We start from the raw sequence: 130,451 nt of genomic DNA, 5'->3' as shown, positions 1-130,451 counted from the left end.
CTATAAACTGAGATTATATGAGCATATAAACTGTGTCAAATTTGGTACAGTGTGCATGATAAAACAGTCGATAACCTGAGATTATATATGTACATGAAACACAGCAAAACTAATCTATAAATTGGGATTATATGAGTATATAAGGTGTGTCAAATCTGGTGCTGTGTGCATGTTAAATAATCTATAAACTGAGATTATATGAGTATACAAACTGTATGATATCTGGTACAGTGTGCATGTTAAATAATCTATAAACTGAGGGTATATGAGTATATAGGCTGTGTCAGGTCTGGTGCAGTGTGCACGTTAATTAAACTATAAACTGAGGTTATATGAGTATGTAAGCTGTGTCAGGTCTGGTAACGTGTGCATGTTATATAATCTATAAACTGAGATTATATGAGTATATAAACTGAGACAAATCTGGTACAGTGTGCATGTTAAATAATCCATAAACTGAGGTTATATGAGTATATAAGATGTGTCAGGTCTGGTGCAGTGTGCATGTTAAATAATCTATAAACTGAGGTTATATGAGTATATAAGCTGTGTCAGGTCTGGTGCAGTGTGCATGTTAAATAATATATAAACCGAGGTTATATGAGTATATAAACTGTGTCAGGTCTGGTACAGTGTTCATGTTAAATAATATATAAACTGAGGTTATAGGAGTATATAAGCTGTGTTGGGTCTGGTGCAGTGTGCATGTTAAGTAATCTATAAACTGAGATTATATGAGTATATAAACTGAGGCAAATCTGATACGGTGTGCATATTAAATAATCTATAAATCGAGGTTATATGAGTATATAAGCTGTATCAGGTCTGGTACAGTGTTCATGTTAAATAATCTATAAACTGAGGTTATATGAGTATATAAGATGGATGAAATCTGGTACGGTGTTCATATTAAACAATCTATAAACTGAGATTATATGAGTATATAAGCTGTGTCAGGTCTGGTACAGTGTGCATGTTAAATAATCTATAAACTGAGGTTATATGAGTATATAAGATATGTCAGGTCTGGTGCAGTGTGCGTGTTAAATAATCTATAAACTGAGGTTATATGAGTATATAAGCTGTGTCAGGTCTGGTACAGTGTGCATTTTAAATAATCTATAAACTGAGATTATATGAGTATATAAACTGTGTCAGGTCTGGTACAGTGTTCATGTTAAATAATCTATAAACTGAGGTTATATGAGTATATAAGCTGTGTCAGGTCTGGTGCAGTGTTCATGTTAAATAATATATAAACTGAGGTTATATGAGTATATAAGCTGTGTCAGGTCTGGTGCAGTGTGCATGTTAAATAATATATAAACTGAGGTTATAGGAGTATATAAGCTGTGTCAGGTCTGGTGCAGTGTTCATGTTAAATAATATATAAACTGAGGTTATATGAGTATATAAACTGAGACAAATCTGATACAGTGCGCATATTAAATAATCTATAAACTGAGGTTATAGGAGTATATAAGCTGTGTCAGGTCTGGTACAGTGTGCATTTTAAACAATCTATAAACTGAGATTATATGAGTTTATAAACTGTGTCAGGTCTGGTACAGTGTTCATGTTAAATAATCTATAAACTGAGGTTATATGAGTATATAAGCTGTGTCAGGTCTGGTGCAGTGTTCATGTTAAATAATCTATAAACTGAGATTATATGAGTATATAAGCTGTGTCAGGTCTGGTGCAGTGCTCATGTTAAATAATCTATAAACTGAGGTTATATGAGTATATAAGCTGCGTCAGGTCTGGTGCAGTGTGCATGTTAAATAATATATAAACTGAGGTTATATGAGTATATAAGCTGTGTCAGGTCTGGTGCAGTGTTCATGTTAAATAATATATAAACTGAGGTTATATGAGTATATAAACTGAGACAAATCTGATACAGTGCGCATATTAAATAATCTATAAAATGAGGTTATAGGAGTATATAAGCTGTGTCAGGTCTGGTACAGGGTTCATGTTAAATAATCTATAAACTGAGGTTATAGGAGTACATAAACTGTGTCAGGTCTGGTACAGTGTTCATGTTAAGTAATTTATAAACTGAGGTTATATGAGTATATAAGCTGTGTCAGGTCTGGTGCAGTGTTCATGTTAAGTAATCTATAAACTGAGGTTATATGAGTATATAAACTGTGTCAGGTCCGGTGCAGTGTTCATGTTAAATAATCTATAAACTGAGGTTATATGAGTATATAAGATGGATGAAATCTGGTACAGTGTTCATGTTAAACAATCTATAAACTGAGGTTATAGGAGTATATAAGATGTGTCAGGTCTGGTACAGTGTTTATGTTAAATAATCTATAAACTGAGGTTATATGAGTATATAAGCTGTGTCAGGTCCGGTGCAGTGTTCATGACAGACTGCAGTGAAACATGCACGCACACAGCTGCATTAAATGCATGCATTATCCGTATTTGTGGGTTTACGGCAGCAGAAAACACAGAAAGCTCGGTACCTGAGAGGCTCTGTTGCTCTGACACTGCAACACTGCAGCTCTATTTCACAGGTCTCGCGCTCAGTGCAACAACAAGGCACGCGGACCCCACCTACAGCTCCTTTTCCCGCCTTTTCTCTGCTCTGCGCCCCCCTGTCCACGCGCTGAGGGTCTCTCTCAGTCCGATTCTGCCCGTGTTGATGATTTACAGACCGGTTCGGCCCAAAAACTGCAAAAATAAACACTGTTCTCGCGCAGCTCAGCCTCGAGACGAGAACCGCGTAATGCACGTACACTTCCGCGTGCGCAGGCGCGGCACGCCCCGCCCACTTCCACTGACGTCAGGCGTACGTACGCGTGCTCGAGTGTTTTTAGCGCTTTGTGGGGACCCGGCCTGACGGAAACCCCAGCACTGCGTCTTTGTGGGGACTTCCTGCTTATTTTATTTCATTTTATTCACAAAAAAACGCTTTTTTTCAAATTAAATTAAATAATAATTTGTAATAATAAATAATAATAAATAGAGCGTTTATTACATCCCTTCCTAAAATAGTACACAATAAGAAGATCAATACTTTCTTATCAAAGCTCTTATCTGGAGCTCAGCAGCACCGTCTGAATTAACTGTGTTATTTTAGATGATGAATGAATAAATTAAAAATATTATTAAAATATGGTACTACTGATATTTATTTATTTATTTATTTTTATTTATTTATTTATTTACTTTTAAGATTATTTTGGTGCTGTTATTCACCCATTTTTGTGTAGAAGTGATGTTCTTTGTAATTGTAATGAATTATTAAATATCGTTACAAAAATATAATATTAATTACATAAATACATTTGTTTGTTTGTTTGTTTGTTTGTTTTATTGCACCCATTTAGTGCAGTAGTGATGTGTTGTAATTGTTAAAAATAACAAAACTGTTTTTTCAATTATTATTTAGCCTTTATTTGTTCATTTTGGGTATTTATTGACTTATTTTATTATTTGTATTTCTTATTATTCATTACTAACAATAAAATGTCGCACGAAATAAATTTTAAATTTAAATATTACTAAATTATTAAATATAAATAATTTTTATTTTTATTTATTTATTTTTTGCTGCTGCTAATTTATTTATTTATTTATTTATTTAATTACTAATCTGCTTAATAGCTTTATTTGATTGCTTTGATTTGTTTTAATGATCATTTTTTGCCTTATTTTACTGCTTAGTTCTACTTTTACTGCAGTAAATTAGTGTTTGTGTGTAAATGACGGCTGATGACTAACATTTGCATTGAATATGAACTGTATTTCAGTGATTCAGCAGCTGCACATGAACACTGCAAGCACCTAACAAAGAGACACCCTCAAAACGTTCTCAGAATGTTCTCAGAACGTTCCACCAACGTTTGGTTGCTGCATTGGAATGTCGCCCTTGACAGGAGTCTGTCCAGTTTTCTTGACGCTCCCAGAATTCTTTTCTTAGGAATTCTGAGAGTGCCCCCCGAACATCACCTCAACCTCATTTACAGCGACAATTGAAAAACGTTCGAAAAACGTTCCCTTAATGTTCCCTATGCAATAAAACAGGGTATCAGGGAGCGTCTCTGAGGTTCTGATAGGTGCTGGGAGGTAAAACACATTACTGTTAATTGATATTATTGGTTAATATGTATTTCCCCTCTCGTTGGTGCACGGTGACGTCATCAACAGTCAGAGGGCGTCTTTGGGGCGGTTGAAGGTCATTAGACTTTGATGTTAGATCATTGGAAAAGAAGATTCATGTCTTTTAAATAATATGATATGATAAATACGACCAGTGACACGAAATAACCAGTCCTCTTTGACTTCAGGTTGACTTTAATAACAGGATGACGCACTACAACTGCTGAAGAACCACAACTACTACCAACATTCACAATCATCAACCAGGAACCACCAGCCACTACCACCATACAGAACCACCAGCCACTACCACCATACAGAACCACCAGCTACTACCACCATACAGAACCACCAGCCACTACCACCATACAGATCCACCAGCCACTACCACCATACAGAACCACCAGCCACTACCACCATACAGATCCACCAGCACTACCACCCACTACCACCATACAGAACCACCAGCCACTACCACCATACAGAACCACCAGCCACTACCACCATACAGAACCACCAGCCACAACCACCAGCCACTACCACCATACAGAACCACCAGCCACTACCACCATACAGAACCACCAGCCACTACCACCATACAGATCCACCAGCCACTACCACCCACTACCACCATACAGAACCACCAGCCACTACCACCATACAGATCCACCAGCCACTACCACCATACAGAACCACCAGCCACTACCACCATACAGATCCACCAGCCACTACCACCATACAGAACCACCAGCCACTACCACCATACAGATCCACCAGCCACTACCACCATACAGAACCACCAGCCACTACCACCATATAGAAAAACCAGCCTCTACCACCATATAGAAAAACCAGCCTCTACTACCATACAGAACCACCAGCCACTACTACCATATAGAACCACCAGCCACTACCACCACACAGAACCACCAGCCACTGCCACCATACAGAACCACCAGCCACTACCACCATACAGATCCACCAGCCACTACCACCCACTACCACCATACAGAACCACCAGCCACTACCACCATACAGATCCACCAGCCACTACCACCATACAGAACCACCAGCCACTACCACCATACAGATCCACCAGCCACTACCACCATACAGAACCACCAGCCACTACCACCATACAGACCACCAGCCACTACCACCATACAGAACCACCAGCCACTACCACCATATAGAAAAACCAGCCTCTACCACCATATAGAAAAACCAGCCTCTACTACCATACAGAACCACCAGCCACTACTACCATATAGAACCACCAGCCACTACCACCACACAGAACCACCAGCCACTGCCACCATACAGAACCACCAGCCACTACCACCATATAGAAAAACCAGCCTCTACTACCATATAGAACCACCAGCCTCTACCGCCATATAGAACCACCAGCCACTACCACCATACAGAACCACCAGCCACTACCACCATACAGAACCACCAGCTACTACCACCATACAGAACCACCAGCCACTACCACCATATAGAAAAACCAGCCTCTACCACCATACAGAACCACCAGCCACTACCACCATACAGAACCACTAGCCACTACCACCATATAGAACCACCAGCCACTACCACCACACAGAACCACCAGCCACTATCAACATATAGAAAAACCAGCCTCTACCACCATATAGAAAAACCAGCCACTACCACCATACAGAACCACCAGCCACTACCACCACACAGAACCACCAGCCACTACCACCATACAGAACCACCAGCCACTACCACCACACAGAACCACCAGCCACTACCACCACACAGAACCACCAGCCACTACCACCATACAGAACCACCAGCCACTACCACCATACAGAACCACCAGCCACTACCACCATATAGAACCACCAGCCACTACCACCATACAGAACCACCAGCCACTACCACCATACAGAACCACCAGCTACTACCACCATACAGAACCACCAGCCACTACCACCATATAGAAAAACCAGCCTCTACCACCATATAGAAAAACCAGCCTCTACTACCATACAGAACCACCAGCCACTACCACCATATAGAAAAACCAGCCTCTACTACCATATAGAACCACCAGCCTCTACCGCCATATAGAACCACCAGCCACTACCACCATACAGAACCACCAGCCACTACCACCATACAGAACCACCAGCTACTACCACCATACAGAACCACCAGCCACTACCACCATATAGAAAAACCAGCCTCTACCACCATACAGAACCACCAGCCACTACCACCATACAGAACCACTAGCCACTACCACCATATAGAACCACCAGCCACTACCACCACACAGAACCACCAGCCACTATCAACATATAGAAAAACCAGCCTCTACCACCATATAGAAAAACCAGCCACTACCACCATACAGAACCACCAGCCACTACCACCACACAGAACCACCAGCCACTACCACCATACAGAACCACCAGCCACTACCACCATACAGAACCACCAGCCACTACCACCACACAGAACCACCAGCCACTACCACCATACAGAACCACCAGCCACTACCACCATATAGAACCACCAGCCACTACCACCATACAGAACCACCAGCTACTACCACCATACAGAACCACCAGCCACTACCACCATATAGAAAAACCAGCCTCTACCACCATATAGAAAAACCAGCCTCTACTACCATACAGAACCACCAGCCACTACCACCATACAGAACCACTAGCCACTACCACCATATAGAACCACCAGCCACTACCACCACACAGAACCACCAGCCACTATCAACATATAGAAAAACCAGCCTCTACCACCATATAGAAAAACCAGCCACTACCACCATACAGAACCACCAGCCACTACCACCACACAGAACCACCAGCCACTACCACCATACAGAACCACCAGCCACTACCACCATATAGAAAAACCAGCCACTACCACCACACAGAACCACCAGCCACTACCACCATACAGAACCACCAGCCACTACCACCATATAGAACCACCAGCCACTACCACCACACAGAACCACCAGCCACTACCACCATACAGAACCACCAGCCACTACCACCATATAGAACCACCAGCCACTACCACCATACAGAACCACCAGCCACTACCACCATACAGAACCACCAGCTACTACCACCATACAGAACCACCAGCCACTACCACCATATAGAAAAACCAGCCTCTACCACCATATAGAAAAACCAGCCTCTACTACCATATAGAACCACCAGCCACTACACCATACAGAACCATCAGCCACTACCACCATACAGATCCACCAGCCACTACCACCACACAGAACCACCAGCCACCACCCCCAACATATAGAAAAACCAGCTTCTACCGCCATACAGAACCACCAGCCACTACCACCTTACAGAACCACCAGCCACTACCACCATACAGAACCACCAGCCACTACCACCATATAGAACCACCAGCCACTACCACCACACAGAACCACCAGCCACTACCAACATATAGAAAAACCAGCCACTACCACCATATAGAAAAACCAGCCACTACCACCACACAGAACCACCAGCCACTGCCACCATACAGAACCACCAGCCACTGCCACCATACAGAACCACTAGCCACTACCACCATATAGAAAAACCAGCCACTACCACCATACAGAACCACCAGCCACTACCACCATAAAGAATCACCAGCCATTGCCGCTATACAGAACCACCAGCCACTACCACCATACAGAACCACCAGCCATTACCACCAAACACAACCACCAGCAATGTCTGCTATTATCAACTATTATCACATTATAGAATCACCAACCATTATCACCATACTGAACCATCAACTACCATCAATAAAAGACCACCAATCCTTACCACCATACTGAACCACCAACTACCATCGCTACCAGACCACCAACCCTTACCACCATACAGAACCACCAACTACCATCGCTACTAGACCACCAACCCTTCCCACCATACAGAACCACCAACTACCATCAATACAAGACCACCAACCCTTCCCACCATACTGAACCACCAACTACCATCGCTACCAGACCACCAACCCTTACCACCATACAGAACCACCAACTACCATCGCTACCAGACCACCAACCCTTACCACAATACAGAACCACCAACTACCATTGCTTTCAAACCACAATCCCTTCCCACCATACGGAACCGCCAACTACCATCACTTTCAGACCACCAACTACTTCCACCGGTCACAACTACCAGCTACCGTCACTACCAGACCACCAACCCTTTCACCATACAGAACCAGCAACTACTATCACTACCAGACCACCAGCTCTTCCCACCATACAGAGCCACCAACTATCATGGCTACCAGAGCACCAATTCTTACCAAAATACAGAGCCACCAACCCTTCCCACCACACCGAACCACCAACTATCATCACTACCAGACCACCGAGCCTTATCACCATACTGAGCCATCAACTGCTATTGCTACCAGACCACCAACACTTAGCACCATACAGAAACCACCAACTACCATCGCCAACTACTACCACCATTCACTACTACCAACCACGACCAACATAAGGAACCACAGCCATGACTGCCATACAGAACCACCAGTCACTATCACCATACCAAACCATCATCTTAAGGAACCATGAACAGCTGAGACCATACAGAACCACTGACTACTACTACACCATCCAGAACCTCCAAAGAGAACTACTGATGACTAGGTAGATTCCAATCCAAATCCAACATGGCTGATCTATCTTATTAAGGACTGTGAAGGCAATACCCAGACTGCTCAGGTGGGGTTGATTAAAGTTGGTCTGGAAGGTGAGATCTCCGGCAGCAGGGCTGGTGACCACTGCAATGCTCTATAACCTTCACTCTACTGTCCTAGCGTTTACCTTCGGCCCACAGCTAGAAACCGCTGTGTGCTATAAGCACTGCGTCCAAGGCCACAGTAGGGTCGCTGAGGGCAGCAGTGGATGATCCACATCTCGATGGCCAAGTTCCCCGCCTGCTGATTTAGCTTTCATCATGCATCGATTGGATTGACGCAACACCGATGACGTACAGTGTGGTCATGACATGACATTCACAAGCATGGTGAATGTGTGTGTGTCTGTATTTGGGTCTTTGTGGGGACCAAATGTCCCCAGATGATGTTGCAGGGATGCTCTTCTTGAGGAAAAATGCTAATTTTTAGCACTTTTTCACCAAAACTGAAACTATTGTAAGAAAAAAAGACAGAAGAGGTCAGAGCTTTTGGCTGCTGAGGTTCAGGTCAGGGTTGGATTGAATACAAGACAGTTAGAGTCACATAGCACAACATGTAAACACCCCACAAAGCAAGGAATACAAGCTGCTGTGTGTGTGTGTGTGTGTGTGGTTGTAGTCTTTCTGGATGCAAGGACTTTCTTGTTGTCATGGCAATGGTTCTTCATCCTAGCCGTTTTCGGAGCAGGGCCGGCATGAAACACACAGTGCGCCGGGCTGCTGCGCCTCTGGGGTCGAACACCGACCCCCGCGGCTGAAAGGGTGGCGGGTTTCTAACGTGAGCGCCGCAGATGTTAAAATGGTTTCACCGCAGAGTCTGAAATTCATGCGCCACCTACTCACAAGTCCGCTCCGCGGTTGCCATGGCGACCGGCGTACGCGTTTCGAGGCGGCGGATGAGGTCATCGTTACGCTCGCGGTTGCCACGGCAACATCCTAGAGAGGGCGCTGTTCGGTTCAGTGTTCGCGAACCGACTCTTTCGAGCCGTCGGTGTTCAAATGAATCGTTCGAACCGATTCAACAAACAGACGACACGCGGAGGAAGCCGGCTACAGTATGATACGTACACATATAACATAACGCTAATAATAATAATAATAATAATAATAATAATAATAATGATGATGATAGTGACAATTACTATAATAATAATTAGTTTAATAAGAAGAATTAGTTTGACTCAAACCATGCTTTTCTCAAACTAAAAGTAATACAGAGCAACTAAAATATGATTCACAAACACGGACATATAATAATACTAATGATTTGATATTAATAACAACAAAAAATACAAACAACAATACATTTTATTTACATTGTAAAATTACAAACACAAAATTCAATAATAATAATAATAATGACAACAACAACAACGATAATAATAATAATAATAACAATAATAATAGTAATAATAGTAATAAAAACAACAATAATCTGACAGCAGTATGTAAGACTAAATATGTTGTAATAGTGCGTTTTTATGGAGGAAATTTGTGAAAATTTAAACTTAATTTCATTACAACCCTTCAAACTACATGCTGTTGGAACCAAATTGCTAAACGCGATCTGTAATCATTTTTAAAGATGTTTATTATTGATCCTTCAGCCTCAAATACAGACATTAATGTTGTGTAAGTTTGAGATGAAGCTCGACTGAGCTGCCAGCTGAGTTAAAACACCAAAACACCCAAAGCTCGGTTCAGTTGCGGCTCCGAGTTGTTCTAAAGACTCGGTTCCAAAGAACGATTCTTTCCCATCGCTATGCGGGGAGGTGGGCGGGGCGGTGATGTTGAGGAGGGGGTTGGGGGCGTGTCTACGCGTAGTGACGCAGTGGCGGTGGGCGTGGCCGCGGCGCTGCGCAAAGCGCTGCTTGTTGTTCCCCCCGCAGAGAGGCGAGAAGATGGCGGCCGTGTCAAGCGGAGGCGCTGCTGGCTCCGCTGCGGCCGGGATCCCGCACTCCGCCCGGCCGGCCACCGCGGCCATGGGCGCCCCGCACCGAGCGCAGACCGCGTCCGGCGTCGAGCACCAGGCCCGGGTGGCGCCGGGCCCCTGCATGGCCGGAGCGGGCCACCCGTCGGCCGGCAGGCCGCCCCCGGCCCGAGTGGGCTACTACGAGCTCGAGCGGACCATCGGCAAGGGGAACTTCGCCGTGGTCAAGCTGGCCACGCACGTCGTCACCAAGGCGAAGGTAAGCGGCGCTCGCCGCGGCGCTGCCAGGCGCTTAAGTCGGCTTCTCTTTCCCCAGCTTCGGTTCAGAATTTTTCCGTTCCACCTTAAATGATGCAGCGGTTACATTCGGGCGCCTCTGGCTCCAGACTGTAACTGCTGCACCGTTTAAGGTGGAACGGGAGAATTCGCCCCCGAAGCTGGCGAATAGGAAGCCAACCTCAGCCTCGTATCTCCCTCCGAGTCCCGAGCTCGGGGCCTTGGTTTGTACGTGTGTGTGTGCGCGCTGCGCATTCCCCGCTTTGTGGGGACGTACCGCTTGAAAAATGAGAAATGACCGGGCCGTTGTGACAATTCGGGGACCACTAACGCTATTTCCGTTTCCTTCTCTAACCAAAACAAGCAAAAACCTTTACCGAGCTGGGAGAAAACGATGTCGTCCGTTTGATCTTTTACGTCAGCGTATCTAGTCCTGGAGAAGTCGATGGAAAGACCCGACGAAGACAGGAATACACGCTGGTGTGTGTCTGTGTTGTGTAGCTCGCCAGCTAGCCTAGCTCAGTGCGGCTAACTGGCTCTCTGCGGGCTTTTCTGCCTCTTCCACCGTGAAAAGTCGACTTTTACTGGTTAATATGGTTCCCTTTAGCGGTGAAGAAGGTGTTTTTTTTGAGAAATAGCGGCAGAAAACGGCGTGAAGTGTGTTGAGGCTTGCTGGGGGAGCCTGGGCCAGTGTTTAGCAAGAAACTAGCCAGCGTTAACTCTTCATCTCAGGCTTTAAAATGGGAGAAGACCCAACTAAGGACACGTATTAGAGCCGTGGGCTGTAAAAGAGCTGAAATGAGGGGGGTAGATGGGGTCAGGCTGGCTGGAGAGAGGCTGGAGGAGCTTGAGTTAGCTTGTCAGCTCCTGGTTCAGCAGGGGTAAACCGCAGTATGGGCTTATTCACTGGGTTGGAGGCAGCTGGTGTGATGGTTGAATGTTGTCTCAGTTCACCTTCCCTGCCTTTTCTCCATGGTGTTGGGGATGTGTGTGTGTTTCACTGCTGGGCTGGTGTGTGGAGGACGGGGAAGGCCTGCAGCGCTGCATTCTGGCTTGTTTACATTGTTTTGGGCTGCTCTTACAGGCACCTCGTACTGCGCGGATGGCTTTCCCTTCTTTTTTCCTTTTTTTTCGCACAGTGTGGGCGTCTTGCAGGCGAGATGTACAGTTGGCAGCAGCCCTCGCTCGGGATGGGATCGAGTCCGTCAGGGGCTTGAGGCTCGAGGTCAGCAGGATCACGATGCAGAAAAGGGGGTACAAATTCACACATTCCCTTTTCTCCCCTCGTGGATGATCATGGGGTCCAAACAGAGCTCAGGGAACCAAAGGTTGTCCTTATTCGCCCGGGGATCGTCAGAGGTCGAGCGCTGGGGCTCGCCCTGGGCGCTAAACCAGATTTACTAAGCGGTGAGATCAGCCGTAAGAGGCTGGAGCTGGTCAGGCCTACCTGTACGCTTAGAGTCTGGAGTAGGGAAGCTCAGGTGGATTACCCAGCATGACGTCACCGCGGGGCTGTTGTCGCTCGTTCAGCAAAACAAGGCCGGTTTTCAGCGTTTGGGATAATCTCCGATCTTTCCCAGGAGTGATGCCAGTCTGGTCGCAGCTGATCTAAGCTGGAGGAGACGCAGTGATAGCCAAACTAGTACTTGTAGTTTGGCGTGATAGACTCCCAACGTTAGCTTAATGAGGAATTCCACTGCTTTCTCCAAATTTCTGAGTAATTAAATCGTAATTAAACGTCATCCAGAGTGGTTTGGTGTGAAATATCTCGTTCTGGGGGAGCTCAGAGTCAGGGTCGTTTGCGTGATGAGATGTTCTGAGCCTTCAATGCCTCCAAAAGCTCTTTCACAAGAAAGATATTGTGTGAAATGGTTATGAATGCGTGTCTGAGGCTTTGTTTTACAAGAGTTTTTCACTTTTTTTTATTGATTTTTGGTGGAGGGGTACATGTTGGCCGTTTTCAGGCGAAGAAGTCCTCAGAAAACTTTTTCTTATCAGATTTGTGCCTCATTTTTTACCATCATCGTTCCATGTAAAAGCACAGAAGACTCGTTTAGGTTCACCGGTGTTTTGTGTAGTAAATAAAATGGCTATATTTGTGTTGTAGACATGGTGGTTCCCATCACCACCACTGTAAAGAAACCCGAGTCACCAGTGAACCATCCGTTTCACATCAGACCGCTCTGATTGACTCTGTCAGACGCGTTGAGCTGAAGCAAACTGTTCTGGTTGTTTTTACATTTAATGTGGCAACACAAGCTTTGAGCAGTGTTGAATGCGTCCGTTCCATGTTGTTAATTTGGTGGTTTACTCTGTGTAAGCTTGAGCGGAGGTGTCTGCATCTGCCCTATGATATTCTCCTTATAAGTGCTAGATAAAGGTAGCCTCATAACATCTCCACTGGGCCGAGCGTTCCAGCTAAAATTTGGGATGACGTGAGTTCTGTCTTGTTCTTTTGAAGATGTCGACGCAGAGCTGCCACATTCCTGTTGTTTACCAAACCAGCGTAAAACGTGGCTGAATGCTAGAATTACGACAGTCGATCTGCCCACTGAATTATACCACATAGAGCTGGTCAACACGACAGTATTTATCATTATGACAATAAACTACATTAAAATATGTCACATTGTATGCTTTTCTGAGCATATCTTGGAAATCCTAAGTACTTAGAAACACTTGTCAATTACGTGTTTGATTACAAGGAGAGCACAATTAGTCCTGTTCAGTCAGATTCAGTGCGGCATGGTGTGCAAAACGTTGAATTCAAATAACTGGACTTTGTCTTTTCTAACTTATAAGATGTCAGAAGAAATATCGTGACATATCGCATATCGTAAAAAAATTCTTATCGCATCGTGATATGACATTGTGCCATGTCTGCGCCCACTTCTGACACCATTGTATTGCTGGTACCTGTGCCAAGAACTGTACCACTCCAACTAGTCTACAGGACCCGCGCACTGTGTCTGAAGTCCCTTGAAGTAGTACATCTCTGTTTTAAACCTGATTAATTCTATATTTTTGGTGTTATGAAATTAAACTCTAGTCTTGGCAAGGGCTGAACGAGTTTGGGGAGAGTATCTAAGTGCGATTGTTCTGATCAATATTGTGACTGAGATTTAAATTGCGAATATTTTCTAGGCCTGTTATTTTGGCTAAGAAGACCCGCCTGTCTTCTGTGATTGGCTTGTGCCAGACTGCCAGTTAGCTGTGGTTGTGTTGACACAGTACAAGGTTGCTTTTGTTTGGTCAAACTCGGCTACGAGCAGTTCCCAAACTCTGTGGTTTTAGGTTAAATTTCCCCACTTACAACGTAAGACAACGTAGAATGATGTAAGGCATCACTAAAGTCGTAGCTCTTGCATAGCTTTTGCAACCATTTTACAGGCTGATAGACATAAGTTTGGTAGATAAAACAAAGTAGTAGTTTTTGGCTTACATTTGTTTGTAGTCACTTGAAAGGAAGCAGACGTCTGAAGATCTAAAACTACTGCATGAAATGGTTATGAATATACTGCCTGATGTCTGAGACACTGTTTTATGATTGTTTTATAATAGTGTAATAAATGTTTTGGCCTAAAACATGAAATTTTCAGTCTATTCCTGGCCGAAAAGTAGACACAGTGTTATAAGGCAAAACGGTACCCCAGGACTTTGGGCCAGAGGTCTGCATTCCTGCGGGACTAGACACAATATCTTGCGGTGCGGGAGCGGGCGGGAAACCAGCCCACTGCAGGCGGGAGCGGGACAAAGCATGCATGAAGAGAAATCCCGCAAATTAATGAATAGCCTAAATAAAGTGGAGCGATCACTAAATCGCATATATAAACAATATAGAAGGAAAACAGTAAAACACGACACTTCGGCCCACTTATGAGGCGAAAGATGGATAAAATGGAACGGAAAAGAGAGAGAAAGCATGCAAGAGAGAAAGCGAGAGAGAGGAAAACGTGCACAGCAATGTTTTTGTGAATAGACTCTGTCGGATATTGGATGTTAGTTCGCTTTGACGGGACTGTGGGAGCAGGAGAAAACGTTTCGGTTGCGGGTGGGAGCGGGATAAATGATTCCGACTTTCTTTGGGAGCGGGTTGAAATTTTGCTGGAGCGCAGGGCTGAAAGATGAATCGTTTTTATATCGAAATCGCAATTTAAGACAGCTCAGTTTCCAATTGCAAGAGTTTTTCAAATTATAACCTACACGCTTAAAAATATAGCTCTTCAAGGTTCTTAAAAAAGGTGGTTCTTTAGTAAAGACAGTCATTCTGTGTAGAACCGTGAACACTCAGACCCATTTGCATGCATAAAAAGTTCTTTGCATGGTGCAATGGTTCTTCAGATTGGAGAATGTGTTGTATGTAGTTCTGTACAGCATCAAAAAAGGTTCTGGTATCGTTACTTTGTTGCTTGTTGTTGTCGAGCTTATAACAATAGAAGCACATTTTGGTCCTATAAAGAACTCTTTTCAAAAACAACACATCGTCCGTCAATCTGAAGAGCCATTTCACCACGCAGAGAACTTTTTATGCTTGGTTATGGTTGCTGAGTCCTTATGGTTCCACATAGAACCTTTGTCTTTACTAAAGAACCCTTGAAGAGCCATCTTTTGTAAGTGTGTACATTAGCAGAAACGTTGTTTTTAAGTTTTAAGAGGGGAAACTGAACCTAATAAGAGTTTGTGAACTACCTGTAGGTGAGTTAGACCAGTCAGAGGCAACCACCCCCTATGTGTTGTGTACGTTCAGGGGTCGAGCCTCAAGCCAAAAAGGGTGGACGTTCTGGTCTTATTGGCCAAAATAAAATCAGCCTGAATCTCAGTTTAAAACGTGTTTTAAATTGCAGTCGGAAAAATCGCGATTAGAGATTTTGCACAAATCGCCCAGCCCTACTGGAGCGGGCGGGAGCGGGACTGGAAAACAGTCCCACGCAGACCTCAACGTCGGGCCTCTTTCACCGACCGTTCTTAAGAAGAAATTTCTTTTCACGCTGTTTTGACGAAGATTCACCGAAGCTCTCTTATGTGGGATTTGTTCTTAGGTAAGAACAGGATCTACACAAAATCAAGAACACAAAGGTGAGAACGGTTCTGCGGTTTAAGAACACGTCATGAATCTGACGTAGACTTTCTCAAGAACACATTTAAGAACAACCCTAGAAAGATATTGGTGAATGAGGCCCAATGTTGTTTTTTCAGATTTACTATTTTACCACCATTAATGTTACATGTAAAAGCTCAGAAGGTGGTTTTGGGTAGTGAATGAAGTTACGCTATAGGTTACTGGGTACTATCAAACCACTGTAGAGAAATGAGTCAGTGAGTTTCTCTATGATGATCCACTTCATATTAAACCCCCGAATGACTGTTTACGTCTCACTGTTTGAATATGAAGCTAAAATCAATTTAACGGCTGCTATTAAGTTCATAATCATCCACCTACATTTAAACAAGAGTGATCAATCGACTCGTTTCGCTATGACGCTGTTTATAGGTTGTTCTGCACTCATATAAAATTCATGAACGTGGTGTTTACGCTTTCTAATGCTGTGATTGGATTGATCCATTGATGGCGATGCAGTAAAAGCTATATAATAATAATAAAGCCCTCCGCACTATAATGCTGTACGTTATCCCTGTTTTCTGTACTCAGCGCTAATCCTGGGGGGCTTTTTTGCGTCTCCCATCATCAGAAACCTTAATCTGGCCGTCTGTGGGTTTGTTACACAACTGGAAATGTGTAATTGTGTCTCAGAAATAAGCTGGCGGTCGTCTAATAGGCAGGTGATGAATGTGAATCAGTGGTAGTTTAGGTGTGGAGGTAGTCATAGCCCTTATACAACCGTCTGAATGTGCACGCTTTCATGTTCTCTCTCTTCATGGTTTCAGTCTCGATGCCTCGTCATATCATAGCGGGCAGCGTTTGTATGTGTGGGAACCTTTTGAATGGTTTAAAACATTTTTTATAAAACAGAAAATGCAAACTGGTGGAAATTCACCACTCATTGTGGAGAAACTTACCAGCTCTGATGTCTTTACAGTGGTGCTGATAGGAACCAGGGGTCGGCAGGTCTACAACACAACTACAGCCTTTTTTTTTTTTATTTACGATCCGAAACCACCAGTGAACCTACACGAGTCTTCTGAGCTTTTATGTAACGTTGTTGATGGCGAAATAGTGAAAAATCTGGAAAAAGTTAAGATTTTTTGGGGACTGTTTTGCTTTGTGTGCACCTTTCCTCCAATAACTGCTTTGAAAAATAACATTTAGACCGAAAAACTGTAGTAAAACAGTGTCTCAGGCATCAGGCAGTGAATTCATAACCGTTCCATGTAGTAACTTTCTGTGAGGGAGCTTTTAGAGGCGGACGTCTGGTTCCTGTCACCACCACTCTGGAATGGCGCAAACCTCTCTGAATGACCACTATTTAATTATGCAGTGAATTCGCCATTAAAAAATTTGGTTTTTAAATGAATTGAGTCCATGTTTTTCATGCTTCTCAGAGAAAATGTAGTAAATAAGTGACAGAACAAACGTGCCACGTTCGGTTAATTCAACGTAATAACGTCTAAGAGTGATTATTACCCTTGTAAAGGATATTATCTGTCAGGGACCGTCGACTGCGAGGACACTGAGGTCGTTCACTTTGGCCTGCATGGTTTTTCATTGCATTGCATAACTACCATGTCTACAGAAGAAGCAGACAACACTTAGCAGGCGGTAGACATGGAAATTACACCGGCTCATAGGTGAAAGTTAATGAAATAGAGGCGTTTCGTCGCCACATGTGAAGATTAGAGCGGTGAAATTACGGGATTCCCACCGATCTCAGGTCAGCTTTTGCATAATAGGGAGAGAGGAGCTGTACTTGTTCCCATTCCTGCTCATAAAGGCTGCATGTAAATGACTTCTGCGCTCATGCTGATGCTTCAGCGTCCGTCACGGCGCGCCGCTGCTGGTTTTGTACCCGTTTCGGACTGATATCTGCTAATACTACCTGCTCTCGATGCTTCCAAAGTCCTCCCTAATAACACCTTATGCAACTGCTTCTGGCTTACATCAGGCCTGCTTGGTCAGGTACTCTCATAAGCAGGCAGAGGTTGAGGCAGAGTACTAATCTAATCGCTTAGTCACTCAGAGCGGTCTAGAGCCACGTTTAGACAGTCAGATCTCTGGGTTTCTTCATCAGCGTATCAAATACTGTGATGATTTCAAAGCTACAGTATCAAAATATGAGCGTTTTGGAAATATGAAGCCAAATATGCCTCTTGAGTCTTTTTCATTGGCCATTTTTCTGGGAGACCACCAAAACTAGGCACATCCTATCGGACTGAAGTTGGTGGGAAGGGGCAGGGTTTATGCTGTGGACACACCCATGCTCACGATTGAGCTTCTTTTCTGAATTTTCTAAATTTATAGGGTTTATTTTTGCTAGAAAGCCAATTAGAGACATTTTGATATATTAAATATTTAAATATCTAATCAAATTTTTTTTTTGTTAGATTCCTATTATGGACATCTCCAGTTCCTGTTCTTGGATTTTGTAATCGCTGGAAGTGGGACTGAACTGTTGATGTGGTTCATGTCATCTGTACACAGTCATTTTAGGGGGTGGGGGGGTTGGCAGGTGGGGGGTTGAGGGGCTCAAGAGGAAAAAACAGTGTAATCATGTTTCAGCTAAAACCAAACATAGTATAAAGAGTTTTTATTAACGCAGCCCAAAAGCACTAACATTACTACCTGTGCGGGGATTCGAACCCTGCAGTCTCCAGTGTGTAAAGCCATGCTGTTATTCGCTACACTGTTCAATGTCTGTGTAGTATTTTGTTCTGACTCTATTAAAGATTTCCACCAAGTCTTGTATAAATCCCTCTTTTTACACTAATAACACTTGGTGTAGAAAGATATTAACACCCACTTCCTGTTAACATTGGTTGTGTAATAACGTCTTTATGCAGTGTGCAGCTTTCTTAACGAGATTATCAGCGTTTAATTGGTGGGATTTCCAGCGCTGTGGTGATGAGTGACAAGTCAGGACAGGAGTTAGTGGGGAAATCTCCACAGATGGTGGTATTGCACCAGAGGGGGCGCCCAAGAGCAACGAATCTCATAAAACACAAGCCGACCCACGACCTCTATTCCTGCAGCCAGACTGGGCTTCATCTCTCTCAAACGGGTCTATTACACTCACCCACCAAGAGTGCACTCGGACCATCTGAGGGCAAAAAGGCAGTGGCTCAAGACTCCCCGGGGTCTGTCTGTGCTCATGGCTGATGTGACTGATTGGCTAACTAGTGTCTTTCCTACCAGTATGTACAAAGTCCAGGACTGGAAACTACATTTCAGGGTCCAGATTTGAAGACCTTCCTATTAAATACAGCCATTTTAGTGGAGCACAAAATAATACTATTACGATTACACGGCCAGCCTACATATTAACCCTCTACTGCACTCAGCTATTTAGTTTTCTTGCATAATTGGACCTGTTGATTAAAATAAATGAATAAATAAAATAATAATGATAATGTTTGCAGGGGTCCTTTTGAAATATGTTGCCTTGAGGCAACATTATGATATAGAACCGTGTTCTCTGAAGTGGTTAGATCTGACTTGGGGCTGGCTAAATCCATTCCGCTGTCACACAGTGTTGCTTCTAGGCAACAAACATATTTCTGCAAATTCTCATAACAAAAAAATTGATACTCACTGTTAAAAAGAGGCTTAAAAGTGCCCAGTAAGAGAGAGTATGACTGAGTACATGCTTTTTATTGACTTACTCAAACTCTCCTCTTTATCGTCAACCTATTGTTGTCTTCAAATATGTGTAATTTTATTGTAAAGCGAGGGAAAATGAGTTTGTTGCCCTGAGGCAACGTTGTGCAAAAGAGGGTTAAATGGCTTGCAGTGTGTGAAAAGTTAAACACATTGGTGAAGCAGTTATGGAACATGGTTGAAGATCGTTCTGTATTATTGTGATCAAATTAATTGACTTTTGTTGGATTATGATCTTGCCTTCCACCCGATGAACGCTGGGATAGGCTCCAGCACCCATCCGCAACCCAGAAGGATAAGCAGTTTAGAAGGTGGATGGACGGATGGATGTTGAATGTTGGATTACGGATTACTTTGATTCATCAAAATGACCACAGAAACATCTGGACCTGTGATTGGTCACTCACATAATTGTTATCGCCGTTATTGCAGGATGTATGTTACAGCATTTGATAGTAAATGCACCGATTTCTGGTCAATACCCCTTTTAGTTGTATTCATAACTGACCCCACAGCCATAGACTTGCATTGTTTGTCATAGATTTGTTTTGAAAGGTCTATTTTTTTAAGATACGCCTCAGCGTTGTATGGATTTCTGTAATTGTGATATTAAAATTCATCATCAAATTCAAATTCTATTGTTACAGCAGTGCTCATTTTCGCTAGCATCTCTATGGGAATTACGATATCACTGTGTGGATGTTGTTTCAGGAAAACGCCGTACGCATCAGCATCGTACATACTTTTTGGGCGTATGTAGACGTTTCGTCCATAGATGAGCGTTTATTATACAGCGCAGAGAGAGAGAACCAATATGGCGGCCAATCGGCTTCACTTTACTGGACGTACAGTGACCAATCAGCAGTCTGGTTCTCTGTCTGCGGTCCGACTGGGTAAAAAAGGAAGGCAAATCTGATGTGAATGTTGTGACTAGTTGTCTAAACACTACACACTGGTTCTGCATGGGTTCTGCATGAACACTCATAGAACCCTTTACATGATTAAAGTGTTCTTTGCCCTGTTGAAATGGTTCCTCAGAATGATTGAGAACATGCTGTACATGGTTTTATACAGCCCCAAAAAGGGTTCTTCTGTTGTTACAAGCTTCACATCGTAACGATAGACGAACCATTTTTGGTTCTCAGTAGTACCACACAGAAGACATTCTCTATGAGGCTAAAGAACCCTTTAATGATGTAAAGAACACTTTAGTCATACAAAGGGTTCTTTGAGTGTTCATGGTTCTGTGCAGAACCATGTTTTTAGTAAAGAACCCTTGAAGAACCATCCTTTAAGAGTGTACCTAAAACTGGACGTGTCCGTATCGTCGCTGCATCTCCAAAATGGTGGCTTTACAGGAGAGAAAAACTGTCTTAGCCATTAATGTAAGTTAATGTAAAGAGGTTTTATCCCAGTATATTTTGGAGCGTTTCTATTGGTCCATTCGTCATGAAATTTCTACACAACGTGAAGGACAGCAGTCGAGTTCAAACGATGAGGAAAAATAAAAATCGACAAAAATTGAGATGTTTTTCTCTGGACAGCGACGACATTTATAATAAAAATATAAATATATCTGAAGGATAACAGTGTTTTTTCTCAATGGACCTAGACGCTGTTCTAATAAAGTCACCACATAAAGGAATTGGATTAATTTTGTCACATTTAACATATAATAACACAATATTCTGCTGAAAACTACACTTCTGTAGCATAATGTATTTAGTTCTGTTCAAACCTGTATTATGCATTTATTTGATGATATAGATATTTGACGATTGTGCTCCAGAAAGTATAGACGACGCTAAAATATCCGTATTTTATTCGTCTTATTGCATTTCTAACCGTCTACAAATATGTTGTACATCTCTGTAAAGCTTATTTTGTTAAGTTGACGTTGTCTCAGCTTCTATATTTGATCATTTTCTACTTGTCGACAAACATAAGGGCGAAAAACATCGGCATCGGTCGAGAATTCCCATATCGGTGCATCCCAACGTTGGAACCTCCTCGCTCTGATCCTTCTGCTGTAAGACAGTCTATATAATGTGGCCTGCAGGTTGCATTTTTCCAGTGTGGCCACATTTCCACCCAATGAAGATAATATCACCCTGCAACTTGTGAAAGCAAGCCTGCTAACAGCTCTTGCCAAAATTTTCACACGTCCGTCAAGCTCGAATGGCGAGTTGAACAGAGGAGAGAACCACACATGACTTAAGGGCTGAAATCAGAGCTCGCTTGGGTCAAAACAAATAAATCAAGAGCACAGTTTGCGTCTCTGGACAGTCTCTGGACTGAGTAACGTTCACGTAGGTTCCTCGCTGGCACCAAATGCATGTTGGCTCCTGCAGAGTTCTGTTGAAGTGAGGAACCTGCTTTCGGTGGCCTTGATGGCTTGCCAGTTGACAAAGACGTCAACCTACTTCTTGATTTTCGCTCTGCTGTTCAACCGAACGGCGTTTTACGTTTGCCAGGTTTGGTAGACGATCTCGAAGTCTCGCTGTCGAACTCCCAGATAACGTACAGTCTGGAGACGTTCATTAAAAAAGCCACTTTTATCTCCTCTCAGGTTTGAAAACAAGGTGGATTCGAGGTGATTTATGGATTAGGCGCCAGTGGGAACGTGATGAAACTGGCTTCTGTTTGTTTGGTAGCGACGGCACCAGAGCGCTGAGTGTTTTTCCCTTTTTGTCTGATACCATCTCTTATTTTCAGGGTCCCGTTGAGGACGTGTTCTGGTTTAAGCTGGACGTAAACTTCACAGTTCATAAAATCTTAACAGGTTGTGAAAACGGAGAGCATCTCACACCTCGTGCACACGAGGTGTAGCCACAAGAAACACTCACAACCAAAAACCTCGCCGTTATCAGACAAACATGAAGACGCAAAATGTAGATGAATATGAAACGCTAGTATGTTTCTTTTCTTCTTAAGTGAGAATTGGAGCAGCATGTATGTTTGAGTATGTTTTGAGGTTAAAGAAAGTCAGACGGCAAGGGCACATGATCAAAAATAAAACGATAATTTGCTTAATATCGTCACTGGTTGAAATTATCGCGATATCCGATAATATCGTTTATCGCCCCAAGGCTACTAACCATCATAGCGGAGAGTGAAAATCTCCCTCAGACTGATAAACAGGCTGACCTTCTTGGCGATTTCTCCAGATTATTCATATCGTCGGTTGCTTCCGATTGAGCTCCCAGCCTGGAGACGCGCTTCCAATTGTAACCTTTGGTCAAAAATGGTCAAGTCTGGGTTCGGACGGGCTGTGAATGGTGTCGCTGTACGCCTGACGTTACGAGCTTCAGAATGAAATATGACGAGCAGCTTTGTCTTAAAGGCTTTAGAGCTGAGATCTTCCATACGAGGTCCTCTGGGATGAAACCTACACCTCTCCGGTTGGTAGTCGGCACTCAGGCTGCCCGGTTTGTCGCCAGGCTCGACTGTCCTTCATCGCGCCCTTCCTGTCAAAGCTGTTACCATCAAACAAGCGCCGAGGCTGATCTTCCTCTGACAGCTCGAACCGCCATACAGTAACATTAGACCATCTTAGACTGATCTTAAGCCAGACTGCTGAAGATTACTAAGGACTCTAGCTGTCAGTAGTCCTGGTATGTGGTAGAAGGATATCAGTTCACCGATCTCACAATACAACATCTACAGGCATAACATTCTGACCACCTCCTTGTTTCTATGCTCATTGTCCATTTTATCAGCTCCACTTACTATATAGGTGCACTTTGTAGTTCTACAGTTACAGACTGTAGTCCATCTGTTTCTCTGCATACTTTGTTAGCCCCCTTTTACCCTGTTCTTCAGTGCTCAGGACCCCCATGGACCCTCACAGAGCAGGTACTATTTGGGTGGTGGGTCATTCTCAGCACTGCAGTAACACTGACGTGGTGGTGGTGTGTTAGTGTGTGTTGCGCTGGTCTGAGTGGATCAGACACAGTAGTGCTGCTGGAGTTCTTAAACACCTCAGTGTCACTGCTGGACTGAGAATAGTCCACCAACCAAAAATATCCAGCCCACAGCATCCTGTGGGCAGCGTCCTGTGACCACTGATGAAGGACTAGAGGATGACCAACACAAACTGTGCAGCAGCAGATGAGCTATCGTCTCTGACTTTACATCTACAAGGTGGACCAACAAGGTAGGAGTGTCTAATAGAGTGGACAGTGAGTGGACACAGTGTTTAAAAACTCCAGCAGCACTGCTGTGTCTGATCCACTCAGACCAGCACAACACACACTAACACACCATCACCACGTCAGTGTTGCTGCAGTGCTGAGAATGATCCACCACCCAAATACCTGCTCTGGGGGGTTCACGGGGGTCCTGACCACTGAAGAACAGGGTAAAAGGGGGCTAACAAAGTATCAGAGAAACAGATGGACTACAGTCTGTAACTGTAGAACTACAAAGTGCACCTATATAGTAAGTGGAGCTGATAAAATGGACAATAAGTGTAGAAACAAGGTCATAATGTTATGCCTGATCTGTGTAAACTAAATCCACTTGAATCAGCACCACAGAGAAGTGTTACATGTATTTATGGGGTCTTGCGAATGCAGTAGAGTGAATAACGTGTGGATATTTTTGTGCACTAACTCAGCTTTTATGTGGAATACAATAAATACCTCATCAAGTATCTTTCAAATCTAAATCAGTCAAATCTAAACAGACCTGATGCCGCACATTTGTTTAGGCAAATATCTGCCAGTACTGATGTTATTCTGATATCATCCTAGGTTGAAATAAATCCCTGTTTACATTAATATGCCTGATATTAGAAATATTTCTCTAGCATAACTGTGTTTGAGGACCACTGTGTTGGGTAAAACTGTATTAATATGCAGATTATGATGGCCCTGAGATAAAGAAAGGTTGTCCAGGTTCCCCAAAAGGAGGTACCGTGAGCACCGTCATGTAACAGACCTGCAGTCTGATGACTAAGATTATCGAAACAGTGCGACACTTTCGTGAAAATGGGTCCAGAGCAGCTCTGGAGTCTGGTTCATTATCAGCGTATGACCAGGTGTGACACACACACCCACAGAAAGAGCCTGGCACCTGTTGCCACAATAGCATTAGCTTTATTCAATAACCTGTCAGCAGCTCTGTGGTCGTGACTGTGGCTTCATGCAAGCGTGAATAACAGCCAGCAAATGGCTTCTCTGACCCGGAGTGACCACAGCAAGACTTCCAGGGAAAACGGATCACCACGTTTACCGTAGAGCGCTGGAACACCAGTCGCTGAGACGCAGATCACATGATGGACGTTTGATCTTTTATTTCTACCGAAACTGTCAAGTGATAAAAACAATTATTTGCCATCACTCACATTATGTTGTCTAGTCGGGATTAGGCGCAGTTGTCTTGTGTGCGAATTTGACCTAAAAGAAAGATTTCCATTTAAAAAGAGGACAAAATGAGCTTGATCAGAATGTATTTATTGATTTATTGAATTTCATAAATTCAATACATTAGGAACACAAACTAAGCAAGATCTCGTAATTTACACTAAGCGAAATTCAACTTTCATCACCGTTGTCCAGTGAGAGCAACAGTGTCTGCATGTTTGTGTGTGTTTATATATATATACATATTTGCGCATATATATATATATATATATAGTGAGTTTAGTCTTCATATATGTAATTTATACAGTCAGTGCATATATCATATATATCATTTAAATCATATATATATGCAGTGAGTATAGATATCGTATATAACTTATACAGTCAGAGTGCATATATCATATATATCACATAAATCTTATATATTGTCAATGAGTGTAGATATCATATGTCATATAAAGCCTATGTACAGTCAGTGGTTCAGCTCCTCTGTGATTGCACCCTCTCGCTCTCGTTCATACAGCTCATGGGTTCTTTTTACAGTGGAGGATCTTGAGGGGAACTGAGGCTCCACCAAGCTGCTGCTATTGTTAGTTTGCTGCTTGTTGATTTATCCGTTTTTCATTTGTACACATTTTAGGCCGAAGGGCATCGCAAGTAACCAAACTTTTTGGTTTTGCTGTTTTAGGCCAAAAATTCAGCAAGGAACCCTCAGGGCCACTAGAGCATTCAGAGAAGGTATGATGATGTCTGTGACGGTTAACAAAAAAAGTCTTGAAAATTGGTCAGAAATTTTTTCTCTCGGTAGAAGCAGCCAAGAGAGACACGCTCTCCCATTGGCCAGGCCTTCAGGAGCTGCCCTGAAGGCCTTAACATAGTACCAGTCACGTTTTGATTGATTTACAATGGGACCAATATTGATACACGTCACTCTAGGTCTTCTGGACGTTCTGGACAACTGACTGAATACGAGCTGTAGTGTAACCAGCTTTCCAGGTAGTTGTTAGGAATGGAAAGCAGTGGGAGCAGGACTTTTTACTGAGTCACGGCGAAGCTGATACCAATACGTACGTCTTTAAATGTTCGCGGTTACTCTGATATGGACAGAAACAGTAATAGCTCAGCACTAACGTACTACTAGAGTCCCGTAGGTGTGCTAGCAGAAAATAGCATCACTGTTTTTTTTTTTTACCCCCCCGTTTTTGACACACGTTGTGACCTTTGTGGTCCGAACTGAAGTCACTACTCACGGTTGGCTGGTGTACAAAAAACTTTTATTTTGTTTTGAATGTATCTGAAGCTAATGGCTGTTCTTTCTTGCTGCATGGTTTAAAGCTTGGCTTGGCATTAGACGTTTAAGCTTAGCTTGAATGTCATTCTTAGTCACTAATGTCCTCACAAGTGTGTGTGTGTGTGTGTGTGTGTGTATAAGCTGTAGAAGTTTTAACTACAATCCACTCACAGGTAGCACTGATGGGCAGATTAACCAGCAGACATGCTAAGACTTGCCTACGGTTACAGCATCTCTCTCTCTCTCTCTCTCTCTCTCTCTCTCTCTCTCTCTCTCTCTCTCTCTCTCTGGCTGTTGTTAGGTAACTCTGGTAGCATGCGTTGTGATTTCTCGGAGTGGTTTGGCTGTGTTCTTGCATTCCTCCCTCCGTGTGTGTTTTTGATTTTTATCATTGGATCTGGACTCCGAATCACCTGAACTTTATTTTTTTTCTCTTCTGTAGTCGGAATAATAAACAGCAGTATCCACACAAACATGGACACGTGATCTGGGGATGTGCGCAGTTGGTTGTACCTGTGTTGCGTTGGCGTTTCTGTGAGAATTCATTAAGGCTTTAGCGACGTCGTCACTAATTATCAGCGAAGTCATTATCAGTAGAAGTTATTCATTTTTCAGCGTCAGAAAAGCAGAAACGCCCACTTTGTATACATAATATCAGCTGTCTGAGTGTTCAGTGTGTCACTCTTTATTCCAGCTTCCGTTCTTTTTAGGAGACTCACTTTCAGCTCCTCAAAGAATCTGCAGACACACCTCCAAAGTTCAGTCTTAGAAGCTGGTTGATCATTTTCTGAAGTAATCAAACACATTCGGTGGTGTTGAGGTCTGGACTCTGGGGTGGTCAGTCCATTGTTCTGAGACCACCAGCTTCTTTGCTTGGCTTGGGTGAAACCAAGCCGTGAACCAGCTGGTGCTGAAAGGTAAATAACTGTAATGTTTTCCCAGTTCCTGCAGTGTTTGGTGTAGAGGTGGGCAACATGATGATATTTTATCGTTATTATTATGGTAAATTATGAAACAATATGCTGTGCAGAGCATATTGGGGGTATTGCCAGTACTTCAGGAACGGTAAACAACTGCATCATTCATTACAAACAATAATAACTAATGAATAGTCCTTTATAACTACATTTACATTTATAACAAAGATATTATTGTGAGAATGGCTTCAAGTATTATTATTATTCTTATTTTTATAGTTATTATCATATTTTTTGCCATATTGCCTGGGAGTGTATGGCACACACGTATAAGCCAGATGACTTGAAGCCGAAGTTGGCTTCAGTTTGAATTTTCCATTCCACCACAAATGGTAAGGCAGTTCCATTCAGGTGCCAGATTGTCTGCTGCTCCATTTACGGTGGAACAGATAATTGGAACGAAAAGCTGCCGAATATGAAGGCAGCCTCAGCCTCGTAGAAATTCAGATGGGAAACAACAATTAGCAGCATTTTTGGCCGAACCTCCAGGGTGAGTGACAGCAGTACTGATGTAGGACGGGGGCCACAGTGTGGTAGGTTCCCCATCTCAAACATATCCACTAAATCTGGCCGTTAACGGGAGGTGGATGAGCTGTGTTTGAGCCGGATACTCTCCAAACTGTGCTGGACGCCGCCCCTCCTCTAAAACATAAACAAAAAACATTTGTCAGTAAAGTTATCAGTAATGTCACTGACCAAATAAAAACAAGCATCTCCAAAACAGCCGCTTTCCAGCTTTTGAAGGGGAATTCCACCAGTTTTTCAAATTTTCTGCATAACTCAGTGTGTGAGATGTAAACAGAGTGATTCAGAGTGGTTTGGTGTGAAATGGTTCAGATGTCTTTACAGTGGTGGTGATGGGAACCAGGGGTTGCCATGACTACAACACAAATATAGACGTTTTATTTACTATCCAGAACCACCAGTGAACCTACACGAGTCTTCTGAGTTTATATGGAATGTTGATGATGGAAAATAGTGGAAAATCTGAAATAATACGTTTTCTTTGGGGACTATTTTGCCTCACAGCGCCCTGCATGTTATGTATCCCTCCACCATGAATGGAGTTTAAAGCCAAAACCTTCTCAAAACTATCATAAAACAGTGTCTCAGTCATCAGGCAGTGAATTCATAACCATTTCATGTAGTAACTTTCTGTGAGGGAGCTTTTAGAGGTGGACGTCTGGTTCCTATCACCACCACTGTGAACAATTCTGACTCTGTAAGTTTATCTAGAACAGAGCGTTTCACAGCAAACCACTCTGAACGACTCTGTTTACATCTTAACCGCTTAATTATGTGGAATTTTTGGGAAAATCAGTGGAGTTCCCCTTAATATAAGTTAATATGAAGAGGTTTTATTCCAAGCAGTTTTGGAGCATTTCTATTGGTCCGTTCATCATGAAATTTCTAGAAGGAAGTGTAATTTGGTTTGATGCCATAATTTCATTTAAAAAAGTGGAAATGCTTAAACACACATACATTCACAGTGGCTTGTTTTTGTTTATATATTTTATTCTACTGTGTTGTTTTGAAGCAAATCAGTGTTTGTTTCCCAGGTAAATGGCTTTAGGTATGATTTTCAATAGGATACCTTTGCGCAGTGCTGTACCTGTTGCCTTGGAGTGCAGCTGATGATGATGATAAATATGATACTGCAGCTGAACTCGAACACGCCTGTAGGTGGGAGCCCCTCCTGTATCGCAGCCCTGCTGTCCTCAGGTTTAACCCATTGCATAATATAATATATGATATAATAATTATTCTCTCAGTGCCGAAGCCGCTCCTGATGATGCCGCTCTGACGACACCGGAGCTAAAAACCCTGCCCTCGGGGCCGTTCACCTCACCCTGAACCCAGCCCGGTGCTTTTTTTGGCCGAATCATGGTGAAAGGGGGGGGCAGGTGGCGGCATGCGCTGAGCGGTGTGGTGCGGTTTGCCCCGATGAGCGACCACGAAGAAATGTGGAGTTACCGAGGTGGTTTCCATGCCTCGCAAGAAGCGACTCGCTTCCACTATCTCAGCAGAAACTCAGTGTGTGATAAAGTAATGTACTGAAGTAGAACCAGGCAATATGACTGTGTTTATCATTATTGTGATAAACTACATCAAAGCATCCTTTTCTGAGCACGTCGTGAAAATCGTCCGTGCCTAAAACCTCTTTCTAACCCCATGTTTGATTACAGAGAGACCTGTTTAATTGGATTTAGTGCAGCACAGTTTGTGAAATGCTGAATTCAAGTAATTCGATTTGTAGTTCTTGGTGGTGTTTTTGAAATGTGGCCCGACTTTGTCTGTTCTGACTTGTCAGATGTCAGAAGAAATAAATATCGTGACACATCGTGTATCATAAAATTTCCCGAAGTATCATGATATGACATTTGGCCATATCTACCTCTGCACTGGTAATAAAGTACAGTATATTCCATATATGTGTCATTTGAACACGGCAGCTGTTCTCTTTACATTATGTGGAAATTTAACTCTTTAATAAAAAAAAATAAAAAAATCTCTTTACATTCATTTGCATAAAAATTTTTTTTTTTGCCTTCTCCTTAAAAGTTTCCACACTGTACAGCGATGATATAATTGTTATTCCAGCATATTTCATGTGTAGTATCCATGAATTTTTAAATATAAGTACAAAATTTTAGTATAAAAAAATATATATATGAAAGAATTTACAGCTGAAACAGTCAAAACAATACAGCAGTAAATATTACGGTACTTTCTATTTGTTTTGAGATGTACAGACAACATAAATCAACATGGCTTGTTTTCATAAAATTTAGGAAATGTCAGACAATTTGCATTTGTTTGACATTTTTTTAATTATTTAATTTTAATTACATATTTGCTACATAAGTGTAGCTCGCTGCTACAATCACAACATTGATGACCCTTACAGAAAATATTTTGCTGAAATATATTGAAAGAATGTGACAAATATAAAAGTAAATTAAATTTTTAGATGTTTTACCTCAGATTTTTTATTATTTCATTAAATTTGCATTTAGTTTACATAATATTTTTCAAAACTAATTACAAAATTGCGTAATTGCGACACCAGAAATGGTTCGCTTCGACATTCTCAGCTAAGACGCTCCTTAAAAAGTGATGTATAGTTTAAAAACTTAATTCAGTATATCCTATTTACATTTTGGAGGCGTGGACAGTGTACGATAATACTATGATAACGTGGCATTTTCATATAAGTACATAATCTGTGAAAATTGGTCAGATTCTGGGTTCGGAGCTTTTGAAGTTGAAGATACAGTGTTATTATTTAGGAGTAATAACAGAATTGTGTAATTGTGTAAAATGCTACAAACAAAACGATATATTGAAGTGATATATTGATAAATGTATAACACTAAGTTGTAGTTATATGTTGCAGTATATCGACAGTGTGTAAGTGCTGTATTATGACAAAATATATGTAATTTTGTGAACATAATTTGTCTGTTGGTTCATAAATTACATTGTATGGAAGTGTGTGTGTGTGTGTGTATATATATATATATGTATATATATGTATGTGTATGTATGTCTATATGTGTGTGTGTGTATGTACACATACATACATGTGAGTGTATATTTATATATATATATGTATATATATTATGAGTTGTATATTTTTCTATTCCTGTAAAGTTGTTGTTTTGAGTTATACGATAAATTTACATATATATATATATATATATATATATATATATATATATATACATATGTATGTATGTATGTATATATCATATATATATATAATATATATATATATATATATTTCATGTAAAGGTGGGCTGTTGGTGGGGGGGGGGGTTGAGTGTGTGGCTGCTAAGTGTGTGTGTCCGTTTTTCGTAGCGCAGCTGAAAGTCACATGAGGACAGATAATCGCGGTTACCATGGCAACCACACTCAGACTGTAGCCTTGTAGAGTGGAACGGATAGGTGAAGACTATTGAACAGTTATCATGTCATTATCATATACGACCCGACAGAAACCTGGCAGATTCGTCTGTTTGTTTGTTTGTTTGTTTGTTTGTTTAATGACTGCTCTTGCACACTGTTATTCTGTGTATTAATGTGTATATTTTTATTGTTTTATTATTTATTTATGTACTCATTATACCACGATGGTGTTTGTAAGTGGAGGTGGAGGTATTGTGTTACGTTTAATGTTATTGTACTTATTACTGCTGCTTTTAGCTTTATACTAATGTACTTAACAGACGCCTCAGCAGCTAAATCTAATATCGGATTTTTAAGTGTTGAGTGAGTCTCTCTTTACCTTTATTCCAGCTTCGCTTCTTTTCAGGAGACTCACTTTCAGTTCCTCAAAGAATCTGCAGACTCACCTCCAAAGTTCAGTCTTAGAAGCTGGTTGATCATTTTCTGAAGTAATCAAACCCATTCAGTGGTGTTGAGGTCTGGACTCTGGGGTGGTCAGTCCATCATTCAGCTTCTTTGTTTGATGTGTCCGTCTCCTTTTCTCAGTGAGGTTCTTCTTGATCAGCTACACATCCTTTCAGACCCACAGCGCTGAGTCGTCTTCTCACAGTGGAAGGATGGACAGAAACACCTGTGGATGTTTTCAGATCTGAAGCAGCTTGATTTTCTCCTCTCTCTCAGAGATGAAAGCTTTAAGTGCTGTTTATCTGATGGGGGCAGTTTTGGGGTCTAACGGGTCTTCCAGGTGGTTGTTAGGAGCCCCATGTTCTCTCTATCTTCTAATTAACTCATTTTTCATGTAAATAGTAAAGCAAAATAACAATAACTGAAATCAGAAGTTTGCCTCATTTTACTCTACATAGAATTAACAGTGTAAAGTTTCAGTTTTCACTTTCATTTCACACACTCTCTCTCTCTCTCTCTCTCTCTCTCTTTCTCTCTCTCTCTCTCTCTGTGTAAAGATATCTTTGCTCATCCTCGTCACGCTGTATAGAGATGCTATCTCTCTCTTTCTCCTTTACCTGTCCTCGTTTACTCTTTCACTTTTGAGCCCCTTTTTTCTCGTTCCGTTCTTTCACCTCTCACTTCTTCCCTGGTTGCGTTTTTGATGGCACAAACACAACAGGATGGAAACGGCTGTGTACTTTCCATTATCTGCAGATTTTATGGGTACAGTCTTTGCATAGCATGTTGCTTTAAATGCGACGTTGTATGAGTGCGAGTGAGCAGATGCACTCAGTTACATGCATGCAGTCAATTAGGCCTGTGTTGATCCTCATATTCAGAGAGCAGCATGAAAAATAACTGCTGAACGGTTAATCTGGGCATTTTTTCCACCTATTATTTGACGTAGATAAAAAGGAAAATATCCTACACTTTTTCTTGTACTTCATTTTTTTCTCTTGAGGTCCGTTTACCACATTTTGTGAGGTTTTATGCACCAAAAATAGTCATAAATCATGTTTACATGACTGTTTTCCAACCTTTCTTCATCCTTTACAGTTAAACACACTGAAACATGTAAATGAGCTCTGTTCTGGTTGGCTGAGAGTTGTTCTGGCTGTGATAAGAGACTGGAGAACTAAGGCTAAACCAAAAATAACGTTACAGACAATGGAAGTCAATAGTCACCCAAATTTTTTTGGTAAGCATCCAGCTCTTCGTTAAGGTGGCGCAGACTTGATGTGGTTCAAGACAGTCTGACTTACCGTGAACTACGATCTCGAACAAACTGCAGGCAGCCTGGTTGTCTTTGGCGTCTGGACTGAAGTTTGAATGAAATCTTATAGACCAAATCCGAATGTTTGTAAACAGTACGGTTGGCTGGACTTCTGTGTTGATAACTGGTGTGGATAGCCGGTGTGGAAGCAGCTCAGTTTTAGCACAGTTTACGTTGCATTCAAGCATAACCAACAATACATGTTCAATATCAATGAAATTGTCGTGTTCAGACTGTGACATCATTGATAAGTACATGATGGATTCGGGAGTGGAGTGGATCAGACACAGCAGTGCTGCTGGAGTTTTTAAACACTGTGTCCACTCACTGTCCACTCTATTGGACACTCCTACCTTGTCAGTCCACCTTGTAGATGTAAAGTCAGAGACGGTAGCTCATCTGCTGCTGCACAGTTTGTGTTGGTCATCCTCTAGTCCTTCATCAGTGGTCACAGGACGCTGCCCACAGGATGCTGTTGGCTGTATGTCTTTGGTTCTCAGTCCAGCAGCGGCACTCAGGTGTTCAATACCTGCTCGGTGGTGTTTGATGTGGCTTGCAGCAATAGTGGAACTCTTTTTGGTGCTATATAGAACCTTTTTCAAAAAGGTTCTGTGTAAAACCATATGTAACACATTCTCCATCAGTCTGCAGAACCCTTTCCTGATGCAAAGAACCCTTTAAAGGGTTCTTTGTGTGTTCATGGTTCTGTATAGAACCTTTTTCTTTACTAAAGAATCCTTGAAGAACCATCTTTTTAAGAGCATAGTTAGAAACAGCAGCAGCAGTCATTTTAAAGCCTGAAATTTGTCTGTACCTTTTAAAAAAGAGTTCTTCAAGGGTTCTTTAGTAAAAGGAATGGTCCTATTTAGAACCTTGAGTTCTATATAGAACCATTTCATGCTTAAACAGTTCTTTGCATGGTGAAACGGATCATCAGATTGATGGAGAATGTGTTGTACACTCTTAAAGATGGTTCTTCAAGGGATTCTTTAGTAAAAGGAATGGTTCTGTTTAGAACCATGAATTCTATGTAGAACCATTTCATGCTTAAACGGTTCTTAAGATTGATGGAGAATGTGTTGTACACTCTTAAAAAAAGATGGTTCTTCAAGGGATCTTTAGTAAAGAAAATGGTTCTATGAAGCACCACAAAGGCTCAAAAAAAACCTTTGCACAATTAAAGGGTTCTTTGCATCATAAAGGGTTCTTTAGATTGATGGAAAATCTGCTGTAAATGATTCTACCTGGAACCTTTTTCAAAAGGGTTCTATATGGCACCAAAAAGTGTTTGACTATTGTTATAAGCCAAAGAATTTTTTTTGGTACTATATAGAACCCTTTTTGCTAGGAGTGATATATGGTTCTATATAGCACCAAATAGGCTTCTGCTATTGTTCATGTCAAGCTTGTGACTACAGAAGAACCCTTTTTGGTGCTATATGGAACTTTTTAAGCATGAAATGGTTCTGTGGTTCTAAAAAGAGCCATTCCTTTTACCAAAAGAACCCCTGAAGAACCATGTTTGAGTGTTCTTGTTACCCCTGTTGGCCTCGTAGTAAAGCTGAATCGTCAGACTCGGCGGTCCAGATTGGAGAACCGTGATTTGTGGTGACCTGGGTGCTGGGTTTCCTCAGACTGACGTCACTGTGAGATTCCCCCGTGTGATTTTTGGGGGACGCCTTTCTGTAATATTTCTCAGCATATTTTCTCTCTTTTTTTTGGTTTTTCTTTCTGTTTTTTTGAACGCGAGAGCGGAGAAATTCCTGGGGAAGCCCCCGTGTGCTTTTAGCCGTCGCCCACGCGCCGCTGTGGGGGTTTGACTGCTAGCGGGAGCAGATGGCGGTGTTCATGCTCGCGGTGCGTGGGCTTCTCTGCCCACATCCACACTGGCAGTGCGGCAATAATAACAGTAATAGTGATGAGCCTCATTTCCAGTATGAGTCGGGAGTTTGAGCGCTCCCCACACCCACCGGCCCGAAGTCTGGACTTTTCCAGTACAGAGCCAAAAAATGAGGCGTGTGTTAGAGGTGTTAGAACGATGAACAGGCGGTTCTGAAACACCCTAAAAACCCGTAGAACATTAACAGTGCACTTATAATAAAAATTCTAAAGGAGGTTATAATAAAATATCTAGAGTGAGATCGTTATATTTCAAGGAGATCAAATCTTGAGAGAGAAATCTAACAAAAAGTGAAATAAATAGATAATTACTGCATTTCTTTTATTATTTACCATTAATATATACTATATATATATATATTACGCATGTGTGTGTGTTATATATATTAATTTGTGTATATATGTAATAGAACATCTAAAAGTACCTTAGTGTACACACACATATATAGAACCTGTAGTGCCACATATAAAAAATACAATACTAATAATAAATTAATATATAAATAAATAATTTTTTATTCAGTTTTTTCTCAGTGTGCTGCTCTAAATCCAGTTAAACAGGCTCACTTTGTTAATGGAACTTCTTGGTCAGTGTTTTTTTAATAAAGTAGTGCCAAAATCTGCGATATACATTGAGACATAATTTATCACGATAATGATAAAAAATTTTGTTATATTTCCACCCCAAATACATAATAAGAAGATGTAATATGCAGAGTGATTATAATACGTTTAAGCAGTTTGGATGATTTTCCTTATTTTTGATTTCAACATTTTACAGTAAAATAATGAAGCCATCAGAACTGTAAAGTAACACATACAGACTATGAAAAATGCGAGTTTGTGTTTTTTTCTAAGTTGATTCAGACATACAGGTTTAAAAAGGTGACCTAATGTACTCACAAATGCACAGCCGTGAGTAAAGATAATATTCCTGTAATATCAGTATTAAACTGTTATGTATGTTATTGTGTAATATCATTGTAATATTGCGTAATAACAGTCATGGTTATGCAGGAAGTCTGCAGGGCTTAATTTCAACCAGCTTTGCAGTTTTCTTAACTGTATTTGTTAGACCATTGCTGTGGTGTCCCAGGTGGTTGCTAAGGTGTTACAAGGCCATTGCTATGATGTCCCAGGTGGTTGCTAAGGTGTTACAAGGCCATTGCTATGATGTCCCATGTGGTTGCTAAGATGTTGCAAGGCCATTGCTGTAGTATCACAGGTGGTTGCTAAGGTGTTACAAGGCCATTGCTGTAGTATCACAGGTGGTTGCTAAGGTGCTGGTAGGCCATTGCTATGGTATCCCAGGTGGTTGCTGATGTGGGTGTGTATATAAATGTATGTGAGTGTATATGTAGTGTGTCTGAGTCTGTATAATGTCTCTGAGGGTCAGTCTGAGAGTGTCCTTTGTCACAGTTTAGATTTAATTAAACAATTTATTTTTTTTTCAATTTCCTGCCAATATCATTGTTTGAATATGCAAATATTGGGCCAAATCCCTTTTTTACTGATTTTTCTTGTGAAAAGAAGTAAAAACATTTGCTGCAGCACATTTTTAAACACATTTTCTGCAAATATTAATGCACTGTCACTTTATATTTGATGATCTTGAAAATATAGAAAAAGTATGAAGTCTTAGAACCTGATAGGCCTCAATAGACTAACCAGGACTGCTTAGACAGGTCAAGCATAGTAATTCTCAATATCCTGCTGTTTATTTTCTGTGGAAGGGAAAATATCACTGTTGTCAGAAGAAAACCTTGTGTCTCAAAAATAGTGACTTTACAGGAGAAGGAAAAACCATACTCTACTTTTAATGTAAGTCAATGGAACCAGACGTTGTTCCAGGTCATTTTGGGCCGTTTCTTTTGGTCCATTCTTCATGAAATTTACACACAATGTAAAGGACAACAGGCATTTTCAAATTATGTCAAAAATGGAGAAATTAGGTTTTCTTCAAACAGCAGCGATAAGGTCTGTGTTTGAACGAACACTGTACGAAAACTGTATGTCTGATTGGTCCCAACAGCACACGTATAGGCTCTACAGTCCGGTACAGTTTTCTGGTTCTAGCTTAAAAGCTGAGAGCTGTGAAAACAAACAAAAGCATAGAGTCATTAGTCGACTCTGAAAATAGTAGTCAGGCTTTAGTTAATGTTTACAGATAAGTGTGTCATACAGTGTAAGAAGCCACATGAATAGATCTATTTGTGTTTACTTAACATAGTTTGACACAGGCCTCATGGTCTGATGCGTGCAGTTAGCTCCATGCTAATTGGTGGGCTGTAAGTTTTTCATTGGTTGTTAGCTACATTAGCCTCGTGAAAAAACACAGAAACAGTTTCTAGACACCAAACAAGTCTTGGCTGATTGACAACATGTGATATAAGCTTAAAAACAGCAAACGTGAATTTTTTTTTTCCCGAATCTTTCTGTTAAATTACGCTAAACCTGAAAGAAGGAGGTTTGCTTTAACCTCTCTGATGCTGTGCTTGTTGGAAATTCAAGCTGAACTTCCTGTAAGTGTGTACTTAAGGCTGAGTGATCACCCAGCCCTGTTGGAGCGTCTGAGGTCGTGACATTTAGTTACAAAACTCGCCACCACATCTGTCCCGTTCTGATAAATGTGGGATGACAGGTGGGTCGCTAAGACGCTCAGAAAGCCGATTTAGAAAGGACTAGGTGACACACCGGGACACGGTAGCTAATGAGGGTCATAACGCTGGCTCTCTGCTCAGCCATAAAGGTTCCTCAGTGGTTCTTGGCTCGGCTGCATTGTTCTAGGGAAAAAATATTTTAACTGGTTTGTAACTTTACATTATGTAGAACTTTGGAAAGAAAATGTAGAAAGATTTAATCTCTGTAAAGTTTCATTTACAACAGTGATTATTCAGAGAACCACCAGCTGAAAGGTTCTTCAGGGAGCTGAAAGTGCTTCACTCCAAAAACTCTTTTTGGTTCCATCTAAAACCTTTTATTTTTAAGAGTTTAGCGCTGAAATAAATAGAAATAAACACAGATACAGGAAAAAACACATTTTTTTTATATTCAGTGAGGTTTTTTATCTTGGTTAGAAGGATATCCAAATTTGAAATTTTAAGCTTTTCTTGATTTATGTGTTGAGTTTTCAAATCCAAGAAACTATATGGGTTTTTATCATTTAGTCATGTTATAAAATTCAGTCCTTTTGGTCACATGACTACTGATTTTTAACAAAACAACAGAAAATTTGAATCTGTGAATAAAAGTATGAAAAACATATTCAAGTAAAATCAAATGGGTGCTGTTAGATGTTTGTCTGAGGTGTAACTCTACAAAATTTCATCACTTTAGATCTTTTGGTCATGTGAGGGGCCAAAGCTCAATGTTTTTGGTGGGCTGAGGGCCAGAAAGAGAAAGCATTATATAAATAAAGGAACTAGGAAGTTTTCAAATTGGGTTTTTAAGACAGTATTTCATGACATTACACTGTATTTCGACACTAAAATCTTTCAGAAATACAAGTTTGAAAGAGCAGGAAGAATTTGTTCATAGTTTACAAGAAAAATGTCATATATATTTGTATATATCATGTATACATGTTCTCTCATTGGGTGAGGGGTGGAGTTTTGACGGTAGATCTTAATTCAGGAATTTTTATTAATATTATTTTGTGCCATCCTGTTGATTCTGTCTCCTCGTGACCGTGTGGGTAACATTTACCCTCTTCTGTTTGGGTTCTTTAGGGTTCTTATTGGCTTGTTTATAATTTATTTTTCTATAGTTGTTGGACGTGAATGATATCATTTGGTGAAGGGCTGATCAGATAAACTAGGTATTGGTTGCTAATTATAAATCCTGGAAATCCTCGAGAACTTTGGAAGTGAGTAAGGTAACACACCCACACATGGAACAGTCACAGTGCTTTGTTTATTTTTTATTTGTGTTTATTTTATTGTTTGAGTTTTCCAAATATGCAAACGTTTGACCAGATCTCTAGCTGGATTACTTATTGTGTTGATTTTTGTTGTGAAAAGAAGTAAAAATACTTGTGCAGCAAATCATGTAAAAGGTTTTTTACAAACCATTTCTGGAAATATGAATGCACAGTCACTTTATATTTTATAATCTGAAAAAAATGGTAGCTATGGCTTGGACACCCAGTTGTAAAGCCTCAGAACCCATTAGGCCTTAATTGACTCGCTAGGACTGCTTAGGCAGGTTAAGCATAATAAATTCTCTGACTCTTCAAACTGTGTGTTCACGCTGAACAACCATGGGCTGCTCTAAGTAGCTGGCTGAGGATTTGAAAATGAATCTAATGTCTATGAAGCAGAAGGCAGCAAAAAGACATCAAAGTGATTCCTACTCAATTTCCACTGTCCAAAATGTCATTAAAAATGTGGAACCCTGGACATCAAGGCAAGATTTAGAAGAAAAAGAAAACTCTCAGATAAAACTGAATGTATACCGGCCAGAAAAGGCAAAGCAAAACCCCCACATGACAGCAAAGAACCTGCAGGAAGGTTCAGCTGACGCAGGAGTGATGGTGCTTCGTTCTCCTCTACAGTATTGCTTACACAAACATTATCTGCTGTCCTCAGAAGGAAACCTTACCTGTGACCTCTTCACGTAGGTCAACATCTGAAGTATGCAAAACATCCAGATAAGCCAGAGGCTTTTTGGAAACAAGTGCTGTGGATTGATGGAGTTCAAGTTTCAGGTTTGTCATTTGCACAAGATATCAGGACATTCATGCATTGAAGTGCTTGTGGTGAGACACAGGTAATCACTTTACAGCAGGGCAGCGTTATATTTATATATTGCTGTTGTCAGAACAAAACCTTGTATCTCCAAAATGGTAACTTTACAGGAGAAGTAAACAAACCTACTCTACTTCTGATGTAAGACAAGTGAACCTGACTTTTTTCATTTTGGGTCCGTTCCTTTAGTCCATTTATGACATTTTAGTCCATGACATTTACACACAATGTAAAAGATAACAGGTATTTTCAAATTATGTCAAAAACTGAAAATTGTCAAAAATGGAGATACAAGGTTTTCTTCTGACAGCAGCGATTATACTAAAACAAAGCAAGAAAACATGAAACTTGAACTTGAAACAAGTGCTGTGGACTGATGGAGTGAAAATGGACCTCTTCAGCCACAGTCACCAAAGGTAACTTTGGAGAAACAGAAGGAGCAGCATCTGATGAAAGGAACACCTTGCCAGCTGTTAAACATGGTGGCCAATCTGTTCTGCTTTGGAGTTGTGTGGCAGCCTGTGGTGTGGGTTTCCACGGGTAGATGGAGGAATGGATTCTGCAAAGTATCAACAAGTTCTGGAAGCAAATATGACACAGTCGGCCAAGAAACCGAAGCTAAAAAGAGGCTTCTACAACAGGACAGTGGTCCAAAATCCACTATGAACTACTTGGCACGCAGGAAGGCCCACAAATATCGCAGGACTAGAAGCGTTCTGCAAGGACGAGTGGGTGACAATTCCCAAAACAAGAGCTGAAAGACTCCTAGCTGGCTACAAAAAGCATTCGCAAGCTGTGGTGTCTGCCAAAGAATGTGTTACCAAGTACGGACTTAGTAGCGTCCAAACTTTCCCAACTGATAGTTAGGCCACATTCACATTACCAGGTTGTTATAAATCTGATTCTTTGCCCTAATGTGCCTCAGATCTGATGTTTTCAGAGCTGTGTGCACATCTGATCTTTTCAAATCCAACCTTAGTCACTTTCATATGTGGTCCTAGATCGGATACGTATCCGATTCGTGGCCATGTGACCTTAATGTGACGCTCAGATCGGAATTCATGTGCTTTTTTTCCACTGTGCATGCGCCATCATTCAGCGTTACCATGGCAGCAGCGCCGAACAGAAGCTAAAGCCTGTAAACGGTGGAAAAGGAGCTCATCTCACCTTTTTCTCCTTCGTCTCGCTCTAATAATGAAGCTGAGAGCTGATCAGAGTTAATCATCTTCTCAGCGAAGCTCGTTCTGCTCGTTAGTTTGTGCTGATGATGAACGTGATTCATTCACGTGACGTTACTGAGTAGGATGAGCTCATGTGGGTCATTTCAGGATGCCGGTTCGTCACATTAATGACAGATTTGAGTCACTTACGAGTGTGAACCATCGCGTCAGAGATCGGATTTGAGAAATGAGGCTTGTAATGTGAACGTAGTTTCATTTACGTTGTGTTTTTAAGTGCAGTAAGGTGAAGTAACAGTGCATTAACGTTTGCAGAAAACCTTTTTTTATGTGAACACATCACTTTTATTTTGTGGGTTTTTTGTGCTTGTTTTGTTTTGTTCTCTCCTCACTTTCCCTCGGTTAGGTAACCTGCTGTCCCGGTGAACTGAGGCTCGTGTTAGAGTTGTATCTCTCGGCCTGTGTGTGTGTGTGTGTGTTATCAGTCTTCTCTGCCAGCTGGTGATGTTTTTATAGGGCCGCTGTTAGAGTCTGCTTATTTTGGGTCCATTTGCATTTGCCAAGAACTCCGTGTACTCCAGATGAGCGCGGCGGTCAGGATTCCATTCACTTTTAGCGTAGTGTAGTGTATGTGTGTCCAGATGTTGGGCACACAGAGCAAAGTGATTACATCAGCAGCTCTGTTGGACAGGTGCCAGTGCCAATAATAGCGCAACAGAGGCTAAAAATATCACCGGAGAGCACAATGAGGCAGCACGACTGCAGATACTGCTGCCCCGTTGTATAACGGTCATCTCCAGCGTGGACGTAGGCGCACATGAACACTTGGAAAACCTGCAGTGCCACCATAAAGGTGTTGCGTTTTCCTTTGGAGGGTCTAATTTTCCCCCACACGACTCGGCACTGTGGCCTCCACGGTGTCCGTGCTCTCTGCTGTGACCAAACAAAGGGACGTATAAACGTGGGACTGTGTGGTTGGAGACTTAAGGTAACAAGTAGAGCAGCACTGATGTGTAAAGGTGGGCTTTGGAGTGGGCTGTACACCAACCGGCCACTTCATAAAGTACACCTTTTTGTTTCTACACTCATTGTCCATCTTATCAGCTCCACTGACCATATAGGAGCACTTTGTAGTTCTACTGTCACAGAATGGAGTCTGTCTGTTTCTCTGCACCCTGTTCTTCAGTGGTCAGGACCCCCACAGGACGACCACAGGGGAGGTTTTATTTGGGTGGTGGATCATTCTCAGCACGGCAGTGACACTGACATGGTGGTGCCGTGTTAGTGTGTGTTGCGCTGGTCCGAGTGGATCAGACACAGCAGTGCTGCTGGGGGGCTCAAGCAGAAAATGGAATGCAAAAGTTTGAGCATCCACAGTTAATTTGTTTTTTTTTTTTATTTCTAAGTGAAACAAAACGATCTCAACATGCAGGACCTTTTTTAATTTTACCATGTAGTTCCTGATTGTAATGTATTTAACTTATAAAAAAAACAAAAAAACAAAAGAGGACGTGGCATGGGCAAAAGTTTTGAAACTGATTACTGGTAGACGAAGAAGCCTGAAACCGATGTATATGGGCTCATCTAAACAGTTCACTCCGAAACTGAAAGGTCTGAAAAACATTGACTCTTACAAATCAAGAGAACACTCCCTAAAGATAAAAGCACTTCCTTCTTGTAAATCTTCGCTGTTTGAAATGTCATGAGGAACAGAAAAGAGAACTGTAAAAGTTGATGCAGTGTCGGTGGACCTAGAAAAATCTGTGAAAAATCTGTATGCAGACTGGACAGGCATGCAAAGCAAAACCCCCACATCACTGCTAAAGACCTACAGCAAGATTTAACTGGCATTTAAATAGTAATGGAAGGGTCATCAGAAGTTATTTTCAACTGTAGTTTCATCACAAAAAAGTATCAGCATTTGATGAAAGGAACACCTTGGTAACTGTAAAACATGCAGTTGTTTCTATTATTCTATGGGCTTGGGGGCAAGAGCGGAGGGAAATAAAAATTTGGCATGTTTCATATTTTATTGTTTTCTTTCAATATGTGAAACTGTGGGTTTTCAGCCTTTTGAATATGAATCCTGGAAGGTAATGTCCCAGAGTCAGTGAAGAAACTGAAGAAGGACTTCAGAGCTTGGATATTATAACGAGACAATGATCCAAAACATACATCAAAATCAACTTTGAAATACTCCAAGAAATGAAAGGCTAAGGTTTTTAGATCTAACCAGACATTTGTGGGTAGATCTCAAACATGACATGCATTCAAAACCAATAAACATTTCTAGAAGTTTATTTCAGGGAAAAGTGGAAAAAAATTCTTAAATCAGGAAAGGAAAGACTGGCTGCAAGAAACGTTAAACCAAAGGGAGTCTTACTGAATACTGACTAAAAGGTGCTCAAACTTATGCACATACTACATTTTTTTCCCCTCCAATATATTAAATTCAGCAGATAAATAATAATTGTGCATTATAAATTTCAGCCATAGGTCATATTCAGGTTCCATACAGAATTGATGTTGACATTTTTTCAAACAAAATGTGTAATTTTGCCCAAATTTGTGCAACTGTCTCATGTATCTTGTGTGTTTTTACCATATTATCCACCCCTTTAACCAAAACATATCCCTCCTCCTGCCTCTACAAAGATCACTGTTTGTGTGAACAAACAGACTCTTTAACACACAAACCCTCACAGGCCCTTTCTGTCTTTATCTCGCTTCAATCTCTTAATGATCTGTAGTGTATAAGGGGGGGATAAATGTGTTTTTTCCGGCTTCATCCGAACAGCTCACTTCCACCAATCCTTTATTCTCTTTCCCAGCACTTACGTAACATTTGCAGTCCTACCAGTACATAAAAACGTACATAAAGTTCTGTGCAGAAATCTTAGGCACCTAGCCGTGGAGTTTATAACTAGAGGTGGGCGATCTGGCAGAAATATAATATTGCAATACTTCATGAGATTTTCATGATACACGATATTCATTTTTTCAGACATCTGATCAGTTGGAAGAGAGTAAAAAGAGCCAGTAGTGCTACATAAAAAAAAATATCAAAAATTGAACATAGTGATTTTTATTCAGTATTTGTCATGTTGTGTTGCACTAAATCCAGTTCAATGGGACTAAATTTTCTCTCTTTATAATAAAACATTTGGTCAGCAGTTGGTCGGTTTTGTAACTGCTGACCGTATACATGGCTTATTCAGAAAAGCATAGTGTATTGACATAATATATCACGATAACGATATATATGGTCATATTGCCCGTCCCTATTTAAAACTATTCTCAACAGTGAATTTAACTTTAGAATAAATGCAAATAAATATAAAAATATGTAAAAAGAATTTCTTTTTTTAGAGCTTCATTTTTACCCAATTTTCTCCCCAGTGTTAGTCATGGACAACTCGCCCCGCTAACTAGGTCTCCTCTGATCACATGATGCTACCAAGCTGGTAGAGTGAAGGCTAACATGCTTCCCCCAAGACACGCGAATCTCCACCACATCTTTGCAAACTGCTGCTAACGCAACGTCACTGGAGTCCAACACGCTTGGAGGAGAGCGCTAGCTGCTAATTCTGTTACATTAGCTAACTAATGGCTAACATCATGCTGAGTGATGGTGGGCCGAGGGGGGACAATTTGATCTCTTGGACTCCCGGCCGTGGATGGCTGCGGTCATTTTACTGTTTAGAAAGGGAAGTTTACGGAACTGGTCAGTTGTGCAAAGCAAAACCCCCACATCACTGCCAAGGACATATTGTAAGATATGGACGGCACAGCAGTAGTGATGCAGTGACCCACTGTTCAGGGTTGTTGCACAAACATCTACATGGCAGGGTCATCAGAACTTGACCTTAACTGTGATGTCAAACCAAAAGTCAACATCTAAAGTATGCAACACAACACTTAGATAAGCCGAGGCATTTTGAAATCAGATGCTGTGGACAGTTGAAACAAAACCTGAGCTCTTTGGTGGGTAGAATCATCCGAGCCACGTAGAGACAGGATAACAACTCTGAACTCCTGGACTTCCAGTCACGGATGGCGGCAGGATGGCACAATAAGTTCTTTTGACTTATAAGCAAAAAGAAGTTAACAAAATGTCTACATGGAACAAACTTAAATATGACATTTATACACAATTTTAATCCATTTATTTTCTGAATTTAAAATATAAGGAAAAGAAATTGTAAAAATATAAAATTATAAAATTGCATTTTTAATCAGTCAAACCAGGTTCTGGATGACAACTACAGTACATACTTGTCTGGCATGAGGAGATGTTTGGAAATGGCTAAACAAACATATTGACATGCATAAAATCACTTTTGACAATCAATACTAAATATTATGCGAAATTAGTGTTTTTCTGTGCAAATGACCACTTACTGCCCAAACAAACAGCATTTTAATTGTCATTTTTTCTCAGGTACCTAAAACTGTACATATATCCTTTTAGTCGCATGCAAAAGTTTCAGCTCCCATTGGTCAGATGACTTGTTTTGTTGATTTTCCAATTGAAATTAAATAGAAACACATCATCTACAGAGAACACACTTACATATGACGTTTTCCTGCAAGTTTTAGTGCATAATTTCTATGAATATTTGAGGAAGACAAATAAAACATGACGTTATGGCATATTTTATGTGTTTCACAGGCCAGTATATGTGTTTTATTTGTTTTTTCAGTATATTAAATTATAGTAAATAAACAGTAATTGTGCGTTTAAATATGCAAGTGTATGTTCTTTGTAGAGAATTTGTAAACTTATTTCCACTTTTAAAATCAACCGTAAATACGTGTTATTCGCCCAAACTTGCGTACTACTGTGCATACATACAGTACCAGTCGAAAGTTCGGACACACCCTCTCACAGGCTTTTTCACTATTTTAAGTATTTACCGTATTTTAGTAATAACGGTGAAGATTAAACTACCTTCTATTTTACATTGTTCAAAGCAGCTTCTCTTTACTTCAGTGCAGCTGTCGAAGGTGCCAATTAGCATGAAGTATTTTACAATTAAAGAGTTTATATTTGGAATTAATCCTTTCCTTGGAATCACCTTCACTTTGTATGTAGTTTTGGGCTCAGATTTAAAGTCGCTAGCTTGTAACGTCTTATGCTGTGTTTTAAAGTCGGGCGATATGATGAGATTTTATGGTTATTGTGGTTAAATTTTGGTATCATGATCAACGATACACTTTTCTGAGCATATTGTGTGTCCGAGCACTTTACTGTTTCATTACGAGAGATATAGAGAGCATAATTGGGCTGGTTTAATTGGATTCATAGCAGTGCAGTGTGTGAAACGCTGAATGGAGATTGTTGTGCTCAGAGTTTTGAGTCTGAGTTTTGAGCATTTAGTCTCTGTCAGAATATCGTGATACGTGTTGTGCATCATGAAAAAGTACCAGGTAGGGTTGGACGATTGATCGAATTGTATTTTCGATTTTGGGTTCCAGCGATTATGAAAACGACAGTCAAGATAAAGCGATTATTGTGCCGCGTTCAGTTTCACAGCAATGTTTTGTGCTGTAAATCCAGCCTATCCCTTTTCCTTATTTATTTATGTTTTTCAGTTGAATTATATTTAAAATTGAAGGAAATCCACTGTTAAAAATATAAGTTTTCTAAAAGGTCAGTAAAATCATGATGTTTGTCAGTATTGAGAACATATCATGATCTCAATCTTGACCACGATAATTGTGATTATGATTTTTGCCATAATCGAGCAGCCCTAGTATCGGGATATTCGCCTGCCCCCACATTGGCGGTAGACGGTCAGCAGCAAACCAGATATTTCCTTATTTTTAAAAATCCGGTCAAAGCTGGTGTTGACCTTCTGCTGACCGCAGTGACTGTTTCGCCAAGAGCCCTACTTGTCCAACTTGCGCTGGCGGCTGCAGCGGTAGAATAAGCCAGATGTTATGCTGATGTTATACGCTGAATGCTTGTAGTGTCTGTTAACGTATGATGAAAAACAGAAGTTCAAACAAAATTTGCACTATTAGAAACTGTAGAATGCATTCAGAACGCTTTAAAGATCAAATAGTGGCCATTAACGAGGCGCAAGACGGTAGACCAGCATTTAAATACAGTGTAAGATTATGAAAAACAGTATTTATGAACAGTGAGGTCACCACACTGGAGAGCGTTTGTAGTTGTTTTGCTGTGTCTTTAGAGGTATGAAATGACTCTGAGTGTTGGGTGTTGAATAGTGTGGCCCTTGGCTGTGAGCTGAGGTTGGATACTGTGGTTGGGATGGGTCTGTTTGTCGGACTGTGGTACGGTCAGCCTTGATTCCAGATCCAGTGCTCGCTTTAGGTTGAGGGAGTAGTTCTACATGCTTGGTGTCAAGTTTGCATCATTTCCTGTGCACTTTGATGCACAGCTACCAAGAAATGGAACGAATGGACAAATAGACAAAAGGTTGAAGGTTCAAACAGGAATTCCATTAATTTTTCAACATTTCTACAATCAAAGAGATTCAGAGTGGTTTGGTGTGAAATGGTTCAGATGTCTTTACAGTGGTGGTGATAGGAACCAGGGGTCGCCATGACTACAACACAAATATAGACATTTTATTTACTATCCAGAACCACCAGTGAACCTACACGAGTCTTCTGAGTTTATATGGAATGTTGATGATGGAAAATAGTGGAAAATCTGAAATAGTAAGTTTTCTTTAAGGACTATTTTGCCTTGAAACTGTTTTAGGCCAGAATATTCATGGAACAGTGTCTCAGACATCAGGCAGTGAATTCATAACCATTTCATGTAGTAACTTTCTGTGAGGGAGCTTTTAGAGGTGGACGTCTGGTCCCTATCACCACCACTGTGAACCGTTCTGACTCGGTAAGTTTATCTAGAACAGTGTGTTTCACACCAAACCACTCTGAACCACTCTGTTTACGTCTTAACTGCTCAATGTGGAAATTTTGAAAAATGGGTGGAATTTCCCTTTACCATTTACTGCTGTTTTAGCTATGGATTAATGATTTTATACAGTATGGAAAAAAACAAAGATTTGAGGGGAAGAATTGATGAAATGTGAGACAGTAGAAGAGCGTATTAGAGTTGAGTGGGCGGGGCTTGTGCTATGGACACGCCCACACTCGAATAACTGCTTTTTTTCTGAAGAGCTTTCAAGTTCTAGGTGTTCTTGGGCCAATTCTGTAGATGGAAAATGGCTTTTTTTAAATGACATTAACTCTCTCCTCTCTCTCTCTCTCTCGCTCTCTCTCTCGCTCTCCCAGGTGGCGATTAAGATCGTGGACAAGACGCAGCTGGACGACGAGAACCTGAAGAAGATCTTCAGGGAGGTTCAGATAATGAAGATGTTGCGGCACCCTCACATCATTCGCCTCTACCAGGTCACGCCCCCACCCCTTATATCTCACTGCTCATTGGTCCAGCCTCCCTGTCAGTCATTTTTGGGGGGCTGATACTGACAGGCAGTAACATTATTAGCCAAACATGCCGAGCGCAGCCCTGATTTTGTGTGTGTTCATATTCCAGGTGATGGAAACAGAACGGATGATATATTTAGTAACGGAGTACGCCAGCGGTGGAGAAATCTTCGGTAAGGCTATATTTAGTAGATGTTCCTCATCCACTGACATAACAGATTTTCTCCATTGTTTTCTTCCCACAATCACCTCTTTCTTTCTTTCACTCTGCGCTCCAGCTTTAACCCTTAGAGGAGTGTAGAGTTATCGCTGTGAAGTACATATGTTACATTATCTTACGTATAAGTGCAGCTGATGGGGATCAAAGGGACAGCTGGCTAATTATTCATGCTTTTCTAAAAACATCTTTACTTTTATTTAAGAATTTCATGAACTGAATCGTTTCTTATGTAATCGTTATGAAGTTTGAGGTTCTAATCGAATTGACTCGTGGTGATTCTTCAGATTTTTTGATGCACTGAATCTTTTCCTAAAAATCAAATTGAATCAACTCATGGTGAGACTTGAAATTTCATGATTCACTGAATTGTTTCCTGAAGAATCAAATTGAGTGGGTTCATAGTAAAATTAGCACCGAATCATTTATTACAGAATCGTTTTTTGAGATTTTATGACGCATTAAATTGTTTCGCGAAGAATCAAATCAAACTGACTCATGGTGAAATTTCAGATTTCACATGACACTGAGTCAGTTCGTTAAGAGTCACATTGAATCGACTGATGTTTCAGATTTCATGGTGCACTTAATTATTTCTTAAAGAGTAAAATCAAATTGATTCGTCTCTTGGTGATATTGAAGATTTCAGGATGCACTAAATCGATCTGGTTTGATTCGTTGGGAGACAATTCAAGGCATCATGAAATCTTCAGTTTCACCAGGGGTTGAATCAATTTGATTCGATTCTTTAAGAAATGATTCAGTGCACCATGAAATCTGAAATATCGGTCGATTCAGCTCCAGTGATATTGAGGATTTCATGATGCACTGAATCACTTCCTAAAATATCAAAGCAAATTGAATTCTGGTGGTATCATGAGATTTGCACTGAATCCTTTCCCAAAGAATCAAATTGAATCGACTCAGGATACTTTAGATTTCATGATGCACTAAATCGTTTACTAAAGAATCAAATTAAATCTGTCTGTGGTGATATTTGTGATGTTATGTTATATCACAGTCAGATTGAATCGACTGGTAATATTTCGGATTTATGATGCTGATCATTTTCTGAAGAATCAAAGATTTCATGATGCATTTAGTTGTTTCCTAAAGAATCAAATTGAGTCGGCTTGAATCGAGTGACATTACAGTGCCTTAAACTCTTCCCACTGTGTCTGTGTTAGACCACCTGGTGGCTCACGGGCGGATGGCGGAGAAGGACGCTCGGCGGAAGTTTAAGCAGATTGTGGCGGCTGTGCATTTCTGTCACTGCAGAAACATCGTCCACCGCGACCTGAAGGCCGAGAACTTGCTGCTGGACCACAACCTCAACATCAAAATCGCAGGTGAGAACCAGAGAGAGTGAGATGAAGTTATGAACTTCTCAGATGTGAAGCTTTAAAAAAGGAACTTGGAAAAGAACACAAAGTACAAAACTAACCTTACTTTCTGTTGTTTCTCTCGTTCTGTAGATTTTGGCTTTAGTAATATGTTCTCTCGGGGTCAGTTGTTGAAGACCTGGTGCGGGAGTCCTCCGTACGCAGCTCCAGAACTGTTCGAAGGCAAAGAGTACGACGGGCCCAAAGTGGACATATGGGTAAGATGACCAGTTTCAATTCTTGAGTCAGGTCTACGGTTTGAAACACATTATAAATGACATCAGATCAAATGTGATACAGTATTGATACATTTTTGAGTTTAGTGACTTTAAACACGGCACTGACACATGAAGCCACCTTTGCCACAAGTCAGCTCGTGAAATTTCTTCCCTGCTAGAGCTGCCCTAGACAACCATAAGTGGTATTATTGCGTGTCTAGGAGCAACAACGGCTCAGACACAAAGCAGTAGACCACCTAAACTCACAGTGCATCTGTTAAATTGCTCATTAAAGAGTTCCAAACTGCCTCTGGAAGCAACATCAGCACAGGAACTGTGTGTCAGGAGCTTCATGAAATGGGTTTCCGTGGCTGAGCAGCTGCACACAAGCCTAAGATCACTATGTGCAATGCCAAGTGTCGGCTGGAGGGGTGTAAAGCGCCGCCATTGGACTCGGGTGCAGTGGAAACGTGTTCTCTGGAGAGATGAATCAGCTTCACTATCTGTCAGTTTGATGGATGAATCTGGGTTTGATGGACGCCAGGAGAACATTACCAACCAGAATGCACAGTGCCAACAGTAAAGTTTGGTGGAGGAGGGATGATGAGCTGGGGCTGTTTTTCAGGCCCTTTAGTTCCAGTGAAGGGTGACATTTCACACAGTTATCTGCTTCCAGCTTTGTGTCAGAGTTTGTGGAGGAACTCCAGTGGCCTGCACAGAGTCCTGACCTCAGCCCCACTGAACACCTTTGGAACCTCATTAAAAGCCATTTAACAGTTGTGTTTCAGTGGCAGGGCTACAATCACGGCTTCCTTTTTAGCAACTTACAGCCGGACTTCAGCCCTAATGCCTTGCGTGGACCCATATTTCTGTCTCTCATACCTTTTCCTTTTCTCCGTGTTGACCGTAGAGCTTAGGTGTGGTGTTGTATGTGCTGGTGTGTGGTGCTCTCCCGTTCGACGGCAGCACTTTGCAGAACCTCAGAGCGCGAGTCCTCAGCGGGAAGTTCCGGATTCCCTTCTTCATGTCCACAGGTACACAACACACAGTCGAAAACAACCACTGAAACACATACTCGTGGTATTTGTGGAGCCTGGTTAATAAATTCATTTATTACTTTAATAAGAATTAACAGAAGTATGTAATATACTATATAATGAGTTATGGAAAATAATGGATGGATGAAGGGACACTCTGGGCTCAATGAGAACTGTAACCATTGCTACATCTGCTGTAAACATGCCCACTCACCTCCTACAGCTGAGCCCGGGAAGTCTCCAGAGTAAGACTTTCCAGTTAAAGACTAAGAAAACCCCCTCCTGATGATGCATCTTGAAGGTGGGAGGACCTGTTGAAAAATTGAAAGCGTTTTTGGGGCAGTTATATGAGGGCAGGCGGTTTCACAGACCTGTGAATTCTGTTAAAGGGATGAGCTGAGTGACGCACAGAATATTACATGATGTGACAAAGTACATGAAACTCCCCTTTAAGTACTATTTACATATCAGTACTGAAACATCCCAGAAAACCTTGGTTCTTGCACAGAACCTTAAAACTAGAGCAAATATCCTGCTTGTTTTAAAGGGCACGTATTATGGAAAACTGAATTGTCCTGACTTTGGGGGATTTTTTTGTGATGTCACACAAAACAACCACATCTACATATATCTGCATGCTCAGCAGTTTAGCCCCGCCCACTCACACTGAAGTTATACAGAGCCTATCAGAACAGAGGTCATTTGCATATATCAGTCTTATATGCGCAGCCTGTTCGATTCTAAGGGCTGAAGAGGGGTTTGTGTTATTAGAGCGTAAAGTCATATAAACGTTATTAGCAGACTTCAGTAAGAGAGAAATACATGTGTAAGTATTTAAATAAATGTAATGCTGCTTATATTAGTATATGAATGATATGTGATACAGTGAGGTGTAATATAGCATAAATAAAGAAGCAAAAAAATCCCCTCATGTTTAGCCCAAAATTAATATAGTTGGGGGGCTTTGATCGCTTTTAGGAGATTTGTAATTTTTCCTTTTTTTAAATATTACACTATATTTAATTACTATAATACTATAAACCTAGTTATATATAGTGCTGAAATATATAGTATAAAAATGACTGTTCTCTCATTGGATATGGTGGTGGGGAAAGGGTCAATAAAGAGGCCAGTGAGTGGAAGCACATGGTTGGTGTTTCCAAAAAAGTGGCCCGTTAGTGGACGTACAGGGTAGGTGCTTCTAATAAAGTGTCCAGTTAGTGGAAGTACAGGGTAGGTGTTTCCAATAAAGTGGCCAGTGAGGGGAAGTACAAGGTAGGTGTTTCCAAAAAAGTGGCCCGTTAGTGGACGTACAGGGTAGGTGCTTCTAATAAAGTGTCCAGTTAGTGGAAGTACAGGGTAGGTGTTTCCAATAAAGTGGCCAGTGAGTGGGAAGTACAGGGTAGGTGTTTCCAATAAAGTGGCCAGTGAGGGGAAGTACAAGGTAGGTGTTTCCAATAAAGTGGCCAGTGAGGGGAAGTACAAGGTAGGTGTTTCCAATAAAGTGGCCAGTGAGTGGAAGTACAGGGTAGGTGTTTCCAAAAAAGTGGCCAGTGAGGGGAAGTACAAGGTAGGTGTTTCCAATAAAGTGGCCAGTGAGTGGAAGTACAGGGTAGGTGTTTCCAATAAAGTGGCCAGTGAGTGGAAGTACAGGGTAGGTGTTTCCAATAAAGTGGCCAATGAGTGGATGTACAGGGTAGGTGTTTCCAATAAAGTGGCCAGTGAGTGGAAGTACAAGGTAGGTGTTTCCAATAAAGTGGCCCGTTAGTGGAAGTACAGGGTAGGTGCTTCTAATAAAGTGTCCAGTTAGTGGAAGTACAGGGTAGGTGTTTCCAATAAAGTGGCCAGTGAGGGGAAGTACAAGGTAGGTGTTTCCAATAAAGTGGCCAGTGAGTGGAAGTACAGGGTAGGTGTTTCCAAAAAAAGTGGCCAGTGAGGGGAAGTACAAGGTAGGTGTTTCCAATAAAGTGGCCAGTGAGTGGAAGTACAGGGTAGGTGTTTCCAATAAAGTGGCCAGCTGGTGGAAGTACAGGGTAGGTGTTTCCAATAAAGTGGCCAGTGAGTGGATGTACAGGGTAGGTGTTTCCAAAAAAGTGGCCAGTGCCCAATCAAACGTCCTCATGGCTTAACTTTGGGCAGCCCAGTGCTGGAGTCACTGAAACTGCACTAAGTAAAAACCTTTTTAATAAACAGGAAAGTTGATCTGTTTTTAAAACACACATTGTGGTAGAATTTGTTAATCAAATGAATATATTTTATTATCATAACCGTAGTTAGAATATCACCGAATTTAAAATGAAGTCTTTGTTGCTTTAACTGTAAATATAGCACTTCTACTTTAAGTGCTTTGTCCACCGTTACAGGCTAAGTGACCCCGCAGTCCTAAGCAGTGTGTTAGGACAGGCCTCCTGCACGTCTGTATCAGTTGTCATTTTCCCACTTGCTGATGTTTATTATTGGTTGTGTGTTTCAGACTGTGAGTATCTGATCAGGCACATGTTAGTATTGGACCCCAGTCGCAGGCTGACCATGGAGCAGATCTGCAAGAACAAGTGGATGAAGCAGGGAGACCCGGACCCCGAGTTTGAAAGGGTGAGACACACACACACACACACAGACATGTTTGTCTTGCTATACATATGAGGACGTCCCTAGGTTTCTATTGATTTTTGTGTTACTGTAGCTAAATAATACTACACCTAAACCTAAACATAACCCTAACCTTAATCTCAGTATCCAAAAGGCAGTTTTTCTGCTCTTTTAGTTTTCAATAAAAAAAGTAATTGTGGTGAAAACAACACATGCTCAGGTGAGGACCAGCAAAATGTCCTCACTTGAGCAAAATGTTCATATAGTCCTATCATAGTGAGGACACAGGGTCCTCACAAGTGTAGCACTACAAGAACACACACGTTCAGAAAGTACCTATATGTAATGATTGGTCCATATGCATTGTTTATATTTAAGTACTAAGTATATATATCTGCGGATTTGTATTTGTTAGTGTGTGTATATGTGTATGTGTGTGTACATATATATGTGTGTATAATATGTGTATATGTGTGTGTGTGTGTATATATATATATATATATATATATATATATATATATATATATGCGTAGATATAGATATATATAATGTATATATGTATTATGTATGTGTGTGTATATATTATATTATGTATCAAACACAGTAAACAGAGCTGTCTGTCTGTTGTAGTTGATAGCGGAATGTGAGCAGGTGAAGACGGAGAGGGAGACCGAACTGATCAACGAGCAGGTCCTGATGGCCATGTCTGAGATGGGACTGGACCGAGAGCGCACCTTACAGGTGACGACGCAAACACACTCCAGTTAACCCCCGAACTCTTATTACACTGAACGGGTTATTCAGTTACTGCTGTCAGTTATTCGGGGCTACATTGAGAAACTGGCCACTTTATCAGAAACCCCTCTCCTGTAGCTCCACTTCTGCTACTTGCTGATGTACAGTTAGAGACTGCAGCTCATCTGTGGATGTAGTTTGTGTAATTCTCTGTGTCTTCATCAGTGGTCAGCTTCTGACCACAGAGCCAGTCTTGGCCGGATACTTTGGCCACTCTTGACCCAGCAGTGACACTGACGAGTGTAAAAGCTTCAGCAACACTGCTGTGTCTGATACGCTCGTACCAGCACCACACACACACGACCAGGTCAGGGTCACTGCTGTGCTGAGAATGGACCACCATCTGAAGAATAATATGGGTGTTTCTAATAAAGTGGCCAGTGAGTGGATGTACAGGGTAGGTGTTTCCAATAAAGTGGCCAGTTAGTGGAAGTACAACATAGGTGTTTCCAATAAAGTGGCCAGTTAGTGGAAGTACAACATAGGTGTTTCCAATAAAGTGGCCAGTGAGTGGAAGTACAACATAGGTGTTTCCAATAAAGTGGCCAGTTAGTGGAAGTACAAGGCAGGTGTTTCTAATAAAGTGGCCGGTGTGTATATATATACATAATCTCTTTCTCTCTCTCTCTCTAGTCGCTGCACACTGACGCATACGATCACTACAGCGCCATCTACAGTCTGCTGCTGGACAGGCTGAAGAGGCACAAGACTCTCCGCGTGTCTCCGCCCACCCCGCGCCCCATTGGCTACCCCCTCAACGCCGTGCAGGTGCGCTCCTGTTGCCCCGGCAGCCTGTTGTTTGGGGGAAGTGTTTGATGTTCTGCCCGCTGTTTTGTCGCTCTAAATGAATATGCATGAAGGAGCCACTCCGGAGTCTTCAAAGCAGCGTTTGATGTGTCCACATCTGTATGCAGCGCAGAGCCGCGTACAGGCGAGCGCTGCTGGTGGGCTGTAGACTGTTGGTCACTGTGGTGGTCAGAGAAGTTTGTGTTTTCATGTAAGGTCTGACTGACCTGCTACTCAGCGGAGTTAAGCTTTAGAAGTCGTGGTCAGCGCTATTGATCATTTTATATTGATTATCTGTCACTGAGAGTCAGAAGCGCTGACTCGAGTCTGTCGGTGTTGAATGTGAATATCACTGTTAATTAGTATGTAATTAACTTATTCATTATTCTGGACTTTTAAGGGTTAAAGATCAGGTCAGTTGGTCAGACTTGGTCTCACATGTTCTCTCTTTTTTCTCTGTCTCTCTTTACTCTCTCTCGCTCTCTCTGCTCTCTCTCTCTCTCTCTCTCTCTCTCTCTTTGTATTCTCTCTCTCTCTCTCTTTGTATTCTCTCTCTCTCTCTCTCTCTCTCTATTCTCTCTCTCTCTCCCTCTCTATCTATATTCTCTCTCTCTCTCTCTCTCTCTCTCTCCCTCTCTCTCTGTATTCTCTCTCTCTCTCTCTCTCTCTCTCCCTCTCTCTCTCTCTGTATTCTCTCTCTCTCTCTCTCTCTCGCGCTCTCTCTCTCTCTCTCTCGCGCGCTCTCTCTTTCTCTCTTTCTCTCTCTCTCTCTCTCTCTCTCTCTCAGGATCAGGGTAACACTGTCAGTATGACGGTTCCTCACGTTCAGCTCATAAATCCGGAGAACCAGATTGTGGAGGTGAGTTGAGAGCGGGGTCTCCACGCTGCCCCCGTGTGGTGGCGTCTTGGCGCTGCGCCCCTCCGCAGGTCGAGGCTCCTCACTGCTCACCGTCTCGCTCCTCCTGCCTGGAGAGCTGTGGTTGCGTAACGGTGCGCAGTGGCGGCTCGGCGCTGCTGCAGGTGGGAGGAGGAGAAAAGAGAGAAATCCTCCACAGTTTACTTTCTCCCGCGAGCTCGTCCTGACCTCGGCGCTCGCTCTGTAAACACGGCGCCGGACAATCTGCCGCAGCATGTGTTTTACTGCTCAGACATGATTCACTTAATTCAGCCAGCGTTGCTGCCTCAGCCAAAGCAGAATTAAAGGGCTCATATCCCGCGTTTCCTTCTGCTTTGGTTTCCCTCTGAGTGGCTTTATTCACCAAAATCATCACTGTTTTCCAGCCTCTCTTTATCCCTTACAGTTAAACAGGCCGTCTGTGTTACTGTATCTAGGGATCGATATGTAAATGAGCTCTGTTTTGATTGGCTGTGCTCCGTTTTTTAAAAATCCAGGCTGAAACACTTCTTATAACTTGCTAGTAGTAACACCTATAATAATTGCTAATAATAACACATAAAAAATAATAATAGTAATGATACCTAGTCATTATGCACAATAATAATAATAATAATAATAATAACAATGACATCTAGTAATAGTACCAACAATAATAATAATAATAATAATAATAATAAATAGTAATAATATAGTAACAGGCCGTCTTTGTTACTGTACCTTTTAGTCCGATATGTAAATGAGCTCTGTTTTGATTGGCTGTGCTCCTTTTTTAAAAATCCAGGCTGAAACACTTCTTATAACTTGCTGGTAATAACACCTATAATTGTAATAATACCTATAATAACACAAAAATAATAGTAGTGATAGCTAGTAATTACGCATAATAACAACAATAATAACAATAATAATAACAGCTAGTAATAGTACCAACTGCAACAATGATAATAATAATAATAATAATAATGATAATGGTGGTTGCTAAGGTGTTGCTAGGCCATTGCAGTGGTGTCCCAGGTGGTTGCTAATATAGGTGTGCTAGTATATATGTAATTCTATATTTAACTCTGAGGGTCATTGTGAGAGGTTGTGTTAGAATGTTGAGAATATTCAAATCCAGCTCGGATGATGTCACAAAGGACGCCTCTCAGCGTTCAGACACAGTGTTTTCCCATAGGAAATTAATGTTGGAATGTTGAGAATATTCAAATCTAGCTCAGATGATGTCATAAAGGACGCCTCTCGGCGTTCAAACACAGTGTTTTCCCATAGGAAATTAATGTTGGAATGTTGAGAATATTCAAATCCAGCTCGGATGATGTCACAATAATCCAACATTAATTTTCTCTGGAAAAACATTGTGTTTGAAAGACAAACAAATGTGCACTTAATACCGAAAACACAAACACGCTGTTCCTGTAAAGGCTGTACAGTCTGTCACAGTTTAATGGTTCTAGTTTGAAAGTTTGTCAGGCTAACATAATAATTAATAATAATAATATTCTTCTTCTTCTTATTGTTATTATTATTATTATTATTATTATTATTATTATTAACACTGATAATAATAAAATAATGGCTTGTAATACCATTTACAGTAATAATAATAATAATAATAACAATAATAATAACAACAGTAAAATATAAAACAGTAAGAATAAAAGTCTTTTCCCATTCAGTTATTAAAGTGAAACATGTTTTGTTCGTTTCTTATTCCTGTAGAACATTTGAATATGCAGGGCAGAGATTGACAGATTATTTGAAAATTAAAATATTGCATAGTTGGGTCTTTGAACTTAAATAAGAACAGAAAAAAGTTTTTGTACGAGTGTAATTTTTTTTGTTTGTTTGTTTTTGGTGGACAGGCAACTTACCACACACTCTTCACACACATTTGTTATGATAGCTCTGTGCTGCTTCTTGAAAACAAACACACACACACACACACACACACACACACACACACACACACACGCACACACACAGTCCCGATAAACACACCCTCATGTATTCACTGAACTGGGATCTGCTGCAGATGAAACAAACAGAAACGTTCTCCTCTAACTGTTTGTGTTGTGTTGTGTTTAGCCTGACGGGACGATGGCACTGGACAGTGATGAAGGGGAGGAGCCGAGTCCAGAAGCCATGGCGCGGTATCTGTCCATGAGACGCCACACCGTGGGAGTGCCGGACCCCAGGTACTGTGTCAGCAGGGGGAAGTGACAAAGTAATCGTCGTCATAAATAGAGATGGAATATTGGTGTCAGTGGGTGTTGGTGAGGGGAGAGATGTGTGTTCTGACTGATTTTGAAGTTCGAGTGTTCACTTAAAGTTAATGATCGTCGACCGCAGGAAGGAAAAAATGACCCACGGGTGAAAAAAACAACTGGAAGGGGAAAGTCTGAATGAACTTTACCTCGTCTTGACAAAACTGTTGCTTTGAAATCCCAGATTTGCTACGGTGTTGCCAGGCTGATCACATGGTATCCCAGGTGGTTGCTAAGGTGTTGCTAGGCCAGTGCCATAGAATCCCAGGTGGTCGGTAGGCAGTTACTATGCATAATTTCAAGGTGGTTACTTAGGTGTTGGCAGGCTGTGGCTGTGTTATCTCAAGGGGTTGCTGAGGTGTTGCTAGGCCGTGCAGTGGTGTCCAAGGTAGTTGCTAAGATGTTGCTGTGTTATCTCAGGTGGTTTCTAAGATGTTACTAGGCCATTGCAGTAGACTTCCAGGTGGTTGCTAGAGTATTGCCAGGCTGTTACTGTTATGTTAGGTGGTTCCTAAGGTGTTTCTAGGCCATGCTATGGCGTCCCAGGTGGTTGCTAAGGTTTTGCTAGCCGTGCTTTGGTGTCCCAGGTGGTTGATAAGGTGTTGCTAGGCCATGCTATGGGGTCCCAGGTTGTTGCTAAGTTGTTTCTAGGCCATGCTGTGGTGTCCCAGGTGGTTGCTAAGGTGTGGATAGGCCATGCCATGGCGTCCCAGGTGGTTGATAAGGTGTTGCTAGGCCATGCTATGGGGTCCCAGGTTGTTGCTAAGGTGTTGCTAGGCCATGCTATGGTGGCCAAGGTGGTTGCTAAGGTGCTAGGCCATGCTATGGTATCCCAGGTGGTTGCTAAGGTGCTAGGCCATGTTATGGTGTCCCAGGCGATTGCTAAGGTGTTGCTAACCATCTTGCATGTTGCTGCTATCATTATATATATATATATATATATATATATATATATATATATATATATATACATGTGAATGTATGTATGTACGTATGTATGTATGTATATATACATGTATATTCATATAGATATTGATCTGTCTGTGTATGTTTCTCAGGGCGGAGATGCAGGAGGAGCTGCAGAAGTTGGCCCCTGGTTTTGTACGGGCAGTCCCTCAGCCTCCATTCCCCCCGCTGCCCCCCACCATGACGCACATCCCAGCGTTCATGCCCACTCAGAGCCTCCAGCCCACACAGCAGCTCGAGTACAAGGTATGTGATTTGCCACTGTGGTTCTACAGGATTAATAGGACGACTCAGTTTATATCACAATACCTACATTTAGAGCCGGTTATTCATTCAACCTAATGAGAAACTGTGGAACAGACTCAGTTTATATCACAATACCTACATTTAGAGTCGGTTATTCATTCAACCTAATGAGTAACTGTAGAACAGACTCAGGCTCATTCTCTCTCTCTCCGTTCTGTAGGAGCAGTCTCTCCTGCAGCCCCCTACTTTGCAGTTGTTGAACGGGATGGGCCCGCTGGGTCGTCGAGCGTCGGACGGAGGGGCCAATATTCAGCTTCACGCCCAGCAGATGCTCAAGAGGCCCCGGGGCCAGTCCCCACTCGTCGCCAGTCCTGTGAGTGAGGGTGTTTGGTGGGGCTGAGAGAGACGGAGGCAGCACGTGTAATGTGACCTCAGTCTGAATTTTTATTTTGTTAAAATTTGACCAATTTAAACGAGTCACGTGGTCTTTTGATAAAAATGGCCTTTTTCATCTTTCGTTTTTTTTTTTCATTTGATATATTTTGCATAATGTTAGACATAATCAGTTCTCTTTTTCCCGAACAGCTGTTTTTTGTGTGGTTTTAATTCATTCATTCATTTATTTATTATTTATTTATTTAAAATTAAATGACAATGAAGTTGTTGAATTATTAAATGTAAAACATTTGTTAGTTAATACATCCCTGATGAAGGTCATTCTGCCCACTCACATAGCTGTAAACAAGATGCTCAGCTTTTTTAAATGGATTTTGTCAAAGCAAGACAAATGCGATTACTTGCTATTATCTGTGCAAAACAGTGTGATTAGTTGTGCCCTTATGTCTCCCCCTCTTCAGCACCCCATCCCGGCTGTAGCTCCGGTGGATGAGGAAGGTTCTGACGGAGAGCCGGACCCCGAGGCGGTGCAGAGGTGAGTCTGTGCTGTTTGAATGAACGCAGCTTTTGCGGGTCGACGATCGGCTCTGGGTCTCTTCCTGCAGATCTGCTGGCATGCACACAGTTGACATTAGCACAAGTTAGACTTTCTTGAAAGCTCAGATTTCTAAAATTTTCCTCCCGTACCCCAGATGTAGTCGATCAGCCGAGGCATGTAGGGTGTCTGAAGTTATTTTTAGCGCTGGAGCTATGAGGCTAGTGTAGCTAACAAGTACTGGGAGACTTGATTATATGATTTCTGACACTGTATAACACACCGTCATCTATAAACATGGACAAGCGTATGTCGCATGGCTGAAAACAGTAGTAGTGTCCATCACGAAGGGTGGGTTTGGTCAGTTTTAGCCTCGTAGCTGCAGCAAAAAACGTTTCAGGCACCAAACGTGTCCTGGCTGGTTGACCACATTTTGGGGGAGATGGTGAGAAAATGTCGGTAACACTTTCTATGAATGTCACCTCTGTAAGCATCTATAAACACATTTAAAACATGTTATAATGTATTCATAAGGCATTATAAACATGGTTATAAATATTTATAAAAAAGAATTACACTGAATTACATTTTATAGCCATGTTTATTACACGTTATGAATTGTTAATATAATGCATTATAAGTAGTGTTGATAACATGTTATACTGTCAGTGCCAAAGAAGTCAGTCCCAGCTTAGAGAGCGTAAAGTAAAGACAAATACCAAGCTAACGGTGGTGTACATTACCTTTCCCACATTGGGTAAAACACTGATGGCAGCTCTAGTTTAAACTCTGACATTTGAAGCCAGTAAAGTGCTTTATTGTGAATGTTTTAGTGTTTCAGTAAATCCTTCAGTAAATACTTCAACTTGAAGCCTCACTCTGAACACTGGAGGAGGCTTTAGTACAGTACGCTTCACTTTACTTAGAGCGGACAAATACGACTTATGAGCTCTTATAATTTGTTATGATCAGTACTTATAATGTACAATTCATAATGTATAATAAACATGGCTATAATGTGTAATGCATTTTTATAAATATTTATAGCTATGTTTATAATGTCTTACGAATGCATTATAACATGTTACGAATGTGTTTATAGATGCTTACAAAGGTGACATTCATAGAAAGTGTTACCAAAATGTCTTTATTTTTGCCAGTACATTCCTTCAAATACAAAAAAACCCCGAAACCTTTTAACCTATTTAATATTACAGCAGTTACGCAGGTTTTTTTTTTTTTAAATGATTCAACCGCAGTAATGCTGTGCCGTCAGCTCTGCAGGAAGAGAAAGAAATCAAAGGATGTTTTCCGTCTTCTGCCGTCCGCCGCTGGCCAGAACCGAACTGACGGGCCAAACGAGTCCGAACAGCAGCACGCTGAGGGTGATTCCACACTTCACCGTAGCACATTCAGCTCGTGGATCAGCCGTTCCTGCTGTCCGTCAGTGTGTTTTTGAACCAGCAGTGATTTTCGCTCAGTGAAAATGAAATCGATCTCTCTGGCCACAGTTTAGATTTGTTGTAACTACTGTTGCTAGGTTGGGCAAGCTTCACATAACAAAGGCACTTATTATAAATACTATGATCTGAAACATAATGGAAGGTTTTGGAGGCGCCGAGTCAAAGTCTTGACTTGAATACCATTGAGGTGCTGTGGTGAGACTTTAAACGGGCAGTTCATGCGCAAAAAACCCTCCAATGTAGCTGAATTAAAGCAATTTTACAAAAAGAGTGTTGGATATAGGTTCAGAATAAATCTTTAAAAATAAATGGAATGATTATTTAAGGTTAAGTGACCCTTATTAGTCCCACAGTGGGGCAATTTCACCTCCGCATTTAACCCATCCATGCAGCGAAACACCATGTACACACTAGTGAACACACACACTAGGGAGCAGTGAACGCACTTGCCCGGAGCGGTGGGCAGCCCTATCCGCAGCCCCCGGGCAGCAGTTGGGGTTTAGGTGTCTTGCTCAAGGGCACTTTAGTCACATACTGTCGGCTCGGGGGATCGAACCGGCGACCTTCTGGTCACAAGGCTGGTTTCCTCACCTCCAAACCACACGCTTTTTGTGTTTACTTGTGGTGTTTTTGTCTTATATTAAAATTTGTTGGATAATTTGAAACATTGTTTTGAAACAAATTCACAAATTCATATTTAGAGAAAAGACCACCTGGCTAGTAAACGCCCCCCCCAGTATTATGAAGCTTGTCCAACCACGTGGAAGTAGCTACATGGTGAAGCATGGAAAGATCAGTTTGATTCAAATTGACTGAAGTTTTGACTCAAATTGAATCAGATTTTGACTCAGTTTGACTCAGTTTGTCTTCTTGCTGGAAGGTCAGAAGAGAACACAACCAGATCAGGGTTAGACTGGAGATGGTGGAGTGTGGAATCGTCCTGCTGCACTTCCTCTGGATTTGTGTTTGTGTGATAGAGAGTGAGAGAGATGAGTGAATGGAGACGGTGCTGATGAATGTAAGAGCTGCTTGCGGTGCTGTGTGCGCCCCCTTGTGGACGCAGTGCTTCCTCGGCTGCTTTCTGCGGGCGTGTGCGTGTTCTTCTGGCGCTCTCGTGGGTGGTGGTGTCTGGGAGCTGCTCGCTGTGCTGGGTGTCGTGGGGTGCGGGGAGCGTACTAAAGGCTGCAGCACCGCTTTCCGCCACCGGGGTGCTTTGGCGCCCCCTAGCTGTCGTGGTTTCTCGCTGTATTTCGCTCTCTCTCTCTCTCTCTCTCTCTTTCTCTCTCTTTCTTTCTATCTATCTATCTCTTCTGCCCTAATTCCATCCAGTTCTGGCTTCTCATTAAAATTTCCCCCCTTTTTCTTCAAATTTCACTCTAAAATGCCAAATTCTGACCCTCTCACAGCTTCGCTTGTGACTAAGCTTCGCTATAAACAAATAACACGAACAGAAGGGCTAAAAGCAAAGGAGGGGTTCTGTTTTTTCCAATTGGACGGCTGCGTGGCCAGTCAGAGAGCTGATTCGTGCTGCTTCCTGTCTCCCTCCCGCCCCCCCCGTGGTGCAGGTACTTGGCGAACAGCTCCAAGCGGCACACCACACACACCGCGGGGAGCTCAGGATACACCTCGTCCGAGCTCTCGGCAGAGGCGCAGAGAGCGAGACCGCGGGGCTGGACCCCCGAACACTCACGGTGAGGGACGCAAACACAAACGCACACTCGAGATTCTCTTATTAACGGTGTTGAGCTGAACATGAACGATCTTACAGTGTTTCTGAGGCTTTTACTGATCATGTTAGTGTTCATGGAAACTTTAAAGGGCCCAAAACCTCAGTTTTCCCTCCTTTTTTGGTTTGTTTTTGTCTTGTTTTGATAAAGGTTAATAACATACCTTTCATCGCGCACCACACCCCACCCACACCCCACCCCGCTCATACAGTCCATATTTGGAGAATAAGCTACCCATTTGGAATTCGCTGTTTTTGTGATGTCATTTAAAACGAACGCATTTGCATACGGCCACCTGTTCAGCCTACAGCAGTTTAGCCCCGCCCACTCACACTGAAGTTATAGAGAGTGTTTCAGCCCTGAGGCACAAGCCAGGTCGGCCAATCAAAACAGAGATCGTTCACCGTGATTGCATGTTTTGTTGATTTGTAAGCTTTAGATTTTAACTTTTTAATGCACAATTACTGTTTATTTCCTGAATTTAAAAAATTTGGGCACATTTTATATTTTATGTGTCTTCAAATATATTAAAATGTGGAAATTGTATTTTGTATAAATTGGTGAAATGTGGCTTATTGAAGTGCATTCTTATTTTCTGTTAACTTACTTTCAGAAAACACTGTAAGTGGACTTTGTAAAATAAAATAGAAGACAAAAAAAATAGGATTTGGGCCCTTTAATGTTACCTGTTGTGCAGTTAGCTTGCTAGCATGGCTAACACTAATCGTGTGTATTTTTTAGTCTACAGCTTATTACTGTTCAACATCCATACTTACTGCTGCTTAATGTATCTGCCCCTAACGCTGAATTTAAAGTGAAATAAGTAGATAAAGGTTTAAGGATAAATAACTCTCCATGGTTTTCAACACTGAAGCTCCATAGAACCATCAGTGACTCCAAACTCACATTCCAAATATTCTTTATTTTACAAATTCCATATTTCTTCAGATACAAACAAGAGGGAGCTGTAACTCATCCAGGTAGATTGTTATGAAGATGTAGAGGTAGATCTTTAATGTAAATGCAGTGGTGGGTAATAATTGCTTCAAACAAGCCTAGCGCTCATGTTGTAGTTCCAGGATATTAAATTCGTTTATGAATATTCATATTTTGGATTTAGTTGCATTTCAATCAGTGTATAAAATGAAAGTTCTGGTTCTTTGGACAGTGGAAATATTAAATAATTATTCTGTACAATCCTCGAATGTTGAGTAACTGATAGAAATATTAGCAATTCAGAACTCATAGTTAATTTATTTTGTAATTGAAATATTTCCTGTTATTTCCTTGTATCTGTGATTACATAACTTGGACATGATTGAATTCTTGGGGTCGTCCTAAAACTACCGACCCCTCATTTGTTTATCTGCGACTTTCCCATCGAAAATAACTCACCGTTTCATTTGAACAGTATGTGACTCAGGACTCTTATTTTGAAAAAATCAGTAAAATACAGAAGCCCTGATGGAAACAGAAGCCTTGAGGTCGTGTTTACAAAATTGACACATGAGAAACGCATCAAACGTGCGTAATGTGAAGTGTGTTCGATTGTAAACAGTTTCGCTAAATAGAAGTTTATTTATTTATTTATTTATTTAAAAATAGAAGCTGAAATGAAACAGCAGCTGATAAACTGATCTTCTACTGAGTATCTGCAGAATGAGTAGAGCTGCAGACTCAGTTATTACAGAAATATTACAGAAACACCAGACCTACTGTTGTATGCAAAAGTTTTGGCGCCCCTGGTCAGTGTTTTGTTGATTTTCTTTGTGATCACATCCTATGCAGAGATCACACCTCCGCACATTTTAGTGCAAACTGGCTGTTTATTCAGTGAATTTAACATTTTGGGGGAAAAGTAAAACATAAAATGTGGCCTGTGAAAAAGTTACAGCATATTGTTTTATTTTTTTTTTCCAATATGTTACTCAGCAGGTTGGGCACCGAAATGTGCAGAAAGATGTCGTATTTGAATCAGTTCTTCATAAATGATGTGTTGAACGCATTTATTTAGAAAATCAACTGGACATAATTTGGCTGACGGTGCCCAAACTTTTGCCCAAACACAGGCTAACAAATACACTCAACTCACTCAGCCTGCACTGCAGAGATCTTCATCCAAACAGCAGTGGAGTAGTGCGCACTCTGGAGCAGAGCACGAGTAGTGCGCACTCTGGAGCAGAGCACGAGTAGTGTGCACTCTGGAGTAGCGTGCATTGTGGAGCAGCGTACAATCTGGAGTAGCAGAAGTAGCACACATTCTGGAGTAGTGTGAGTAGTGCGCACTCTGGAGCTCTAGTAGCGCAAGTACCGCACACTCTGGAGTATCGCACATTTTGAATTTGTGTGAGTAGCGCTCACTCTGGAGCTCTGGAGTATTGCACATTCTTGAGTAGTGCAAGTAGCGCGCACTCTGGATGAGCATGTACTCTGGAGTTTTGCACATTCTGGAGTAATGTGAGTAGTGCGCACTCTGGAGTAATGTGAGTAGTGCGCACTCTGGAGTAATGTGAGTAGTGCGCACTCTGGAGTAATGTGAGTAGTGCGCACTCTGGAGTAATGTGAGTAGTGCGCACTCTGGAGTAGTGCACGCTCTGGAGCTCTGGAGTATTGCACATTCTGGAGTAGGGCGAGTAGCGCACACTCAAGTAGCACGCCCTTTGGAACTCTGGAGTGGCACGCACTCTGGAGTGGCACGCACTCTGGAGCTCTAGAGTAGCATGCACTCTGGAGTAGCGCACGCTCTGGAGCTCTGGAGTATTGCACATTCTGGAGTAGTGCGAGTAGCACACACTCTGGAGTAGCACGCCTCTGGAGTGGCACGCACTCTGGAGTGGCACGCACTCTGCAGCTCTGGAGTAGTGCAAGTAGTGCGTACAAGTAGTGCATTTTGGATCCAGGGCTCTGGACTGATGGTGTGAATGAGACGCATGGCCTTCAGTTTGACCTTTGCCTGACCTGTAATGTTGGTGTCCATCTCCAGTCTCAGAGGACCACAGCCTTCTGTAGTTAGTGTGCTCATCCAGTGCTGTGGGCCTCTGACTGGACACGGGCTCCTGAGAATTGCATGTCCTGCATGCTCTTCTGAATCTTTGGCCATTTGCTTGTGTATAAACGTTGTTTATATTAGCGCTTCTCCAGAAGAAAATCTCTTCTTCTAATGTTATGTAATGAGCTCTACATAATACAGACATAACCAGGATGTCATACATTGTCATAAGTCGTCGTAACTGATTACATCCGGTGATATTACCGATAATTGTCATAACAGATGTCATAATGTTTGTTGTTATGATGGCTGACAACTAACAAAAGTGACCATGTGACGTAAGCTATTATGACAAGCATTGTGGCATCTGTTATAACAATGGAACCATGACACTGTTATTATTGAACAGAATCTGTCGGTCTGACAGCGTCTGACGTCTCCCGTGACGTGTTGGTCAGTGTTATGTTGCAGGGCTCACGTAAAGTGTTAGCATTAACGCCAGCAATGTGATGTTCTTGAACAACTTGATCTTTTTGAACGAATCCTTTGAGCAGTCAGACTGAACTGATTCACCTCATCGAAAGATTCGTTTAGCTCACTTGGCTCATACAATGACGTACAGTAACAGGCTCCTCAAATATTGGTTAAAAATGCAAATGAGGTCTAGTGCACTTTAGCCCCCTCCCTATAGGTCATCTACAGATGTTCAGATTGTCAAACTATGTGGTGAAACTCATTCTCAGCAGGACTTGGACCAGGGTTAGGGTTAGGGTGGCGTCTGTAGTTAAAGGTAAATATAGCAGATGTTTAGTTGCAAACAAGTTACAGGTGAGTTAAATAACAGACGGCCTGTTTTAGTATCCAGCCCTCAGTCAGTCGCCTGGGCGTTTCCCTTGAGGGCCGTTCCGTTACTTCATTAGCTGAAGTGAAGTTTTTTAGACGACCCCTCGGAGGGACGAGGGACCGAGTGAACACTTCAGCATCTGAATTCATCGTTTCAGACCTGAAAATAATAACGAACAGAACTGTTTATGAACTATAGCAGTTAAATACTTTAAAAAGCTTAACATTTCCAAACCACAGCGTTCGATTTGCTGTGTTTTAGTTGACAAACTACTCAGTCTGTTATACACGACTGCTAAAACGTCATCAAGGCTGCACGGCTAACAGCAGCACAAAGAAAGCTGCTACTTTGAGTTTAAAGCCAGACGAAGCAGCTGCTCACAAATGTATGTTACGCTCAAACTTTTCAACAAAAATGTTGTAAAAGTTTGCTCGTCAGCCGATTAACTGACTGATGATAACCTAGCAGAGGGCGAGTTCGTTCTGCTCCTCTTCTGCCGCGAGCGGACACTTGTGTAATGTAAGTGTACAGACTCAAGTGGCGAGTCGAAGTGGACGAGGGCAGGTCTTAAAAATAAGAAGCCTGCAGGATTAGCAACTGAATAAAAAATCAATTATTTTAGCAGATGTGGTGTCCAGAACATACCGAGGAACGTTTCACACAAATACTACAAAATATTCTACTGTAAGTATCGGTTAATGCTTACGTTATTAGTAATTAGTAAGATGCTTCAAATGCTTGTATTTCAGAAAGATCCTTTTTGAAAATGCTAGGCTAACTGAGTCACTGAGTCGGCGTTTTCTGGCTAAAGTAAATAAATTTATATCTCAAATACAAATTGAAGTTATTGAGTGGTCTGCAAGCTCCAGCTTATGTTAGCATCTAGGCTAATTTCACTAATTTAATTACAGCAGCACTGCTGTGTCTGATCCACTCGCACCAGCACAACACACACTAACACACCACCACCACGTCAGTGTTACTGCAGTGCTGAGAATGATCCACCACTCAAATAGTATCTGCTCTGTGAGGGTCCATGGGGGTCCTGACCACTGAAGAACAGGGCAAAGAGAAACAGAACGACTACAGTCTGTAACTGTAGAGCTACAGAGTGAACCTATATGGTCAGTGGAGCTGATAAAGTGGACAATGAGTGTAGAAATGCGGAGGTGGTCATAATGTTATGGCTGATTGGTCTACAGTTATATACGTTATTTTTGGTCAGCACCATATAAGTACTGAATTTCAGTATCCAGTCCTAGCCAAGAAGTTAGAAGTAAGCTTTTTAGTTTTGCACTGGAGCTACGAAGCTAATGTAGCTAACAAGTAATGAAAGCAAATATCATCCCAGTTAGCATGGTGCTAACTGCAGGTCTAAAGCTTCAAACCATATCAGGTTGTTCAGTATCTCTAATAGACTTATGTGGTTTCTGACACTGTATGACCATAAACATGGACAAAACTGTGGACAAAATCCAGTTAGCCTGTGAGGGATGAGCGTCTGCTGCTTATTAGCTAGAATAGCCAGTTCTAAGATAAGGAGGTAAACTTTAGACCCCAGACTCGTCTCGGCTGAACGACTACATTTAGGATTAACAGCGTAAATTAGATGTTTTGTTAAAATGTGCTGGATTTGGAATCATTTCTCTTTAAAAACATGGTCAGTTTAGCATATAAAGGCCAAAAAACCCATCCAAACAAAGATCGGTGCGTAGTTTGACGCCTGAAACTGCAGTTTCATGCTAACTGATCCCACTCAGCCCCTAATCAGTACCTCCGAAAGACAGTTGCTGTGGAAAACATTGATCGATGAGCTTGTTTACGAGATGAACCTGATGCCCACCTGTTGACCGACAGTGCTTTGTGTATGCTTATCTCCCAGGTCGTCCTATAAGGACTGCAACACTCTGCACCTGCCGATGGAGCGCTTCTCTCCCGTGCGGCGGTTCTCCGACGGAGCCGCGACTATCCAAGCTTTCAAAGCCCAGCTAGAGATCAAACAGCTCAAACAGGTAAACGCTCACATTCCAGCTTCCGTAGACATGACGTCATCTCACCGAGGCCCTGTTCGGACCATCGTCCCGTCATAAACACAGCGTGTTTACACTTGTAGCTTCCGCAACCATTGAACGGATCTCATTTTCCTATGCAGAATTTACAGGTTTAATCAGGCCAAGGTGGCGCTAGAGCCTCTGCAGGTTGTGCTGTGTTTTTAAAATGTTTTGCGTTTTGTGTGTGTGTACTTTAGGAGTGTGAGCAGCTGCAGAAGATGTACGCTGCCCCACAGGATGAAAAACTACTGGAGCACACACAGCAACAGCACGTCCTCTACCAGCAAGAACAACAGATCCTACACCAGCAAATACAGGTACTCATGCACACACACATTTCATGGCGGCTGCACATAAGCCTGAGATCACTGTGCGCAATGCCAAGTGTCGGCTGGAGGGGTGTAAAGCACTGGAACGTGTTCTCTGGAGTAATGAATCACACTTCGCTATCTGTCTGATGGACGAATCTGGGTTTGGTGGATGAAGAACGTTACCAACCGGAATGCACAGTACTCACAGTAAAGTGTGGTGGAGGAGGGATGATGAGCTGGGCTGTTTTTCAGGCCCCTCAGTTCCAGTGAAGGGTGATGCTGATGCTGCAGCACAAAGACATTTTACACAGTTATACGTTTCCAGCTTTGTGTCAGCAGTTTGGGGAAGAGCCTTTCCTGTTCCAGCATGGCTGAGCCCCTGTGCACAAAGCAGCTCCATAAAGACATGGAGTGACCAGTTTGGTGTGGAGGAACTCCAGTGGCCCTCACAGAGCCCTGACCTCAACCCCACTGAACACCTTTGGGATGAACTAGAGCTGAGATTGTGAGGCAGACCCTCTTGACCAACATCAGTGCCTGACCTCACAAATGCTCTTTAGACTAAATGGACAGAAATTCCCACAGACCCAAAATCTGTAGAAAGCTTCCCAGAAGAGTGGAGGGGGTTACAGCCACAATATACACTCCATATTAATGACCATTGTTTTGGAACGGGACGTCCAACAAGCTCATATAGGAGTGATGGTCAGGTGTCCACATACTTTTGGCTGTGTAGTGTGGTGGGGAAAAAAGACAGATCAGTGTGTGTAAAATTACTACGATCCCATGTGTTACACTTACGTGACTATCTTTTAATACTCTCTCTCTCTCTCTCTCTCTCTCTCTCTCTCTCTCTCTCTCTCTCTCTCAGGCCCTTTCTTTGGGACATGGAGAGAACCAGCCCAGTCACCTTACCCACCAGCTTCAGAGGTACAGACACATTTACACACCCCGATATCTCGGTACACTGTAGGGACTCTGGTTACTGTTAGAGCCCGACCGATATATCAGTCTGCCGATAATATCGGACGATATTGACGACCTACAGGTTTATTGTTATCAGTGAAAACATCGCCAGGATCACCAATACTTAACGACTTTTTTGCTCACAGTGTTGTTGGGGTTCAAACTTACAATCTCCCCAAGATAAACTAATATAAACAGCAGTCTCACCTGCATGAGCCTGAAAAGAGGACATACACGTTTCCTATCACTGTATAAAAGATGCAGGAGGCATTCAGAGCGCAGTGTATTGTTCACATGTTTTTCTTTTTCTTTCTCTCTGTCTCTACCTCTCTTTTTTCTCTCTCTCTTTTCTTTCTCTGTCTCTTCTGTTTTTTCTTTTCTGTCCCTTTTTCTCTTTTTCTCTTTCATTTTCTTTCTCTCTTTCTTTCTCTTTCTCTCTTCTGTCTCTCTCTCTCTCTCTCTTTCTTTATTCCTCTTTCTCGCTCTCTTTTTGCTCTTTCTCTTCTCTTTCTCCTTTCCGTTTTTTTGTTTTCTCTTTTTCCTCCTACTCTTTTTCATTCTTTCTCTCTCCTTTGCTCTCTTATCTCTATTTTCTATTTCTCTTTTTGCCACACTCTCTCTCACTCTCACACTTCTTTCTTTGTTCTCTTTCTCTTCTTTCTGATTTCTCTTTCTTCTTGATCTGTTTTTCATTTTCTTTGTCTCTCCTTTTTTCTTTTATCTCTTTTTCACTCTCTCTCACTCTCTCACACTGTCTCTCCTTTCTCTCTTCTCCCTCTTTCTGTTTTTCTCTTTCCTTTCTCTTTTTATTTCTGTCCTTTTTTCTTCTATTCTCCATTTTTTTTCTCTCTCGCTCTCTTCTCTCTTTATTTTTTCTCTTTCTCTCTTACTCTCTCACACTGTCTCACTCCTACACTTTCTCTTCCCTCTCTGTTTTTTCTTTTAATTCGTTTCTCACTTTTCTTTCTGTTTGTCTCTCCTTTTTTCTCTTTTTATCTCTATTTTTATTTCTCTCTCTCTCTCTCTCTCTCCTCTCTCTCTCCTCTCGCTCAGGTTGCGTATACAGCCCTCCAGTCCGCCACCCACGCATCCCAACAACCACCTCTTCAGGCCAGCCAATCAGAGTCCTCCTCCAGGGGGCCAGGCCATGATGCAGGGACACGGTGAGATTCTGTCTCTCTCTGCCTTTTCTCCTCTTTTCCTCCATCATATGTTCTTTACTCTCTTATGCATCTGTCTTATAGCTGTATTAGCTGTTTAGCTGTAAGTATTAAATGTTAATAAAATATTATTATATGACTGATTTGATTTATTTGGTTGTCACTTCACAGTTTAGTGTAATTATCACAGTACAGTATTTAAAAGATACATTACCGGTTTAGAACAAGAAATATTAATAAAAAGAAATAACAAATAAGTATAATAATAATAATAATGATAATAATAATAATAATGGTAAGTTAATATAATTAGCATCATTAGAATCAATTAATGCGTTTATGTTGATTAACTATACAGTGCACTGTAGTAATTTATTAATTATGTCAGATCTTATTGATCGCGTTTCCAGGCAGGTGATCATTTTATTTGCTCCTTCCTCAGGCGGACCGTCTGCCGTCCAGTTCCAGCACGCCCCTGACCTGTACCAGTCCTCCAGCGGCAGCCCACCCCCGAACGCCCTCCCCCGCATGACGCTGCCCAACCAGCCGCAGCAGCAGCCCCCTGGCCCCGCCCACGCCCCCGTCCATGCCCCCGTCGTCTTGCCGCAGGGTCTCCCACAGCAGCAGCAGGTGACCATCCAGGTCCAGGAGGTGGAGCTGGCGGGCGGCGCCCAGCGGCAGGGTTTCCTAGCGACGCCGTGTCACCGAGTTCTGGGGAAGCAGCTGAGCGCGGACAATGCCGAAACGCACAGGTGACCGACGCGCCAATGCTGACGTCAACTGCGTTAGCTTTTACTTCAGATCCACGATTCTGCTCTATTTAACTGTTTGTATTTATTTATTTATTTATTTATTTATTTGTTTGTTTGTTATTGTTTTCCCTCCATTGTCTTCATGCCTGTTTGTCTTCCATTGTTTACATCTATGCAATGTCCATTCCTTTTTACACTCTTTTGTTTCTTGTACCTTCCGTTTCTTTTGAAGGGTGACTTTTATTCTGTATATTATAATAGGAATTGTGTGAAGTTTGTTTCTAGAATTTTTTTTTATAGAAATTTGAAGGACTTTCTGGATTCAGTGCATGAGGTACAAATATTAGTGGTACAGATAGCACCCCCCAGTGGTAGAACCGTGGTACCGCAGTGGTTTTCCTCCTTTTACGTCCTTATAGATGTACAGTCGTGTGCAAAAGTTTTGGCTGGTCAAATGACGTTTTTGTTGATTTTCTACATGAAAGTCCTGAGATGTAGAAGCATATTAGCAGCACATTTAAATAGGTAATATGTAAAATGGTAATGAATATGAATGTTTACATTTAAATTTCCTTCTCATGAATGCAGTGCTGGACTCAGAATGAAAATTCAGGTTGACCACTGTGATTTTAATCTGCCTTTTAGCAAACTAAGATTCACATATTTTTTGCGCAGAGATTTAGATGCTCTATATGAGCTTTAAAGGGGAATTCCACCAATTCTTCAAAAATCCACACGTTTGATTAAACCCGTTCTCATCGTGTCGTGTTTAAAGACTGTAAGTATCAGCAGTGGATATTTTCCTCTAATCCACCTCGTCTGCTAATATAAGAACAGCTATAAACTCTTCCGCCGCCATGTTTCTCAGTTAAAGGCTTTTTTTGTTGAGTAGGCTGTTGGCCCCACCCTGACATGATGATTGACAGGTGGATGTCTTCGAAAGTGAAAATGTAATCGAGTTGAAGGTTTTTCGCCACAGAACGAGTGCAGTAATGCAATTTCAAATGCGTTATCAGATAGAAGGTAAATTAATCTTTTATTTTAATAATCATTTTGACGTTGCATAATCACAGTAATCATAACCGTACACTTCTGAAAATACATTTTAATTTATATAAAGCTGCTCATACAGCATCTAAATCTCTGGGTCAGTGAAACGCTGAGTTTGAATTTTCATTTTGAGCCTAACTCTGTGTAAATATGATAAACACTCAAATACATCAAATACACCACTTTACATATTATATTTTCATTGTCATTTTGCTGCTGATGTGCTTCCATACTGGGTTCCTTTCCTCTGTGGTTTTATCGCTGTCTGGATCGGCAACATCGTTTTTTTTCCACTCTCTTCCCCTCAGAAAATTCCAGACTGAATCATCTACTGTTTTTCACCCAACTCAGCGCTGCTCTGATTGTTTAGTCCTGTCTGGATTCACATCTCTGCGTTTTTCCAGGTAGATGTCGCCTCGCATTGCTGAGAAAAAAGGTTTTTGAGCAGTTTTTTTTGGTCTCCTAGCGCGTATCAGAGACCCTCCCCAAGATATCAAACACTTTCCGTATTGCAAACGTCACACCGGCTGTATTCACATGCAAAGACTTGCCAATCTGATTGAACACATTCTGATTATAGATTAAGACTGAGGTGTTTATTCTCACTCTACTCAACAATCTGATGAAAATCTGTTTACATGCTCACTACAAGGGATCAGATCCAACATTAAACGCACGTGTAGAGAACCGCTTAGTGTAGATGTTGCCATGACAACCAGCATCACGTGAGTCCAGTCAGAGTGCGATGAGCAGCAGTGAGCAGTGCTTGTGTTTTTAACTGCTTTAAAATGATGTCAGACTCAGGAAAACGTCCTTCACATGTCCTTATTAAAGAAGGCCGAGAGGAAGACGTCGTGCTCTGAGACACATAAGCTGGACGTCCGTCCCACCGCCGTCTTTTAAAGATCAGAGCATAAACTTCGTCTCCTCTGCAGACCAGTTTCTGCTCCGCCATGTTGAACGGTATAAACTTTCACTATGACGCGACGAACATGATCAGACTGAACTTAAACTTTCCGATAGGGAATGTAATCAGATACAGACGTTTACACAGATATTATTCTTCTATTTAACTGATTATTTACAGGATTTCCCACCTTGTTCAATCGGATAGAAACTGTATTCCGAATGGCCTCAACTGGACTAGTCTAGCCCGATTGAGGTTAATTGGCTTAATGGACTAATCCAGCCCGAACAGGGCTTGAAGGGGAATTCCACCCATTTTTCAGAATTTCTCTCTAATTTGCTGTTTGAGCTGTAATCAGAGTGACTCAGAGTGGTTTGGTTTGAAATGGTTCAGATGTCTTTACAGTGGTGGTGATAGGAACCAGGGGTCGCCATGACTACAACACAAATATAGACATTTTATTTACTATCCAGAACCACCAGTGAACCTACACAAGTCTTCTGAGTTTATATGGAATGTTGATGATGGGAAATATAAATCTTTAGGGACTATTTTGCTTCACAGTGCCCTCCATGTATCCCTCCACAATGAATAGGTTTAAAAAAAGGCCAAATTCTTCCCAAAACTGCCATAAAACCATGTCTCAAACATCAGGCAGTGAATTCATAACCATTTCATGTAGTAACTTTCTGTGAGGGAGCTTTTAGTGGTGGACGTCTGGTTCCTATCACCACCACTGTGAACAGTTCTGACTCTTAAAAACAAACCAAACTGAACGATTTAATTATGTTGAAATTATGACAATTCGGTGGAGTTCCCCTTTAAGTTAAGACATTGTGTACAGAGATACACTTCTGCACATTTTAATGCACTATTGATGTTTATTTGCTGAATTTAACACAAAATTAACTGTAAAATGTGGCAAAAGTGGCACAATTTGTATTTTACTTTTTCCAATATGTAAAACTCAGCAAATAAACTGAATTTTTCTGGTATAAATTCGCCGAAAGATGCCAAATTCAGGTTCCCTGTATGGGACGTACCGACTTACTTTCACGTAGAAAATCAGCGTGTCGTTTGACCAGGTCTGTCTTTGCATATGACTGTACTTACATGAATGTAAGTGATTGTTTTGTAGGTTTCACACTCACATGTCGGGGTTGTAGGTGTTATATTTGAATAGTTTTGGACTGAAATGGTCTAAAAAGGGGCTTCTGAGCCCACCCTCACCCCGCCCCTATTGTGAGTATGAAATGGTACAACCCTGTATCTCCAGAGAGCACTGTTGCCTAGCGATGGTGCAGTATATGCTAGAACACATGCAGAACTCTAAGTGACTCGACATTTTCTCTCCGTCCAGTCGTGAGGGGATGAGCGTTTGTCCGAACACGCACCACTAAACACACCACTGGGCGCAGTCATGGCTTCACTTACTACTCGGCGATCGCGCTTTCAGTCAATATGTGCATGTTTAGTCTTGCTGAATCGTAGTTGTTGAGTCATTATCTTGTTGAATCATCTGTCCGGGTCAGTTCAGCCCAGTGCAGTTCAACACTCTCCTGTCATGAAGCACAAATATGTTTTAAGTTATAACCCACTGTTATCACAACCGGTAACTGAAGCCTGTAATTATGTCAGTTTAATTTAAATTAAAGGGCCCATATCATACATTTTTCTCGTACTTTACCCCCCACGTTGAGGTCCGCTGTAATATTTTGTAAACTTTTATCTACCAAAAATAGTCGTAATCCATTTATGCTTTTTTACCATGACTGTTTTCCAGCCACTCTATAACTTAGAAACAAACAAGCTTTTTTTGCTGCCGTGCCTTTAAGACTGATATATGTAAATGAGCCCTATTCTGATTGGCTGCCCTCATTCAAAAGGCAGTCAGGGCTGAAACACAGCGTGAGTGGGCAGGGCTAACCTGCTGTAGGCTGATATAGGTGGATATGTATATGTTTAGGCACCCCAATCAAATGTCATGTTTTGTTTAAGTGAAAGTAAGTACACATCGTCTACAGGAGACACAGTTCTGCGCTTTTTAATAGACCGTTAATGTTTGTTTATTTGCTTTAACATACTGGGGGAAAAAAAAACACAAAATATGGCCTGTGCAAGAGTTAAGGCACATTTTGTGAAGAACCTGCATTAACTTCTAGAAGCAATTCTTGCCTGAAAGCAAAGTGATTTTTATTCACAAGCTCCCCGGACAAAAATTTAGTCCCCACCTTAAACACACAATTTTTGTCCAGGGAGCTTGTATTCCAAATTCTAGGCTACTGATTGGCTGTCTGAATGACGTTCCATGTGCCGTATGTTACTAACGTCAGTGCTTCTTGATTAATTTCTGTTTTAAGCCGCACCTGCTCTGGGTTTGTAATTGAAAAGAAAGTAGAGTTTCAGGAATCGGTATCAAATCATACCCAGCCCTCATTGTACCCACAGGACAAAAACGAGCCCCTTTGGTGCTTCACCTCAGTGATACTGTCCTTGTTTTTCTTTTGCAGTCGTAGCCTGGGCCGCTTCCAGTGCTCCACGTCGGCATATGACCACGCCCAGTTCAACGCCCACCTGACCAGCGGCGTGGTGGGCGCCTACAACCCCTACCTTCACGGGGCGTCTCTGAAGGTGCCGGGTCTGGAGGGTGGGTACCAAGGCGCCGGCGGTGCAGGGGCGGTGGGCTACGGCAGCCCTTCGGCTCTGCAGCAGGCCCTGCTGTCCCCGACCCCTCTGGAGTACCGCACAGCGGCACAGCAGCAGCACGTCACCCCCATCCTGCAGGGCTTGCTGTCGCCACGCCACTCTCTGACAGGCCACGCCGACCCCCGTCTGCCCCCACAGGACCTGGCCGCTCTCCTGAAGCGCCAGAACCCCCGCCCGGCCCCGTCCCCTTCCCCGTCACAGGCCCCGCCTGCCCCGGGCCAGGCCCCGCCCCCTGCCGCCCCCACCCCGCAGGACTACAGCGAGATGCTGCTGCTTCGGCAGCTGGCGCCGGCCTCCGAGGCCCTCGAGGCTCAGGCTCCGCCCCAGGCGCAGCACTACCACCATCACCACCACCACCACCTGCTGCAGATCCGCACCGAGTGCCCGCCCGCGCCCGCCCTGCCGCACTCCGAGAGCATGGAGGAGGACGACGACGTCCCACACTTCCACGACGGCCTGCTGGCCAAGGCGCCTGCGCCCGGACCCTGTGCCGACGGACACGAGCTGCTGGCTCCGCCCCGTGGGGAAACGCCCCCTTACTCCTCCCCCACGCACAGACACGCCTACATGCGGGGCGCGACGGCACAGAGAGGTGGAGTGGAGTGGAGTGGCTAAATTGAACAGATAGGAATGAGCGACATTCCTGTTTGTTCAGTGTACAATTGGGTTATTCTCACGAATGTGACAAACGCTGGAACTTGAAAATATGACAATGACTGAATATATAAACAGATTCCTGGTTGAGTAATTCAGAATGAAACCTGAACAGTTTAATTAAAAATAATTTGGATTTTTGAATTAATTTTTAGTACAAAAAAGTTTTAACTCTTCCTTTCATAAACTGTAAACTGTTGTTGGACTAAGTACTTAATATTAAAACCTATGTATTTTACAAAATATAGTATTTTGCAGGCTTATCTTATTACCGTAACACATACCGAGTCATAGAGGTTGTAATTTTGTACTTTGTTGTACTTTGTTGTTTTGTTTCCCTAGAGTTTATAAGGAGAACATTGCAGTAAAGAGATTCAACACATGCTGAGCGCCAGTTGATCTATTACGTTATATGAATGGTGTTTATCTGTGTGATGGTTGACACTCAAATACTTATGGCTCTTTCGTGAGAATGACCCAAACGTTTTGTGCACATTATTAATAATATATCTGGGCTGTCAAATGCGATACATTTTTAAAGCCACAACTTTTTTAAATTCAGCTCTTCTGCCCAATTAATAATCTTTCTAAAGTGAAAAATATGCACTAAGATCTAGAAGATCAGGAAAACTCAGATGCGAATGGGGGTATGCTGACCAGAAAGGCAAAGCAAAACCCCCACATGACTGTAATTCAGGCCAAAGCTCAGCTGCAGTGCTCTGTATGTTTCTCTGGTAGAATTTGTGATTTGCATTTTTGTTCAAATACAGCTTTTTAATGTCTTGTAAAGCAAAACTGAGCTGGACAGTCTCACTGAAAAACTGTGGATATATTAACCAGCAGCAAATTAACAAAAGCAAACTGTCAAAAGCTTCAATAAAATGCTTTTTAAATTGAGAAAGTCTTTCTTCAGGCTTAAATTTAAGCTAATAAGTACGATCAATTGCAATCAACTACCCAAGATGATTTAAAAAATCATTATTAATTAATGTAATCATTTGACAGCCCTTATATTAGCTTATTTAGGCTAGTTAATAGTTAAAAACACTCACACACTTAAGCACTGTTACTGAAAGAGCTTACACACCATCACATGTTGACACTGAATCCATCATTCTTTCATGATCGTCGCAGCCGTGACGCAGATATTTCTTGTTAAATGTCATTTACAAACAGAAAACCAGCAAAATGAACACAGGAATTAATAACTCTATATTTACCTACCGCTGCATTTACCAGTAACTCTATATTTACCAGTACTTACCTCACTTTTTTCTCGTCATTCTCCTTTAAATTTTTTTCCTCCTCTCTCTCTGTCTGTCTCTTTCTCTTGCGCTTTCTTTCTCTCTCTGTGTCTCTCTCTCTGTATCCCTATCTGTCTCTCTGTGTCTCTCTCTCTCTGCATCCCTCTCTCTCTCTCTGTAGCTGGTGGAGATGTAGACTGTAGGGTGTTGGTTATGGAGGGAGATCCTAACGGAGCTGGTTACGGCTCTCGTCCTGCGCAGGGCGACTCCTATCGGCACCGCGGCTCGCTGCAGCGCCACCACACCATCCAGACCGCTGACGACGCTTATGTACGTCCGTCTGTCCGTTGCTTACATAGTCTTCTTGGTGGAGTAAGTTCAGGAGGAGTTCAGTTAACAGAAATGTATCGGTTCATGTCGAATGTGAGTTTAATTTCAGCTCATTACCGGAAGCAGAATTGAATTAACTGAATTTTTAAAAATATTTATTTGCTTGTATCTATTATTAAAATTGAACAGCTTAAATGTCGCAGTATAATTCTGCAAATTAGGTTGCGTTTCCATCAGCTCTGTATAAATACATGATCTTTCTGAAGTCTAAAACTCTTTAAAAAATATGCAACCAAGATCTAAAAGATCTAGAAAGCTCTCAGATGGAAGTGCTCATATGCTGACCGGTAAGGCAAAGCAAAACCCCCACATGACAGCAAAGAACCTGCAGGACGGTTCAGCTGACACAGGAGTGGCGGTGCACTCTTCTGATATGCACAAGGAAGAGTCATCAGAAGGAAACCTTACAAAAGTCAACGTCTGAAGTTTGTAAAACATCATGTAGATAAGCCAGAGGATTTCTGGAAAGTGCTGTGGACTGATGAAGTAAAAATGACACTCTTTGGTCACAGTTACCAAAGGTGTATTTGGTGGAAAAAGCAGCATCTGATGACAGGAACACCGTGCTGACTGAGCGTGAGGGTGGATCTAATATACTTTGAAGGTCTGAGGCAGGAAACTGTATGCGTGACCGTTCAACGGACCGATCGATTTTGTTCGATTTGCAGGACCAGGCGGACCCAATGTCTGGAATGAGCTTATTGGATGGGAAGGCATTAAGCTCTGCCCGCATGTCGGATATCCTCAGCCAAACGTCTCTAACAGGAAGCCAGCAGCTGCGTCAGAGGGAGGAGTCGGGTACGTAAACCCTGATGATCATCTCTTATTTATCGGCGATTTTCTGAAATTAAAGGACTTAAAACACTTGATTCTTAGACGCATCGCGATTCTCTCTCGAAAGATTCTGAATCGATTCGATAATTATCACTGCTGTTTATATAGACTCCGCCTTTCCCCTACAGTAAAATAAACTCACGCACACTCATGCATGATGAAGTAGGAAACTGGCTTAAAGAGGGAAGGAAAATGCAGAATCTACTAATGTAGACAACGTTACAGTCACACACTTCGTATATATGAAGTATTAGGCCGTAAAACATTGTAAACATGGCCCTACATAAGAACACATCTTAGAAGATGCTAACTGGCCAACCCGGCGCCTCAGAGTTAGGCTTTAGAAATGTTTACTGAAAGATTAAAGCTGTTGCATATGAAGTAAAAAATATGCTGGTTCAGATCAGTAAAATTTGGCAATATAACACTAATAATAATAATATAGGTGTAAACTGTATATAGTACATGGTTTCCTACAGGCACGTTGAGTGGACGTATTTGTAGTCACTTACAAAACGAGTTACTCAGTATTGAAATGTACTCAGTATTATATTAATTCATTATTTTAAAAATAGATAACGTTAAAAAAGCATCTCTGTCTAATTTGTACATTATAGTACCAATAAAAACACAATGTAAATCATATGAATTGAAAAATGAGTTGAGTTGCATTGAGAATAGTCTGTAGTCCTGTTGGCCCCCCATGAATTGGGATAAAATCCTGAGGTAACACAGTTTTAGTCTGTGGGCGGAGCCTTATTTTAGCCACACCCCTGCATTTTATAGCAGGAAGCGAGGCTGCATCCCTGTCTCTCATGGCCACATGGTGAGCAGTTAGATCCCATTGTTTTAAAGTAAATATGTCCCAAAATCTGGAAATCAGTGTGGAACATTAAGAATTGTCACATTTTCTGTAATTAAGCACTTTTTTTAGTGTTTTAATGAAAAAAATTTTCATGCGACTGAAAATATTATGTGAGTCCAGCTGTTCAAAGCTGTGTTTAATAGTCACGTACTCAAAAATGAGTGTTTTTGACCGAAACACTCACTACTGAAACATTTGATAACGTTTCGGTAGTGTTATAATTATTTTGAAATGTTCAATCATTTGTTGTAATAAAGTAAACATAATTAAGATATCGGGTCACTCAGATCAAAGGAGTTTTAGTCTGAAGTCCCAAGTTCAGATAAAAGTCCCAAATGTGTTTTAAAGCCTGATGTTGAACCAGTTCTGTTAAGGTGATCTCTGCTTTTGTTTATATGTAATTTAATAGTGTAGTGCAGAAATAAGTGTAGAATAGTAGTAAGTCATTGTCGGATTAGGGATTAAGTTCAGCTTTAGAGGTTACGTTTTAGCTCTTTTCAGCTCTAATAATAATAATAATAATACCTGTCTGTTTGTTGACAGTGTGTGATGTGGAGGGAGAGCTGCATTCGGCTGCCTGTTACCCCTCCTCCTGTACCAGCGACATGCTGCTAACCTACAAACCCCAGGACCTTCAGTACAGCATGGAGCAGGCCGGGGTCTAAATACACAGGTAACCGCGTACAGTTCAGGTATCGAGGCAGCTCTGTTGCTGACGTTAAATGAAAGCGAATAGTTTAGCACTATGTAAAATGTATTGTAGTGTAAACCATATTGGTCCATTCCTAATTGGGCAGTTCACGCAATTAAAACAGCAGCTGGTGATTCCAAATGAAGTCTGATTTCTCTCGGTTGTCTTGGTGTTCATGCATTCAGGTTTCATAAACCATGATCAAAGGCAACTGCGGTCATTGTATTTATGTAAGAGTACGGTTGTGTGCAAAAATGTGTGCACCCCGGTCAAATTCCACGTTTTGGTTGATTTTCTCAGTGGAAATAAGTAAAAGGGGAACCGATTTTTCACACTTTCTACATAATTAAATGGTAAAGTCGTTCAGAGCGGTTTGGTGCGAAACGCTCCGTTCTAGAAAAACTTGCCTGGTCAGAACTGTTGTGGTGGTGATGGGAACCAGACGTCCGAAGATTTTAACGCCTCTCTTAACCCCCTCTAAAAGTTCTTACACAAAATGGCTATGAATGCACTGCCTGACGCCTGAGACATTGCTTGATGATAGTGTATGATAAAGTTTTGGCCTGAAACGTCTTGTTAAACCGTTTATTTTTATCCCTTCATGACGGAGGGGTACCTGCAGGGCGCGGTAAGGCAAGGTAGTCCTGAAAGAAAACGTTTTTTTTTTTTTTTTTTTCCCCAATTTTCCACTGTTTTCCCATCATCAACATTCCATGTAAACTCAGGGAGACTCGTGTAGGTTCACTGGTGGTTCTGGACAGTAAATAAAATGGCTATATTTGTGTCATATAGTATCGTCATGGCTTCAACTTAGAAAATCAACAGAGCATGTCATTTGACCAGTGGTGCCCTGTTCTGCGTATGACTGCATATAGTGAACAGGTCTCAGCTGTTGTGTTTAGATAAGCTGGAATTTTGATTGGCAGTGTCAAAAATGTAATTTCGAATGTCACAGCTATTTTATTTATTTATTTATTTATTTATTTAATAATAATATTTCAGTAATGTCAGTATATGTAAGCAGGCATTTTGGGGTGGGCCACAAGCTTATGTACTGCATTAAACTACGTATATACAAATACTTCTGATTAAAATATGGACGATGTACGATATTTGGACGAATGCTTTAAGCAGTCAATCAGTTTATACTTTAGTTAAGCAGTAGAACACAGAGGGAGTGTGTTATCGCGAAATAACCTCACGGCTGTGATTTGGTCGCCGTAGATCATCACAGCCGTGATGTTATTGGCGATAACACACTCCTCAAGTGTTCTATTGCTTTAATACAACAGTTAAATAAATAAAGTAATAAATTAATAAACTGGGCCGTGAACGCGGCGTTTAATATGTTTTAATGTTCGACAGTTCCTTCACCAAATTATAGTTCCTTAACGAGCAGCTTGTTGCTACGTCAGAGTAACGAGCTCCGCCCACTCGCTGCACAGCCGGCAGTTCGTTCTCCAGCTCCTTACACTAAATTCCCAAACTGTCATCATCACTGAGCAGCTTTTCAGTCGGCAGCTGTGACAGAAGAACACAAACAACCTGGAATCAGCCAGAAATGAACCCAATACCATTCGCCAAACGTGTAGTCTGATCTTCAGAGTCTGACCAAATCAGACTGAGCCATAAAACTGCCGCAATATCAGGTTCAGCTCAGTTTTGTCAGTTTTTGCCAGATCAGTATTAATGTTGTTTTGTTCCAGCCAGTCTGTAAAGCATCTTACAGCCCATTTAGTTTGGTGAATGGTATTCGAATGGTATTGTTTATAACAGGTCTAATATACATGTATTACAATGTTTTATCAGTACTGAATGTGAACGTGTTTATAACAGGTCTAATATACATGTATTACAATGTTTTATCAGTACTGAATGTGAACGTGTTTATAATAGGTCTAATAAACATGTATTACAATGTTTTATCAGTACTGAATGTGAACGTGTTTGTAACAGGTCTAATATACATGTATTACAATGTTTTATCAGTACTGAAATGTGAACGTGTTTATAACAGGTCTAATATACGTGTATTACAATGTTTTATCAGTACTGAAATGTGAACGTGTTTATAACAGGTCTAATATACGTGTATTACAATGTTTTATCAGTACTGAAATGTGAACGTGTTTATAACAGGTCTAATATATGTGTATTACAGTGTATATTAGTAACGTTTTTCTCTCGCTCTGTGTGTTTCAGGGGTTCGCGCAGTGTACAAAGCTCCATATCCGTCTCCTGTGTTCAGCTGCGTCATGCCAAAATGCCATCGTCTGTCTATAGGGGGCGCTGTGGGTCCTGTAGTCGTGTCCAGCAGCCGGGATGGAGGGATGGGGGAGGGGAGGGGAGGGGGGGTGCTGTATTGAAGAGTCTGGGGAGGGAGGGTCCCTACAGATTCCGAAAAGAAGAGTCACTTTGGTTGCGTTTTTATTTTTTTTATTTTTAATTTTTATCGCTCTTCCGTTTGATTGGACAAATAGGGCGCCAGGCCCCGCCCCTTCATCATCCACCACTCCTCCCTCTGCCCTGACAAAACCCTCCCTCTCCTCTTTCACCTTCCTTGTTTTACCCCACCCCTCTCTCGCTGTCTCTCTGTTGGGTAAATGTTGCTGTAGCAACGCGTATCGCGCCTCAAAGTACAAGGCAAACACGGTCTTACGTGAACACACACACACAGACACACACACACACACACACTCACACACACACACACACAGACATATTTATCGAACGCAGAGTTTCACGTCAGCCACAAACCCAAAGTATTTCACGTTAAAAAGCCTGTGCTGCCCCGCCCCCCTCTCCTAATCCCGCCCCCTCATACACGCCCCCTCACACACACCCCTGCCGCCGTGCTGCAGTGGATCATTCCGGATGGGGCTGTAATGCAGCCCAGTGGGGCCCTCTCTCAGACCCACCCATTCCACCAGCCCGGGAGGGGTGTTCGTATTTCTATTTTATTTTTATTTTTACTTTTATTTTTATTTTTAATTTTTTCGGACAGGCTCTTGCAATCGCACAGGACGACCAGCTCTCATCTTTTTTTGTTTTATTTTTTTTGTCTCTCTCACTCTCTCTCTCTCTCTCTCTCTCTTTCTCTCTCTCTCTCTTATTTTTTTTAAATGCATTTTTATGGCTAATGTTCATGTAGGAAATTATGATCATTATTATTATTATTGTTATCCTTGTTTTCTGTAAAAGAAGTTTTATGGTTATAAAAATTATAATGATGATTATTAATATTATTATTATTATTAAAAGAAGAAAAACAGTTCTGTGTTGCAAAAAAATGGCAAAAAAAACAAGAAAAAAACAGCGTTTTGGGTTTTTTTCTTTCGATCACTGCACTTTCCGTTTAAGTGGTTTCGTTTTGTTTATTTGTTTTTTTTCTTGTTTTGGCTTTGCTTTCGCAGCTTCAGTTGCCTCCACCTTTCCTTAGATCAGCCCTCTTCATTCCATCTCTCTCTCTCACTCTCTCTCTCTCTCTCTCTCACGCGCCTCATCACCCTCTCCCCGCGTGGCCGACAGTGTGGTGCGCCGTGGCTCGTTTAAAGACGTTTCTCTCTCTTCTGTACAGTGACGCCATGTATAGATTGCCAAACGCTGTTTCTGTATCAAAGCTTTCTTTCTTTTTTTTATTATTATTATTATTATTAATTTCTTTTTTTGGCGATGTCGGGAGGCTATTTTTATATATTGTTTTATTATGTGTATTTTTTTGAACGTCTCTGATGTTTTTTCTCTACAAATGTAATTTTTTTTGTGTTGCTTTTCTTTTCATTTTCTTTTCATTTTCTTTTTTTTTTTAGCCAAAAGAGGAGACGACGACGGGAGAGAGACACTCTTTTTGATTTTGATTGTTTTCTTATCATTTTAATACAGAAGCAGAGTGTAATTATTATTATTATAATTATTATTATTGTTATTATTAGTATTGTTACGATTAGTATTTTTGTCGCTTTTAAATCATTTCACTTCTGTCGTGTCGTCACGGTCACTGTTGTTCACGTCTGGACTTGTTTGAGAGAAAGAAGGAGATGCTAATTGACCCGTTGTCCACGTTTGGAGTCCAGAACTTCAGATCTTCCCCGTCCGGCGTTCACATTCGTACCCTAAACCTCAGAGACAGACTGTTCAAAAGAGAAGCTGAGCTGAAATGCTAACGTTGCTAAGATTGAAAGAAAACAGATTAGCGTTATTATAAAGATATAGTGCTAACTAGTGGCCGCTAGCTTACGTTCAGAGTTAGCCACGTTAACCAATCGTTCACACTGTTCAAAAGAGTGGCTGAGCTAAAATGCTAATGTTGCTAAGATCGAAAGGAGCTAAAATGCTAATGTTGCTAAGATCGAAAGGAGCTAAAATGCTAATTTTGCTAAGCGTGAAAGAAAACAGATAGCATTTTTGTAAAGATATGCATTCAGAGTTAGCCACGTTAATACATTTGCATCTTAGACCTTAAAAACTCTTTCAAAGAGTGTTTGAGCCTAAAATGCTAATGTTGCTAAGAGTGAAATAAAGCAGTGTCAATAAAAAGATACAGTGCTAACTAGTGGCTGCTAGCTTGCATTCAGAGTTAGCTGTGTTAACAGAGTGTTTACATTTGCACCCTTAAACTGAAAGATACTGTTTAAAAGAGAGGCTAAACTTAAATGCTAATGTTGCTAAGAGAGAAAGAAAACAGATTAGCTTTTATTGAAAAGATGTAGTGCTAACTAGCGGCTGCTAGCTTGCATTCAGAGTTAGCCGTGTTAACGGAGCGTTTACGTTTGCTTCTTAGACCTTAAAAACTCTGTAAAAGAATGGTTAGCTCTTTTAACAGTGTTAGCATTTGCACCCTTAAAGACGCTGTTTAAAAGAGGAATTGAGCTAAAATGCTAATGTTGCTAAGACTGAAAGAAAACCGATTAGCTTTATTGAAAAGATGTAGTGCTAACCAGCGTCCACCAGCGTATACTCACAGTTAGCCATGTTATCAGAGCATTTACATTTACCTCTTAACCCCTGAGGGGAGACACCTCAGAGAAGTGTGTCAGAACATGCTAATGTTGCTAAAAGTCAAAGAAATGAGCTAAAATGCTAACATGGCTAAAGATGAAAGAACAGACTTTACATTTGCATCCGTAACTGTAAAAGTCAGACATCTTAAAGAAGTTGCCAAGCTAAGAATGCTAATGTTGCTAAATGTGAAGGAAAATGAAAACAGCTATTAGTTAGCATCACTGAAAGGATGCCATGCTAACTGGTGGACACTAGCTTGTATTCACTGTTAGCCACATGAACAGGGCGTTTGCGGCTTGACCCTTAAAGGAGTTGAGCAGGCAAAAATGCTAATGTGGCTAACAGTGAATCATAGCAAATAAGACAGCATGCTAACTTACGGCTCCTAGCATATATTGACAGTTAGCCATGTTAACAGAGGGTGTAGAATTGCTTGCTAACCCTTAAAACCCTAAAGGAGTAGTTGAGGTAAAATGCTAATGTGGCAAATGGTGAGTGATAGCAAATAGCCACACATTAGCATTATTAAAAAGACAGCATGCTAACTAGCGGCTACTGTCTTGTGTTTGCAGTTAGCCTTCTTAACAGAGGATTTACGCTGTGTCTGAAACTTTTAAAGGACTAGTTGAGCTAAAACCGCTAATATTGCTGTGTGTGAAAACAAAAGCTAATAGCCATTGATTAGTATTATATTAGTACTATATTAAATAATTAGTGGCTATTAGCATATGTTCATGGCTAACAGGTTAACTATGCTAAATGTTTACCATTCCTTCGTAACCCTGAAGGGCAGAACGTTTGAGGTAAAAATGCTAACATAGCTAACAGTGAGTCAAGCTGTGAATCAGCATTATGGAAATGAGTTGATGCTAACGGGTGGCTATAAGCACATATTCACGTTTAGACATGCTAACAGGAGAGTTCAGCTAAAAATACCCATGAATTAGCATTATTATGAAGAGAGATCATGCTAACTAGCAACGTTAGCATGTTTTCTCAGGCTTTTCCTTTAATCTCTCGGCTCTGAAAGACTCAAACGGCCCTTGGTCAGCGGAAAGTGGACAGTACGGTCAGTTTAGTGTCAGTCAAACCTGCGGAATTAGTTTAACTTTTAACGATGTCGTTTAGCCCAAAGAGGTATTTGTCCAAAGCGATTTGTTTTAGCGATATTAGCTTTTTGCAGTTCAGATACAACAAACTGAGTTATTCATGCTCCGCCCACGATTGTGTTCTTTCTTAGCAACTGTTGCTAGGTTGAACAAGCTTTACGGGCAGTTTTTGTTTAGATTCGCTAAATAACAACGAGTTTTCAGTTTAAAGTGCTACGTCAGTGACCTGGACAGAGTTAGCCTAACATGCTAACGTTAGCACAGTTACGAATTTTTAAAAAAATTACGTTCGGTTTATCGTAACAGTGTGACCTTATATTTACATACATTTGTGCAAATGTGGGCGGAGCCTGGATAGAACAGTGTAAAGTGTCGAGCTGATTAGCAACAAGTGAAGTGCACTAGTGCGCACTACAGAGCGTACAAGGTGAGATTAGGGACGAGACCCTTCATTGATGGAGTTAAAATCACCAGGTTGTGGTCTAGAGTGCATTTCTCTGTGCGCGGCTTTGTGTTTGAGGCGTCGACTCGCGTCGTCCCACCGAGCCCCAGGTGCATGCTGGGCTTTCTCTGGCCCCTCTTTGATGAAGGCTGCGTCCTCGTTGTCCCATCTTTCATCCTGTCCTCCTCTTCCCTTCCTCCTCCTCTTCCGTTTTCCCTTCTACTTTCATTTTGTCCTTCTTGTTTTTATTTTTGTTTTTTTGTTTGTTTTTGTTTTGGAGTACAAAAAATACTAAAGTGAAACAACAATGGTTAAAAAAAGAATTCCAAACAAACTGAGATGAATAATAAATATATATAAATAAAGAAATAATGCAAAAGGATTCAAAGAACGGTGTCGTCTTCAGTTCTTCACAGCTGAGATTGTTCTGCAGTGCCGGTTCTGCTCCTGGGCCTGCTGGATGGATGATGAAGTTCCACTGCAGGAAGTTTCTCAGTACTTTAAGGATGTCAGGCAAACCTCAAGTCAAGTCCCGAGTCAGTACGAGCAAGCCTCAAGTCGAGTCCTAAATAGTTCAGGCAAGGTTGAGTCTTGAGTAAGTATGAGCAAGCCTCAAGTCGAGTCCTGAGTAGTGCACTGAGGTCAAGTTCTGAGTAGTGCACCGAGGTCAAGTTCTGAGTCAGTATGAGCAAGCCTCAAGTCGAGTCCTGAGTAGTGCACCCAGGTCAAGTTCCGAGACAGTACAAGCAAGCCTTGAGTCCTGAGTGATGCAGGCAAGGTCAAGTCCCAAGTCAGTACGAGCAAGCCTCAAGTTGAGTCCTAAATAGTTCAGGCAAGGTCGAGTCTTGAGTCAGTACGAGCAAGCCTTAAGTCAAGTCCTGAGTAGTGGACCGAGGTAAAGTTCTGAGTCAGTATGAGCAAGCCTCAAGTCGAGTCCTGAGTAGTGCACCGAGGTAAAGTTCTGAGACAGTACGAGCAAGCCTCGAGTCCTGAGTGATTCAGGCAAGGTCAAGTCCCAAGTCAGTACAAGCAAGCCTCAAGTCGAGTCCTAAATAGTTCAGGCAAAGTCGAGTCTTGAGTCAGTACGAGCAAGCCTCAAGTCGAGTCCTGAGTAGTGGACCGAGGTAAAGTTCTGAGACAGTACGAGCAAGCCTCAAGACATGTCCTGAGTCAGTACAGGCAAGTCGTAAGTCTAGAGTTAGTACAGACAAGGTCGAGTCCCAAATTCAGAACAGTACAGGCAAGTCTTGAGTCCTGAATCAGAACAGGCGAGTCTCAAGTTGAGTCAGTACGTGCAAGGTCAAGTCTTGAGTCTGAACAGACAAGCCTTAAGTCAGGTCCTAAATCAGCACACGCATGCCTCAAGTCAAGTCCAGAGTCAGTACAGACAAGCTTCTGGTCGTGTCCTGAATGAGTGCAGGCAAGTCTCATGTCCTGAGTCAAACCAGACAAGTCTCAAGTCGAGCCCTGAGTCAGTACGGGCAAGATAGACTCAAAACTCAAGCTTCAAGTTGAGTCATGAGTCACTTCGGCCAGTTCTCAAGTCGAGCCCTGAGTCAGTACGGGCAAGCCTCAAATTGAGTCCTGAGTTAGTCTGGGCAAGCCTCGATTTGAGTTACAAGTCTGTGCGGACAAGCCTCAGGTCGAGTCCTGAGTTAGTCCAGGCAAGCCTTAAGTTGAGTCCTGAGACAGAATGGGCAACCCTCATGTCAAATCTTGAGTCAGTACAGGCAAGTCTCGAGTCAAATGCTCCATCAGTACGGGCAGGGTTGAGGCCCAAGTAGGCAAGCCTCAAGTCGAGTCCCAAGTCAGTCTTGGCAGGCCTCAAGTCGAGTCCCAAGTCAGTCTGGGCAAGCCTCAAGTCGAGTCCTGAATTAGTACAAGAAAGTCTCAAGTTGAGTCCCAATTTCACACAAAACAATGAAAAGAAAAGGATGTGTTCCATTAGAGCATCGCAGAAAAAAGCGCTGATTGGTTAGCATTACTACTGATCTACTGAGTGCTGATTGGCTGTCATTACTGCAACTGAGTGCTGATTGGCTGTCATTACTGCTACCTTGAGCTGATTGGTTGTCATTACTGCTACTGAGTGCTGACTGGCTGTCATTACTGCTACTGAGTGCTGATTGGCTCATTGCCTAAGTGAAGTGATTTGCGCTCAGACTTGACGAATGTACATAAGACACTGTTATGAAGTCTGAACAGCAGTGTTGAAATCCGGTTTGCTGTTCTGGGTCAGAAACTTTGTGTATTTTTCTATTAAAAAATTAAGTGTTTATAAAATATGATTTTGCTCAGAAGCTCCATAGGAACCCTTTCATTTAGGACTCGCTCGGTAGCGCCCTCTAGCTTCTGATTCGTCCTCCATCCAGGTGTTTCAGGCTCCACTGCCTCTGCCTGAATGAGCCTGCACTGCGGAGGCTTTCCAGACCAGAGCAGCTGAGCACAGAGCTGAGGGTGTTTGAGTCTACAGGAGTAAATGATCTTTGTGCCAAGGTCATAGATTGTTGGAGTCTCTCTCTCTGTGTCTCTCTCTCTCTCTCTGTGTCTCTCTCTCTCTCTTTTTCTTTATCTTTTTCTATCTGTTTTATCTCTATATTCCGATGGCATTTAGGGCCACTGTTAAAAACTGTAAAGTTAAAAGAATAAACTCTTGATATTTGGAGGATAAAGTGGGCTAACTGTAGGGGGGCTGCCATACCGCGGTGGGGCCTCGGTTGCTGTACTGGCGACGACGAAGATGCCGAGTGTGCCGGAGTTCCACTCGTTCAGGATCTGTCATTCTGATTATCGTTCTTATTGTCTCCTGTGAAACTTAACACCCACTTCGAATGGAGATGTAACCACCAATAGTCTTATAGCCTGAAATTCTCCTTCAACAACACAGACAGACAGTTTCCTCCGAGTCCGTCTGGCTCTTTATTCTAGATAAACACGGTTTCCTGCTCAGCCGTTTCAGCCGGTTCTTATCCTAATAACAGGCTGGTGCTGATGTGCAGGAGAGACAGGGAGACTGAGTGTTTCTTTATGGGGGAATCGATATGAAAGTAGAACTCCACCAACTCACCGCCCCTCATTCAACACCAGGAGGTCACTACCATCCTTTTACAAACCCTTTGGCCATAATATTGTGTTTTTTCCTGGTATTACTGCCACTTTAATGTTGTGGAATTTTTAGTATTAGAATTTTATTCTCAAAATATTATGACTTTGTTTTCGAAATATCACGATTTATTCTCAAAATATGATTTTATTCTTGAAATATTACAACTTTTTTCTCTAAATATTACTTTTTCAACATATTAAGGTTTTATTCTTGAAATATTACGACTTTGTTTTCAAAATATTACGACTATTCTTAAAATATACCACGCAGTGACTTTATTACGACTTATATTATGACTTTATTCTCAAAACTCACAACTTTTTTTCAAAATATCACAACTTTTTCTCTGAATATCACTACTACTATTTTTAAATGTTAACAGTGGCCCTAAAACGCCGTCGTACTATCTCTCCCCTTTTTCGAGAATAAAAATTGTGATTGTTATTGCAGTGGAATAGAGTAGCTCTCTCTCTTTCTCTGTGCTCTCTGTATCTCTCTCTCTCTCTCTCTCTCTCTCTGTATCTCTCCACATTTCTCTTACTCTACTCTCTCTCTCTGTTCTCCTTTGTTCTCTTGTACTCTTCTATGTCTCTCTATCTCTCTTACTGTATCTGTTCTCTCTCTTTCTCCCTTTATCTCTGTCTCTCTGCCCTCTGTATCTCTCTCCACTCTCTCTCTCTCTGTGCTCTCTGTATCTCTCTCCGCTCTCTCTCTCTCTCTCTCTCTCTCTCTCTCTCTCTCTCTCTCTCTCTCTCTCTCTCTCTCTCTCTGTATCTCTCCACATTTCTCTTACTCCACTCAATTCAATTCAATTCAATTCAATGTTGCTTTATTGGCATGACAAATATTAACACTTGTATTGCCAAAGCTTTTGTTGGGAGATTAAGAACAAAGTACAACATATACAAAAAGCAATAACAGATATAAAGCAATAACAGATATAAAGCAATAACAGATATAGCAGGTGTTATAATAATAATAATAATAATAATAATATAATAATAATAATAATAATAATAAGCAGAATGTATGTGTTTATAGGTGTGAATCTCTGACATGGTGTGGTCACTCACTGTCCCTCAGAGTGTGGCAGGTGTGAACGTACTGCGCTGCCAGTGTGCAGAACTCTTTATATTCTCCTAGAACGTACGGCAGCTTCTCTGTGGGGGGAAGATTCTCAAACACAGGACATGTTTTGGTGATTTTACTGAAGAATTCTGTTCTAATCTGAGTAAATTTGGTACATTCAGTCAGAAAGTGCAGCTCTGTCTCAGGCCTATTCTGCTGGCACTGCTGGCACAGTCTTTCCTCTTTTGGTAGCCAAGATTTCCTGTGTCTGCCCGTCTCTATGGCCAGACGGTGCTGACTGAGTCTGTACTTCGTCAAGGTGGACCTCAGTTTAGGGTCAGTCAGTGTGCTCAGGTAATCTGCTACACTGTACTGACGTTTTAGGGCCAAATAACACTGCATTTTACTCTGTGAGTTTGACTCGGTTTCCCAATAGGTGAGATAATTCAGTTTGAGCTGTTTTGTAATTTGGTTCACTCTAATTAGGTTTCCTAGTGTGTTCTGGTCCTGAGCCTGTGGAGTGTTAGTGTGTGTTAGTGGGGTGTTAGTGTGTGTTAGTGGGGTGTTAGTGTGTGTTAGTGTTGAACTGTGCTTCAGGACCAGCTGAGTGAGGGGACTGTTGTCTTTGCTCAACTCTTGGTACTGCAGGGCTTTATAATGATATGAGTGAGGGTCGCTGTCTTTTAAATGTGTCCAAAATTTGATTGCCCTTTTTTTTTTGCCCACTCTCTCTCTCTGTTCTCCTTTGTTCTCTTGTACTCTTCTATGTCTCTCTATCTCTCTTACTGTATCTGTTCTCCTTTGTTCTCTTGTACTCTTCTATGTCTCTCTATCTCTCTTACTGTATCTGTTCTCTCTCTTTCTCCCTTTATCTCTGTCTCTCTGCCCTCTGTATCTCTCTCCACTCTCTCTCTCTCTGTGCTCTCTGTATCTCTCTCCGCTCTCTCTCTCTCTGTGCTGCTCTCTCTCTCTATCTCTCTCTGCTGCTCTCTCTCTCTCTCTGTGCTCTCTGTATCTCTCTCTGCTCTCTCTCTCTCTGTGCTCTCTGTATCTCTCTCTCTGTGCTCTTTGTATCTCTCTCTCTCTCTGTGCTCTTTGTATCTCTCTCTCTCTCTGTGCTCTTTGTATCTCTCTCTCTCTCTCTCTGCATCTCTCTCTCTCTCTGTGCTCTCTGTATCTCTCTCTCCGCTCTCTCTGCTCTCTGTATCTCTCTCTCTCTGTGCTCTCTGTATCTCTCTCTGCTCTCTCTCCCTGTGCTCTCTGTATCTTTCTCTCCCTCCCTCTCTCTCTCTCTGTGCTCTTTGTATCTCTCTCTCTCTCTGTGCTCTTTGTATCTCTCTCTCTCTCTCTCTCTCTCTCGGCTGCAGCAGTCTGAGAGCTGAGGCAGCTGCAGTGGATCTGTGCGTGTTTGTGCTCTGAGCTCCGGGCGGAGGGCTGTTTCTCGTCCTGCAGGAATGAATGGATCCACAGAGGAATAAAAGCTCCGTCAGCCGCCAAATAAGCAGGTAACATTCACCCAGGCATGTCTGTGTCAGATTAACAGAGCAGATTGAAGTTGCTGAGTGCATCAACATTATCATCATCATCATCATCATCACCCTTCACTGTCGTCATCCTGAAGGAGGCTGTGAAGCGTAACTGCGCTGTCGGTCGTGCGGTTCATGTGTCCTGCTGTTAGAAACAGCCGTAACGTTCATGTGCAGTAGGTTATTGATCAGGGACTGCAGGAAGGTTGTGTTGTCTTGGTCAGCATATGCGCCTGCAGCTGGGCCTCAGCGAGGTAAACACAACACGGCCTCGTCCGTGCTACCGCAGGCGCTGACTGATTGGAACATCTGGGCCGATAAGCAATGAATACTTTGCTGTGGTAAAAAATAATTTAATTTTTAAAACAATTTTGCACTAAAACAGATACAAAAGTACAGCACAGGTTAACGATCTTAAAATGCTGGGTGCTAATGCTAACTAGGGATGCACGATGATGTCGGAATCATATCGGTATTGGCAGAAGCAAAACTTTTTGTGGTTTATAGTTCATATTTGTCAGGCGTTTCAAACCAATGTTTGATGTTGTATTGACTGCATCTCAAACGAGCAGAACATTTAGGCCAATATACTAAAATATCTGTGTTTTACTCATTTTACTGTATTTGTTACCCTTCAGAAATAAATGCTACATTTGTCTGTAATGCTAATCAAGAGAGATTTCTATATTTCTGCCCATTATGCTTGCTCCTAATAACTTTTACCACGATTGGTGAATAATGTATTGGCCACTGATAAATATTTTTCAGTCCTGACTGCTAAAAACAATCCTGCTTCCCTAAAGATGCTTGATGCCAATTATTGGCCAATAATGTATAAGAATGCGCTAATTTATTGTCCAACTGTAGGAGATATCAAAACAGTTCTAGCTCACAATGTCCACTGTTGGAAGTGTCATTACGAAATGGCAGTTAAGCGGAACTGTGGAAGTCAAGGCAAGTTCTGGAAACTGAATTGCTCATATGCTGGCCAGAAAGGCAAAGCAAAACCCCCACATGACAGCAAAGAGGCTGCAGGAAGGTTTAGCTGACATAGGAGTGATGGTGCATGGTTCTACTTTGCGGTTGTTTACGTAAACATGATCTGCATGGAAGTGTCATCACCTGCAACCTAATCACAAAAGTCAACATCTGAGGCATGCAAAGCATGTAAATAACCCAGAGGTATTTTGTAAACATGCCTTTGGATTATATGGACTGATGAAGTAAAAACCACCAAAGGTATGTTTGGAGAGAAAACAGCATATGATGAAAGGAACACCTTGCTTGATTAAGGCGCTAGATGTCCTAATCCTAACCATATTCCTATTTAATAATATATTTTTCATCACCGTTTACTAGAAACAGTCTTACTTCCTGAAATGTTTAAGATGTTAGATGCTAACTTTAACCTAAATAATTAGGTTTTCCATTTATCGGCCAATAATATATAACAATGTGCTGACTTATGATGTTGATCAACTGTAGATATCAAAGCTCTCCATCTCAGAACTTCCACTGTCTGAAATTATCACTATGAAATGGCAGTCAAGGGGAACTGTGGAAGTCAAGGCACATCAGAAACTATATATGGTGTACAATTGTAATATGATAGATGCTAACTTTATAACCCTTTCTGCCAATAATATGTAGGAATGTGGGGATATATTGTGCAACCCTACTCTGATCAGTGATTATTGATCAGCTCTGCTTCCCTCAGTGACTAAGCAGTCAAATTAGCTTGCGGTGAACAGCTTGATTGATTAACTGCCGGCTTTATCCTCTCTTGTCTCTGTTTTGGGTTTCCTCTGGAAGCTCAAGCATGGAATCCTGTGAATTATTGACCAGCTGGCCGTCACCATCGTCATCACTCTCTTGCTTTCATCCCTATTCTGTCATCTTGCAATGTTTATTCCAAACTGGATCTGCTGAATGAACTATATTTTTATACTTTTTCTTGTGAAGGGAGAAAAAACAAGTAAGAAAACAAAATATAGGAGAAAAAGACCAATAAAAGAAGACTTGATAGGTAGATATTCTTTAGTAATTCGGAGTCAAAGCCTAATTAAATTTTTCATTTGTTTACCAATAATACATAAGAATGTGCTGATTTATTGTACAGCTGTAGAAGATATCAAAACACTTCTAGCTCACAAAGAAATGGCAGTTAAGGGGAACTGTGGAAGTCAAGGCAAGCTCTGGACACTGAGATAGAACTGCTCATATGCTGGCCAGAAAGGCAAAGCAAAACCCCCACATGACAGCAAAGAGCAGGAAAGTTTAGCTGACACAGGAGTGGTGGTGCACCATTCTACTCTGCAGTTGTTTACGTAAATATGACCTGCATGGCAGAGTCATCACCTGCAACCTCATCACAAAAGTCAACATCGAAAAGCATGCAAAACATAAATAATATTAATATAGTTAATATAAATAATAATATTAATATAGTTATAAAAGCTTGTAAGTTGTATATGTCAGCTGTAAGTAAAGTGAGGTGTATTGGAATAAAGGCTCCTCCAGTTTTAAGACTGAAACTTCAAGTTAAAGGATTTACTAAAACACTAAAACATATAAAATAAAGCACATTACGAAACTTCAATATAAGACTTTAAACTGCTGGTGCCATCAGTGGTATTTTACCCAATGTTGGAATTTACACAACCGTTAGCTTGAGACTAATTTAACACTGCAAATCCAATAGAATGCTAGCAGAAATTAGCATTACTGTAGTGATGGTAATCGGACAAACAAAGCCCACTTGCAAAGTGAAGGTTTCTGGTTAATGTTAGAACCAGTGAGGGAGCAGATAACAATGATAGCACTCTACAAACCTGCCTCTCACTCTCTATGACTTCACACCACAGCATCTTCATGCTGAGTGTGATGTCAGAGGAGGTTCAGGAGAGGGGCCTGGTGGGTACTTAGTTGGCTGTGATGTAATGATTAAAGTAAGAGTGCTGGTCAAGGAAAGCAATAGGTAGTAGTAATAACTCTGGGGGACAGCCTGTTTGGAGCATCTGAATATCCAGGACTGAAGCCCTGAAGGTCCAGCCCTAACCCCAGTGGGGAAAAATAAAATATTGGAAATGGCATTAATAATCTTATTTGCCTCACTTTGCACTCTGTAAGCTGGGACTGACTTCTTTGGCAAGTGACAATATAACGTGTTATAATGCCTTACAAATGCATTAAAATATGTTATGAAAGTGTGTCTAGATGCTCATAGACATTACATTAAGGTATATTATACTAACCCTAATGTTTTTAATATAATCCTCTATAAATGCTTTGTTTTCTGTTCGGTTGTCTACGCTAATGCTAATGCTAATGCTAAGAGGCTAGTGTCCTAAAGTATGTCTTTAGCTAATGGTGCGTTCACACTACGCAATTTTAGCCCTGATTTTTCACTGACCGACAGTTTTTGGAGATTGTCGAGAAAAGCCCCAGATCAGGGGCAAATCAGTGTTCGCTTGGGGCTCGCAGATCGGCTCTCGATCGCCATGTGGGAATTGTTCAAGGACGCCAACCGAGAGACTCACTGATGCCTCGCAGATGCCCGAAAGATCCAGCTAATTAACCTGCTTGATATCTTTTTAGCATCTGCGAGGCATCAGTGAGTCTCTCGGTTGGCGTCCTTGAACAATTCCCACCTAGCAATCGAGAGCCGATCTGCGAGCCCCAAGCGAACATTAATTCGCCTCTGATCTGGGGCAGTGAGGGAGTCCAAGTCCTGTAGTGTGAACAGTGTTGTGACTGGCAGTGAGTGCAGTGATGAGCTACAGCCAATGAGAGCGCAAGATACAGGGTGAGGAGAAACCCAGGGAGGAGCTGTACAACATCAACAAGCATGACTACAACAAAAGCTCTCCCAGCCATATTGGTTTCTTTTTCCTGCTTGTTTTTTCGCTGCAAATCAACCAACAACTTGGATCGCTCACTTCTTGCTGACATCCGTTTTTGGAAGAAAAAGATCCCTGCCTCGTGCTTGGTATCGCCTCATTCCCCGTCTCACTTCTCGCCTGTTTTCAAGACAGAGTGTAGCTCGGAGAGCAGACGGACTGGTCAGAGATTCCTTGGAAAATCTTGTGATCTTGTCAGTGAGCCCCTCTCGCTGATCAGTCATGTGGAGTGCAAATACAACGACTTCAAGATCCTCACACTGCTAGAACCACAGGTTCTGTGCAGGTACATGTTTCATTCATCAAGGTACAAACAATGTAAATGTTCCCTCAAAGGTACAACAGTGGTTTTAAGGTCCAGTTGTGTACCTTAAGCTGAAAAGTTCGTATTTGTACCTTTTCATAACCGAATGTTTTAAAACAGAACAGTAAAATAAAAGCCTGGAGACGAGACGGGGTGTGTGGAGTCAGTACAGCTTAGAAAATATCATTTCAGTGGATTGTGGTTCAGTTATGTTCCCTGACTAAAGGTGCTGAGATGGAGCCTTGAGGGTTCCACCCTAGTGACGCTATCGGACCTTTTACAAGACAGCAAGTTGTCCAGTGTGAACAGTACAGCAATCTGACAACTCTGAAAGTCATGCAGTGGCTTAAGACACTGCCAGAAACAGGAGTCCTACAAGGGTACACAATACCCTTATAAGGCAATTTAATAAGTGCAAGACTACAGTAAGAGTAGAAAAGTGCTGACAGCATTTGCTTCCGTTATTGACCTGATTTTTCTCCTCAGTTTAGTCGTAGCCAGTTCCACCTGCTAGCTAGCTCTTCCTCTATCACGCAAGGGTGAAGGCCAGCACAAGCTTCCTCCGAGACATCCTCCACTTAAATATGCCATTTTCTGGGCACAGGTTTTATTGATTGTCTAAGTCTGTATTAAAATGTGCCAAAGTGTATTCTGTGTAGAAGATGTGTTATATGTGTTATTTCCACTTAAAAAAATCACAATGAAAACACATCATGAGACCAGGGGTGCTGAAACTTTTGCGTATGACTGTTTTTCATGATTTTAAAGACGTTTATATCAAGAGGCCTCTGCCTGAAAGGTGTTTCTAGGGCAAAAAGAAAGAGTGAGGTTGATGCCTGTATATGAATTATTTTCCAAAACAGAAATTTTACATTTATTTTTTTTTCATTTAGAACTTAATTTACAACTGAACAACAATCATCGTATCATTCTAATTATAATGTGTACCTCACTAAAAGTTATTACCTCGTTAATGCATGTGAGCCAATCAGGTGTGTTTTGGTAGGTGGGGTCTAAATAGCTCTTTTTGCCAGAAAGTCAGTATTTCTGATTGGATGAAATCAGTACGTGTTAATTTAATGGATTGTATGTCTTCACTATAATTGTAAGATGTGGAAAATAGTACAAATTGAAAATTAAGTATAGGCATCCGCAATTTTGAATGGTACTGTATATGTGTTTGTTTCCTTTAGGACACTATGGAGTGGGTGTGTCTGAGGAAGGGGGTGGGGCTTTCTGTGCTCCTCCTGCACACCTTTACCTGGGGGTGGACAGGTGATTGATTTTTTGATTGCTCTGTCTTGTGGTGAATGTGGGTCTAACGTCTAGCTTCATTAATAAGTTTTGTCTGATTGTCTTTTGTTTAAATGTCTGGACCCTTTTAGACGCAATCGATCCCGCCCCCAAGATTGATGGACACCAGCGTTCTGAGGTCAACCTGCAGGAGAACGTCTCCCACCGCTTCAACTGCGAGTCGGAGGGCTGGAGTGCACAGGCTCCGCCCCTACTGACCTGGTACCTGAACGGGGAACGGCAGAGCGAGGTGACGGGCAGCCAGGGCGCCGCACGCCTGGTGATGACATCACCAGAGGATTCGGGCAGGGTGAAGTACAACTCGGAACGAAACAGCAGCTTCACACTCCGGCCGAGGAAATGGGACCGCGAGCTGGTGTGTGCTGCCAGTAACCCGGGCGGTGGAGAGAGCTACAATGCTACGGTCATCCTAAATGTTCAGTGTAAGCTGCTCCATAGCTCATGATTGGACTGTTTGGTTCGGGTTTAGCTACAGTTAAGCCCAGACAGAATGTTGTTGGGCTACAGTCGGCTCAGACAGAATTATATCAGGTTATAGTCGGTTCAGACAGAATTCTGTGGGCTACAGTCGGTTCAGACAGAATTTTGTCAGGCTACAGTCGGTTCAGGCAGAATTTTGTCGAGCTACAGTCGGTTCAGACAGAATTTTGTGAGCTGCAGTCGGTTCAGACAGAATTTTGTCAGCTACAGTCGGTTCAGACAGAATTTTGTCAGCTACAGTCGATTCAGACAGAATTTTGTTGGGCTACAGTCGGTTCAGACAGAATTTTGTCAGCTACAGTCGGTTCAGACAGAATTTTGTCAGGCTACAGTTGGTTCAGGCAGAATTTTGTCAGGCTACAGTTGGTTCAGGCAGAATTTTGTCAGCTACAGTCGATTCAGACAGAATTTTGTCAGCTACAGTCGGTTCAGACAGAATTTTGTCAGCTACAGTCGGTTCAGACAGAATTTTGTCAGCTACAGTCGGTTCAGGCAGAATTTTGTCAGCTACAGTCGGTTCAGGCAGAATTTTGTCAGGCTACAGTCGGTTCAGACAGAATTTTGTCAGCTACAGTCGGTGCAGACAGAATTTTGTTGGGCTACAGTCAGTTCAGATAGAATTTTGTTGGGCTATGTTCAGTGTAAGCTGCTCCATAGCTCATGATTGGACTGTTTGGTTCGGGTTTAGCTACAGTTAAGCCCAGACAGAATGTTGTTGGGCTACAGTCGGCTCAGACAGAATTATATCAGGTTATAGTCGGTTCAGACAGAATTCTGTGGGCTACAGTCGGTTCAGACAGAATTTTGTCAGGCTACAGTCGGTTCAGGCAGAATTTTGTCAGGCTACAGTCGGTTCAGACAGAATTTTGTCAGCTACAGTCGAGTTCAGACAGAATTTTGTCAGCTACAGTCGATTCAGACAGAATTTTGTCAGCTACAGTCGGTTCAGACAGAATTTTGTTGGGCTACAGTCAATTCAGACAGAATTTTGTCAGCTACAGTCGAGTTCAGATAGAATTTTGTCAGCTACAGTCGATTCAGACAGAATTTTGTCAGCTACAGTCGGTTCAGACAGAATTTTGTCAGGCTACAGTCAATTCAGACAGAATTTTGTCAGCTACAGTCGGTTCAGACAGAATTTTGTCAGCTACAGTCGATTCAGACAGAATTTTGTCAGCTACAGTCGGTTCAGACAGAATTTTGTTGGGCTACAGTCGAGTTCAGACAGAATTTTGTCAGCTACAGTCGATTCAGACAGAATTTTGTCAGGCTACAGTCGGTTCAGACAGAATTTTGTCAGCTACAGTCGGTGCAGACAGAATTTTGTTGGGCTACAGTCAGTTCAGATAGAATTTTGTTGGGCTATGTTCAGTGTAAGCTGCTCCATAGCTCATGATTGGACTGTTTGGTTCGGGTTTAGCTACAGTTAAGCCCAGACAGAATGTTGTTGGGCTACAGTCGGCTCAGACAGAATTATATCAGGTTATAGTCGGTTCAGACAGAATTCTGTGGGCTACAGTCGGTTCAGACAGAATTTTGTCAGGCTACAGTCGGTTCAGGCAGAATTTTGTCAGGCTACAGTCGGTTCAGACAGAATTTTGTCAGCTACAGTCGAGTTCAGACAGAATTTTGTCAGCTACAGTCGATTCAGACAGAATTTTGTCAGCTACAGTCGGTTCAGACAGAATTTTGTTGGGCTACAGTCAATTCAGACAGAATTTTGTCAGCTACAGTCGAGTTCAGATAGAATTTTGTCAGCTACAGTCGATTCAGACAGAATTTTGTCAGCTACAGTCGGTTCAGACAGAATTTTGTCAGGCTACAGTCAATTCAGACAGAATTTTGTCAGCTACAGTCGGTTCAGACAGAATTTTGTCAGCTACAGTCGATTCAGACAGAATTTTGTCAGCTACAGTCGGTTCAGACAGAATTTTGTTGGGCTACAGTTGAGTTCAGACAGAATTTTGTCAGCTACAGTCGATTCAGACAGAATTTTGTCAGCTACAGTCGGTTCAGACAGAATTTTGTTGGGCTACAGTCGATTCAGACAGAATTTTGTGGGGCTACAGTCGGTTCAGACAGAATTTTGTCAGCTACAGTTGATTCAGACAGAATTTTGTTGGGCTACAGTTGGTTCAGACAGAATTTTGTGGGCTGCAGTCAGTTCAGATAGAATTTTGTGGGGCTACAGTCGGTTCAGACAGAATTTTGTTGGGCTACAGTCGAGTTCAGACAGAATTTTGTCAGCTACAGTTGATTCAGACAGAATTTTGTGAGGCTACAGTTGGTTCAGACAGAATTTTGTGAGGCTACAGTTGATTCAGACAGAATTTTGTGAGGCTACAGTTGGTTCAGACAGAATTTTATGGGCCGCAGTCGGTTCAGACAGAATTTTGTCAGGCTACAGTCGGTTCAGACAGAATTTTGTGGGCTACAGTCGGTTAAAACAGAATTTTGTTGGGCTACAGTCGGTTCAGACAGAATTTTGTGGGGCTACAGTCGGTTCAGACAGAATTTTGTTGGGCTACAGTCGGTTCAGACAGAATTTTGTCAGCTACAGTCGATTCAGACAGAATTTTGTCAGCTACAGTCGATTCAGACAGAATTTTGTTAGGCTACAGTCGGTTCAGACAGAATTTTGTGGGCTACAGTCGGTTAAAACAGAATTTTGTTGGGCTACAGTCAGTTAAAACAGAATTTTGTCGGGCTACAGTCAGTTAAAACAGAATTTTGTCAGGCTACAGTCGGTTCAGACAGAATTTTGTGGGCTACAGTCGGTTAAAACAGAATTTTGTTGGGCTACAGTCGGTTCAGACAGAATTTTGTTGGGCTACAGTCGGTTCAGACAGAATTTTGTGGGGCTACAGTCGGTTCAGACAGAATGTTGTTGGGCTACAGTCGGTTCAGACAGAATTTTGTTGGGCTACAGTCGGTTAAAACAGAATTTTGTCAGCTACAGTCGATTCAGACAGAATTTTGTCAGCTACAGTCGATTCAGACAGAATTTTGTCAGGCTACAGTCAGTTCAGATAGAATTTTGTGGGGCTACAGTCAGTTCAGATAGAATTTTGTCAGCTACAGTCGAGTTCAGACAGAATTTTGTCAGGCTACAGTCGATTCAGACAGAATTTTGTCAGCTACAGTCGGTTCAGACAGAATTTTGTCAGCTACAGTCGATTCAGACAGAATTTTGTCAGCTACAGTCGGTTCAGACAGAATTTTGTTGGGCTACAGTCGAGTTCAGACAGAATTTTGTCAGCTACAGTCGATTCAGACAGAATTTTGTCAGCTACAGTCGGTTCAGACAGAATTTTGTTGGGCTACAGTCGATTCAGACAGAATTTTGTGGGGCTACAGTCGGTTCAGACAGAATTTTGTGGGGCTACAGTCGGTTCAGATAGAATTTTGTGGGGCTGCAGTCGGTTCAGGCAGAATTTTGTCAGGCTACAGTCAGTGCAGACAGAGTTTTATTGGGCTGCAGTCAGTTCAGATAGAATTTTGTTGGGCTACAGTCGGTTCAGACAGAATTTTGTTGGGCTACAGTCGGTTCAGACAGAATTTTGTCAGCTACAGTTGGTTCAGACAGAATTTTGTTGGGCTGCAGTCGGTTCAGACAGAATTTTTTGGGCTACAGTCGAGTTCAGACAGAATTTTGTGGGCTACAGTCGAGTTCAGAGAGAATTTTGTCAGCTACAGTCGGTTCAGACAGAATTTTGTCAGCTACAGTCGGTTTAGACAGAATTTTGTGGGGCTACAGTCGATTCAGACAGAATTTTGTGGGGCTACAGTCGGTTAAAACAGAATTTTGTCAGGCTACAGTCGGTTCAGACAGAATTTTGTCAGGTTATAGTCGGTTCAGACAGAATTTTGTCAGGCTACAGTCGGTTCAGACAGAATTTTGTTGGGCTACAGTTGGTTCAGACAGAATTTTGTGGGCTGCAGTCAGTTCAGATAGAATTTTGTCAGGCTACAGTCGGTTCAGACAGAATTTTGTCAGCTACAGTTGGTTCAGACAGAATTTTGTTGGGCTGCAGTCGGGTTCAGACAATTTTGTTGGACTATAGTCACTTCAGACGGTATTTTGTGGGCTACAGTCGGTTCAGACAGAATTTTGTGGGCTACAGTCGAGTTCAGAGAGAATTTTGTTAGGCTACAGTCGAGTTCAGACAGAATTTTGTTAGGCTACAGTCGGTTCAGACAGTATTTTGTGGGCTACGGTCGGTTCAGACAGAATTTTGTGGGCTACGGTCGAGTTCAGAGAGAATTTTGTTAGGCTACAGTCGGTTCAGACAGTATTTTGTGGGCTACACTTGGTTCAGACAGAATTTTGTGGGCTACAGTCGAGTTCAGAGAGAATTTTGTGGGGCTACAGTCGAGTTCAGACAGAATTTTGTGGGCTACAGTCAAGTTCAGAGAGAATTTTATTGGGCTACAGTTGGATTCAGACAATTTTTGGGCTGCGATCTGATCTCCTTTCTAAGAAAGGACTGTATGTTTTATTATAATGTCCTTTTGGGGTTTTTTTTATGCCAGTTCTCTCTCACCCAGTTCAGCCGGAGATTCTGCGAGTGAATGCTCACTACAGTGAAACCTCAGACCCTGGTCTCTCCTTGGTCCTCTTCGCTCTGGTGCGCTCCAACCCCCCCGCCACTATCACCTGGGTGGACCAGTCTGGCCAGCTGGTAGCCAACACTACAGACTTCCTCATCCTGGACTCACGGAGCTACCCCTGGCTGGCCAATCACAGCCTACAGGTCACCCTGAGCAGCCTGCCAGGAAACGTCTCGGTCAGCGCCAACAACAGCGTTGGCTCCGTCCAGACCAACCTCACGTTAACAGGTCTGATTTCGCTCCTCACGTGAAGAGTGCGTAAGAAATTAGTCCAGTGTATTTTCAACCTGATCTCTGTCTGCTACGTCTGCATCGTACAGTCATTGTCAATGGGAATCAACAGTAAGATACAAACGCAGCATATTGAGATTATTTCAGAAATCACTGGAGGATTCTTTTAACAGACTGTTCTAATTAGGTTAGTCTAATTAATCTAATTAAGCCACTTTAATGAATATAGTCAGGCAGCTCTAATTAATGAATCATCTGTTACATCAAACATCCTCAGTTTGATCCAGTGGGTGCTGCAGCGTCTGCATACATTTCTGCAGCCCAGTAGGTCAAACTGATCAAGAAAATTGATTAAATAAAGAACAAAAAATCCATGTTTAATTTAACTGTTCACTTTTTTGTCCAGTCTAGAATATCTAGTTACTCTGAACATTCAAACGTGCTAAAACAGTTCATATTCTAACACATCCTTATTAGTCTGTTAGCTATTTTGTAGCCAGTTAGCTCGACCATTAGCCTGTTAGCTAACTGTTAGTGAGTTTGCTTAATTGTAAGCCAGTTAGCTGATCATTCGCCCGTTAAATGATCAGTTACCCAGTTAGTGTGCTTATTAGTCAGATTGCTAATCATTAGAAAGATTATTAGCCAGTTAGCCTGACTGTTTGTAAGTTAGCTAATTGTTAGCAAGTTTCCTTGATCGTTAGCCAGTCAGCCTGAAGGTCAGTTAACTGATTGTTAGCCAGTTAGCATGTTTTTTTAGACAGTCAGCTTATCATTAGCCAGTTAGTCTGATTGTTTGCCAGTTAGCTGATGGTTAGTTTATCAACCAGTAAACTTGATCATTAGCCACTTAGCCTGCGCTGATAGCAAGAGGATAGTGGACCACTGTCGGCCCACTGATGGCAAAGCTGGTGGTCCACTGGCATTTTGCTCAGCATTTTCCAGGCGGCCCACTGGTGGTTAAGCAGAGTAATAGGCAAAATTCCACATATCGTTGCTCATTTTCCCTGGTCTGAGGGTGGACCAGCAGTGGCAAACAGTCAGTGGGGTGCCGACCTCATCAAGCCAGTGGACCGATATACGCTCGCTGTCTGGGTTGATTGTTGGTCACCTAGCTGATCTTTAGCCTGTTAGCCAGCTACCTGAGAGAAATTACCTGCTGAAAAAAATCATAGATCAGCAAGCATTGTACTGGTCTGAGCTGGGATGTACTTGTTTATGCTGGTCTGGTGCTGGTCTGGTTCTGGTTTAGCTGGTCACCCCAGCATGGTCATGGTGGTTGACCAACATACCAGCATCCAAAACACAACATATGCTGGTTTTGCTGGTGATCAGCCATGCTGGTCTATGCTGGTTTTTTCAGCTGGGTCATTTTGAACCTTTTTCTGATTTCTCAGAGTTCCTGCAGTCACGGGTGGAGGTGCCAATGCTGGGGATCGTTACGGGTGGCGTTGCTGGCTTCATCACCCTCCTCATCCTCACACTGATGGTGCTCTGCCTTCTGCACAAGGACAAAGGCAAAGCCATCGGTATGGCTGCCCTTAGCTTTGCTCCTGCTGACCATGTGGTATGTCTAAGGATGCTTTCGCGAACAAAATTCGGTTCTCCAGATCACTTGTGAATATTCTGCAGGATACGTTCGTATTTCGGGGGAAAAGTTACATGGTAGTCTGGGTTAATTGTCCTGTTCACTCCACCCACAAATGTGATAGCATTCATAGCAACTATTGTGATGTTGGACAGGCCTTACTGAACACTGGTAATAATCCCATTCAACCTAATGAGAAACTGTAGAACAGACTCGGTTTATATCACAATACCTACATTTAGAGTCGGTTATTCATTCAGCCTAATGAGAAACTGTAGAACAGACTCAGTTTATATCACAATACCTACATTTAGAGTCGGTTATTCATTCAGCCTAATGAGAAACTGTAGAACAGACTCAGTTTATATCACAATACCTACATTTAGAGTCGGTTATTCATTCAACCTAATGAGAAACTGTAGAACAGACTCAGTTTATATCACAATACCTACATTTAGAGTCGGTTATTCATTCAACCTAATGAGTAACTGTAGAGCAGACTCAGTTCATATCACAATACCTACATTTAGAGTCGGTTATTCATTCAACCTAATGAGAAACTGTAGAACAGACTCAGTTCATATCACAATACCTACATTTAGAGTCGGTTATTCATTCAGCCTAACGAGAAACTGCAGAACCGGGTACTACTTTTTGTGGCGGAAGGATTTGCCAGTATTAAAGCTCATTCATACAATTCTGGGGACGTCTTTGCGTTACATTTTCCTTTATTTTGCAGAACTGTTGTGTCATGGAACACTCGAGGTCGGGTGTTATGGTGAATGACATCACGGTTGTGATGATCTTCAGTGACCGAATCGCAGCCGTGATGTTACTTGCGATAACACAGAACCTCTGTTGCTTTACAGCGACTTTTCAGACTTGTGATAAGATACGATATCAGCAGGATAGAGAGATAAATAACTAACCTTTCCATCTTTCTTTCCTTTTTTTTTGTTAGAAGAGCCTGTCGCGATTCCCATAACCATGAAATGGTAAGTATTGTGCTATCATGGTAAAAATTCATTGTTTTCAATATTGAATGGTTATTTACATTGTACATTGCACTTGAATGGAGTGAAATAATTCATACCGGATCATCCAAGGTTTGTCCAGTGAATCTGTCCAGTGTCAGTGGTCATATTTTAATTCTGTGTTCTGTTAATATACATTTTAATTTCTATTATCTCTTAATAGAATCATGTTAACAAATTTTAACAAATGTCCCACAATTTCGGCTTGTAATGTACGTGTGGGATGTATTTTTGTAGTAATGACTCAGCAAAAGTGCAGGTGGACGGTGTGTATCTGCCCCGGGAGAACATGTCCCTGCCCTCCAACGTCCAGCTGAATGACCACAGCATGCTCTGCAAAGGCAAGACCAGTTTGAATCTGCACTGTATCAAATGTGTCAAATGATTGACTGTGGACTCAAATGTGGCCATTAATGTTGAAGTACAATAATAATAATAGGAAATAGAAATGAAAGTAATAAAATTAAATCTAAATCTAGGTCTTATTTCCCAGCTTTCCTTGCTATTTTGAGTTGTATGTAAGCAATATTAAGATGTTAACCCCCCTCTATGGATAATAAGCTACAAAAGTAGCCCATTTTGAATTCATTGCCTTTGTGATGTCACAAAAACAGCACCTGTGCATATATCCACCTAGTCAGCCTACAGCTAAGCAGCGCCCATTCACACTGAAGTTATAAGGGGTGTTTCAGCCTCGGCTACTTTGGAACAAGGCACAGCCAATCAGAACAGAGCTAATTTGCATATACTGCTCTCAATGGATTGGTTTGGCAAAGATCAATTCACAGTTGTCCACATACCCCAGATGTATTCGATTGGCCGAGACATGTTTGGAGTCCAAGTTTTGCTTGTTTAGTTTAAAACTGGAACAGCAAGTTGCTAAAAAACACTAGAAGTCAATAGTCACCCAAATAGCCCAAATCATTTCTGTGAAAATACACCACCAAAATGTCTCTCGACCTGCTCAAACCGCACCCAGGTCCTCATTAAGGTGGTGCAGACTTGTTGATGTGGTTTAGGACACAGTATGACTCACTGTGAGCTTTAAAAATGAGCAAAACTTTGGGTATCTGAACACTTCGGGTTGCTGCTTTAGACAACAGTGTCCGTATTCACCCACCCCAGGCGTCCACCTCGATGTAGAGTGAGTATTTGTGGCAGTGACCGTCATTAATATGGAGGAATGCGGTTTGGGAGGGTTTTGAGAAGTTTTGGGGGAGTATTTACAGGACAGATTTGGGTGACTATTGACTTCTAGTGTTTGTTAGCAATGTTAGCCTCAGAGCTCCAGAGCCAAACTAAAGAAAAAGGAGAAATTTGGATACCAATCATGTCTTGGCTGATCTGGAGTTTTGCTTATACAAAGAACAGACGGCAGTGTGTGATGTGTGGAATACTTTCAGGACGGCCGAACTCCAAACAAAATACTTTAGCACGCAAGACGGAGGAGGAAGAGGAGGAGGACCTGTCCTTGGCCTATGCAGCTAGAGGTCAGAGGTTAAGCCGTCTAAACTTATAAGTTAGTGTTTGTCTTAAAGGGGAAGTGTGGATGTATGACTTCTATCATTGCAATGGTAAACTGGCCAGTTAGTGGAAGTACAAGGTAGGTGTTTCTAATAAAGTGGCCAGTTAGTGGAAGTGCAAGGTAGGTGTTTCTAATAAAGTGGCCAGTTAGTGGAAGTGCAAGGTAGGTGTTTCTAATAAAATGGCCAGTTAGTGGAAGCACAAGGTGGGTGTTTCTAATAAAGTGGCCAGTTAGTGGAAGCACAAGGTGGGTGTTTCTGATAAAGTGGCCAGTTAGTGGAAGCACAAGGTGGGTGTTTCTAATAAAGTGGCCAGTTAGTGGATGTACAAGGTTGGTGTTTCTAATAAAGTGGCCAGTGAGTGGAAGCACAAGGTGGGTGTTTCTAATAAAGTGGCCAGTTAGTGGAAGCACAAGGTGGGTGTTTCTGATAAAGTGGCCATTTAGTGGAAGCATAGGGTTTGTGTTTCTAATAAAGTGACCAATGAGTGGATGTATGATTTAACAGTGTAACTCTGTTCTGTCCCCTCAGGTTTTCGCCAGGTACCCCATGGTTGGTTACATCTACAAAGTGAACAGCACAAGCAGTGATGAGATCTGGCTTTGACTCGATTTCACAGTTATACACACGGTGATCACCGTTTGTCCTCTCACGTCCCCGTTAGGCAGTGAGGTGTGTTTGGTCCCTGCTTGGACAGTTCATGGATGGCTATTTTAACCATTTTAAATATCTAGATTTTCCAACATAAAATATTTGATTGTCCTAAAGAGAAAATATTACATATTGTTGTGAAAACAACAACAACAACGATGTTTTAACATTCATTAATTGCGTGCAGCTAGCTTTTACCTAAGTGTGTTAAGTCGGCCTTCATAACAATAATTTTTATAATTTACATTTTCATATTTCATTTGAAATAGTTCCAATACTATTTACTTTTGTCCACTTAGAAGTGCTTGTATTGCCCAATTCCCATTTAAGTAAACATATATTAAGAGTCAAAAGTTTGGACACACCTGCTCTTAAAGGGTTCTCTTTTTTTCTGTTTTCTACTTGTTGGAATATAATATTGAAAACATTGAAACTATATAGTAGTTCATACAGAATGTCTACAGTCAGAAACATGGGCCTTCTACCAAATATGGCTACCTCCCTCATGCAACTCAACTGATTGGCTGAAATGTGTTAACAAGGACAGACTAATTAACTTTTAATGAGAAACATAAAGTAAGAAGAATGGTATAATGATCGTGGCGAGCAGGACTGGAGGAAGATGATCGAGGGTTCAGGATTGGTGGAAGAAATATCAATAACCTCTGACTCATAGTGGAAATCTGGAACATTAGAAGGTCCTTATAAGGTTAGGAACAGAGTTAAATGATGGGACTTAAGCTCAGTATGAAGAAGACTGAGGTTATGACCACAGGAAACGTTGCTCACTTTGTCACTGATGGAGTAGATGTGGAAGTGGTGGACAGCTTTCGCCTTCTCGGATCAATTATTAACAACAGAGGATCCAGCACTCGAGACATAAGACACAGACTGGCACTCTGAGGAACAAGGATTAAGGAGCTTGGAAAGATCTTTAAATATAATGACTGCAAACAAAGATCAGGATTGTCCTGACTGTGGTCTTCTTTTTGGATGTGATAGCTGGACAATAAACAAGTCAGACAGGAAAAACAAGCTCACCAGACAAAAAATGAGTCACCTGTGACTGAAACGTACCTAATAGTGTGTGATACCTCCACGAGCATGAATAACAGCTGCAATCCGATTTGGCCTGAACTGGACAAGTTTCTGGATGTAGGAGACATCAATGTTCAGCCATCCTTGCATCAAAGAATTGAGCAGATTGGCCAGATTTTGTGGATGCCTTTCCCCGGCGTCTTTCTCGTTCCAGGTCGTCCCACAGATTTTCAAGAGGATTCAAATCTGGGGATTTTGCAGGCCAGTCCAGACGTGTGAACGCTCCTGAATGTTCATCATGCCAATCAGTCACATTTGCAGCCCTGTGAACGTGAGAACTGTCATCTTGTAATACACGGATAGGAATGTTCTGTTCCGGTAAGTTGATGAGCAAAAGGCAAAACCTGGTGTCAAGCAGCTCAATGTTGGCACTGTGCTTCAAATTTACTCTCACCTCAGCCAAAGGACCCATTTCCACATAATTTAAACACCCCAGAACATCACAGGGCCTCCAACTTGAACCACACCTACAGGCAGTCCTCATTGAAGGCTTCCTGAAGTCTACGATGAACACAACGCCGAGCATCACTCACATACGGGCAGAAATGAAACTCATCTGACCAGATAACATGTTTCCAGTCATGAACAGTCCAGTGTTTGAGTCTCTTCGTCCACTGTAACCGGACATCTCTGTTAGCAGCAGTGAGCAAAGGCCTCTTGCGTGCCGCTCTGCTCCATATGTTTATGGTATGCGGTTCCCTGAGCAGCATTCTTTCAGAAATTGGTTGTGAAGAACCTGCATCGACTTCTAGAAGCAATTCTTGCCTGGAAGTGAAGTGATTTTTAAAATATGACCGTACGCTTAGATACACCTGCAAACTCAGTTACTTCCTTCCCACTGTGGCCTTTGGCTGCCTAAATGCAATCGCTCCTTTTTGCCAATCATTAACATCTGCTTTGCGACCCATTTTCCACACATTGAACAAGACATTCACTGCACTGTACCACCTTTTCTCAATCTATGAATCCCGTCACACACCCTGTAGGTATTTATAGCCCCGAAGTTATTACCACCTTAAACACGCAAGGTGACTAATTTTTTCCGGGAGCTTACTGATGCCTGAATTTGATGTTGGTGAAGACAAACAAATCAAGCCTCATCTATCAAGCCCCGATAACCAAACTGAAGCTCTTATATTGGACACATTCTAAGAAGACCCAGTTCATGCTTGGACCAGAAAGACAATTATGCTTGAAGGTAAAAGAGAAAGACAATGGTGGAGACAGTCAGAGCCAGCCATTCAGAAGCATGAAGACCCAAACAGAAGACAGGTCACTGTGGAGAAACACTGACCACATGGTTCCCAGGCATCTGGAATTACTTTGACACTTAATAATAATAACAAAGTTTGTGGTTATGATTCTACATTTCCCATTCAAGATTTTTGTAAAAGTCCTGAATAAAAAATACTTGTTTTAAAAAAATATAATTTATAATTGATTTTTTGTTTTGAACATATATGCATGCATAGCCATCAATTTGAATGTTTCTATGTCTCTTAGAAAGAACTTTGAAACTTTGAAGACCTTTAAAAACTCGTGCAACATACTGTTTTGGTGTGCCCAAACTTTTGACTGATACTGTATATTTTAATACATGTGCATACCTTTTTTTCACTCCCAATTCCTTCACATCGTATCTGGTTCCCACAAGTTGCACTGACCTGAATGTTCTTTGCACAAGGAGGCCTTACGGAATAACGGTTTCCATGACAACTGGTAAACTGCGCTCTGTAATCGAACACCTTCACCTTCGTTATATATACTTTGAATGTATTTGAATGATGAAGAAATCATATAAATTATCCTCGACATCAAATATGCAAGTTAATAAGTCATGAGATGCCGTATGAATTAGACATAGAAACTCTAAATTTGTGTAAATTTCATAAATATCATCCAAGCACAGTCAATGCTATGTGGAATGCTACGTCCTTTGTGCTATAGAAGAGAATGTGCAATACATGATATATTCATAATGCAAGTACAGTATATTTGTACGAATAAAATTATACTGCAGAGGATTATAGCAGAATGATAAACACATGTATTTGTATATCTACGTGTATATTTAATGTACATTTGCTTATAATGTATGTACTGTATATATCTATTAAAGATGAGATGGAGGGTCATTGCACTTTCCGTCCAGCAGGAGGTGCTAGAATGCAAAATGTGTCGTTTTTTGTGTTCTTCCTGTTCCTTTGGAAAGTTTCTGCATGTTTTCTTCCTCAAACGATGTTCTGTTATAATTTTAGCATTCATTTCAAGTCCATTTGAGCTACAAATGAATGTTTATGGACTAGATATGTGTTATAAAAGCAGCCACTAACAGCCCAGTCTGATGGAGTCACTAGCTTTGTGCTTTCACTTTGCTGTGGAAAGTTCTAGTTGTTTTGAGGTGAAATTTAACTGAGACTAAATTAAACTGCCAAAAAAGACTTTCTTCTCAATATTTTCTGTCATCTAGAACCAGGCTGGTGCAGAAAAAGCAAACTTATAGGACAAAATCGCCTCAGTTTTCCTCCTTACGTCAAATGCAGCTGTTTAATTGCTGCCAGAAGTGCGTCACAGAGCTAAAAACATTAGCAGCCAACTTGAAGCCTGAATCTTGTCCATTTTTATAGGTCAGGTTGTGATACTGTTTTAGAAGCCACACAAGCATGTCTATTAGAGATTACTGAACAGCTCCACATGGTTTGAGGCAAGTGTGATGCAGTTAGCATCACGCTAATTGGTCAGTCATTGGTTTTTTAGCTGCGTTAGCCTTGTAGCTCCAGTGCTAAAGCTTAAGAAGCAGACCATAGACATCAAACGTGTCTTGACTGATTGACTGGTTTGATGAAAGAGATATTTTCACAGTAACCAAGCAAATATGTGAACCTATGAAAGTGTTTCTGCCCTGATGAAGAAAGAAAAAGCATGAGCGTGCATGAATTCCATGTTAGTCTAAGCTGGTTTCTGCTGGTCTAAACTGGCTTATCCTGGTTTATGCTGGTCTGGTGCTGGTCTAAGCTGGTTTATCCTGATCTAAACTAAATTTAAGCTAGTTTATGCTAGGTTGTTATTGGACTAAAGTAGTTTATTCTGGTTTATGCTGGTCGTGTGCTGGTCATAGCTGGTCTAAACTAGTTTATGCAATCTATGCTCTTTTATGCTGGTCTAAACTGGTTTCTGCTGGTCTAGGGCTGGTCTAAGATGGACTAAACTGGTTTATGCTGGTTTTGGTGCTTGTCTAAGCTGGTCTAAGATTGTCTAAACTGGTTTGTGCTGGTCTAAGATGGTCTCAACTGGTTTATGCTGGACTGGTGCTGGTCTAAGATGGTCTGAACTGGTTTATGCTGGACTGGTGCTGGTCTAAACTGGCCTAAGCTGGTTTATGCTGGTCTGGTGCTTGTTTAAAATAGTCTGAATTGGTTAATACTAATCTAAACTGGTCTAACCTGTTTTATGCTGGTCTAAACTGGTCTAAGTTGGTTTATGCTGGTCTAAATTGGTCTAAGATGGTTTATGCTGATCTGGTGCTGGTCTAAATTGGCCTAAGATGGTTTATGTTGGTCTGGTGTTGGTTTAGTTTGTCAGCAAACATGGTCATACTGGTTGATCAGCAGACCAGCATCCAAAACATGACACATTGTCACTGTTGCATGAAAATCTTGTGTATCCGTTTTTGTCATTTTTCTTTTTTTTTTTTTTGCATAATTTGAATTTGAATCAACGGACCAACAGCAATGATCCAGAATTACTTGGGGATAAAGTCTTGGTCTTGTTTCATTAACTTCCATTATGAATGTTTTCACCTTCTCTTGTGAAGGCATCATTTTGGAGATACGAGGTTTTATTCCGACAGTGATGATATGCTGGTTTTACTGGTGACCTGCTGTGCTGATCTAGCAGGGCGTCTATGGGAAATTGCCATAGAAACGAACGTTGCCACGTCAAAAGGACTTCTAATGAAAGACTGTTTTCCGAGTTCACTATGCAAATGCAGAATGCAATGTATAATGTTTCGGAGGACTTTTGAACGTACAAAAGAGTCTGCTCTTGTATTTGTTGGTTAGGAACAGGTGCTGATAGTGGGTCGTGCCTTCCTGTGGCGTACAGTTACCGTACAGGAAGTTGTTTGTGGCATCCCGGCTGTGCGAGGCCTCTTTAATTCGTCAAGAGTGCTTGAGAGCTGGAATTAAGAGTTAAGATAACATTTTGATCAGAGGGCAAGTGAACCAAATCAATTCTATAAAAAAGATAAATTTAGGATAAAAATATAGGATGAAATTAAGAGACATTGTATATAGGCATGTAAACAAGTCTCTACAGTATACCAAATTTGTCCTACATAGGGCCTGTACAAACAAAATGTACAGATGTTTAAATAAATGTTTTAAGTATACTGTTTTAAGTATTTCTGGCTAATAAATCCATTTCAACCTGTAGAGTGAAACAAATCATGATTCTATGTTAATAGTGGTGACTTTTATACTAGAGAAGTCTGATAATTCGTTTACTTCACAATAGTGCAAGCCCTTTCTATCAGTTTATTGGCCAATTTGGCTTATAAGCTTTAATTGAGTTGAAATGTCAATGGAGATGTAAATAAGTTGAGGTTTTGGGCCAAACTTGGAATGCTAATTAGTTTGTAAAAACACTTCAAGTAGCTAGTTTTAGGTGATTCTTTAAGGGTTCTTTACTAAATGTAAATGTTTTAAAAACAATTACAATTTTTCCCCAATTTAGTCATATCTAATTTCACCCACTAGATAGGGCGGCCCCCAATGATACCACCAGCGCTAGGAGGGCGAAGGCAAACACAAGCTTCCTCTGAGTCAAGTTAAGCACCACCGCATCTTTTCGAATTGCTGCTATCGCAACACTTGAACGTGCTTGGAGGAGAACGCTAATGCCATTTCTGTCATGTCAGCTAACAGACGTCTGCGCTGGCTAGTATTGCATTTGAGTGATGAGGCGAGAAGTGGGGATCATCCTGCCCTCCCAGAGAGAACAAGGCCAGTTGTGCTCTCTTGGACTCCCAGCCACGGATGGCTGTAGCATCATCAGGGATTGAACTCATGTTTTCCTGATGATAGGGCCAACACTTAGACAGTTGTGCCACTCGGGAGGTATACGTTCAAATAAAAAGAGAAAGCCTGTATTTCTACAAATGAAGTACCAAGACAAAATGTTTGATGTTTTTCCTAATAGACTTCATTGTTCATTTTTCATGCTGAAATCGATGCCCATAACATGTTCCAAAAGAGTTGAAACATTTTCAGCTTAAACCTAGAAATGAGAAGCATTGAAATGGATGATGTAATCATGCCTGGATACAAAAGGTGCAGTTATTTAGTTATTTCATCCTCTACAGCATATAATATCATCAAACGTTTCAGGAAATCCAGAGAAATCTCTGCAAGTAATGGAAATGGCCAAAAAACCACAACTGAATGCTCATGACCTTCAAACTCTCAGATGGCACTGCATTAAAAAAACCTGCATGTTTCTGTGATGGATATCACCACATGGGCTCAGGAAATCTTTGATAAACTGGTAAAATAAACAATAAACACCGTTTGTGGACGCATCCACATTAGCAAGTTAAGACTGCTATACACAGCAGAAGCCATGTATCAACAACGTCCAGAAACGCCACCGACTTCTCTGGGCTTGAGCTGATCTGAAATGGAAAGATGCACAGAGGAAACGTGTACTGTGGTCTGATGAGTCAACCATTCAGATTGTTTCTGGAAATAATGGACATTGTATTGTTAGGCTCAAAGAAGCAAAGAACCACCCAGATACCAGACATTACCAGTGTACAGTTCAAAACCCAGGATCTGTCGTGAGGGTACATTAATAGGTAACCTATACATTTGTGAAAGCACCATTAACACTGAGATGTACACATTTTGGAGCAACATATGCTGCCTTCTAGGCGATGTGCTAGACTTGCCTACCTGCAGTCCAGACCTATCTGACACCAAAAACCTGTCCCACATTCGAAAATACGACAGCGAAGGCCCCAAACAGTTGCCCAGTTCAAGGCTTGTGTAACATTAGCATGGCAAAAAAGTTTGCTTTGTAAACTGGATCAGTTTGTATGTTCAGTCCTCAAACATTTTTAAGTGCTGTTAAAATGAAAGACGATGTAACACAGTGGTAAACATGATTTTGTCCAAACCTTTTTGAAGGTATCGTAAAAAAAAAAAAAAATGTATTAGTTAAAACCCAAAAATTGTGCTTCCTGTACTTCTGAATTTAAAACACATCCGACAGAACCTGCTTTCTGTTTTTATTTTCATTTATTGGACCTGATGTTTGTAGAACCCTCTATAAGAGTGCAAACCTACAGCGTTCATGCAGTGTCGTATGAGAAAACAACACACAAAAAAGAGAGACCCACACTTCCTCCCAGCAACAGAAGCCACTGAGAGAGAACGAGAGAGACGCTCTGAAAGTCTCGCAGAGAAGCCGAGATCGAGTGTTTGGGGTAAGGAGATGTTTTCCTTTGTTAAATTTTCATCCAAACTTCTCCTGATATCTGTTTGTGAGATTATTGTTTAGTTTGTATTGATGAATTTTGGCGTCTCCATTAAAAACATACACATTTTTCATGGAACGTCATAAAATACCTTATCTGTCAGAATTTGTTGATAACTAGTGATGAAAAATACTTAAAAGCATTCATCATGTCTGAATTTACTGAATTTGTGAAGCTATAGTGACATTTTTGAATAGTCTATGTGGTTAATGAGCGCAAAAAGCACAGAGCTAAAATGGTTGAACAAGAGAAGGCAAATGGCGTCGTCCTCCATTTTGGATGCACCAAACAACAGAACCTGTAGCTGCTGTATATACAGCTTTCAAAAGACTCGGTTCTTTAAAGGTTCTTTAGTGAAATAGTCCTCTGCTTGATTATATGCTTCTTCGCCATGATAGAAAACCTTTTGGAACTTTAACTCCTTAAATTCAGGCTTATTATTCAGTTCTGAATCTTAAGACTTCTTATTCAGGAAACACTGTACTAATTCTATAGTAAATACTATGTAACTAATATGAAATTTATGTAGTGAAAGTATAAAGTGAAGAATTGAAGTGTGAGCTTTTGCTATTTAACCTCTTACAATACCAGGCTTATTACATATTAATGCTTATTATTGAATAATACCTTTGTAATTACAATGTATGTATAACTGCGTATTATAAGCCTGAGATATCCGCATTATGATCATAATTTTAGACAATTAAGAGAGTTAAATCTATAAAAAATATCTGCAAGTATGGTCAGTAACACTATCCTAATTATGTTGTAACTACTGTGTAACTAATATGCAATATATCGCTGCTGTTGGAACAAAACCTTGTATGTCCATTTTTGTTTTGTTTTTCAGTTTTTGCCATAATTTGAAAATGCCTGTTGTCCTTCACATTATGTGTATGATTTCATGATGAATGGATCAATGAAATGACCCAAAATTACTTGTAAAAAAAGTCTGGTTCTGTTGGCTTACATTAAAAGTAAAGTATGTTTTTTCCTTCTCCTGTAAAGTTACCATTTTGGAGATATGAGGTTTTGTTCCAATAGCAGCGAAATGTAGTTATAACAGTGAGGAATTGAAGCACCTTTTTACTTCTTTAAATACCAGGCTTATTACATCCTAAGGCTTATTTCCCAGTACCTACATGGGCTGCAGTGCAAACTAACAGAGCTTTTCTTAAATTCTAGATGTTTGTAATATAAGTTACAACTAAAGTTTTTAAATTTGAAAGTCATAGAACTTGTTTTGGTCCTATAATAAGAGTATGCAGTGGTGGTCGATGAGTAATGCTACTTTTTTTTCTTTTTAGCTGTAGAGAGAAAAGCAAGCGAGAGAAATGAAGGGACTAACTTTGCTCCTTCTTGCTGGCTTGTTGTTCATTCAAAGATCGACTGCTGGTAAGTCCTCTATGTCCATATTTAATATCGTATTTGCATGTGAAGCATAATGTATAGTGTAAAATACTGAACAGCTTTTAACCTTGAATGTAACCTGATACTGTTTACTTTTACAAAACATACAAAAATATACACAGATATGTGTGTTTGTGTAAAAAATGATATTTTGGCAGGTGAAAGTGTCTTAAATTCAATAATATAAGATTATTCAACTTATTTCTAAACAATTACACTTGTTTTAGATCAGTTTATCTACAATACGGGTTTATTGGCATGAAAATTTGCCTGTTTTTGCATTATTTCTTGAAAGAAGCAATATTGTCTTCCAAATCAATAAGAATATTATGTGAAGATTCTAGAAATTACTTAAAACATTACTTAAAATTACTTTAAAAATTACTTAAAAAGTTGAAAATGTGTAGAAATAAGTTGAATTATAAATTTCTTACAACAAACTCAAAATGGGAAATTTTTGATATTGTGACTACATTCAAGATGCTTTAATTCACCGAGATAGACTTTATTGCAATGTAAAATTTGAATAATGTTGATCACTACATAAACGAACATTCAAGAGTTTGGAAACTACATTTTTAATAATGCAAAACCAATTTTGTTGCCGATAAATGTATAAAATGATTCCAGTACGCTCGCCCTGTACGACTTCACAGCTGTCTAATAATTCAAACACTCGAATGATAAAGAAGAGCTGTAAAAGATTCTCAATTAACTGAGAAAGCTGTAGAAGTTTTGGTGAATAGTAATATTTCATTCCACCTTATATAAATACATAAAAATAGCAAAAAGAAGTTATTATGACAAGTGATATCCAAACTTTTGAATGATAATTTAATGCTGGAGAAAAATTATACACTGAATTTACTTGATTCAAAATAGATTACAGTTTACTGTTAAATGTATATCGGTAGGATATACATAGGTATATCGGCGCTAACGCTCAAAAACCTTGTATCACTATTTTCACTTATTTTTCATTTGTAATCATGATTTGAAAATTCTAGTTAGCCTTGTGTTTAAATTTCATGATGAACTGGCCAACATAAATGGTACAAAATGAATTGGAAGTAAATCTCTTTGCCTTAACTTTAATTACAAGTTAAGTCCTTCTCCTGTAAAGTTACTATTTTGGAGAAAAAAAAAAAAATTGTATTGTTAGATACACAGATAATATAAATGTACTTCCATTCGTGTAATAAATAATGGAGATGAGGTTTTGTTCTGATAGTGACACTATATATATATATATATATATATATATATATATATATATATATATATATATATATATAGTTAACTATATACAATATATACAATATGTGTATGTATATATATATAATCAAGAACATTTACTGCAGCACTTTGTTAATATCAAAAATGCTACTACTTTGTGTAATGGCTTCTTTAATTTGCAGCTGAACCGTCGATTACTGTGCAAAAAAATTCTGACTCGGCTGATTTAAAATGCACTGGTGGCACATGGGAGGAAGGACATGACAATAAAACCAATATTAATGTTTCATACAATGAAGACAAAGCTGAAATAAAAAACTGCCACACGACTGATAAGTCACTGAAGATTTTAGTCAGAGTCAGACGTAAGTACCCTGTCTTTCCTTCTTTTCACAATGTTACAAAAACCAAGCTCACAATCACCTGCGATCAAACTCAGTTCATGTTTAAAATCGATAAAGTGACTTCTCTGCCTTAACATTCAGAGTTTACTGAACTTCAAATAATTTATTAACAGAATGTAATACGCCAGTGATTCTGTTAGAGGTTCAATGAATGCAAATCTTTTTTTGTGATTTTTTTTTTTTTGCATTTTTCAAAAAGAACAGGTGGGGTGGGTGGCGGCAGGATGGAAACACACATTGTTTTGTGTACACACAGGTCAAGGACAAATAAAAGAGCCAACACAGAGAATTAGTACGGAGTACAGTTGAAAACTACAGTGAATTGAACTATATTAGGGTCATTCTACAGAAACGGCCACTTTTCTGTCTTTTCATAGGAGTCACTGGTGTTACTGATCCTCATTGGTGTTACACATAATAAAGGAAACACCAGAAACATTTTTAATGAACAATGCATTTTACAAGATGACTGCTACAGAGCATCAAACCACATGCTGTCAATCATGGAATATCCACTAAAATATGTAATTTAAACCATTTGTATTCTATTTTTGACAGTTACCTCAGAATAAAGTCGGTCACACCAGTGACTTCAGCTAAAAGCTTCATATGAAATCATGAGCTAAATGAGAAAATCTCTGATAACTGAAAGACACAGTGGACCATGTGCTTTTCTTCATAGATCCTCAGAAAACGTAGGTAAAAGGAAGTCGAGTGATGTCATCATTGTGACTTTTATTTCAAAATAAGAGATTTTTAGTTACTCAGTAACACCAGTGACACGACTCCCGCAGACAACTTTCATTATATATTTTAAAATATTTATTTGGAATTTGTTTTCTTTGTCATTTAATTTATATATTCCATAGTCATGTATAGATTATTGTAGTTAAAATTGCAGAAAAATTTGTTTTTTTCTTCAAAATATGGCCTCAGCCTTCACACATGACTGTGGGGATGAGCTCTTCTGTGGTGCTTGGAATTCTATATGATTGATTTAAAAACCAATATTGCTAAATTGAGGCTCAAGAAGTTGTAATTGTTAAAATAACTTACTCTTTCATTTTAAAATATAAATAAATTGTAACTGTAACATGTTTTTTTAAGTGTAATATATCTGTAAAGGCTAGGGACACAAAAATGGATGTTTCTGTAGAATGACACATAAACTCTCCCAATTGCTAATAGTTCCTAATAGTTAACTGCTTTGCTTTGTTGAGCCTGGATGTAAGTTTTTCCATGCAAGCTACATTTTGAAAGCCGGATAACTGAAAGTTGTAAAACAGTTGTTTTTGGTGGCTGTAAAACCTGCCAGTAGGTCTGAATCATCATTTGACAGACATTGCTGGGGTGATAATAGAATGTTAATACTGAGCACTCTGGATAAAATGTCTACTGTGGTGGTCTGTAAATCTTCTACTTTTGGACGTTCCCAGAAAATGTGGAGCACTGTTAGAGATGTTATGAGCTCAAATGTTTCATTTTTTTAAAGTTAAAATTCCAAGTGTTTATAGAGGTAGTGACTCATGATCAGCAGTAGAGACTGTTTATTAGAGCATCTGTTAATTTACACAAAGGCTGGGTTCCCACATGTCCTAGAAAAATGGGAAAACCTGGACATTTATAGACCAGCTCCTCAGTCATGGAAGACCCCTGGAAAATAAGAAAATTGATTAAATATCCTTGAAAAAAATCAGCATCAGGGTTCCCACACATTTTGGAAAATGTGGAAGTGCACAAACTAGTGTCCCAGTCATGGAAAACAGAAAAAATAAGCGAACAGATAAAATGTCATAGAAAAATATTAACATCAAATATTAACATCCACATGTCCTGGAACAACAGGAAAACATTGACATTTATAGACTAGCTTTCCAGTCATGAAAGACACCTAGAAAATAAGAAAATGGATCAAGTGTTGTGGAAAAAATATCATCATCAGGGTTCTCACATATTTAATCCTGGAAGTTTTGGAAAACCTGGAAGTGTGCACATGAGTGTACAGTTATGGAAAACAAAGAAAAAATTAAAATGATTTAAAAAAAAATTATCATCGGTAACATCAGGGTTTCCTGGAAAACCTGGAAAACTTGGAAACTTATCGACAAGCTTTCCGGTGAGGGGAAGACCACTGGAAAATATGAATATTTTATAGGGACAATGCAAATTTTTATAGGGACAGTGACTTACGATCAACAGTGGAGGCAGGCATACAGGTTCATTTACACACTGTCAGGGTTCCCACCCATCCTGGGAAAACTTGGAAAACCTGGAAGTTCATGTTAGTTAAGTGTGAGGCTGAGGTTTAGCTGCTATGGCGAGTTTGAGTGTCCATTCCTACCTGTCGTAGTTTGCAGTAATGCAGTGTCGCATGTGTTCGGATACGTGGGTGCTGTGACGGGACCCCTTGTACAGTGAGGCTACCACCTGTCTTGTATACAAGTCATGGAAATTGTGGAATCTTGAACGTCCAGTATGAGCTTGATGAGGTCAGATCTGAGTGAAGTTCTAACAATGGTGCAGAATGTTATTATTATGAAGACAGTATACCTTGTCAAAAGTTTGGGGACAATTTGCTCCCTTTTGACTGTCACTTTTCAGTGAAGTAACAACTAACCCTCCACAAACCTAAAGGAAGCCCTGCAAGCAAATTTTAAAAGTATTTCTACAGAGAGGAGAAAATTTTTTGGTTGACACATCTAAAAGTTGGGAATCAAAGTTTGGAAATGGTGCATAAAACCAACGTGGTTGCAGATAAATGTACAGAATGATTCTAATACACTTGTACGGCTTCACAGCTTTCTAATAATAAGTGAGAAACTAGATGAAGAAATATTAGATGTGTTCGAAATAATGAATGTATTAGATTCTAAAATGACTGCAAGTCTGTTTACATAACGAGAATGATGTACAGATCAAATTAACATCCAGAATTTATCATATTTCAGAAGTGGAAATGTCAAGACACACTGTAAAAAGTGGCTCCTCAGATCTACCTAAAAAAAATTACTTCATGTGGAAACAAGCAATTGAACAAGTTTTATTCAACTTAACAATTAACTACATGGACAGAATGAATCGTTCATTTAAAGTATTTATTTATGTTGAATAAAACTAGTTAATTTACTTGTTACCACATGAATTTGCCCCAAAATTAATATAAGCAGTATATTATGTATCATTAGTTCACTTCTTGTTGACAGAGTTCTTGAAATATTGAATAAACAACGCAGGTGAATTGTTTATAATATTTAAATCCACATTGTCAATGTCAGGGCTGCCCAAAGTGCCCAAAACTGGCCCGAGAGGACGTTTGATTACACACAGGTACTCTCAAATTACATCACAGGTTTTTTGACATAATTTGAAAGTACCTTTGGTCCTATATATTATGTGTACATTTCATGATGAATAGACCAAAACAAATGACCGAAAATTTCTTGGAAAAAATCAGGTTCCATTGACTTACATCAAAAGTAGAGTATGTTTTTTCCTTCTCCTGTAAAGTTATCATTTTGGTGGGATTTTATTTCTGACACAATTGATGTATAACATTAAATTCTCCCTTTTTTATTAGTCTTTTTGAGGTATTTTAATAACAAAATATTGTGGAATACTTTTAGATATTACTTTAAAATCTCAGTTTGAAACCAAACTTCATTCAGTTTTGTCTTCTTGTCACTCGGCCCACTACAGACATTTCAGAAATTATTAATATGGTGGCATGTGAACTTTTGAATGGTAGTGTGTAGGCCGATTGTTTTATACTTATATTTTCAGAAATATTGATGTGATATTGTTTTTTTTAGCTGTTTATTACACTGTGTGGAAATTTTATGGTCCAATAGAAACAAAGTATATTAAAATGAAGAACATATGTAGCTTGTACATGCATGTGTGTATGCATTATTACTATCACCATGTTCTCTTTTTCTCTGCAGCCTGTGAAAACTGCATTGAATTGAATGTCTTGGCCATCGCCGCCATCGCTGTGGGCAACGCCCTGGCAACCATCCTCATTGGAGTGGCCGTGTACTCCCTGTCTGCCCAGCCCAAAGGCAAGAGTTTCTCCGGCAACAAAGGTGAGCCCAATCTGCTGTAAAGGAAGTCGTGGTGACCAACCTCCAACTTTGAGATGGACCATTCTGTAGGTTTCAAATCTACAGAAAGCTGATCCGACTAATCAAGCCAGAAAAGAATGAGTTGGATAAGATGTGGTGGAAGGTGTATGGTCCACTTTAGATGGTTTGTAGATACTTAATTTACTTTCAACTTACATTCAACTAAATATCTACCAAACTGACCTTAATTTTCTTTAACTCTAAACCTGGTTCTAATTCTAACCTTAACCTCAACCTCAACCTCAACCCAAAACCTAATCCTAACCCTCACCCTGCTCCTAGCCCTAACCCTGGTCCAAATCCTAACCCTGACCCCACCACTGTTTAGAATCAACTGAGCTTCAACAGATAGTTTGTTAACAGTTTGAACATCTGTAGATGATCTATAGGGGATTATAGTGGACTGTCCAAATAAAGAGAGACCACAAGAGCTTTCTTTAGGTTCGTGTTCCCAAACGTTCTACAGTCCCATACCCCATTACACGTGTACATGTACCACAGCTTGGGAACTGGTCAATTCAGTGGGATATCTACTAGTAGTGCAGGTGGGGCAGTTGAGCTGGGGTCTGTAGCACAGTAATCTATGATGACTGGCCCCATAATGTCTTAATCGGATGACTTGTATCACCATTTCACACCTATTTAAATAAATCATGGGTGCACGCTTAAAAAAGAATAAAGAAAATGGTTCTACATAGAACCATGAACACTCAAAGAACCCCTTTGCATGATTGAAGGGTTCTTTGCCTGGTGACATGGTTCTGCAGATTGATGGAGAATGTGCTCTAGATGGTTCTACATATAGCACCAAATGGGTTCTTCTATTGTTACAAACTTGACATCATCACAATAAAACAACCCTTTTTGGTGTTATATAGAACCCTTTTCAAAAAGGTTCTATATAGAACCATCTACAGCACATTCTTCATCACTCGGATGAACCATTTCACCATGCAAAGAACCCTTCAATCATGCGAAGTGGTTCTTTGAGTGTTCATGGTTCTATGTAGAACTGTTTTCTTTACTAAAGAACCTTAAGGAACCTTTTTTTAACCTGTATTACAGCTTCCATTCTCTTGGCTCAGTCCAGTTTGCAAAGAATCTGCAGACACACCTTCAAAGTTCAGTCTTAGAAGTTGGTTGATAATTTTCTGAAGTAATTAAACACATTCGGTGATGTTGAGGTCTGGATTCTGGGGTGGTCAGTCCATCAGTCTGGAACTGCTTGGTAGTTGTGACCTTCAGAAAATGTTTGTATAACTTCAACTTTGTCAAACTAACTAAAGTAACTGCTAAATTGTCCAGGAGTGTTGGTGGGTCCAGGCTTCCATTCCTTACCATTCTTCTTCTTCTTCTTCTTCTTCTTATTATTATTATTAACTTTAGAATGCATTTGCATTGTAACTATGTAATTACTGAATAACAAGCCTTAAAACATAATAAGCCTGCAATGTAAGCTCACCTTCTACTACATGTTTTTATTTATTTCTTTTTTTCTCATTATGCAAATAAATAAACTTAAAACAAACATAGCTAAGATGTTGTAGATCTTAAGGATGGCTAGGTGACCACTGAACTAAAGCCTACGATCCTCTATCAGGCCTGAAACTACCCATAACTGGCAATTCAAGTAACGAGTCATATGAAGGTAAAGGAAACTCTCAAACCTCTAATAAAGTGCTTTTCTCTCTTCACATCTTCCATTCTAGCTTCAGATAAAGAGCATCTAATACGGAATGGAGATGGAGACACTTATCAGGTATGTGAACATTCACTTTCTGTATAGACTTGTAAAGGTTCCTCAGGGGTTTCTTGCATGAGCTTACCCTTCTAACAGAAACCTCTAACTGGAATGGAAACTTTACATTTTGTAGACGTTCTTTGAACCTTAAAAAAGTTTCAAAGAACCTTTTTTGATGTGTTTCCATAATTTGGACCAAATTTACTAGCGTTTGAATTTGATTCTTAGCATTAAAAGAAGCATTACAATGAAACCATTTAATTTTGGTTTAGATAGAATTCTTGATTCTGTTTGTGCTCTTTTCAGCCGTTGGCTCCGGGTCAAAGGTCTGAGTACCAGACTCTGGGAGGAGCCAAGAAGAAATGAACTTCACCACCACCTTGATTTTCGTCATCATCATCATAATCATCATGATCCTCATAATCGTCATCATCACCAATTTCAATGATAATGTCTTTGAATTTTATTCCAAGTCTGCTGGTCATGGTAACATGAGTATGTCTCATTAATAGTGATGCTATTCATATGATTTCTTCCTTTCTTGATTTCTGTTTATATACATACCTCTATTTCTTAATTTCTATCTTATCTGGAAAATAATATGTTAATATTTGTTAATAATTTGCCTTTCTTGTTGCCTAATGAAATAGTTTCTCTGAGGCATTTTCAAGATTTCATGAATTCAGGTGTACTTCACAAGTGTGTAGTAAGTTCAGTTACTTTTAGTGTGTTTGGTCAATCAATGGTTAATATATTTTTTTTGCAAATTTGTTAAGACACAACATAAACTGCCTTAATAAATTCTAGTAATCATGTAATGAGTCCAACTGGTGCTTTAAAGAGATAAATGGCTTGTTGGCTTATTTTGGAATAAATGCTTAAAAAAAGTATTGGGAATGAATGGTTTCAATTTCTTTCTAAGATTTGCAAGAGTCGGTCCTGCCAACTGAATAATTTGTAGCGGTTACTGGACAATTTAGAGTATTTATTGGATAATTTCTAGTAGATACTGAATAATTCATAGTAGATACTGAAATTCAAAAATTCATAGTAGTTACTAAATATTTTGATGCCTATATTGAATAATTTGTAGTATATATTGAATAATTTATGTTAGTTACTGAATAATTCATAGTAGATACTGAATAATTTATAGTAGTAACTGAATAATTAATTGTAGCTACTGAATAATTTCTTGTAAGTACTGAAACATTTATAATTCTTAGTGAAAAATTCATAGTAGATTCTGAATAATTTATAGTAGTTAATGAAAACAATTTTGCACATACTGCAGCTATCAGATCATTATTTCATACTGAATTCCTGAATGCAGACTTTGTCATGTTGTTAAAGAAACTAATTAAAGAACTGTTTGACTCTCTCTTTTCGTAGCATCAGTGCTTTTGTAATACTATTCTAGTAACGTTCACAAAATGCTAGCATTATTTTCTTTTGCGGTTTTGGAAAGAACGATATTATTATTGCTTTATGCATTGTCTGTTGCCTTTTTGTACTATGATTGTATAAGCTCATAATGCCAAAAGTATGCAGAGTGTAGTACTAGAGTTTACTTTGTTATTTAGAAAATGGAAAATGCATTGCGCTTGAGGTTTGCTCTCATTGGCAGGTGTTCAAAAGCATAATGAGGTTTTATTGACTAGCTGCTAATCTCTAGTCTCTAATGCTCTGCGGTTTCCTTTTGGAACCAAAAGGAGACACCGACCGTGCTACTGTGAAGATTCAGCACTCAAACACACTGACATATTATATGTAACATCCTGTGTGCATGAGAGACACCCACGACCTAGTCTGAACACAGTTACACGGTTACAGAGCAAACCTTCCCTACATATACGCATCTCTCTGCCTCTCGCTATCTCTATATCTCTGACTGTAAGTTTCCAAAATACACTCATTATGTGTTTTTTAAATTAGGGTTTCAATTTCATTTACTATAAATGAAATGCACTATTTAAACCATTTGGAAAAATAAACATATGTATTTTACACTAATTTTGGGGGTTGTCACATTTGTTGAATTGCAAATAACTTGTGGCCTATTCCAACTCCGCTTCTGCAGGGCAAAGTCTTCGGCTTACAGCCTAATCAAGCTCTGCTGTCACAGTGTGAAGTTCCTGGCTTGTGGCCTAGTCAAACTCCCGTGTCACAGTACGAAGTCCCTGGCTCATGGCATAGTTAAGCTCTGCTGTTGTGGTGTGAAGCCCCTGGCTCACAGTGTTGTCAAATTCTGCTGTTGTGGTATGAAGTCCTCAGCTGGTTGTCTAGTCAAAAGCCACTGTTGAAGAGTGAACTCCCTGGCTTGTGGCCTAGTCAAACTTCGCTGTCAAACTGCAGAGTCCCCATCTCATGGCCTAGTCAAAGTCAGCTGTCATGCTGCTAAGTCCCTATCTTGTGACCTAGTCAAACTCCACTGTCGCACTGCTATGTTCCCATTCTGTCCACACTGCTATCACACTGCTATGTTCCCATTCCGTGGCCTAGTCAAACTCTGCTGTCACACTGCTACATCCCCATCTCATGACCTAGTCAAACTCCACTGTCACACTGCTACGTCCCCATCTCGTGGCCTGTCATACTCCGCTATCACACCGCTGTGTCCTCATCTCATGGCCCAGGCAAACTCTGCTGTCACAAGTCCCTAGTTAATGGCATTATTGAGCTCTACTTTTGCGGTGGTGTGATGTCCATGGCTTCTGCTGTTGTGGAATAAAGTCCCCATCTTGTGGTCTAGTCAAACTGCACTGTGACACTGCTACGTCCCCATCTCGTGGCCTAGTCAAACTCTGCTGTCACACTGTTATGTCCCCATCTTGTGGCCTAGTTAAACTCCACTGTGACACTGCTACGTCCCCATCTCGTGGCCTAGTCAAACTCTGCTGTTACACTGCTACATCCCCATTTCATGGATTAGTCGAGCTCTACTGTCTCACTGCTACGTCCCCATCTCATGGCCTAATTAAACTGCTATGTCATCTGCTACATCCCCTTCTTGTGGCCTAGTTAAACTCTGCTGTCACACTGCTACATTCCCATAACATGGCCTAGTCAAACTCTGTTGTTACACTGCTATGTCCCCTTCTTGTGGCCTAGTCAAACTCCACTGCTACACTGCTATGTCTCCATCTCGTGGCCTAGTCAAACTCTGCTGTTACACTGCTGTGTCCCCATCTCATGGATTAGTCAAGCTCTACTGTCTCACTGCTACGTCCCCATCTCATGGCCTAGTCAAACTCCGCTGTCACAATGCTACGTTCCCATCTCATGGCCTAGTCAAACTCCACTGCTACACTGCTGTGTCCCCATCTCATGGCTTAGTCAAACTCCACTGTCGCACTGCTACGTCCCCATCTCATGGCCTAGTCAAACTCTGCTGGTACACTGCTACATCCCCATCTCATGGCCTAGTCAAACTCTGCTGGTACGCTGCTACGTCCCCATCTCATGGCCTAGTCAAACTCTGCTGGTACGCTGCTACGTCCCCATCTCATGGCCTAGTCAAACTCTGCTGGTACGCTGCTACGTCCCCATCTCATGGCCTAGTCAAACTCTGCTGGTACGCTGCTACGTCCCCATCTCATGGCCTAGTCAAACTCCGCTGTCACAATGCTACATTCCCATCTCATGGCCTAGTCAAACTCCGCTGCTACACTGCTGTGTCCCCATC

At 41.1% G+C, this 130,451-nt stretch overlaps 5 protein-coding genes across 5 annotated transcripts in view; 4 read left to right on the top strand and 1 right to left on the bottom strand.

The window, feature by feature from the left end:
* LOC118802375 (platelet-activating factor acetylhydrolase IB subunit beta-like) overlaps window positions 1-2,792 on the bottom strand; it is a 12,192-nt gene extending 9,400 nt beyond the window's left edge. The window contains exon 1 of the mRNA XM_036562896.1: window positions 2,484-2,792. The gene's annotated coding sequence lies outside the window, so the exon portion shown is untranslated. The remainder of the gene's footprint in view (window positions 1-2,483) is intronic.
* LOC118802374 (extensin-3-like) lies at window positions 2,747-5,315 on the top strand. The gene is made up of 2 exons (XM_036562895.1): window positions 2,747-2,813; window positions 4,390-5,315. Exons 1-2 carry the CDS (start codon window positions 2,747-2,749, stop codon window positions 5,313-5,315), a joined length of 993 nt encoding a protein of 330 aa, XP_036418788.1.
* A 5,598-nt stretch (window positions 5,316-10,913) lies between these two features.
* sik3 (SIK family kinase 3) lies at window positions 10,914-89,667 on the top strand. Its single transcript, XM_036562881.1, has 25 exons — window positions 10,914-11,065; window positions 48,249-48,365; window positions 48,511-48,574; window positions 49,806-49,967; window positions 50,094-50,218; window positions 51,129-51,252; window positions 53,729-53,847; window positions 54,475-54,585; window positions 55,273-55,407; window positions 56,213-56,284; window positions 58,409-58,518; window positions 59,646-59,799; window positions 60,020-60,172; window positions 60,657-60,730; window positions 63,759-63,884; window positions 69,636-69,765; window positions 70,002-70,121; window positions 70,987-71,045; window positions 72,135-72,244; window positions 72,684-72,993; window positions 77,461-78,248; window positions 79,736-79,884; window positions 80,613-80,742; window positions 82,187-82,316; window positions 84,537-89,667. Exons 1-24 carry the CDS (start codon window positions 10,931-10,933, stop codon window positions 82,306-82,308), a joined length of 3,699 nt encoding a protein of 1,232 aa, XP_036418774.1. The 5' UTR covers window positions 10,914-10,930; the 3' UTR covers window positions 82,309-82,316; window positions 84,537-89,667.
* Window positions 89,668-91,345: 1,678 nt separating this feature from the next.
* On the top strand, window positions 91,346-112,720 carry LOC118802365 (transmembrane protein 25). The gene is made up of 10 exons (XM_036562883.1): window positions 91,346-91,382; window positions 94,428-94,565; window positions 99,983-100,064; window positions 100,175-100,525; window positions 105,132-105,422; window positions 106,823-106,954; window positions 107,975-108,008; window positions 108,285-108,388; window positions 109,451-109,538; window positions 110,104-112,720. The coding sequence occupies exons 3-10, from the start codon at window positions 99,989-99,991 to the stop codon at window positions 110,174-110,176; spliced, it is 1,149 nt and encodes a 382-aa protein (XP_036418776.1). The 5' UTR covers window positions 91,346-91,382; window positions 94,428-94,565; window positions 99,983-99,988; the 3' UTR covers window positions 110,177-112,720.
* A 4,997-nt stretch (window positions 112,721-117,717) lies between these two features.
* Window positions 117,718-127,654, top strand: LOC118802370 (T-cell surface glycoprotein CD3 delta chain-like). The gene is made up of 6 exons (XM_036562889.1): window positions 117,718-117,803; window positions 119,162-119,249; window positions 120,683-120,865; window positions 124,846-124,986; window positions 126,735-126,784; window positions 127,073-127,654. The coding sequence occupies exons 2-6, from the start codon at window positions 119,189-119,191 to the stop codon at window positions 127,130-127,132; spliced, it is 495 nt and encodes a 164-aa protein (XP_036418782.1). The 5' UTR covers window positions 117,718-117,803; window positions 119,162-119,188; the 3' UTR covers window positions 127,133-127,654.
* Window positions 127,655-130,451: the final 2,797 nt, after the last annotated feature.

This window comes from Colossoma macropomum, unplaced genomic scaffold (genome assembly GCF_904425465.1).
Source record: "Colossoma macropomum unplaced genomic scaffold, Colossoma_macropomum, whole genome shotgun sequence".
In the NCBI taxonomy this organism is placed as follows: Eukaryota; Metazoa; Chordata; class Actinopteri; order Characiformes; family Serrasalmidae; genus Colossoma; species Colossoma macropomum.
The sequence above is the reverse complement of the archived record's forward strand: the minus strand, read 5'-3'. Positions and strand labels throughout refer to the sequence as shown.

Bases quoted from the DNA above. Each gene is read 5' to 3' on its own strand.
- LOC118802374 (XM_036562895.1), top strand. From the start codon at position 2,747: ATGCACGTACACTTCCGCGTGCGCAGGCGCGGCACGCCCCGCCCACTT. The intron at 2,814-4,389 runs GTACGCGTGCTC...ATCATCAACCAG, and splicing joins TCCACTGACGTCAGGCGTAC to GAACCACCAGCCACTACCAC.
- sik3 (XM_036562881.1), top strand. From the start codon at position 10,931: ATGGCCGGAGCGGGCCACCCGTCGGCCGGCAGGCCGCCCCCGGCCCGA. The intron at 50,219-51,128 runs GTAAGATGACCA...TGTTGACCGTAG, and splicing joins GGCCCAAAGTGGACATATGG to AGCTTAGGTGTGGTGTTGTA. The intron at 59,800-60,019 runs GTATGTGATTTG...TCCGTTCTGTAG, and splicing joins CACAGCAGCTCGAGTACAAG to GAGCAGTCTCTCCTGCAGCC.
- LOC118802365 (XM_036562883.1), top strand. From the start codon at position 99,989: ATGGAGTGGGTGTGTCTGAGGAAGGGGGTGGGGCTTTCTGTGCTCCTC. The intron at 100,526-105,131 runs GTAAGCTGCTCC...TCTCTCACCCAG, and splicing joins GGTCATCCTAAATGTTCAGT to TTCAGCCGGAGATTCTGCGA. The intron at 108,389-109,450 runs GCAAGACCAGTT...GAATACTTTCAG, and splicing joins CCACAGCATGCTCTGCAAAG to GACGGCCGAACTCCAAACAA.
- LOC118802370 (XM_036562889.1), top strand. From the start codon at position 119,189: ATGAAGGGACTAACTTTGCTCCTTCTTGCTGGCTTGTTGTTCATTCAA. The intron at 120,866-124,845 runs GTAAGTACCCTG...TTTTCTCTGCAG, and splicing joins GATTTTAGTCAGAGTCAGAC to CCTGTGAAAACTGCATTGAA. The intron at 126,785-127,072 runs GTATGTGAACAT...TGCTCTTTTCAG, and splicing joins GAGATGGAGACACTTATCAG to CCGTTGGCTCCGGGTCAAAG.